We start from the raw sequence: 144,179 nt of genomic DNA, 5'->3' as shown, positions 1-144,179 counted from the left end.
TGAGTCTGGAATTCTCTGCCTCTGAGGGCGGTGGAGGCCAGTTCTCTGGATACTTTCAAGAGAGAGTTAGATAGGGCTCCGAAAGATAGCGGAGTCAGGGGATATGGGGAGAAGGCAGGAACGGGGTACTGATTGGAGATTATCAGCCATGATCACATTGAATGGTGGTGCTGGTTCGAAGGGCCGAATGGCCTACTCTTGCACCTATTATCTATTCAGTCCTAACAATTTACCCAACACCATTTTCTGACTAATGTGGATTCCCTTCAGCTTCTCCCTTCTAGTAGATCCTCGGTTCCCTCGTATTTCCGGGAGATTGTTTGTGTCTTCCTTGGGGAAGTCAGAACCAAAGTACTTGTTTAACTGTTCTGCCATTTCCTTGTTTCCCAATATAAATTCACCTGTCACTGACTGTAAGGGACCTACATTCGTCTTCGCTAATATTTTCCTTTTTACATACCTAAAGAAACTTTTGTGGTTATTTTTTATATTCCCCACAAGTTTTCTTTCATGCTCTTTTTCCCTCCTCTTAATTAACCCCTTTGTCCTCCTCTGTTGAATTCTAAATTTCCCCCAGTCCTCTGGTTTGCTGCTTCTGGACAAAATTTATATGCCTCTTTCTTGGTTTTAACACTATCATTGACTTCCCTCATTAGCCACAGTTGAGTCGCTTTCCGAGTTTTATTTTTTCGCCAGACAGGGATGAACAATTTCTGGAATTCATCCATGCGGTCTTTAAATCTTCGCCATTGCATCTCCAATGTCAAGTATAATTTGCCAGTCTATCCTAGCCAATTCCCGTCTCATGCTTTCAAAGTCTCCTTTATTCAAGTTCAGGACCCCAGTCTCTGAATTAGCCATGTCACTCTCCATCCTAATGCAGAATTCCACCATATTATGGTAACTGTTGCCCAAGGGGCTTTGCACAACAAGATCACTAACTAATCCTTCCTCATTACACAATACCCAGTCTCGGATGGCCTGCCCTCTAGTCAGTTCCTCCACATGAGGGGTTCCCAACCTTTTTCGTCCCGTGTTACCCCTGGCAACTTTAATAGCACACTGTTATTTCACTTATTTATGAACAACTAATGCTGAACAGATACCAGTGTACCAGAACCAAACACAGTCAGTCAATGAGGAAAAAATATGTACAAATCCAGCATCAACAAATTTACCCCGTGGATAGGCGAAATTTACCTCCTGGGGGTAAAGTTACCCCAGTTTGGGAACCCTTGCTCTACATATTGGTTTAAAAACCCATCCTGTATACATTCCAGGAAATCCTCCTCAGCACTGTTACCAATTTGGTTTGCCCAATCGATATGTAGATCACCCATGATAACTGCTGTACCTTTGCTACACGCATTCCTAATTTCCTGCTCGATGCTATCCCCAACCTCCCGACTGCTGTTTGGTGGTCTGTATACCACTGCTACAAGAGTTTTCTGCCCTTGGCCTTGTTTTCTCATGGTTTATAATGGGACTGCCGTACTAGTGTAAAGTTGTAGACTTTGTGAGCAATTTCCCAGTCTGGGATCTGGGTAGTCCGCAGATGTGCGCACTGCCATATTGAAACCCATGGGTAATTCATTTTGCAGCAGAGGCAGTATAGTGGACACTGTAATGTAGTGGCAGGGTAGTAATGAGGGAGCATTGTACCTTTAGATGGACTGTTCTACGAGGGGCAGTACCGAGGCAGGTATATTGTTGTGAAATCTGTCTCCTGTGTACGCACTCATTAACTGCAGTAACTCCCAAATTGGTTTAAATATGGTATCCAATTTGGACACACATTTGAATGCTGTGGTCATCACAAGTGCATGCCAGCACCAGACTTTGGGACGTCTATAAAGATCTATAAAAGTTCTTCAGTGGGAGTGAAGAAGATCTGCCCCAAATTTGAAAACGTGAGTTTTCTTTTTCAAAAATGTAACTTGCCTAAAACTTCTACTGTGCATTTTTTTGTCGGGTGTGTGTGTGTCAGAGGCCGCGATAAATGAGGGGAGAAATCTTTGTCCAATGTTAGAGATATTTAACCCAGTGAAGATGAGATGTGTGGCAGTTGGACAGCCCTGTCCAATATCCCATTAATCTGCTTAATTTTCAGAATATTAATCTTCTGTTTTTCTTCAGAAGAGGTAGGAGACTTGAGGTGGCAGTTAATGCTTTTATTAATCTATTAAAATTCCCTTGTTGATGGGCAGTTTAGTTTAGTTTGGAGAAACAGGCCCTTTGGCCCACAGAGTCCACACCGATCAACAATCTCTGCACAATTTACATTTATAACTAGCCAATTGGGTGGTCACGGTGGCGCAGCGGTAGAGTTGCTGCGTTACAGCGAATGCATCGCCGGAGACCCGGGTTCGATCCCGACAACAGGTGCTGTCTGTATGGAGTTTGTACGTTCTCCCCGTGACCTGCGTGGGTTTTCTCCGAAATCTTCGGTTTCCTCCCACACTCCAAAGACGTAGAAACATTTCCCCTAGTGGGTGTAGGATAATGTTAATGTGCAGGGATCACTGGCCAGCACGGACCCGGTGGGCCGAAGGGCCTGTTCCGTACTGTATCTCTAAACTAATTAACCTGCAAACCTATGAGTCTTTGGCGTGTGGGAGGAAACCGAAGATCTCGCAGAAAACCCAAGCGGTCATGGGGAGAATGTACAAACTCCGTGCAGACAGCACCCGTAGTCTGGATCAAACACCGGTCTCAGGCGCTGTCAGGCAGCAACTCTACCGCTGCACCACCGTGTCGCCCACAAGTTCTGAAGTAGTGCTGCAGTGTTGGAGGACAATAAGGAGAAGCACGTCACTGTCAGATGGGCAGTACTGCTGAGAGAGTGCTGAAATGACAGATGGGTGATATTGAGGGAATGTGGCACTGTTCGAAAGGCTGCAAGGGACGGCTGCATATTGGAGGGGCAGTACTGAGTGAATGTGTTATATTCAGGATGGTACTAATGGAATGATGTACTGTTAGCAGGGTAGTAATGAGACAGCATTGCACGTACAGATGGACAAATCTGTGGAATGTTGTCCTGGTGGAGGGGCACGACTGAGGCAGTGTTATGTTGTTGTTGTTGTGAAATCTGTCTACTGTGTACACACTCATTAACTGCTGTAACTCCCAAATTGATTTCAACATGGTATCCAATATGGACACACATTTGAAGTGATATTTGTGTTAAATAATGGATAGGAGGGAGTTAGGGAGGGGAGAAGAGTTATGGAGAGAGGAAGGGAGGGAGTGACTGAAGGTAGGGGAAAGGAAAGGGAGGGGGAGGTGAGGGAGGGATTGGGGGAGGGGAGGAGGAGAGGGGAATGAAGAGGAGGGGGAGTGAGTGCTGGGGGATGATGTGAAATGAGCCATGCCTGCGCAGTTGGGGGCTATGCGTGAGTGGTGCAATATTGCGTTGGGGGGACGGGTTGCATTGGGGGAACGGGTGAGTGGTGGAATATTGCGTTGGGGAACGGGTTGCGTTGGGGGACCAGGCCTCCCGTGTGACAGGGACCCAATGGTGTTATTTAAGATTTAATTAAGGTTACTTTAATTAAATTATGATTTAAATAAGATTTATACTGCACTGATTAGAGGAAAACTGAAATGTGCATCAAGCACTGATCCAAGAAATCTTGTCTTTGCATGGACTCCTAACTTTTAATTAACGTTGACTACCACAAAAAAATGGTGCTGGTTTTCCTGAGGGGGGGGGGGGGGTGGGAGTTGAGGAAGGGGGGGCGGAGGTCGGGGGACGGTCACAAATGTCAAGCAGAGCTTTCTTTTAAGCTTAAATTCTAGGTGGAGAAGAATACAAATATTGGAGGTGAGGAACTGCTTAGTATAGTAACCAGTCATCCTGGACAGTTGCAGAAAATATTTGTCCGTGACATGGTAAAGTCTGTCTGAAGCTAATTGCCAATTGATTAGACATCACCATTGAAACAATGGGAAAACAGCATCAGAAAGCAATAAAGCCAAGTCTGAAGAAGGGTCTCGACCCGAAACGTCACCTATTTCTTTTCTCCAGGGATGCTGTCTGGCCCGCTGGGTTACTCCAGCTTTTTGTGTCTATATTCGGTTTAAATCATCCTTCCTCGGGCTCTATGCCACATGCACTAAAAAAGACAATGTAATTAATAGCTGAGAGTTGAGCTGCAAAAACAACACAGGAAGAAAGCAGCGGCAGTGCCTGTAGCTGAGGATGTGTCCGTCCCTGTCCTTTCGTGAGAGAATTTGAAGAGGATAAAATATTATTTTTATTAGCATCCTTAGATTCAACACCATAAATCATTTTAATGCTATTTAATGGCCGTACAAATTAAATCAAATCTTATTCTGTCCCAGAGTATCAAAGGAGTCCCTGAGTTTATTTTATAGCAAACACTGAGCACTAGCAGTCTGCACATGTCTGTGATCTACCTCTCCTCTATCATTAACCTTTTCACTTTAACACTGTATATTTTAGCCCCACAACATCACACCCATTCTCCTCTCCCTGATTGTGTCGCTCTCTGTCCCTTTGACTGGGATTATTTCCAGTTGAACTCATCAGGGGCTGTTTTATTTTCTGGGAGGAGCGCTTTCCTTGTCAGTTAGGATTTGGATGAATTGCAGAGGTGCGAATGATTGATGTGTTTGTGTGGGAATAGGATATCAATAAGCTATTCTGTGGGAAAAGCAGCTGTGAAATGGAACCACAATTTGATAGGCAATGAGATTTTCTCCACCCAGTATCAATGTCTCCTTCCACAGTTCTATATTAGATAACCTTATCACAGCTAAATGCATAAGATCAGATATACACGGATTTTCACATTAGATTGTTGAATCTTGATATTTGTTTGTAATTGTCCACTTTAGCAAATTTCTTAAATTTAGGAGCAGTACATGGTTTAGCTTTGTACTCTGGACTCCAAAACGCTACCCAAGTAAATAATGAACACACTGAAAAGGTTAGTCCATTTAGAATTTATAAACATAGAGATTAAAAAAATTTTGTTGTATATTTCCGAGCACAATTAACCTTATAGAACCCTCCTCATGGGGACAAGGAGTGCTGTCTCAGAGATTAGTCAAGCATCACCCAGTCTGAAGAAGGGTCTCGACCTGAAACGACACCCACTCCTTCTCTCCAGAGATGCTGCCTGTCCCGCTGAGTTACTCCAGCTTTTTGTGCCTATCTTCGGTTTAAACCAGCATCTGTAGTTCCTTCCTGCTCATCCAGACATAGTAGTCCACAATAGAGAATTAATAATAAGGGCGATTAGCAAGACTCCTCTAACACAACTCCTGTACCACCAGAAAAACAGACCCACAGGAGTGACGGCACATGCAGAGGAAGGAGTGGCTTTTGGAAATCTCAACACTGATTCCAAACCTTTTGAAGTCTTCTCACATTTTGTCAGTAACGGGCAAGGGAATCTCTTCCTGTTGCCTTCCCACAGCTGATGAATCAGTGCTTGCCTCGAGTCATTGCATGATACAGCACGGAGAAAGGTTCCTCAGCCTGCTTAGTCTGTGCCGATTATTAAATGCCCATAACACCAACTCCACCCTTACCCATTTGATCATGTTCACCCACCTTGGATGAAGCACTGAAAATAGCAAGGCCATAGTGTGTACTATGGGGTCTTTAAGGGTGGCTTGTTAGAACCCAAAGCTACAATTCAATTATACTTTATTGTCACATGTACCTAGGTACAATGAAATGCTTTGTTTAGTTTAGTTTCGAGATACAGCATGGAAACAGGCCCTTTGTATAGTATAGTATAGTATAATATATCTTTATTGTCATTTTCCTGAGTACTCACATACCCAGAGGAAACAAAAAAACGTTGCTCAATTCAGTGTGCAGTAAAAAATAAATAGAAATAAAAATACATATATCATGAACAAATTAAACACTCTACTCTCTACTAAACATCAACAGGCGTTCCGATCGGCAGCGGCACGACAGTGGCTCTGCTGCAGTGTGTCCAGGTTGGTGGTTGGTGCGCGATACTTTGGCAGGGGGCAAAGTCCGTATATCAGTCTTATAGCCTGCGGGAAGAAGCTGAGGAGCATCCAGCTGGTTTTGCAGCTAATGCTCCTGTACCTCTTCCCAGATGGCAGGATGGAGAATATGTGATGCGATGGGTGGTAGGGGTCTTTGATGATGGAGATGGCTCTGCTGATACATCTCTTCCTGTATATGTCCAGCAGGAAAGGGAGTGGAGCACCAATAATAGACCTGTTGCTCTCACTTCGACCGTGATGAAATGTTTTGAACGGCTGGCCCTGGCCCATATTAAGTCCTCACTCCCACCCACCCTGGATCAGCATCAGTTTGCATATAGAGCTAATAGGTCAACGGAGGATGCCATCAACATAGCTCTACATTCTGCACTGACACATCTGGAGCGTCCTGGCTCATATGTGAGGATGTTATTTGTAGATTTTAGTTCTGCATTTAATACAATCATCCCCAGAAGAATGGTGGACAAACTGTCTGATCTGGGTGTTAATGCAAACACATGCGGATGGATTAAGGACTTTTTAACAGATCGCCCACAGACTGTCAGGATGGGGTCCAATTACTCCCCAGTCCTGACGCTCAGCACAGGAGCGCCACAAGGATGTGTGCTGAGTCCCATCTTGTATACAATATACACTTATGACTGTATACCAACACACAGTACAAACAGGATCATCAAGTTTGCGGACGACACGACTGTGGTGGGACTGATAAACAACAACGACGAGTCTGCCTACAGGGATGAAGTCCAAAAACTGACTGTCTGGTGTACCAAAAACAACCTGGTACTCAACCCATCAAAGACAAAAGAGCTGGTCGTTGACTTCAGGAGGAAGAGGAGAGAGGAACCTGCTCCCTTATACATCAAAGGAGACATGGTGGAGAGAGTCACTGGCTTTAAGTTCCTGGGAATAAACATCTCCCAGGACCTCAAATGGCAAATGAACACCGTCACTCTCGTGAAGAAGTCACATCAGCGGCTGTATTTCCTGAGGTCTCTGCGGAGAGCAAACGTCTCACAGCCGCTGCTGTTGTCCTTCTACCGATGCGCCGTGGAGAGTATCCTCTCCTATGGAATCCTGGTGTGGTTTGCTAGCTGTACTGTGGCTGAGAGGAGGGCGTTGCAGGGAATTATAAAAACTGCGCAGAACATTACAAACGCCCAACTGCCCTCCTTGGATGACATATATAGGGCCCGATGCTTGCACCGGGCCACAAAGATCAAGCAGGACACATCCCACCCTGCCAACCACCTTTTTACTCTGCTACCCTCTGGGAGGCGATTCAGGACTCTGAAGGCTCGCACCGGTAGACTAAAAAATAGTTTCTACCCATGTGCGATAAAAGAGCTAAATTCCAACAGAGAATGCTGGGGAAGCAAAATGTAATTCCAAGAAATGCTGCCAAATTCTTTTAAATTCTTTTAAATTCTTTTAAAATACCTATTTATTTTTTACTAATAAGTGTACATATGTGTTAATGGTTGTCGTGTTTGTATTTTTTTTAACCGGAGGAGATGTAATGGAATTTCGTTGCACAGTATTGTGCAATGACAATAAACGTATTCACTCATTCATTCATTCATAATCCTGCTGGCGGTCTTCACAATCCTGTCTAGTTGGTGCCGTTCGTACGCCTTGCAGCTCCCGAACCAGGAAGTGATGCCATAGGTTAATGTGCTCTCGATTGTCCCCCTATAAAAAGTTTGTAGGTGTGTAGTGGGGAGACCTGCTTTCCGTAGTCTTCGGAGAGGGTGTAGTCGCTGCTGGGCTCTCTTGACCAGTGCTGTGGTGTTGGTCGTGGACGTCAGGTCATCTGACAGGTGGAGTCCTAGGAACTTCATGCTGCTGACCCTTTCCACATCAGCTCCATCGATGTGCAGAGGTGTATGGTGTTGTTTTCCCGCCCTCCTGAAGTCAACCACCATCTCCTTAGTTTTCCCCACGTTGAGAATGAGGTTGTGGGATTTGCACCATCCTGTGAGCAGCTCCACCTCCATCCTGTACGCCAACTCATCATTGTCACCGATGAGACCCACCACTGTTGTGTCATCAGCGAACTTGTTGATGAAGTTGTTGTGTCTAGCAGTACAATCGTGTGTAAGCAGACTAAGCAGTTTGACCCAGTGAGTCCACGCCGACCAGTGATCCCTGTACACTAGCGCTATTCTACACACCAGGGACAATTTACAACTTTTACTGAAGCCAATTAATGAATGAATGAATGAAAAAATGTATTGGCCAAGTATTCACATACAAGGAATTTGCCTTGGTGCTCCGCCCGCAAGTGACAACATGACATACAGTGACAGTTAGGAATGACACTTAACCTTTGACACATAAACTACAAACCTGTACATCTTTGGAATACGGAGGCGGAGAGGAGAGCTCTTCAGCGCGTCGTCCACAGAGCGCAGAGGATCATTGGGACACAGCTACCAGCCTTGGAGGGCATCTACCACACACGGTGCCTCAGGAAGGCCGTCAGCATCCATAAAGATTCCTCACACCCCTATAACGGACTGTTCGAACTACTTCCCTCCAGCAGACGTTACAAGGCCTTCTACGCCCGAACCTCCACTCAGAAACAGCTTTATTCCAAGAGCTATAGCGGCTCTGAACCGTCCCTGCTGAGTGCCCCCCCCCCCCCCCCGCCCCCCCCTGGACTGTCTCCCTCGGATGGTCACGACACAGCTTATTTATTTATTTCACTTTTCTTTTTCATCGGTTGGAGCTGCATACTAAATCTCGTTGCACTGACGTGCAATGACAATAAAAGATATTATTATTATTATTATTATTATTATTATTATTATTATGTGGAAGGAAACCAGAGCAACCGGGGAAAATCCACGCAGTCACCGAGGGAACGTACAAACTCCCTACAGACAGCACCCGTAATCAGGATCGAACTCGGGTCGCTGGCACTGTGAGGCAGCAACTCCAACACTGTGCCACCCAATCATACAGTAGATCTGTTACGGTTGGTAGGGGCATTGGGGAGGGAGAGTGGAGGGGGAAGGGGGGAGAGAAGTGGAAGAGTGGGGAGGGAGGGGTAGGGGGAGTGGTGGAAGAGGGACAGAGGGGTATGGGGAAGGGGGCGGGGGAGAGCGAAGGGGGTGGGGTAGAGAGTGAAGGGGGGTGGGGGAGAGAGGGATGGGTGGGAGAGGGGTGAGGAGAGGGAAACATAGAAATAAAGATTCTATAAGATCCCCCCTCAATCTTGTAAATTCTAGTGAGTACAAACCAAGTCTATCCAGTCTTTCTTCATATGAAAGTCATGACATCCCAGTAATCAGTCTGGTTAACCTTCTCTGTACTCCCTCTATGGCAAGAATGTCTTTGGGCATTGGGCATTGTGACATCACACGATGGAACGTTCACCAGGGGCTGGTGCAAAGGCATATGTAAATGGATCCATTCCGATTGGACATCTGCGAGCATTGGGCATTGTGACATCACACGATGGAACGAATCAAAAGGCAGAAAGGCAGCCGGACGGACGGCGGACGGCAGGCGGCAGCCACAGAGTTTTAAAGATAGACTAGACCAAGGGCAGACCCATTGGGTCTGCTCCCCCAACGCAGCCGTTCCCTACCCATAGCCCCCACGGGAGACGTGGTCCTCCAACTCAAGCGGCTCAGGAATGAGCAGTGCGGCTGTTTTTAAATGGTGTCTTTGAGGCGAGATGCGGGCGCCAGCAGCCATTATGGTCGCTGGCCAGCAGGAGGCGACAAAATGAGTGAGTGGGGGGGGGGGGGAAGAAGGATTTGATTAAAAACGTGTACTTAAACACGACGAAATGTAATGAGGAGCGGATACTTAGAAAGAAAAGTGAAATCTCTACCGAAATGGAAAAGATCTCGGCGATTGAGCGTCTGTATTCGGCGTGGCAATGAATCAAAGGCAGAAAGACAGCCGGACGGCAGGCGGCAGCCACAGAGTTTTAATAGTATACTAGACCAAGTGCAGACCCGTTGGGTCTGTTTCCCCAACGGCGTTTGCGGGTGGGGTGGGGGGGGGGGGGTTGGGGGGGGCTGCAGCAACACACTCACATTAACCACACCCCAAACACACAGGTGGGGGGAGGGGGGTGAGAAGAGGGGAAGGAGGGGAGAGGTGGAGGAGGAAAAGGGGCAGATTTGGGAGGGAAAGGAGAGCGGGGTAGGGGGTGAGAGAGGGGGATGGGGAGAGAGATGTGTGGAAGGGGAGGGATGGGGAGGGAGGGGGAGAGGTGTGGGGTGAGAGGGTAGAAAGAGTGGGGAGGGAGAGTGGAGGGGGAAGGGGGAGAGAAGTGGAAGCGTGGGTTGGGAGGGGGAGTGGTGGAAGAGGGATAGGGGATGGGGGCGGGGGGAGATGGAAGGGGGTGGGGTAGAGTGTGAACGGGGTGGGGGAGAGAGGGATGGGTGGGAGAGGGAGAGGGGTGAAGAGAGGGAAACATAGAAACGTAAGATTCTATAAGATCACCCCTCAATCTTCTAAATTCTAGCGAGTACAAGCCGAGGGGTGAGGAGAGGGAAACATAGAAACATATGATTCTATAAGATCACCCCTCAATCTTCTAAATTCTAGCGAGTACAAGCCGAGTCTACCCAGTCTTTCTTCATATGAAAGTCCTGACATCCCAGGAACCAGTTTGGTGAACCTTCTCTGTACTCCCTCTGTGGCAAAAATGTCTTTGGGCATTGGGCATTGTGACATCACACGATGACACGGTCACCTGGGGCTGGGGCTGGTGCAAAGGCATATGTAAATGGATCCATCCCGATTGGACATCTGCGAGCATTGGGCATTGTGACATCACACGATGGGAACGAATCAAAAGGCAGAAAGGCAGCCGGACTGCAGGCACACAGTTTTATATATTAGATAGACAGACAGACAGACAGACAGACAGACAGACAGACAGACAGACAGACAGACAGATAGATAGATAGATAGATAGATAGATATAGAAATACCAGGATAAACAAGACAGATCATACAATACATGAGCACATTGGGTTAGTGTGATAGAGAAAATAAACAGAATATACTGTTGCACCTACTGGAGATTAAAACAAACATGCAAGGGCCATCACAAGGTAAATTGGAAGCTTAGCATAAGGGAGGTCTATCTAAGAGTCTAATAACAGCAGGGAAATAGCTTACTACATGCTGCTGCCTGATGGTAGAGGAGCGAAGAGAGAATGATTGGGCTGTGAGAGGTAATTGATAATATTGGCTGCTTTCCCGAGGAAGTGTAGATGGAATCGATGGGGGAGTGTCTGTTCTGTGTGATGGACTGGGCTGTGTCCACGACTCTCTGCAGTTTCTTGCAGTCTTGGGCAGAGTAGTGGCCATATGAATATATGGTGCATTTGGCTAGGATGTTTCTATCGAGACTGATAAGGGTCATTGGGGACATGCTAAATTTCCTTTGTTAGTGAGTGAACCAGCAACGGGAGCAAACTAGTTTATCTCTTCCTCACAAATCTACCTGTGGCAGATGCATCTGTCCATGACACTATTGATCGAGGTAGCCATCCCACAGTCCTTGCAGAGATAACACTGGCAACACTCACTCTGGTGTTGTATGATGCAACACACATGCCACATGAGAGAGACTCACAATGGGCCCAACAATTCACAACTGAGCAACAATCTAGTGTGAACAATCATCATCAGCAGCAGCACAAATGTATCTTGCAACAACCTGTAATCTCATGATCCACTATGTCCCTCACTCTACTTTTAATGTCAAGGCAGAGGGTCAACCTTGAATCGATGAGGTGTGCAAAGAGCCTGGATGGAACAACAGACACGTTAAAATGTTTGCAAACTGGCAAAGCTATAACAGGGGACAAAAGGATTTCTTAAAAATAGAGGTGGCATGTTATAACTAAGTAATACCAAACGTAATAGATCAAATAGGGGGTCACAGTGGTGCAGCGGGAGAGTTGCTGCCTTACAGCGCTTGCAGCACCAGAGATCCGGGTTCGATCCCGACAACGGGTGCTGTCTGTTCGGAGTTTGCACATTCTCCCCGTGACTTGCGTGGGTTTTCTCAGAGATTTTTGGTTTCCTCCCACATTCCAAAGATGTACAGGTTTGTATGTTAAATGGGTTGGTGTATATGTAGATTGTCCCTAGTGTGTGTTACCGTGAGGTTGGTGCGGACTGTGGGTCGTGGGCCTGTTTCCGCGCTGTATCTTTAAACTAAACTAAATCAAAGCTCTTGAGTTGTAGGGTGACTCAGAGTTATACAGAAAAAAGGTCCCTCTGAATACCACCCGGAAACTAGATACACTAATCCTGCCCTCATATCATTTTATTCTCTCCACATACCCATCAGCTCCCATCTGTTACTGTCTCTGCCTACACACTTGCCAACTAACCAACCATTACCCACATATTTGGGATGTGAGAGGAAACATGAGCATCCAGAGGAAATCTTCACCGCTATTGGGAGAACTTGCAAGTTCAACGTGGATAGTATGGCAGTTCAGAATTGATTCTGTGTTGCTGGTGCTGTGAAGTAGCAACTCCAGTGTCATTGTGCTGCCTCCGTTCAAGTTCAACGTGCTCCACGTGATACCAAAGAAGAGCTGAAAGCATTATATCCAGCAAAATGGACCAGCCAACATTCAAGCCACTGCACTGAAAATTACATTTATGTTCTATCAGGACTTTTCAGTTCTAGATCGCATCGTAACCTTGTTTCATGCAAGAGTTGGATTTCAGAAGTGAGGTAACTACATGCAGATGGCAGTAATTGAAGTAGTTAGTGAAAGATTTAAAGGGGAGATAAGGACATTTTCATTCTCATTACTCACAATGTGCCTGGGATTTGGAAATCATTGCCTGAAAGGGTGGGAGAGGCGCATGTAAACAGTGTGGATGAAAGGATAGAGACCTGCAGGGTTTCAGACCCAGTACTGGGTTGAATCTCTTTGGGAAACATTTGTGTCACAAATGTTTTATGATTCTGTGGTAGCTCTTGATATCAAAGCATAATTTAACCACATGTGGTTTCAAGGAGCCCAAATCAAACTGAAATCAATGGGTATCAGAGGAACGTGACATGAAGAAAGATGGTTGTGGTTATTGAAAGGCATTCCAATTGTACTTGCACAATCAGCTTGTACTCACTAGAATTCGGCTTGTACTCACTAGAATTTAGAAGATTGAGGGGGGATCTTATAGTAACTTTCAAAATTCTTAAGGGGTTGGACAGGCTAGATGCAGGAAGATTGTTCCCGATGTTGGGGAAGTCCAGAACAAGAGGTCACAGTTTAAGGATAAGGCGGAAATCTTTTAGGACCGAGATGAGAAAACCATTTCTCACACAGAGAGTGGTGAACCTCTGGAATTATCTGCCACAGAAGGTAGTTGAGGCCAGTTCATTGGCTATGTTTAAGAGGGAGTTAGATGTGGCCCTTGTGGAAAAAGGGATCAGGGGGTATGGAGAGAAGGCAGGTACAGGATACTGAGTTGTATGATCAGCCATGATCATATTGAATGGCGGTGCAGGCTCGAAGGGCCGAATGGCCAACTCCTGCACCTATTTTCTATGTTTCTATGTTTCATCTCAGCCCCAGGATATCAGGGCATTAATCTCAGCGTGGTGTCAGAGCCCTAGCACTTTATTGATTATTCTCCTTCAATCATCAGGTCGGGAGTGGAGATTTGCAGCTCCTTGGCAAATAAAGCAGCCCATGCCAGCATACAACTAAACCTGGACAACATTCAGGCATGGGCTCATCACAGGCTTGTAACATTCACATCGCCAGAAGTGCCAAACAATAGCCACCTACCCTTATAGTCAGTGGCATTATCGTCACCCCAATTCAACATCATTGCTATTGGCAAGATTGAGTCCTTTTCCATCAGCTGGAGGGATGAGAATCATCTCAGGATACACCAAAGCTCATCCCCCATCTGCAAGGCACAGCAAGTTGCAAGCATGGTGGAACACTCTCCATTTGCCTGAATGCGTGCAGCTCCAGCAAATTTCTGTGACAATATCATCCAGGACAATATCATCCACATGACATAGGTTTAAGGTGAAGGGGAAAAGATTTAATAGGAATCTGAGTAGTAACTTTTTCACACAAAGGGTGATGGGTGTATGGAGCAAGCTGCCAGAAGGGGTAGTTGATGCAGGGACTATCCCAACATTTAAGAAGACAGGTACATGGATAGGACGGGTTTGGAGGGATATCAACCAGGTGGGACAAGTGTAGCTGGGACATGTTGGCCAGCGTGAGCAAGTTGGGCCAAAGGGCCTGTTTCCACCCTGTATCACTCTATGACAAGGCAGTCTACCTGAATGGCACCATATCCACTCTCCTAAGCAATATTTCATTTTCCACATGTGCAGTTGCTGCAGCAAGCGCCGCCACTCCAGTTACCACACGATTCTGACAGAAACTCCCGAACCTCTACTGTCAAGAAGAACAAGAGCAACGCACCAAGTTGCACACTAGTTTGGAAACCTATTGATGGTCCTTATTTGTCACTGCGTGCAAATTCCTGAAACTCCACCCCCAACACTGTTGTGAAAGCACCTTCATCAAAAGTAGTGCAGCAATTGAAGAATGCAATCTTGACAATTAGCAATGGGCAACAACCTCAAGGACAATTTGCAACAAGTGTTGGCTTTGCCATTGATACCCAGATACTGAAAGATGAATTTTGTAAAAATGTCACACTGGCAGCGACGGTATTACTTCACATGCATAGTTCAGGTATGTGGGGATTTTTAAGTCTGAAGAAGTCCAGTAAACCCTGCAGGCTGTTTGATCTCAGGAGTTGTTCTGCCTGGCTGTGTCTTTATTCATCCGGTGTCCTGAACTCCCGTCCTTCCTGTCCGATCACCCTGAATGTGGAACCCTTTCTGTGCACAGTTCCTGGCATCTGTTCCAAGCTGACAAATGATGTCAGTTGCTCTGCATGTATAAAATCAGAACCTTTTTAAGGTGTTAAAATAAACTTTTCTTTGGCACAAAGTAATCAGGGCTGAACCATCCGGACAGAAGTGTTTTCTTTTACACTGTTTTTTAAAGGGTGTGTATCTGTGCCCTCGCAGTTCTATAATCTTCATGGTTCCCCTTTCTGTTGTCGTATCCCGAGTTTACTTTGAATTTGAAGTTGCTGCATACAGAAGATTTGAAATTCCTCCAGCTGAGGTCCAAATGCCTCGGAGTAATGTGCTCTCTTTTGGCCAGTGCCAAAATTCTCCCTGTTGTTTGGTTTTTACTACAGATCAACATCAAGTCAAAAATAGTTCACTTGCACACGATGAGATCTCCACAAAACAAGGTCATGTTTGTGTCTTTGCTGTCAGTAAACACTGTGAGTTTGCCGGGGAGACTGTAGATCTGGTTAGGCAGCTGGAGAATCACATCTCATAGAAAGGGAAACTGGCAAAAGCTTAGTGTTCAAGAAGGAACTGCAGATGCTGGAAGATCGAAGGTACACAAAAATGCTGGAGAAACTCAGCGGGTGCAGCAGCATCTATGGAGCGAAGGAAATAGGCGACGTTTCAGGCCGAAACCCTTCTTCAGACTGATGGGGGGTGGGGGGCAGAAGGAAGGAAAAAGGGAGGAGGAGGAGCCCGAGGGCGGGGGGATGGGAGGAAACAGCTCGAGGGTTAAGGAAGGGGAGGAGACAGCAAGGGCTAGCAAAACTGGGAGAATTCAACGTTCTCGTTCTTCAGGGAACGGGGATTCCCCTCCGCCACCAAAGATGAGGCTCGCACCAGGGTCTCATCCATACCCCGCAACACTGCTCTCTCTCCCCATCCCCGCACTCGCAACAAGGGCAGAGTCCCCCTAGTTCTCACCTTTCACCCCACCAGCCGGCAAATACAACAAATAATCCTCCGCCATTTCCGCCACCACCAACGTGACCCCACCACTCGCCACATCTTCCCATCTCCCCCTATGTCTGCCTTCCGCAAAGACCGCTCCCTCCGCAACTCCCTTGTCAATTCTTCCCTTCCCTCCCGTACCACCCCTCCCCGGGCACTTTCCGTTGCAACCGCAAGAAATGCAACACCTGTCCCTTCACCTCCCCCCTCGACTCCATTCAAGGACCCAAGCAGTTGTTCCAGGTGCGACAAAGGTTCACCTGTATCTCCTCCAACCTCATCTACTGCATCCACTGCTCTAGATGTCAGCTGATTTACATCGGGGAGACTAAGCGGAGGTTGAGCGATCATTTCGCCGAACACCTCCGCTCAGTCCGCAATAACCTACCTGAACTCCCGGTGGCTCAGCACTTCAACTCCCCCTCCCATTCCCAATCCAACCTCTCTGTCCTGGGTCTCCTCCATTGCCAGAGTGAGCAACACCGGAAATTGGAGGAACAGCACCTCATATTCCGTCTGGGTTGCTTGCGACCGGGTGGCATGAACGTTGAATTCTCCCAGTTTTGCTAGCCCTTGCTGTCTCCTCCCCTTCCTTAACCCTCGAGCTGTCTCCTCCCGTCCCCCCGCCCTCGGGCTCCTCCTCCTCCCTTTTTCCTTCCTTCTCCCCCCCACCCCCCATCAGTCTGAAGAAGGGTTTCGGCCCGAAACGTCGCCTATTTCCTTCGCTCCATAGATGCAGCGGGTGCAGAGTTTCTCCAGCATTTTTGTGCACCCTGGCAAAAGCTTAGATTTGGCGATCAATATATTAATTAAGTTGTGCCTCCATTGCCATTATTTTTTACATCAGGCATTGGATCAACTAATGTCATTTATTGCAAGCAGTCAGACGTACTTCAGAGAGAGTTGTCTGTGAACACTTCGGGCACCAATTTCCAAAGCAACTCTTACAAATATTGCATGCACCAATTGATAACTTTTCATGTAACTAGATATGCTTCTCCCCCCCCCCCCCCCCCACCTGTTTTTGTCATAGGCTGTCAATCTCAGGCATGAAAAACATGGTTGAAAATTGGCAGCTGATAGAGATGCCAGAGAGAGGCACCAGACAAAAAACTTTATTCCACTGCAAAATGTTGCTCTTCACATCTCAGAGGTTCCTCCAACTGATCACTTACAGGACCCAAGAGTCAAGAAGGTATAATTGGCATAGTACTGAGAATGGAACCATGAATTTCTTACTTGCTGCAGCTTTAGACATATTAATGCAACAAGCTACCAAATAGATATGCAATAAACAATAATATAATAATCATCAATAATACTTTGTAAACTGACCAAAATAGTGCAAGCCGAAGTACGTAATGCAACCTATACAAAGTGCATCGTAGTTTGATGCTGAGGTAGGGTTGTGATGAGGGATGTTCAGTGTGGTTCAGGTGCCTGATGGTTGATGGAAAGAAGCTATTCTTGAACCTGCAGTTAATGGTTCTCAGCCTCCTGTACCTTCTTCCTGAAAGCTTGGTCAGGGTCATGTGGACCTTTCTTGATATTTGTAATCTTAGCTGCCTTCTTGAGGCAGTGCTTCCTGCAGGTCCATTCAATGGTGGGCAAGTCAATACCGTGATGGACCATAAATTGTCCACCACTTTCGGCAGTAACCTCCGTTCTCAGGTGTTCGAGTTACCAAACCAGACCATACAACAGGATGCATGAACAAGCTTTCCCAGATATATATTGTATAATGATTGCATTAGTTCCTGCAGTCTATTTTGTTGATTGACCTTTACTCTCTTAGCACCACTTTCAGCGTGAAGTGTGTAATGTGTACCACCCATTGGAGAGTTGGCCATTTCACAGAAAAACGTGGTTCACAAACTGACAGCAACACCTCATTCCTCCAGTTCAGTAACGAGTGGAAGGAGCATGGTTTCAAACTCACTGCTGGCATCAGCTCCTTGACTTCAACACTAAACTATTAAGGATGGAAGCCAAAAGAACCCTCCCCTAATGCCTCACATCCTTGGCCAGCAGATGCTGAATTTGAACATAAGCCTGGTTTTGACTGGCATGGGTTTACTTTGTAAGGAAGGGTAGAATCATAATGCATAAACTGTGGATATTTCTCTTGTGGATCCCCACTGAAGCCAGGTTGATTATCAGCTCTGTGCTGGGTAGATAATTCTCCTGAAGGGATGACAGGTCAAAGGCAGGTCCAGAACCAGCTTCTAGACTATTCAAATCTTAGACCTGGTCTGGGTGAGCTTGTCGGGACAGCAGTAGGGAGGGAACTACTCTTACTCGATTTGTTATCGAATCGTAGAGAAACACAGAACGAAACAACTTTCACTTTATCAAGTCAACACTACCATCAGCAAACCATATGAAATCCTTCGCTTAGCTCATTTCTTATTATCCCCACATTTCTTCAACTCCTGGCAGAATCTACCACTCACCTACACATCAGGAGTAATTAACCTACTAATATGTGCATCTTTGGGATGATGGTGGAAAATCCATAGCGAGCCTACACAATTGCAAAGGCCACACAGACAGTACTGCACAGGATTAAACCCGGATCATTGGTGCTTTGAGGCAATGCCCCTGTCAGCTGCACCACTCTGTCATGGTCCTCAAGTTGTGCCGAACAGGCATGTACCTGCATCTGATGACTGCCTTTCCTCTTTTATGCTGCTAGATGTTCCAGAACCTGGGAAACGTAGCAATGTACGATAAACCTAGATCATTCAAATTGGTTTATTATTCCCATTACTCTGATGTTGCTGAAACATGACATGCATGCCTTTGAAGCAGATTAGGTTTTTAAATCATTAAAGGACACAAAGTGCTGGAATAACTCAACAGGTCAAGCAGTATCTCTGGCGAACATGGATAGGTAACGTTTTGGGTTGAGACTCAGTCATTCCTCAGTTCTCAGTTCTTCAGTCATTTCCAGCTCACATAACCCAACCCCACCCATTTTGGGAGATTAAATTCACTACACATGTTTTCATTTGATAATGGGACTCTCTGGAACTCTTCACCATTCAAAGCAAACTCTGTTTAAACCAATTAGATCATTTAATCCACAGACACCAGCACTTTGATACTTGGGTTACATTTCAGCAAAAATGAATCCAGCAATCCTGAAGTAAAATATTATTCAAAAACTTTTAACATTTCAGGAGTGACTTCCGATGGCCCATGATTGAGGTGCCACTCAACAGGGGATCTTCTGCAGAAATTCTTCTCCATGCCTAGTATGGAAATAAATGGACTAGTCAAGTCATTTACTGCATAAATATGACAGCTTCCATTAAATTGTTTCAAATGGTAGCAGCAACATTGGAAAATGGGGAGATCTCCCAAAAAGCTGGCTATATCGTTAGGCTATGTTATTCAGTCAGACAGCCTGCGCAGTTTCTTTTCTGAATCTAATCCCAGCAGTAACAGTAGCAGTTTAGAGCAGGGAACTAGTGTACCCCACTTGACTTAAGCAAATTAAGAAAAAAGCTGCAGATGCTGGAAATATGAAATAAAAATAAAAATGGCCAGAAAGACTCAAAGTCAGGCAGTATCTGCAAACAGATATATTTCAGACCAAGACCCTTCCCCAGAACTGGGAGTGAGAGGAAACAAAGAAGGTTGGAGAGGGATGGAGAGAACAAAAGCTGGAGAAGAGTTGCTGGTAAATGTGATGAGCATCGCTAGGTACTTGATCATCAGCATAGGCATGGTGGGTTGAAAGGCCTTTTTCTCTGTTGTCAAATGAATGAATGTGATAGCTAGAAGCAGATTATAGGGAACATGGCCAGCAGGTCAAGCTGTACCAAAGGCAATTAAAAAAAACGCAGTCAAAATCACAGATAAATGATTGGCAAAACTGACATAGACAACAAGAAAAAGCAGGTTATCTAAAGTGGCAAAACCAATATTGAATTGAGGGCCTGTCCAACTTTCAAGACCTAATTCACGACCTTTTTTACTCGTGGACATTTTTCATCAGGCTAGAAAAACGCCCCGACCTACTTGATGCCACGAGTACCTACGACTAACATCACAACCTACCTACGACCTCCTACGACCTTGTGACGACCATGCTGCGAGTATGAGTCAAGGGCAAACTCGGCAGAGGTGGTGAATTAAGTTGTGCAAGTGGGACAGGCCCTTTAGGAGTCTGCAATATACCCAGATGGAAGATCAGTTGCTCTTCCTTATGCTTGTGTTGGATTTATTTGTAACAGTACAAGAGGCCACAGGCAGATCGGTCAAAGAGGGAGTGGAATGGTGAATTCAAGTGGTAGATAATATGGAGCTCAGGAGTTGTGCCTGTAAACTATACAAAGGTGTTCTGTAGCCACCAACTCCAACTTTGATTTCTCCAGCTTAGAGAAGATAGTGTTGTGATCACTGAAAGCAGTACTTCAGATTGGAAGAAGTGCAAGTGATTTGCAGCTTCACCTGGAAAGGTTTTAGAAGATTCCCAAGTCAGATGGACTTACTGAATCAGACCAGCTGACTTAGTGGTAGGATGGAGGAGACTCAGTGCTTTGCCTGGGCCTCCTGTGTATTTATGGGCAGTTAGATTACTCAGTGATATATTGTAATGTTGCCATTTGCCTTCGAAAGGAAATATGTGGTCTTGGTTCATGATTGAAGAGAAACTCACAGTGGTAGTTGTAAAAGATGACAGAAAACTTGGAGTAACCATAAATAAACAGTGAGAGCAATGCTCTACGTTTTTAGCACGAGGAAGGGGATGTCAGTGCACTGGTGGAACCTATAAAGTTGACTGATGGTACCACAGTGAACATGGTGTGTTTGCTCCCTTACACAGGAAAATGGTGCTGTGTTTTTATAGCTATTAAGATGCTAGTACACTGATGTATTCAAATATTTTTTTTAATATCACAGAAGACAACCAGTGGAGTATAACAAAATTATAATCAGATTGTGGCTGAATACTTCTTGTTTGAAGGTTCCTTGCTTCTAATGTCTCTGCACTAAGTCAAAGCAATAATTTTTCAATGAAGATTGGTTTCTCAATGCACTCTTTCTCAAGTTTTATTCCTTTCATAGATATTATCAATCCTGTCAGAGGATCAGGACCTATTGCCTTCTGAATATCTCTGTCGTCATTTCTTTCTAACTCTCATCAGCTGTCGCAGTTTGCTCTCTTTCCTCAAGGAGTTAGCAATTCTTCAGACAGAAACTTGTGATGAGTTGTCAAGAGAGTGGAGGCAAGAGTGTCTAAATTGTCATATGTCCCAAAACAGAACAATGACATTCTTACTTGCAGCAGCACAACAGAAATGTTAACATATTACTCTGTAAAACCGATAATAAACAACAACAATAGTTCAACATTTATAAAACGGACAAATAAATAGACAATAGTAGTGCAAAGTCAAATTAATGTCTCCAAGTCTATATAGTTTGGAGCCTATGTGGAGGTTGTAATGTTTAATAGCTTGATGGCTGTCGGGAAGAAGCTGCTCCTGAACCTGGACGTACAGTTTTCATGCTCCTGTACCTTTTTCCCGATGGCAGCAATGAAATGAGAGTATGGCCAGGTTGGTGTGGCTGCCCTTTGATGGTGGGGAGGTCAGTACCCATGATGGACTGGGCAGTGTTCACCACTTTTCGCAAATGTCTTCATCTACAATGGATACTATGATGTCAATGTTGGTAACTCAGCATTTGCTCTTCCTTGTTGAAACACAGTGGTCAATGTTCTCTCAATGTATGTCAACTGCTGGCTGTAGTTTGTGGGTTCAAGCTGCATGCCAGTGGTTTAAGCACTAAAGTACTATTGATACAGAGTCATTATATGTCATAACAAGTACTTTAGTTTGGATACATACAGATACCATCGAAATGCGTACTGCAGGCTCGGAGTCATTAGACAGGATCTAGGGAGGGTAGATTGGGAGTACTTGTTATCGGGTAAGTCCGCAGATGGTATGACATGGAGAGTTTGGATAGACTTGGATTGTTTTCTCTGGAATGTAGGAGATTGAGGGGAGACTTGATAGAAGCATATAAAATGATGAGATGCATAGACAGTCAGAATCTTTCTCCCAGGGTGGAAATGTCCAGACTATAAGGTGAGTAGGAGAAAGTTTAATGGAGATGTGCGGGGCAGGTTTTTTTACACAGAGAGTAATAGGGGCATGTAACGCATTGCCTGGGGTGGTGGGGTTTCAAATAGAATAGTAGCATTTGAGAGGCTTTTAGATAAGCGCATTGAGGCATAGGGAATAGAGGGATATGGCCCACCTACACAAGAACGGAACTCACTATCAAAACATGGAGGGGACGGGGGACACAATATTTTGGCGGCCGTGCGCGCATGCACACACTCACACACGCGCGCGAGGCTTCGGAGGCTCAATCCAGCGCTAAATGCAGCTCAACTGCCTGTCTCACCGGGTTACCCAACAGCCCTGTCTGGACTGACGGGATACCAGCGCTGCTTCTCCGCGCTGGCCATATTTCCAGCAAGCCCGGGCAGGTTAACCTGACAGGGATGTCGCCCGCCTCTCAAAACATGGGGGGGACGTGTCCCCTCTGGCTCCCCCTGGGTTTTCCCGCCCCTGCACCTACAGGTTGATGAGGTTGAAGAGTTTAACTTGACATCATGTTTGGCACAAACATTGGTTAGGCTGCAATCCGTTGCTGAAGGTCCATTGCTGGGCTGTACTGATCAATATGTTAAGAAATGTTATGATGTTTTGGAGTTACTATCTTAAGAATGCGATTATAAACCAACACCCACCTGCCTCTCAATTGAAGAAGTCATTTTTCCCTATTGTCCTTGAGTCAGACTTTATCTCTCACTCAATATCAGTCACCCCAGCTGATTACATCATCACTTTGCTAATTTTTTCTGCTTAAATAGCTGACAATGGATGTTATGCAACAATTATGCAGTGGCTTACAATCTTTGTTCCCCTGACACCCATACTAATCAAGAACCTAATCACTGCCTTAAAAATATCCATTGGCTGGGGCTCCACAGGCGTTTGTGACAATGAATTCCACAGATTCACCACCCTCTGACTAAAGAAATCCCTCCTCATCTCCTTCCTAATGGACCGTCCTTTAATACTGAGGCTATGACCTCTGGTCCTCGACTCTGTCTGCCTTGTTATTCAATATGATCGAAGCTGATCTGCTTCAAGGATATCTGGGGCGCTGCTCCAGAAGCGAGTGTGTGGACTGGACTGGACTTAAAAAATGGCACCGAAACCTGGTGATTCTTGCATGCGGTCTCAATGGTTTTGTTTTTTTTTTTTGTCTTTTATGTGGGGGGGAAGAGGGTACGGTAAGGGGGATACCATCCTTCAGTCGCTTCCTGGAGAGGATGCGACTATTATTCGAGTTGCGTCCTCGCCCCCCCCCGGCCTACCTATTGGATTGGCTCGGCCTTTACTGCCGGGACCGACCAGAGTTCCTGCAGTGGCGGCGCAGCGCTGGATACATCGCGGGGCAGGCGATGCCTTACTGTGGATCGCCGTTTGGAGCTCCGGAGTGCTGGGCCTGCTGCACCGACATCATGGAGCTGTGGCTCGCGGAGTTCCCAATGCGGAGTCCTGCGACCCTTTGTCGGGGGTCGCCAGCATGGGTCTCCGCCCGGCTCGGCCTGTGGACTTCTGGAGCCGCGGACTCCGGTGGGAGGTGGCTGATTTGGAGGTCCGGGCCACTGAGGATGTTCTCCGTCGGGGTTAGGCGTCGGGGTTCCATCATTCCCGGCGAGAGGGCCTGAGCATCGGGCCGCCCGTGGCAGCACTGCGGGGTGCTCGGGAGGCCCCGACCATGGGTGAACATCTGGGAAGATCGGCGGGGAGGCTGGCTGGACTTTGGTTCCTGTGGGGTTGTGTTGTGTCGTGGACTTCTGTGTTTGTGCTTTTTTTTATTTTTATGACTGTAAGGAAACTCCATTTTGTTGTCTCTTATGAGACAATGACAATAACTTGAATCCAATCCAATCCAAATTCTTCTCATGAGAACTGGGATGAGGAGTAATTTCTTATTCAAAGGGTGGTGGACCTGTGAGTTCTCTACAATAGGAAATAATAAAGGTTAGGTCATAGAAGATCTTTAAAAAGTAGATAGATTATTGGATGCAAAAGACAGATCCAATGGTCTTGGAACAGAGCAGGAATATAGTATGGAGAATAGATCAGACATGATTGAATTAGATCAGCCATGATTGAATGGCAAATAGACTCGGTGGGCTGAGTGGCCCAATTCAGCTCCTATTTCTTATGGTCTTATGGAGAAAGAGGATCTGTCATAATTATAATGAAATGTGTACCAGACTTGAAGGACTGAATGGCCTCTTCTTGCTGTTATTTTTCAATGTGTTTCCATCACATTCCCAACATTGCAGTGATAACAGTATTTTACAAGATCATAAGAGGTGGGGCCTGGGACACCTATTTTGTGAAAAGTTCTGTCAAAATGCCAGCCTGCTTTTTTCGTATCAACCTGTGGCTGGGATTGTCAACAATTACTTCATATTCTGTTTACTTCATTATTGGTTTTGAAAAAAAAATTGTTGATGGTGAAACTGGCTGGTGGAAATGTTCCTAATGTTTGAATACTCCAACTGAGGTGAAGATATTAAGAATCATTGAAATATGCTTGCCTTTGCCCAGTACCCAACCCTTTGACACTGTGATTATTCCCAAAGGCCACAGGAGTCCTCCCACCCTCTGAAACACATCATTCTTGGTATTAAAATGAAATTATTGCCCTAAAATGATATCACACATAAATGTTGAAATATTATGTGATCTCAGCAATAAAGTTTCATTGGCTGCTAGCCAGAAGGAAACCACATTTATTGGTACTATTTACGATGGAACTGTAATTAGGTCTTCATTTCATGTAATTTTTAATATGATTAACACAATCCATTTTACACTGTGAGTTCACCTGCTAATTAGTTTCAGGTGTTTAAATTTCACCTCCCGGTGCCAACTAAAAGTTATTTAAAAAGAAATAATCTTTGCTTGGAAACTGCAAAATATTAAAGACACATTTCGAAATAACTTTTTAAAGAGGCTGTTGTGTATGGTCGATAGGATGATGGATATATTGGGCTAGCCTATTGGGGATGAAGCTAATCTAATTCCTGATTATACTGGTTTAATTGCAATCTCGGGAAATGTCAAAATGGTGGTGATCCATTAAGCTTTCTTTTCGCTGGTTTCCATGATATCATGTCTCCCTGGCTGGTGCAGGAACTCAGTGAGTGCATATGTGGCCATATACAAACCTCACAATTTCTAGCTGAACACAATTAGGGATACAATGCACTGATTGGTGACCGGTGATGAAATGGTGACAAATGGAAGAAATGGTGCCGTTCGGCTGTAGGCTGCTGTAACACATTTTATCATTTTGGTGGCTTCAATTAAAAATAATTTGACAGCCTCACTGATCTTTCTATTATTTTAACCATTTATTTTGCATTGAATCACAGATTGTAGGGTGTTTGGCCTGTCAGGGTGAGGCAATTTCTCTAATCTCGCTCTTCTCCTCCATTCACTTAAAGATTTCTCTTTTTTCATTGCGATCTAGTTTCTCTGCAAAACAATGTTTGTATTTTGATTCCCATGAGGATTGGAAAAGGACCGGAATGATCTGGGGTAGAGAGATTCTGCGTATTAAAGAGATTCTTAAAAACCAAAGTTAATACCGAGAGGGATAGAAATGCACAGCAAATGAAAGCCAGCAAACTATCAGTGTTTAGCAACAAAGAGGTCTTTATGGAGCTTTGCGGAAATGCCCGGGGATGTGCAGTCCATTCTCCAAAAGTTTTTGTATGTTAGAGGTAGTTACAGCATTTTCCACAGACTGGTTGGCACGCAACAAAAGCTTTGCACTGTACCTTGGTACTCGTGACAATAAACTAAACTCCACTGAGGATAGCTGATTGGAAATGGAATATCAACTTAAAGCGTGGCTGATAGGATCTGTCTAAACACCAAAACATGACGCTAAAGAGCGGTACAGTGAATGTCAGATGATTATCTGATTGAGCAAGTAATTAGCATGGGGAAAACAATGCTGCCTGATCAAGTGATTCTTTCTAGTATTTTCTCTTTTATTTAGTACTCCAATGCTTGTTCACAGCTGGTAGCAGTCTTCAGTATGTGGCTTTTCAAGATGCACACATGGTCATAAAATTGTAGAGCATGCAAACAGGCCACTCAGCCCAATCCATCCGCATTGACCAGCACTTTCCAGCACTCAGTCTATGCTTAGGTGAATCAAGTGCTTATCTAGACACTTTGTAAATACTCAGTGACTGAGCTTCAACCATCTCCAAGGCAGTGCATTTCAGGTACTTGGCATTTTCTGGGAAGAAGGTCCCCCTCATATCCTTTTTAGATCTCTACTCCCTTATGGCCCTGTCCCATGGTACAAGTTCATTCCAAGAGCTCTCCCGAGTTTAAAAAAAGTCAAACTCGTGGTAAGCATGGAAAATGAACGTAGCGGGTACGTCGGAGTTCGGGGACGTCTCTGCTGCTCGTAACGCTAACGGGAGGTACTCGGGAAGACTCGCTAATGGCAGGTAAGCTCGGGAAGACTCATGAAGATTTTTCAACATGTTGAAAAATGTCCACGAGAGCCCCGAGTACCGACGAGCGGCCATTACTGTAAATCTCCGAGTTCGAATTAGGGCAAACTCGGGAGAGCTCTTGGAATGAACTTGTACCGTGGGACAGGGCCATTACCCTAAATCCATGTCCTCTAATTCATCTGATAGGGGGGAAACATTTCTGCAGTCTACTCTATTTTTTCCGCTCATAATTTTACATACCTCAATCGTGTCTCCTCTTAACCTCCTCCACACTAGGCAGAAGAGATTTCTTTTCACCTGTCTCTCCTCATAACTGAAATTCTCCGTCTCGGGTAACATCCTGGTAAATTTCCATAACACTCTCCAGTGCGAAAGATCAATGAACATAAAACAGTGCAGGAACAGACCTTTGACCCACAATATCTGTGCTGAACATGATGTGCAGTTAAACAAATCTCTGCCTGCACATAATCCATATCCCTGCACATTCCCTGCATATCCATGTCAGTAAAATGAAGGCGCTAATTATTGACTACAGGAACCCAGGTGGTGTATACTTCAGTATCATTGGTGCTGAAATTGAGGTGGTCGAGAGTTTCAAGTTCTTAGGCATAAATATTACCAACAAGTTGTCCTGGATCAACTACATTGAAACTATGACCAAGGAAACACAACAATGCCTCTGCTTTATATGTCTCTATATCACAATCTTTCTATTGGCATGGTAATCAGAGATGCACAAAGTACTGTAGCTGAGGTGGGACCAAGGATTTATCACATTCGAGCATAACTTCCCTGGTTATATATTCAATACTCTAACTAACCATATTACCTTCCTAACCATACTATCTACATGCTGCCGTCTCCAAGGCTCTATGGACGTATACCCCAAGGTCCCTCTGTTCCTCAGTACTCCCTAAGACCATTGTTTTTCTATTGTCATGTGTACTGAGATACAGTAAAACGTTGTTTGCATGCTATCCAGTCAAATCATATTATACATAAGTACAATCAAGCCATATCCAAGAACAATAGGCAAAGAGAAAAATATCTGTGCAGAATATCGTGTTCCAGCATTATTGTGTTACGTCTAAAGAGAAAGTACTGGAAAAAAACTGCAATTGCTGCAATGAGATAGGTTGGAAGTTTGGGACTGCACCCTAGCTCATGGTGGGACCTTTCATTAGAGTGTTGATCGAGTGAATAGGGGGTTGGGAAGGTTGATTTGTTTGATGGACTGAACTACATTCACAACTCTGCAATTTTATGTTCATATACTTATTTCATGCAGTCTTGGGCAGAGCTGTTGCCAAACTAAGTTGTAATGCATCCCATTAGGATGCTTTCTACAGTGCAACTGCAGAAGTGAGTAGGAGGCGTTAGAGACATGTGCTTTCTTGGCCGTGGCTTCAAAGTGGTTGGTCCAGGGCAAATTATTAGTGATGTTTATGCCTAAAAACTTGAAGCTCCTGACCCACTATTGTTGCTGATTGGGGCATGTAGACCATTTGGCTTTCTGAAATCAATAATTATCTCCTTTGTCATGCTGTGATTGGAGAGACTGTTGTCTTGACACCATGTTACTAAGGTCTCCATCTCTTTCTTGTACTCTGTCTGGTCATTGTTTGAGAGCCTTGTGAATTATGGTGGAGGATGCTTTGCTGCCAATCCTCACTGATTGTGGTCTATTGGATCAGGAAGTCGAGGATTTAGTTGCAGAGGAGGGGCGTTGACTCCTAGGTCTGGGAGTTTGGAGATGAGTTTGGTTTTGATTGTAGCGTTGAAGGTGGAATGATGTTCAACAATTAGGAGTCTGATGTAGATGTACTTGAAAACTAAATGTTCCAGCGATGAGAGTAGGATCAAGGAGATGGCATATGCTGTGGACCTGTTGCGAGGGTAGACAAACTGCAGTGGATCAAGGCTGTCTAGGAGGTTGGAGTTAATTTGCGTCATTATCAGCCTCTCAGAGCACTTTATGACGGTTGATGTCAGAGCATATTCATTAAGGCACGCTACCTTTCTTTTCTTTGGCACTGAGATAAAAGTAGTCTTCTTAAGGATGTCCATGAATAACTCTGCAGGCTAGTCTGCGCAGGTCTTGAGGACTTTATCTGGGCCAGTTGCTTTCTTGTTTTTTTTCTCTCAGGAAGGCTGATGTGACATCAGTGACAGTGACCATTAGTACAGGTGCACCCGAGGCTGCCAAACAGATGACATCAATCCACTGACTTTCTGTTCAAAGTGTGCATACAATGCATTGAACTCATTGAGGAGAGATGCGTAGTTACCGGCGATACTGACTGACTTCACTTTGTAGCCTGTTGTCGCAATGAGCCTTGCCACAATTGATCGATGTCCTTGTGGTTATCCTGGGACTGTAGCTTGGTCTGGAATTCACTTTTGGCATCCTGGAAAGCATTGCGTTGGTTATAAATAGATTTCTTGTACTGCTCGGGATCATTTGATTTGAACATTGTAGACTTGGATTCATGGTTCATCCATGGTTTCATTGAAAACCTCATTAGTCACCAAAAATGCTTCATGTCAAATCCCATTTTCACTTCAAAATACAGCAATATTTCTCTGCAGCTTATGCGTACTTCCGACACTATCAACCAAACTTTGTGTCATCTACGAACTTACCGATCATGCCTCCCACACCCACATTCAATTGATTCACATATATGACAACCAGCATGGGTCCCAGCACCAATTCCTGTGAGACTAAGATAGAGTGGCCTTCTCTGACCCTGTTTACTGTCTGTTTACTGTCTCAATTGTTGAAGGAGCTACGCTTCTTTTAAAAGCATCCCATTCCAGGCATATTTCCAGAAACTTATAGCTGCACATGTATTCGCATTGAGTGGCAGGCGGCTGATCTTCCTGCTGTGCAGGCTAAACCCATTGTCACCTCCATAATCTTTGCCACAACTTTCCACAGTGGAAAACATGACACGCTGATGATTTCAGCACCAGTAATTGATTTTGTCGACATAACTGCTGATATTACTGATTGTCATGAAACAACAGTGCCTCAATGTCCGAATGTTTGAATCAACCTGCATGTTCAAATGGTTGAAGAATTGTGGTATCAGAAGAGGTTGCCCTGGAGGCAGGCATCTGAGCCTACCTGATATCAATTTCCCTTTCTGATTTTTATGAAGTACCCACTGACAGATTAACAGTAACATGGGAGCTGGTTACAAAATTCTTACTGGTTTGTAAAAGCCGAGATTTCAGGTGATATAAATCACAATTGCAAGCTGAGCTAATCATTGGATGTTTCCTGAACACTGCCTTTAGTTCCATTCCACATGTTGATTCATCCATCACAGTTAAGTTGTGTAACTCAGAAGTGATGTCTTTTTTGATGGGACATTAAATCGCCCAAGTAGATGTAATCAACACATGAGGCTTTTCGGAAGAGCAGCAGGGCTTTTGATCTGATCAGGCTGCAGTGTCTGATGAAGATGATCCCACCTTACATCAGCGAGTAACTCTTAACTGAAAATTCAGAAAAGGATTTGCGGTATTTTTCTGCTCTTAGGTCAGGGCCACTGATAGTAGGGGCTGTTGCATTGTGGAGCACTCGACAACGACAGAACATACATCATTGAACTATAGGTTCTGAGGGTCAGGAGCAAGTCTACTCTAAAGTATTAATGGTTGAGTGCCTGCATCAGCCATGGATTTCATAAAGAATATTTGATATGGCACAAAATGCTTGTTCTACTCCATTGATGTAAGAAACGTAATTGTATGCTGGAGCCCTGAAATTTAATTTCCATAGTAGTAAGTTGGCATTGTGGATTCCAGTAAATGAAAGCAGCATTTCAGTATAATTTAGTATAGCGTGTTTATATTTTATGGCATACATATGTTATCACAGAAGCTTTGTTTGCAGATATTTCCCCATTTAATCACTGTCAAGCTCCTACGCCTGTGTTTTCAGGACAGTTTCCCAGTGGACCGTTTCAGGCAGGATAAGTCAGGCCACCTACAGTATGGTTAATTGCCAAAGTAAATGTTTTGGCCAGTACTTCACACTCAAATTTATTCAAATAGCCTGAGATTCAAAAGGTTTTCGAAGTGTTCAATATTGTCTGAGAAAGTAAAGTGCGAAATATTGATTATTCTCGAGTTTGCACTGCGTAGAAAACAAGTCTGCCTGCACATCAGTATTCAATTACCAAATTGAATTTGGCCCATGTTAACATCTGGAAAGGAAAGGAAACTTGTTCACATCCAAATCAGGAAAATTGTAGCTGACAAGTGTTTGCAATTGCGTGCATTACATTTTTTTTTGATGGATATCCACTTTTGGGATCTCAACATCAACAGCAAGCCCAGCATTAATTGCCCATCCCTAATTGTCCTTAAGAAGGCGGTTGTGAGCTACCATCTGGAATTCTTGTGGTCCTTCTGGCAGGCGGAATACTAGCGGGCAGAGCAATAAGTTGAGGCAAAGTTTAAAGGAGATATGCAGTGTTACTAAAATTTTGAGATTTTAAAAATCAAATCTGCAATTTATCCCATCAGATAAAGCATAAAAAGAAGTTTAATTTGACACCTAATTCACTTTCATATCTTCAGTATTAAAAACAGTTATGGCCATTTTCATACTCGGAAATTAGCATCTTGCTCCCTATTGCTTTTCCATTGACTTAACACAAAAGCTGTAATCGAGGACAGTCAAAACCCCTTAACTTTCTTAAAAATCAAGAGAACTGAATGAAAATTTCAGTTATTATAGATTGAAGCATTCTGAAACAAATATAAAACATCTTACTTGGATGACCTGAAATTAAAGCATATAATTAGTTAATTACCTAATTGTAGCTAATTACAAAATTGACCGTTGTGACGGAAACAGTAATAAACACCCAGACTGCCTTGAAAATTCAAAAATGTGATATTCTCAAGATCAGAACTTTAATATTATTGTATAATATGCTGTAAGTCCATAACAGATAGGTAAATAAATTACAATTTCTAGCAATAGACCAGGTCTTTATGGAGAAGATCAGTTGCCAGCTGGTACATTGGCATATCAGTAGCATCATCATACTCCTCAGATTGTAACCAATAAGCAACTCTGTACACTTTTTTTTTCTCAACTTTTCAATTTTGGCATTGTAAACTACTGGTTTTTGCTCTTCAAGCCACGCATGACATGCCTTTCTGCCCACTACTTTCCCATTAAGAATGTCCTGTAGATTACATTTTTTTAAATAGCCTAACTATCCAAATAACAAACTAATCCTATTCACACAAGAATTCACAATATAACATGATTTTTAAATCTCACTGTCATTAATTTATATGCCAGATGGAAGGAATTTAATCTTTAATTCCCATAAATTAATCTAGAAACATCCACTCAATATAATTAAAATTATTATTTTTTTGCACAATAGATGGGACTAAAACTGATATTTAGTATAAAAATATTGACTATGGATAGACAATAACACAAAATATAGACGATTTAGATGCTCTTATGATATGATTGTTCAAAAAAAAGAGCATTTAAATCATCTTGCGAGTGGGTTTTTCTGGAACGCGATCGATTGGAACGTTGCATTTGCAGTGAATTTGAACTCCATATCGGCAGGAAAAACACTGCCGGTTCGTATGGGGCCCAAATCACATTTTTGCAACTTTATGTAAAATAGACGACTTACCCCTTGTTTTGTCCCGTTCATGCGATCCATCACGTTGTAGGCGGTGAGGGCGTTAGAAGTCGCCTATAATTTTAATCTAATTATTAAATTGTCCGCGATTATAAATAAAATTTAAAAAATCGGGAACGGAACTCGGATCGATTGTTCTTCAGCAGCTAGCAGCCCGAAGAAATCCGCCTCGGACAGACGGTAGTAAACTGGATTTTAATCCCCCCCCCCCCCCCCCCCCCCCTCGCGTTGAAGAGATTTTTGGATAGGCAAATGGATATGGAGAGAATGGAGGGATGTAGATTATGTGCAGGCTGGCAAGAGTTTGTCTTGGCATCATGTTTGGCATAGACATTATGGGCTGAAGGACCTTTTCTTGTGCTGTACTGTTCTATGTTTTGTGCTCCCACAGTGCGTAGGGGGAGGGAACTCAAGGATTTAAATCAGCAATGATGAAAGAATGGGACTATAAGTCAGGATAGTGCATGATATGGAAGGAATCTTGCAGGTTCTGGTGCTTGCCTACTGCCGTTGACCTTGGTAGAAGTTGCAGGTTTGTAGATTCTGTCAGGGTCGTCTAGGAGAGTCATACAATGCATGCTATATATGCTACATACCAAGGCCACTACGCTCTTGCAATGGAGAGAATGAATGCCTAGCATTGCTGATATTATTGAGCTCCTTGAGAGTTGTTGGAATTACAGTTAACGAGGCAGGTGGAACGTTTTCCACCTTGAGGAAATCCACACAGTCGCAGGGAGAAGGTGCAAACTCTACACAGACAGCATCCATAGGTCAGGATCAAACCCAGGTCACTGGTGCTATGGTGCAGCAGCTCCACCAGCTGCGCCACCATGCCACCTTTATTTGTGGGAATTCCTAACCATCTATCTGCTCAGAGTGGAGAATGTAGATTCGGGAGTTCACTGGGAATCTCGAGACCATGAAATGGGAGCAGGTAGTGGCTCTGGATAAGTGGGAAGAGCAGCGGGCTCCTCACAGACTATCTCTATTCTTGACTCATCAGGCATCTGTTACCCCATCTGTGGGAGAGTGTGATGAAGTTCAGATTGGCCTCATCAATCACTGTAGAACTCATTAGCAGGGATTACAAGTCATGATCACTCCTAAAGCATTGGCTAAGGAGAGGACTTGCAATGAACATATGAGCATTCTAAGTGAGCTCAGAGGTTTTAATGGGAAAAGGATTGCCCCAAACCTTCCAGAAATAGTTTTTGTCTATTTTTTGTCCTCAAGTTAAAATTGATGTGCATCAAAGTAAAAGATACAAATGTTGGAATTAAATAGAATTGAAATAACAATAGAAAATGGGAGAAATCTTTATTGGGTCAGGCAGCATCTGAGTTAATAGAGTTAAGCCCCTGTCCCACTTATGTGTCCTTGGCACGCTAATTACGCGACCTCGTGGTGGTGGTGTTGAGGCGCGGCGGTCCAGCAAAGGTTGCGCGCGACTTCATGCGCCCACACAGCCGTCTGGAGCGCGTGACGCCATTTGAAGATGGACACAAAATGCTGGAGTAACTCAGCGGGACCGGCAGCATCTCTGGAGAGAAGGAATGGATGATGTTTCGGGTCGAGACACTTCTTCAGTCTGGAAGAAGGGTCTTGACCCGAAACGTCATCCATTCCTTCTCTCCAGAGATGCTGCCGGTCCCGCTGAGTTACTCCAGCATTTTGTGTCTATCTTCAATTTTCTTGGCCCCGCTCTGGGAGTAGAAATGGGGGCGGATCCGGACCGCAACGGCCGTGAGCCCCAGGCCGAGCTCGGCAATCATTTGCCTGCTTCTGCTGCTGTTGGAGTTGACACGTTGCGTCGCGACAGGGTCTTGGGCCTGTCCCGCTTTGGCCGTCAGTTACGTGACAGGCCGGTGGCGTGCGAAGATTTAGTTCGCTACAAAATGTCGGAGCATCGGGCGATACCGTGCACAACTCCATACTCCTCCACGCTTCTCAGTGGAACCGGCCCCACGCGGCCACACGATGCCCGTGCGCCTCAACGCGACGACAAGGTCACATAATTTGTGTGCCAAGGACACGTAAGTGGGACAGGGCCTTTAACATTTCAGTCTGAATCATGAAAATGTATCCACAGTGTAGATGGTTTATGCATGCAACCTATAATGTAGCTACCTCAATACCACTAACCACGCCCAGTCATCTCAGTATAACTGTGATATCTTCCCCTTGCTCCTCCCTTGGTTCCCAGTCTTCTGTCGACACTGCCCTCGACTCTGAGCCCAGTATTTCGGTACTGCAGCAGCCTGCGCCTGCCATGCCCTGGACCTCGCTGGCTGCTGACATATTCGAATGGCGAGGCAAGCACTACCTGGTGTTGGTTGATTCATACTCCAACTGGTTCGAAGTGGACCTTCTCCCTGCTATCACCTCTGAAATGGTTATCAGTAAGCTGCGCAGACACTTTGCTACCTTTGGGTCCCCGGTCCGCTTGCAGACCGACAATGGCCGTCAGTTCGCCAGTGCAGAATTCCAGGCTTTCGCTGTGAAGTGGAACTTCACTCACTATACCAGCAGCCCCGAATACCCGCAGAGCAATGGCCTGGCCGAGCGAGCTGTCCGCAGTGCCAAGAATTTGCTCGAGCAGTCTCGTCTCTCCAATGGTGACTTCTACCTGGGTCTACTAAACCTTCGCAACATTTCACGGGACCCTACCATGCGATTCCCTGCCCAGCGTCTGATGTCCCGCGTGCTTCGCCCACCGATGCCGATCGCCCAACAATCCCTGGTGCCCAAGGTCCTCCAGCCTGCCGCCATTCAGCAACGGATTGCTCACAAGCATGAGGTACAGCACCGCTCTCACGACAAGTCCTGCCGCCCAAAAATGTCTTTCAGCTTTTGACTGAAGATTTCTCATTATCAGATGAGGGAGAAAATCATTTTTTACAGAGAAAATCATTTATTACACAGAGAGTGGTGAATCTGTGGAATTCTCTGCCACAGAAGGTAGTTGAGGCCAGTTCTTTGGCTATATTTAAGAGGGAGTTAGATGTGGCCCTTGTGGATCGGGGTATGGAGAGAAGGCAGGTACAGGATACTGAGTTGGATGATCAGCCATGATCATATCGAATGGCGGTGCAGGCTCGAAGGGCCGAATGGCCTACTCCTGCACCTATTTTCTATGTTTCTATGTTTCTATTATGGGGTATCGACAGAAAATAAATGCTTTTAATATATGAGGTTCATCTTTGTATTTCTACTTGCTGTATCCTTTATAAGCTTGACGAAAGATTATAGTCTGCATATTACTCTCCTTTATAATAGGCCATGTCTCACAAGTGATTATATTTAGGGCCTTCAGTTCTCCCTCTCCCCTACCCCCCACACTCTCTTCATTCCCAACGACAGCAAACAATGTCAAGATATTAATGATCAGATATTTGGCAACGTGCCATCTGAGTGTCAACATGGTGGATATCAGTGGGCTGAAACTGAAATCTCTTTATCATAGCCCAAGAGTATTTGTGCTGAGTGGGTTCTTAACATCTAACAAAATTCATTACTGAATGTGCAGACCGATACAGTTGAGATCAGTGCCCGGGCATTGGACATTAGGCACTATTAATGCACCCATTGAGTGCTCCCAATTGCTCAACCACGTAATGCAGAGTTACAAAAGACTGTGAAGTTTGGACGGACTTTCATTAATGTTTTCTCCCCTTTACCAATGCTTGGCCCTGACATGTCAGATGGTACATACTAACCCTGCTGCTTCTCTAACATGATGACTCGCCCACACTGATCCCTGCATGGAACCTGAGGCATGGAGGGAAAAGCAGGCTTGTGGAGGGGCTCTCTCCCATCACACCCATGGCCAAAGGTGGTTCTCAACCCTTGTGATCAGCAGCAACTTCCAGCCACAGATCGACGGGTCTTCAAGTGGTGGTTATCACTTCACAGATCATCAATTTGTGCACAGGGCTGCTCGCATTCCATTTCCTAATAAAAATAATGGGGAAAGCATATCTTGTATATTAAACTATGTGCAGAGAGAGAGGATGGGAGAACAATAATTCATACACAGTTTACTATTTCCAGCATGGTGAGCTGTTTATGAAAGTTTACAGGGAACATAGACCATAGAACAGTACAGCACCACAACACCCCATTTTGGCCCATCATGTCTATGTGGAACATTGTGTGCAGTTTTGGTCCCCTAATTTGAGGATGGACATTCTTGCTATTGAGGGAGTACAGCGTAGGTTTACAAGGCTAATTCCCGGGATGGCGGGACTGTCATATGCTGAGAGAATGGAGCGGCTGGACTTGTACACTCTGGAGTTTAGAAGGATGAGAGGGTATCTTATTGAAACATATAAGATTGTTAAGGGTTTGGACACGAAACATGTTCCCGATGTTGGGGTAGTCCAGAACTAGGGGCCACAGTTTAAGAATAAGGGGTAAGCTATTTAGAACGGAGACGAGGAAACACTTTTTCTCACAGAGAGTTGTGAGTCTGTGGAATTCTCTGCCTCAGAGGGCGGTGGAGGCAGGTTCTCTGGATGCTTTCAAGAGAGAGCTTGATAGGGCTCTTAAAGATAGCGGAGTCAGGGGATATGGGGAGAAGGCATGAATGGGGTACAGATTGGGGATGATCAGCCATGATCACTTTGAATGGCAGTGCTGGCTCGAAGGGCCGAATGGCCTACTCCTGCACCTATTGTCTATTGTCTATAGTCTATTGTCTATAATGATGCGAATCTAAACTAATCCATGTCTGCACTAAGTCTGCACATGGATTGTATGTCTCGATTTCCTACCTGTCTAAATGCCTCTTTAATGTTGCAATGTACCTACAGTCAAGAAAGCCAGTTGGCCTTCATTGCAAGAGGATTTGAGTTTAGGAGCAAGGAGGTCCTACTGCAGTTGTACAGGGCCCTGGTGAGACCGCACCTGGAGTATTGTGTGCAATTTTGGTCTCCTAATTTGAGGAAGGACATTATTGCTATTGAGGGAGTGCAGCGTAGGTTCACCAGGTTAATTGCCGATATGGCGGGACTGACGTATGAAGAAAGAATGGGTTTGTATTCGATGGAATTTAGAAGGATGAGAGGGATTCTTATAGAAACATACACCATCCTTAGAGGATTTGGCAGGCTAGATGCAGGAAAAATGTTCCTGATGTTGGGGGAGTCCAGAACCAGGGTTCACAGTTTAAGAATAGGGGGTAGGCCATTTAGGACTGAGATAAGGAAAAAAAATTTCACCCAGAGAGTTGTGAATCTGGGGAATTCTCTGGATGTTTTCAAGAGAGAGTTAGATTTAGGGCAAAGGGAATCAAGGGATATGGGGAAAAAGCCAGAGTGGGGTACTGATTTTGGATGATCAGCCATGATCATATTGAATGGTGGTGGTGGCTCGAAGGGCCGAATGGCCTACTCCTGCTCCTATTTTCTATGTTTCTTCGACTTCCAATGGCAGTGTGTTCCAGACACCTTAATGGCTCAATGGATATTTATCGTCACATATGCAATTAAGTATTACATAGTGAAATTCAATTTGCATATAATGCTGCGCCAACATGTTTGGCGCCATTTCATCTTCGAAGTCTGGATTCCCACACGCTCTTTTTACTGGAGCGGCTCTCGATCCTTTCCGCCGCCCATGATTGGCTCGGCCCGCGAACCACCTCTCTTCTGTTCGCTGGCCATCTTAGTGTCCCTGGGGAAACCTCCTGCAGCCTATTTAAAGGCGCTGGAGGCATTAACCCGATTCACCCCCACCCCCAACAAGCTTTCGAGCGGTTCCGCACCTGAGGAGTCTACCACAATAAATGCAAGAAATTTGCCATGTACAGTAAATCTCCACTAATATTTCCCGCCTCACCATAGACCTATGCCCTTTAGATTTTGATCTTTCCACTGTGGGAAAATACTATCTACCCTATCTATAAAGCTGTGTCATTATATTCTGTATTCTGGTATTTTTCTCTTTGCACTACCTGTTTAGTTGTTTTTGTCTTGTTTGTATTCATGTATAGCATTATTTGACTGGATAGCATGCAAACAAAGTTTTCACAGTATGTGACAATAATAAACCATTACTGACACCAATAGGGTGTAGAGACCAGAACTGCACACAATTCTTTAAATGTGGCTTCCCTACTTTTATACTCAATGCCCCTTACCATTGCAGGCAAGCATTCTTTACCACCCAATCCATTTGTGTTGTATGGACTTGCACTCCAAAATCCCTCTGAACATCCATACTCTAAACGCCTGCCATTCACTGTATATGTCACATCCTGTTGATTCCATTTCTGTAATGAACAATTAAAATGAGATATACCTTTTGGTGACATCATCACCTGCAGGAAATACAATTGGAAGGCACCATCTTTGCATCGCTTAATTGGGCAGACTCCTGCTGGCATTCGCCCCAAAGACTTATATATTGGCACAAAATGCTAGGTGTGCAATTTTTGCATTAAAAAAAAAAGACTAAAGTATGTCAAATTCATAGGTAAAAGAGTTCAGGAAATTTTTAAATAAATACATTTTATTGGCCAAGTATGTATACATACAAGGAATTTGCTTGGTGTAGTTTATCAAGACAGATTCATCTTGTGGTAGCGGGAGCATCTCACTTGACATGCTAGACGTTGGTGAGGCCGCATTTAGAGTATTGTGTTCAGTTCTGGGCATCATGTTCCAGGAAAGATGGTGTCAAGCTGGAACGGGTACCGAGAAGATTTACAAGGATGTTGCCACGACTCGAGGGTCTTAGCTCCTGATCTGCTTCTTAAGTGTACTCGTACATTATTATATTCCTCAAGAAATTTGTTTGATCCGGTTGCCTACTTCTGACATATGCTTCCTCTATCCTGAATAGATCCTCAATATCTTCATCATCCAAGGTTGCCCAATTCGAGCAGCCTTTCCCTTTCAAATCCCCCTGTCCCACTTGCCACTTGTCCCTTTTCCAACCAACAGCCTCATCTGATTAACCTTTCCAAGTTCCTATCTGCTGGAATACTGAACTGGCATCACTTCTCACCTGGGAATAAATGTCATGATGCCCCTGAAGGCATGTGAATATACCTGACATTAGCCATGCCATCAAAGTATTTTCCTACGAATTAAAACTGGGTGTGTTGCTGAACAGGAAAACCTTTTGTTGACAGTTCCACATCAGCCTTGGAACAACATGTGTTTCCTGGGAACATTAGAAGAGCAGAAGGCAAGGGCGGGGGGTGGGGGGGATGGCCATGTCCATGTGGTGAGAGGGAGAGTACATTCATTCGGGAGGCAGAAGCGTAGGAACAACAAGGAGGATGGGGGGTGGGGGGGGGGTGCAGTTATAATGATAAATGCACAGGGTAAATGCACAAGGATAAATTATAACAGGCAGTTATAAGGATAAATGCACAGGGTCTTTTACTCAGAGTAGAGGAATTAAGAACCAAGGGAAACAGATTCTAGTTGAGAGGCAAAAGATTTAAAAGGAACTTGAGGGGCAATTTTTTCACAGAGGGTGATGGGTATGTGGAACGAGCTGCCTGGAGACCCTCGAGCTGTCTCCTCCCATCCCCCCGCCCTCGGGCTCCTCCTCCTCCCTTTTTCCTTCCTTCTCCCCCCCACCCCCCATCAGTCTGAAGAAGGGTTTCGGCCCGAAACGTCGCCTATTTCCTTCGCTCCATAGATGCTGCTGCACCCGCTGAGTTTCTCCAGCATTTTTGTGTACCTTCGATTTTCCAGCATCTGCAGTTCCTTCTTGAACACGAGCTGCCTGGAGAAGCAGGTACTATAACAACATTTAATAGGCATTTGGACAGGTACATGGATAGGAAAGTGATAGGATAGAGGGATATGGGCCATGTCCGGACAGGTGAGACTAGTTTAGATGATCATCATGTTAAGTGTGGGCAAATTAGGCCAAAGGGCCTGTTTCCACGCAGTATTAGTCTGTGATTCAATATTTACCTATGGCATTAAATCAGATGAATTGCAACATAATTCTGCAAATTTGATGCTTGAAACCAAAAAAATAGAGATAATCTACTTGGCCAGACGGAAATGTTACCAATAATGTGCTGTTTTACAATAGTGAAGTAATCTTTCTGTTTATAATCAATTTGCAGTAGCATCCTCCCTAACTGTGGGGTAGTACTAATGATGTGCTTCAAATGCACCCACCTTACGATCTGTCCATAAAGCAGAGTATGGCAGAAATCTACATTAGGTCAGACAGCTTCTGAGAGTAACAGACAGTTCATATTTTGGTAGGATTCTTCAAAAGGGCGCTCTGCAGGCTTGATGTTGGAATGTGATGCTTGGAGGGAAAAGATGAATGTGTTTAACAAGCATTTCAGTGTTAAATTGTTTGAGTTTAGTGGAGAGTTTGACACTTCAATATATACAGTGTTATGTTCCTGAAGCATTTAAAACAAACACTTCTCACAACATAGTTTAAATCTGTATCCTCTGTTTAGCAACGTAAATTAAAATGGGGAGGAATGTCAGTGAAATGTGACCTTTCAGCAGGGGCCAAATGATTCACAGTAATTCACAGAAATCTTAGTTTCATGTATTTTAAATGCAATCTCAGTGAATTACAGACCATGACAGCTTGATCACCCTACTAGGGACCAGAGCTGTGGCAGTTACAAATAAAAGCATTATTCAGATTGGCATTATTTGTAAAATCTTTGAGCTAGTCATTTTGTGGAATGTCAATAGTGGGAAATGGAGCACTTTTTGAGCTCCAAGTATTGGGAGCAAGCTGTGCAAGCTCGGTCATAGCACAGGGTAAGGGTGTCTAGTTTACCAAAGCAAAATACTGCAGATGTTGGACAAATGAGTCTGAAGGGTTCTTTAATATGCATCATTTATAGCATAGTTATTGTTATCCAGCCCTACTATTGTACGCTTAATATGGGACGGAAATATTGTGCTTTTTTATGATCTTCACCTGAACTGATGAGAAATTGGATTGAGGCTACTCAAAGGGGCCTTATAGTAGCAGAACTATAAAAAGCAGGGCGGCACAATGGTGCAGCAAGGAGGCACAGTGGTGCAGCGGTAGAGTTGCTGCCTTACTGTGCTTGCAACACTGGAGACCCGGGTTCGATCCCGACTACGGGTGCTGTCTGTATGGAGTTTGTACGTTCTCCCCGTGACCGCGTGGGTTTTCTCCAATATCCTCGGTTTCCTCTCACACTCCAAAGACGTACAGGTATAGGTCAATTGACTTGGTAAATGTAAAAATTGTCCCTGGTGTGTGTAGGATAGTGTTAATGTGCGGGGATCGCTGGTCGGCATAGACCTGGTAGAGCCGAAGGGCCTGTTTCTGCGCTGTATCTCTAAACTAAACTAAACTCTTGAGTTAGGTTTGAAAATTAGATCTCAAAGATTTGAGTGGCATTTTCTACATGCAGAAGGTGGTGTGTATACGGAACGAGCTGCCAGAGGAAGCTGGAGAGGCAGGTACAATAGTGACATCTAAAAGTCATTTAGACAGGTACATGTTATTCATAGGTACAAGGTTGAGAGAGGTATGGGCCAAACACAGGCAAATGGGACTAGCTCAGCTGTAAAACCTGCTTGGGAAGATCGATTAAGGTCGAAGGGCCTATTTCTATACTTTATGACTATAAGACTCTTATTATTAAACATTTCAAACCTTGCCGTTATGCAAGAAATACCTTTTTGTAAAACTCTTGCTGGAACCCGAGGAGCCTATACAGTTTCAAGGTTGTCCCAACAATGAATGAGATCACCATTGATCTGTGGTATAGTCCCATCCCCTCCATCTTTGGTCAACTGGGAATACAGTATTCAATCATCTCAGGCTTATTTTGTTTTGATTTTAGTCTTGATGGTATTTTGATCACTCCTTCAAAAAATATTAATGTATGTAAAGTATGAGCAGTACTTCAACGTTAATTTAAAGTTTCATCATTAAATGAGCTTGAAATATTTGCAGACTCTCCAGTGATTGGGAATAGTTCATGAGTTTACAGGCAATGGATTTGTCATCCAGTTTGATAATGTTTTTTATTGCTCTGATTACGCAGTTCATGATAAAAATAGCTTATTGGATGTGAGCAATTCAATTTTGATTTTTTTAAATGTATTATTACTTTTCATAGATTATGTAAAAATCCTGAAATATGAATAACATGAGAGGTGATCTTATTTCTATCTGCAATATGCAATCACTAACTTTTCCTTGATGTGGTCATTAGGGAATGTTGCTGAGAATACCTTTTCATGGAGTTACAATGAATGAGCACTATTTTCTTCTATAAAACCATTTCTCAGTCACTGCGCTGACCTTCTCCTCCTCGCTATCATTCCACTGAATTTAAGCTCAGTGAGACACATTGCAGTCTATGACCATGATATAGACACAGGATTGATGTTTGCTAATTCCCAAAGGTGAGGGGGAGATGGCCCACAGATCATATTTTTGAGTATCGTCGGCAAGGATATACACATGCCGTGAATTAAACTGCGCCCAGTATTTCAAATTCACTCCTGAGGCCAGAAATTAATACTTTGAACTGCGTGATCATCCCTTCTCCATCGTTCTGACTGATGTGGGCACGTGGTACATACATACATCTGTTTCTAGTCTTGTGCGTTCACAATGTCATTCGGCTCTTGCGCATCTGTGCGGGTGTTAGCGGGCTGAGCCGCAAATTGTTTGAGCTGTCATCACATCCATCACCTGAGCTCCACTTGCCCTTTGGTTAGAGGTTGTGTGCAGAATTCTTCTGTGCCTCATAACAGATACAAACTTTGAAAACCAGTAGCTCTTTCGAGCCATTGACAATTCTAATCTCGTTTGACTTGAGGGAAATGATGAGGTTAAACAGCTGCTGTCATGAATATCCTAATGCAATGGATTATCCTCATTTTTAACAGCAAACTGCAGCAGTGTCTCGATGGACACAATGCTGTCCTAAAAGCTTTTGAATCTCTTTGGGAGATACAAAGCTTCAGGAAGGAAATCGATAGTTGAGGAGGATTGGGGATGATGTTACATCAGAGCAACTTAGTTCCTGCCAGGAAATATAAAGGAAAAAAATCAAAACACTGTGTGAACATGGCAATTTCTCATTTGTATTTGTGCACTAAAGTGAAATATTTCACATTTTACTACATTATATTCCATCTACAATGTTCTCAAGCACTCATCCAGTAGTTTATATCCTCAAAGTCTCTTAACATACTCCTCCCTACTCACAGTTCTATATAGTTTTGTACCATCAGCAGATATACAAATATGAGATTTGTTCCCTTCAGCCTAATTGTTGATATCGATTGTGCTGTAAATAACTAGAGCCCAGGTACCAATCTCTACGGCGTACTATTTGTCGCTCTTTGTGCATAACTGTGGGCATTCCTGGAAATGTTTGTGGTGCTTTGAAATTAGGATGACACAATCCAAAGTGGCAGCTCAGATTTTTTGCCCTGAAGACACGGGAGCGCAGAATCATCCTGTTCAAATAAGAAAGGTATTTGAGCTAAGGAAAAGGTTCAATAGAAATCATTTGGATTATCTAGCATCTAATTATGAAAAACCTCTGACTGTTGGAGCTGTAGCAATGTAACCAAAACGATCAGTTCTGCTTTCATTAGCAGGTTATTGATGTCGAAAATAGATGGTTTTTTAGCTGCCAAGGGGATAAGGGGCTACGGGGAGAGGGCAGGGATATGGACCTAGGTATGGTTAGTATAGTAGACCTGAGTGATCTCCTGGACAAATGTCGATCGCCTGGATTGGGGTCGGAGAGGAATTTCCCGGATTTTTTTCCCGAATTGGACCTGGGTTTTTATCCGGTTTTTTGCCTCCCCCAGGAGATCACGCGGTTCTTGGGGTGGAGAGGGGTGATAGCGGTATAAAGGGGAGGGTAGTGTCTTGTGTTCTGTGTCTTGTGTCTACTGTTTGTGGGTAAGTGTGTCTGTTTGGTGTTCAGCCATGAGTGAATGGCGGTGCGGGCTCGACGGACCTGGTGGTCTACTCTCGCACCTACTTTCTATGATTCTATGTCTAGTTAAGATCAGTATTAATTTGGCCTGATCTCCAGTAAATTACAAGTAACAGAACTAATTGCCCACCCCCGGCTGACTGAATTTATCCTCTCCCTTGGAGTGGAAACTGTGTTGCTGGACAGACCATAACCTTGAAGGTAACCTATTTTCACAGCAGGAACGAGGTAGAATATGTCCGTTAATGATAGAATAGATCATAGGGAATTCACACCCATCAAAGTAAAAAGAAGGCATTTTAATTGTGGAAAGACTAACTGCATGTATGTCAAGTCAAAGACTTCTACTTAATACCTTTGTTCCTGACCTCCCTGGGGAGGGACATGATCCATAGATGTGTATGGCTTGTACTGCAACGGCCATCTGTTAACTACTTGGTGGTGTGCACAGGGTGAGGGAGTGGGAGGTTGTGGTAGGGGGTAACTTGGATATTATGGATCATATAATCATGATTTATAAAATTGGGATATTCCTTTGAGTTATCTCTTCCTGTTGTGAGAACACATTACCTTGGATTCATGGGATGGCAGGACTTTCATATGAAGAAAGACTGGATAGACTCGGCTTGTACTCGCTAGAATTTAGAAGATTGAGGGGGGATCTTATTGAAACTTACAAAATTCTTAAGGGGTTGGACAGGCTAGATGCAGGAAGATTGTTCCCGATGTTGGGGAAGTCCAGAACAAGGAGTCATAGTTTAAGGATAAGGGGGAAAGTCTTTTAGGACCGAGATGAGAAAAACAATTTTTCACACAGAGCGTGGTGAATCTGTGGAATTCTCTGCCACAGACGGTAGTTGAGGCCAGTTCAATGGCTATATTTAAGAGGGAGTTAGATGTGGCCCTTGTGGCAAAAGGGATCAGGGGGTATGGAGAGAAGGCAGGTACAGGATACTGAGTTGGATGATCAGCCATGATCATATTGAATGGCGGTGCTGGCTCGAAGGGCCGAATGGCCTACTCCTGCACCTATTTTCTATGTTTCTATGTTTCCATGGTTGCCTTCCAGGCTATCAATAGTCAGCAGTAAAAGTGGAAAAAGCTGAAGAAGAAGCCTCATAAGTTGAGTGAGCTCTCCTTAGAATACACCTGGCCACCTGCCATCCCAGAGAATACAGAGGCAGATGGGACTGCACAGCAGCAATGGGTAGATCTGGTTAAAGAACCTCCACTGGCTTTTCTGGCCCTGCTCACATGGCACCATGTTTCTCATCGTACTTATACAAATGATACAATCGCAACTTAAAATGTGTGCCAGCTATGAATATTATGATGAATATTGTGATCAATGGGAATGAGTTTAGTGATATCAGTTTATAATTCTGAAATCAGGAAAAGTGCTATCTGTTTACAATTTCAAAAATATTTGAATTTTAAACTGTGTATAGTTTGACGCAGCTATCAATGATTCATCAAACATCATTCCTTGAGCAGGGAATTGATATCCATGATTGGCCTTGCTAAACTGGCTTGCAAAGTAAGTAAAGGCACTTAGGAGATATTGCTAGGCTTGTCATTAAAATGAGAGCGAATGTTACATTTGGAGGTTTGTGTGCAATTCTGGTCACATCAAGTCAAGTCAAGTATCCTTTATTGTCATTCAGGCTTTTCAGTCTGAACAAAATTTCGTGCCTTGCAGTCATAACATAGAATAAAATACCAAAACACACAATAAACACAGATTTCACATCCACCACAGTGAGTCCACCAGGCACCTCCTCACTGTGATGGAAGGCAAAAGTCTTAAGTCCTTGTCTCTTCCCTTCTTGTTCTCCCTCTGCGCTGAGGCGATCCAGGCCTCCGATGTTGTGACCCCGCCGGGTGATGGTAAACAAGTCCCACGGCTGAATCCGAGCTCCGCGAACGGGCCGGTTTAAATTCCGCGGCCCGGGGCGGTCGAAGCTGCCAAAGCCGCCGCCCTCCCAAGAAAGGGAATTTGCAGAGTGCTTTCGAGATGGATTCTTAGAGCAGCTGTAAAAGTAATTCCCTTCATGATTTTATACACCACCATTAGATCACACCTCAGCCTCCTGCACTCCAAATAATAAAGTCCTTGCTGCCCAATCTCTCCTATAGCTCAGGCCTTTGAGTCCTGGGAACATTCTCATAAATCTTCTCTGTACTTTTTTCTGTTTATTAACCTTTCCTAGAGCAGGATGACCAAAACTGAACACAATAGTCCAAATGCGGTCTCACCAATGTCCAACTGTAATCTATTAGAAACATAGAAACATAGAAATTAGGTGCAGGAGTAGGCCATTCGGCCCTTCGAGCCTGCACCGCCATTCAATATGATCATGGCTGATCATCCAACTCAGTATCCCGTACCTGCCTTCTCTCCATACCCTCTGATCCCCTTAGCCACAAGGGCCACATCTAACTCCCTCTTAAATATAGCCAATGAACTGGCCTCGACTACCCTCTGTGGCAGGGAGTTCCAGAGATTCACCACTCTCTGTGTGAAAAAAGTTCTTCTCATCTCGGTTTTAAAGGATTTCCCCCTTATCCTTAAGCTGTGACCCCTTGTCCTGGACTTCCCCAACATCGGGAGCAATCTTCCTGCATCTAGCCTGTCCAACCCCTTAAAAATTTTGTAAGTTTCTATAAGATCCCCTCTCAATCTCCTAAATTCTAGAGAGTATAAACCAAGTCTATCCAGTCTTTCTTCATAAGACCGTCCTGACATCCCAGGAATCAGTCTGGTGAACCTTCTCTGCACTCCCTCCATGGCAACAATGTCCCTCCTCAGATTTGGAGACCAAAACTGTACGCAATACTCCAGGTGTGGTCTCACCAAGACCCTGTACAACTGCAGCAGAACCTCCCTGCTCCTATACTCAAATCCTTTTGCTATGAAAGCTAACATACCATTCGCTTTCTTCACTGCCTGCTGCACCTGCATGCCCACTTTCAATGACTGGTGTACCATGACACCCAGGTCTCGCTGCATCTCCCCTTTTCCTAGTCGGCCACCATTTAGATAATAGTCTGCTTTCCTGTTTTTGCCACCAAAATGGATAACCTCACATTTATCCACATTATACTGCATCTGCCAAACATTTGCCCACTCACCCAGCCTATCCAAGTCACCTTGCAGTCTCCTAGCATCCTCCTCACAGCTAACACTGCCCCCCAGCTTAGTGTCATCCGCAAACTTGGAGATATTGCCTTCAATTCCCTCATCCAGATCATTAATATATATTGTAAATAGCTGGGGTCCCAGCACTGAGCCTTGCGGTACCCCACTAGTCACTGCCTGCCATTGTGAAAAGGACCCGTTTACTCCTACTCTTTGCTTCCTGTTTGCCAGCCAGTTCTCTATCCACATCAATACTGAACCCCCAATGCCGTGTGCTTTAAGTTTGTAAACTAATCTCTTATGTGGGACCTTGTCGAAAGCCTTCTGGAAGTCCAGATACACCACATCCACTGGTTCTCCCCTATCCACGCTACTAGTTACATCCTCGAAAAATTCTATAAGATTCGTCAGACATGATTTACCTTTTGTAAATCCATGCTGACTTTGTCCAATGATTTCACCACTTTCCAAATGTGCTGCTATCCCATCTTTAATAACTGACTCTAGCAGTTTCCCCACTACCGATGTTAGACTAACTGGTCTGTAATTCCCCGTTTTCTCTCTCCCTCCCTTCTTAAAAAGTGGGGTTACGTTTGCTACCCGCCAATCCTCAGGAACTACTCCAGAATCTAAAGAGTTTTGAAAGATTATTACTAATGCATCCACTATTTCTGGAGCTACTTCCTTAAGTACTCTGGGATGCAGCCTATCTGGCCCTGGGGATTTATCGGCCTTTAATCCATTTAATTTACCCAACACCACTTCCCGGCTAACCTGGATTTCACTCAATTCCTCCAACTCCTTTGACCCGCGGTTCCCTGCTATTTCCGGCAGATTATTTATGTCTTCCTTAGTGAAGACGGAACCAAAGTAGTTATTCAATTGGTCCGCCATATCCTTGTTCCCATGATCAACTCACCCGTTTCTGACTGCAAGGGACCTACATTTGTTTTAACTAATCTCTTTCTTTTCACATATCTATAAAAACTTTTGCAGTCAGTTTTTATATTCCCTGCCAGTTTTCTTTCATAATCTATTCCTGCTACTATTTTCTTATGTTCAGTCGGGGGAGTTGCATAGTTTTCCAGACCTGACAACATCCTTGTACATCTCTCCTCCATCCTCGCTAGTTCTGTCACATCCTTCCTGCTGTTTGACCAGAGCCTAGAACCTTACTCAATGTTCTAGTCGTAATCTGTCAAGCGTATTATTTGGTACCATTGTGTTTCCCAGTTCTTGTACTCTGTGAAAGAACCTCTCCATCACTTCCCACAGGGGAAGCTACAACATTTTCCTACCTTCTCATCCTCTGTCTGCACCCTGCACCACCGACCAAATCTACTAGTGTCGAAGTCTGCCGGACCATCGGCAGTCCCTCCAATCCCAACCCAGTATGAAAGTACTTCCTGACTGCAATTCCCCCCCCCCCCCCCCCCCCACCATTCCTCTCCCCCCTTCCCCCTCCATCCCCCCCATCAGTTCAGTCTTGGTCTCCCAGCCTCTCCGCTTATTTGCCCTGTGAGGAAAATACCCTCTGTCCACAATGGAGCATGTATTTTTGTGCCGTCCAGCTGGCTCCTGCCTGTAGGTACACAAAATTGCTGGAGGAACTCAGCGGGTGCAGCAGCATCTATGGAGCGAAGGAAATAGGCGACGTTTCGGGCCGAAACCCTTCTTCAGATTATGTACTGTGGCTCCTGCCTGTTGTCTCTTTGCCCACAGCCCACTCTCCGGGCTGAGGTCCAGGCCCAGGAGGTTGCATTCCAATCGCACAATGAGGACACCAATTATGGGAGCTGCTTAACCATACAGAGACCAGGCACAATGCAGGATAATGAACCCATTTATCTCTGAGATCCCATGGTGTGGAAGCAATCCCTGAATGCAATACGGATTTATATGTTAGAAAAATAGGCACAAGAAAAGTTCCAGCACTAGAAAGAAAGGTTATGCATTAATGTTATGCATTTCCTATCTTCAAGACAGCATGAAGCCAGTGTCTGTGAGCTGGGCCAATGCAGGAGGGCAGTTTTAAACAGCAGTTTTATGCAACAGTCGGTAGTTTTCATGCAGCAGTGTTAGTTGTGAACAAGATATAGTCTCTGTGTTCTGAATAGATATGCAAGATTCAAAGGATGACTTTCATCTGTACAGTACCTCTCATACTGTCTCAAAATATTTCAATAACCAACATACATGTTTGTGCATTGTAATCTCCCACAAGCCGCAGCATAATAACATTGAGACAATTGGCTATAGAAATGTTGATTGAGTGACATATACATATTTTCCACCTCAGAGCACCGATTGTGTTTTATTTAATATCTCATTTGAATGACTATGCTAAATGGTGCCATCCTCTCTCAATCCATGAACTGGAACTTGAACCCAAAAGGTTTTTAGTCAGAGGCAGTCTCATGCTGTGTCAGATTATGTACTGTGCCTCAAATGGCAGCCACCGCTACTCTCGATCTGAAGTCAAGTCAAGAGTCAAGAGAGTTTTAATGCCATGTGTCCCAGATAGAACAATGAAATTCTTGCTTGCTGCAGCACAACAGAGTTAAAAGTTCAGTGTGTCTATATACCATAGACCATATATGTACACAATAAATAAACAGATAAAGTGCAATAGGCTGTTATTGTTTGCTTGTTTGATATCGTGTTTAATAGCCTGATGGCTGTGGGGAAGAAGCTGTTCTTGAACCTAGATGTTCCAGGTTCAGTAATGAAGAAAATTCGGGCACTTTGAATTCTGAACACTTCATAATCATTAATAACTGTGTGTATAAGGCCTAACACATTTAGGGAGCCACATCAGGCCCTGACCAAAATTATCGCTCTGATTGGAAAAACTAAATACTACAGATGCTGGAAATCTGAAATAAAGCTGAAAATGCTGTAAGTACTCAGTATTGCTCTTTCAGTGGAAGGTGATCGACCTGAAATGTTAACTGAAAGAAACAAAGTGTTGGAGGAACTCAACAGAACAAGCAGCATCTGTGGAGGGAATGAACAGATAACATTTTGGATTGAGAGCCTTGTACTCGCTAGAATTTAGAAGATTGAGAGGGGATCTTATAGAAACTTACAAAATTCTTAAGGAGTTGGACATGTTAGATGCAGGAAGATTGTTCCCGATGTTGGGGAAGTCCAGGACAAGGGCTCACCGTTTAAGGATAAAGGGGAAATCCTTTAGGACCGAGATGAGAAAAACTTTTTTCACACAGAGAGTGGTGAATCTCTGGAACTCTCTGCCACAGAAGGTAGTTGAGGCCAGTTCATTGGCTATATTTAAGAGGGAGTTAGATGTGGCCCTTGTGGCTAAAGGGATCAGGGGGTATGGAGAGAAGGCAGGTACATGATACTGAGTTGGATGATCAGCCATGATCATATTGAATGGCGGTGCAGGCTCGAAGGGCCAAATGGCCTACTCCTGCACCTATTTTCTATGTTTCTATGTTTCTATGTTTCACACTGATGGAGTAGAAGGGAGAAAGCTGGAAGAGAGAGTTAAGGTGATGCAAAGCCTGGCCAAGTGATAGGTGAATACAGGTGGGCGAGGTTGATTGTCAGAAGGATGAAGAATGACAAAAGCTAGAGGTGAAAAGTGGTCAAAATGGTGTCAGATAGGATAGGAGAGGAGAGGAGGAGTGAAATGTAAAGTAGGAGGGAGGGGTGAGAGTGGAAGGGGACAGGGTAGTGGAGAGAAGGGGGAAATAAAAAGGATATATTGGTGTCGAGGATGAGATATGAGCATACAGAGGAGAGGAAAGAAGCAGGGTTACTTGGGTTGGTGGTTAGGGATAGAGGAACAAATGTGTATCAGCCGTGATGGGGGTTGGCACCTGAATGAAAGGTGGATATGGGGGAATAACTTGTAACTGGAGAATTCAATGTTCATACTATTGCGTTGTAAGCCAATGGAGTGCCGTTCCTCAGGCTTATGCACACTGAATTCTCCAATTATTAGTAATATATCCCTTCTCTTTCCTGTATCCCCCTCCCCCTCCCCCTCCCCCCCTATCTGGTGCACATATATATGTCTCACCACTCCCCCCTCCTTCACCCCAATATCACCCAGCTTGTTTCCCCTCCTCTGCATGCTTATCTCCCATTCCGAGTTGCCCATTTCCCGTTTATCCCCCCCCCTCCCCATCAACTACCACCCATATTCCTTCCTCCGGCTTTATATTTCACTTCCCTTTTCTCCTTATTTGACTCCCTTATGTCTCAGTTTCAGCTCTAGCCTTGGTCACTTACTCTACTCACCCACCAATTAAAACCCTATCACTTGCCAGGCTTTACCCCACCTTACCTCTCCTCTCCAGTTTTCTCCCTCCTACGCCATCAATCTGAAGGGTCCTGATCCAAAACATGCCATGCTCATTTATCTCCACAAGTTCCTCCAGTACTTAGTGTTCCACTCAGGATTCCAGCATCTGCAATTCCTTGTGTGTCTGAAATGTTAATTATTTCTTTCTCCAAAGATACTGCCAGACATGCTGAATATTTCCGGCATTCATTTATACCCTCAGATTCTGATGCTTTCAAGTTACAAGGTGCGTCAGTGCATGGAAAGGCTAGAGTGCCAATGGCAGACTGATCTTAACAAGATGAAACTGTCAAATCTGTATTCAAGCCCAGTTCCTTCTTGGATACAGGGATTACTGTTGGAGTCATTATTAGACCCTGCTTACCTTCCAGCACCTTGACCAAGGGACCATTGTTCAACTGGAATCTTCAAGAAACAGCGGACTTTTGGAAACATTGTGGGCAAGACCAATTATAATTGTAGTCTGCTTTAATGTCATTTAAAATTATATTAATATTTATTTAACATCTGCCTTTTTTCATTGCCCCAATGTTTAACAATTAACTCGGTCAGGGATTTCACTGGCCCTTCCAGCTCTGCGTCGCCTTATATTAAATTATTATGCCACAGGGGTCAGATATGTGCTTTTAATAAAGTGTCTCTAAAGGAAGCATGATGTAATGAGAATTTTCCATGACTGATCCTATATTCTTGACATCTACAGTTACACGTGCTGCTAAGAGTAGTGCAACTCTGTATCATAAATTAAACATTTGGGCCACATTAAACGGCACCATTAAATACAAGTTTTTATTTTGTTATGTAATGTCTTTGTCTTGTGCATATTTCCTGAGACCCAGTGATGGGAATTCTACATGGCTTGTTGGATAACTGCGTGTGTGTTCTGTGAGGAGCATTATTCGATGAGGGGTGTGAACCATCATTAATTTAATTTTAAAACATTCAAAATATAATACAAAAATAATTTCAAAAAGTAAGCGAGTAAGTTGTAGTCACATTTAAAATTCTATTCATGTTTATTTTCCAATCTTTTGTAACTTTGCTGGTGCCAGATACAGTATGTGACGACTCGCGTATACAGTCGAGGTGAGGTCAGCTATATGATATTACCAGGTTTTATGCAAAACAAAGCATTTCACTGTACCTAGGTACATGTGAAAATAAAGCATCATCAACATAAAGGATCGCCATCATCGTACATGAAATATAAAAGTAAAAAATAACAAGCACTGCAAGGTAGGAGCAAATTGCCTAATGTATGTATAATATACTGGACCGATTGCAGATCCGTTGGGTCTGTTCCCTCAACGTGCGGTTGTGGGGGGGGAGGCGGCATGCAGCGTCACACACACTAACTATCCCCCCCCCCCCAGCACACATGCTAATTACCCCCCTTGATATTATATTAATATTATTAATTTGCTCCTTTTACCCCATAACCACCCTATCTACTGACGCATAGCCCCCAACTTGCAGTCACATCTAGAGAGGGGGGGGGCGGGGATAGAGAGTGAGGGCAGAGAGAGAAGGGGTAGAGACAGATAGAGAGGCAGAGACAGAGAGAGGGGCAAGAGGGAGAGGGGGGTGGAGGGGAGGAGAGGAGGGAGGGTGGGTGAGGGGGGAAAGGTGGGGTAGGAGGGGAGAGAGGGAGAGGAGGAGAGAGGGAGAGGAGAGAAAGAGGGGAGAGAGAGGGGGGGAGGGGAGAGGGGGGAGAGGGGGGAGAGGGGGGAGGGGGGGAGAGAGAGAGGGGGTGCTGAGTGAGGGGGAGAGAGAGGGGGCGCTGAGAGGGGGGGGAGAGGTGGGGAGCAGGGAGGGGGAGGGTGGAGGGGAGGGGAGGGGGTTTTAGGGGAGGGAGGGTGGGGGGGGGATAAAGAGGAGGGGGGGGAAGAGGAGGGGGGGAAAGAGGAGGGGGGGAGAAAGAGGAGGGGGAGGAGAAAGAGGAGGAGGGGGGTAAAGAGGGGGGGGGAAGAGGAGGGGGGAGGGGAAAGAGGAGGGGGGGGTAAAGAGGAGGGGGGGGAAGAGAGGAGGGGGAGGGGAAAGAGGAGGGGGGGGGGGAAGAGGAGGGGGGGGGAAGAGGAGTGGGGAGGGGAGAGGTTGGAAGAGAGAGGAGGGGAGAGAGAGAGAGAGTGCCTTTTTACTTCAACCCAAACCCCCCAAACAACCATTTGCAGGCAGTGCCTTTTTACTTCAACCCAAACCCCCCAAACAACCATTTGCAGGCAGTGCCTTTTTACTTCAAACCAACCATATTTTCATTTTCAAACCACATTAAGGTCGCTCACAGTTGAGTAGACATGTGTTCCGTGTTATTCAGAGCTCCATCTTGCAGAGACTGAGTGAGGCACACCACTTCCTGGTTTTATAGTCCCTCCAGCAGGGGCAGCAGAGAGAATGGTGATTTAAAAAAAATCATTAATATCGCTCAGATTTTTCATCGATGGGAAAAATCCTCTGGTCCAGGAAGGCAGAAGTGGGCTCTGAGCGAGGTGGCCAAAAATGATGGCCATAGGCGGAGGCGCTCTCTCGGCAATCGCAGCACAATGGGCCAAAAGCGGTCAAGATCAGACTTTTAGTAATATAGAAGATTGCCAAACGTGTTTCAAATAACTTGATAAAACAATGCTGTTTTAATTTTGGGAGGGTGGGGGGCAAACAAACAAGGTGGGGGGCAAGCAAACTTACTGGGGTTTTCTTTGCACTCTCTTGTAATTTCTACAAAAGACATGTAATGATCCTAAGTGATTTCTACTGGGTTGGTTGCAAGCTATCTGGAGCAAAACTATCACTGGCACCTAGATATCCTGCTGGTGTTGTGATCTGATTTGTGGTATTGAGCTTTGACATATGACCTTGTGGTACACTTATATTCCAGCACATTGTGCAGTGCATGTCTAGTTTAAAGTGAATCTGACTTGACAATTTGCTTGACTGGAGCATACTCATAGTTATTTGGATCAAGGTGGATGACAATCTGATGATTTCCTCTTCACTCCACCAAGCCCAGTGTTTGGAATTCATTCACATGCAGCCCAAAGAGAAATGAAGAAAAATGCAGTTGTACCCTTGGAATCTACACTTGGCTGGGACTGTTCTGTAGATTCATTTTAGATTTCCAGATCCATTTGGTATAGATAGGTTCCTCCTACTTATTCCTTTTAATCAAATATAGCACCATCCCAACTCTTTCTAGCTCCCACCTCTAGCATTGACTCTTCTGAAGTCTAATTCTTTGTTGGGGATTTTAATCATTACCCAAGTATCTCCACGTGGCTCGAGATCAATTTGTTTTCTTTAGTAAACATCTATGAGGCATCTTGGACTTCTTTTACTGCATCGAAGGTCCCCTGTACATTCAACTATTTGTAGTTTATTGCAAATGCTCTCTGCTCTCTCTTGGAATAAACTGTGTCAGCTGAAATCCTGGTGCCTCTGATCTGCCAATATTTAAACGTGGGGGGGGAGAAAAGGTGTCTGTTGGTGTAAATGGCTCCTCTTGTGATCTGCCAACTTCTTGTATCTCCAAACTACCTTCATTTTGTCTTGTGGCTTGTTGCTGCATTAACTTCTTCAGTCCGCCTAGGCCTATGCAATCTCGCAGATGCCAAACACTTTAACTCCTTCTCCCATTCCCACACTAACCGTTCTGTCCTGGCCTCCTCCACTGTCAGAGTGAGGCCCAATGTAAATTGGAGGAACAACACCTCATATTTTGCTTGGACAGCTTACAACCCAGCGGTATGATTGTGATTTCTTTAACTTCAAGTAACCCTTGCTCTCCCTCTCTCTCCATCCTTCCCCCATTCTAGTTCTCTGACTAGTTTCATTGTACTCCTGATTAAATGTTAATGATTGTATGCCTTGTTGTCACCTTCCCCATAGCTAACAATCTTATTTCTATATTCTACATTTTCCTTGAGCATCACCCCTTTGATCTGTCATTTTCACACCTTACCCTTCCATATCTCTATCTTTCCCTCTCCCCTTACTCTCAGTCTGAAAAAGGGTCTTGGTCCGAAACATCACACATTCTTTCTCTCCAGAGATGCTGCCTATCCCACTGAGTTACTCCAGCATTTTGTGTCAGTCTTCTTCAGCGCTGTGCCTCATTTACAAACTTGAACCCAAGCTGCATTTTATTTCACTGATTCAAAACACCACTCTTGTCCAAGCTAACCTTTCTGAGCACTTTGCTAGATAATGTAACTGCTTTCAGGGCTTTGGAATAATGCACTGGGGTTGATTATGTAAAATGGGTGCAGTCTGATTTTTGCTCATAAACTAATTATATTCTGGCAGGAGGAGATATTCTTGCCCGATAACTGAAGTGGACGCCAAGCTCTGAGAGCTGCTTTGGGTGGGATCATATCCTGCATTTGACTGAAATGATGCAGTTCAGGAAGATGATCAGAGTTAATTAAATGTAAGGGAGGACATAGTTCATTGATCCTCTAAGACCCAACATAATTTTGGCAACCGTAGTTTTGCAGCTTGTCTAAACAGAGGGGCCTGAAATCTTTGGGAAACAAATGACTTTTGTCGATTTTTGCAATTTTGTTTCTTACTTCTGCATCACCTCCTGACATCAGCCTGAGCTAAGAGGATGGGTGTGCCTGTTGAAATCCTGCCCAACCTCACTGCCATCAGCATATGGACTGAGTGATTCAACCCGACCTATATGTGAAAAAGGACACAAAGTGCTGGAGTAACTGACCGGCCAGGCAGCATCTCTGGCGATTATGGTTGTCTATGTGAACTTGTATAGGACACTGCTGTGTATTCAGCAATCATAGTCATGCAGCATGGAAACTAGCCATTTGGCCCATCTTGTCCACGCCGACCAACATGCCCCATCTGCAATAGTCCCACCTGCCTGCATTTGGCCCATAAGCCTCTGAGTCTGTCCTATCCATGTACCTATCTAAATGCTTAAATGTTGCGATAATACTTGCCTCAGCTACATCCTCTGGCAGCTTGTTCCAAACATCCACCACCCTTTGTGTAAAAAAAGTTACTACTCTGATCCTATTAAATCAATCCTCCCTCATTTTAAATCTATGTCCTACTCTGGGCAAGGGACTGTGCATTTACCCAATCTATTCCTCTCATGATTTTGTACCCCTCTAAGATCATCCCTCGTCCTCCTGTGCCGCAAGGAATAAAGCCCGAGCCTGTTCAACCTCAGGCCTTCAGGTCCTGGCAACATCCTCATAAATCTTTTCTGCACCCTTTCTAGCTTGATAACATCTTTCCTATAACATGGTGACAAAAACTGAACGCAATACTCCAAATGTGACCTCAGCACATCTTATATAACTGCAACATGAGATCCCAACTCCTATACTCGATACTCTGACTGATGAAGGCTTATGTGCAGAAAACCTTCATGATCACCCTATGTACCTGTGACGCCACTTTCAAGGAACGATGTACCTGCACTCCGAGATTCCTGTGCCCTATATCACTCCCCTTAGCCTGACCATTCATTGCGTAGGCCCTGCCCTTATCAGACTTCCCAAAATGCAACACCTCTAATTTCTCTATATTAAATTCAACCATTCTTCAGCCCACCTGCCCAACCGATCAAGGTCCTGCTGCAATTTTTGACAATCATCTTCACTGTCTACACTGACCACTTTTGTATCATCTGCAAACTTGTTAATCATGCCATGACATTCTCATTCAAATTATTGATATAGATGACAAACAGTAATGGGCCCAGCACTGAACCCTGAGGCATACCACCAGTCCAAAAATGACCTAGAGAAGGTTTTCAATTATTTCCTGTCATATGGTCATGCCATTTTTCATTACTCCTGTCCTAAATATTTTCAGTCCCAGTCTCAGTTCATCATTGTTTATGCCATTTATTAATCTTTTATCAAATACTTTGGCTCTCTCCAAGAGGCATTAATGAAAAACCTCAAGGAAATAATTAGTGAGCCTAAAATATATACTGGTTTGCATCAAGTAATGAGGGGCTTCCCTGACCTCTCCTTAGACCATTCCTCGTTCTAAAATGAGGGGGGTCTCATTGACACAAATCAAATAATGAAAGTCCTGGAAAGAGTGGATGTGGGAAGGATGTTTCCACTATTGGGAGAGTCTGGGACCAGAGAGTACAGTCTCAGATTAAAGGGACGTACCTTTAGAAAGGAGATGATGAGGAATTTCTTTAGCTAGAGGGTGGTGTATCTGTGGAATTTATTGCCACAGGTGGCTGTTGAGACCAATCTTTGGGTATTTTCAAAGATGAGATTGACAGGTTCTTGATTAAGTAATGGTGTCAAAGGCCACAGGGAGAAGGCAGGAAAGTGAGGTTGAGAGGGAATGATAGATGGACTGAAGGGCTTAATTCTGCTCCTGTGACTTATGAAAATGTTATTGGTAGTAAAGATAAATCCCAGAAACTCATTGCTAACAATTGTGCATTTAATCACCTCCTTTTATCTCCACCTCAGCTCTAGTAAATACGACAATGCCACAGACCTCATGGTGGGCTAGCCACTCTACATTTAATGGAAGTTTTTTCATCGTGTTGTGAAGAAAGATATTACATTCTACGTTCATTAACATAGGCATCCTTATGTTTTCTCGGCACAACATGTTTAAAAATGCATGAACGATTGTGGGTAGAGCTTCTGTTGTTCACACTCTGGTCTTCAATATTCTAGAATGGAATCTATAATAGCCCAGTGTCCTCTATGCTTTGTGTTCTCACCCAATTCTTCAATGATACCTATTTCAATTTATCTGACTTTGATCTCCTGTCCCCTTACAATCTCATTTCTATATTCTTCAATGCATTCTCAGGCTCTGTTAACTTTCTAAGCAACCTTCCAAACGTTTCCATCTCATTGACCTTAGCTTTTCTTTAAAAGTCAATTGTTTTGACGTTTATAAACTTTACTGATTCCATTTATATAAACCTATCAGTCTTTATACTGCTCGTAGTCTTTTGAATCATTTACTTTGTATCTTTCATTCCTCTGATTACATTTCAATTTAATTTAAAGATCTTTTTTGAGACAAATTTTGTACTCCAGCTTTGCTCCATCACCTTCACTTACTGTTGTTTATGGATTGCCTTCCTTTCCATATTTTCTATCCATATGGTTTGAATATTTATCTTTCTATCTTCATGTAAAGAGTTTTTAATCTGTTATTTATCTCTGGTCTTCTGCTCTTTTTCAAATCTCATACTAAGCCTGGTTATATTCCCACCCACCAATTTTATTCATATTGTTTCATATTTCTGAGTATAAATCATAAATTGGATATGTCAACAAAGTATATTACAAGATCAGACCTCTGGAGGCCTTGGCAAAAGATCCAGAGAGATGAGTTCAATACCAAGTATGGCAGCTGTGGAATTAAGTTCAATTAAAGAAATCTGGAATAAAAAACTAGCTTCACAAATGGTGGCCATGACATTGCTAAATTGATGTTAAACCCATTTGCCTCATCAGTGTGCTCTTGGAAAGGAAATCTGCCCTCCTGGGTGTAGCCTTAATGTGATTCCAGAAGAACTACAATATCGGTGACTCCTAACTGTTCTCCAAAAATGATACCACATTTGGTTCTAAATGAATTAGATATGGGAAATAACTGGTGTCCCTTCAACAATGGCCATATCTCATGAACAAACAAAAGGCTGCTGAAACTTTATTCTTTCTGTCTTGGAATCTCAGTTGCCTCATTGTTCTAAGTCATTTTATCACATTTTCTTTTCTGCACTCCTTTCATTTCCCACCTTTCACTTCCTTTAGAATTAGAATAACATCTACGTGAGGATTATTTTCTGCTTCCCTGAGGAGAATTCCAATAATGGAGCAGACATATAGTTTTTACCTGGAGATGATGTTGCATGGTGTAGACTATCTACAACAGAGGAAGGAGAGAGAATCAGATGGATGCACAAAACTAAAGTAATTTTGGATAGTATTAATCCTCCATGATAACAAAGGTGAAAGAAATTAAGAAATGGGAAACATTTTCTCTTTTCAATGAAGGATGACATGTTTTGATCAAATTATTCCTTTATTGCTCCTGCTTTCTTAATATTGGGTACCTCTGCTTAGAATTTAGTCTGGTTTTGAGTCACAACTACAATCTGTGAAGCCTTTCCAAGATGCTGAAGTCCTAGACTGGAGCCAAACAATAAGCATGAAACTAAGAAAATTAATATTTACAAACCTAATAACTAGGAGCAGCCAATGATGACTCATTCCACACCCTTCACATTGATAGCATTAAAGTGAAAATATTGTGGGGGTATTTCAGGTTTCTTAATGCCATTATCCATGCACATGTGAAAGCATCACTTTAAAAACAAATTAAAAAAAAATGCTTAATATAAAATCCTTCAATGTCTTCTGCTATCCAGGTGACATTTGACTCGTGATGTATGACTGAGTCACACTCAGCAGAGGATGAGGAGATGAAAGGAGAATGGAAACTCTTGAAACAGAGAGAGAGAGAGCAATTTTATGTTGTTATAAAGTGTCTCAGAGGTAGAGCAACGCTAATGGCCTTAAATAGGCAAACTACTGGTCATCAGATTTAAATAAAAAAGTTTTAATTCAAAAGTATTAGAAATTCCAACATATTTTTTTCAGACAAATACTCCAGAGTAAGGGTGTTACAGGGAATGTGAGGGTGGGGAATAGGAATATTAATTGAATGTGTTTGGCAGGCCTGTATTGTTCTGCCTGCCTCTATTACTTGAAATAAACACTTCTCGCTATTCAACAGAACAAATGTTGTGTCCAACTAGTGCAAGTAGCCAATGCCTGCTTTAGATTTGGCACAGCCAAATGATTCAGAGAAAGGCACGGAATTCACTTTGAATGGAGGTTATATTTTAATATTTTTAAGTATAATGAGTTAATTGTTATGTCAATAAAATAAATTAATCACATCAATCTTTTGATGTATGTTTTCAACCTCTTTGTTGTATAACATTATTAACCTTCCAACTTAGCAAGTACAGCTTGACTGCAATATAAATTTGTAAATCTTTCAAGTATAATTGAGCATATATAGTTGCATTCTGCTAATAATTTCCAGTGGTATTGGTCCAGTGGTATAACGATACAATCAGACATTGTGGAACATATTTCTTTGTTGTCTGAGTGTTGCTTTAATTAAAATGGTTCATTTCATACTGAATTGCAAGTGGTGGGCACATTTTGGGGTGGGAGATTACGACCTTCACGTGGTCCACCCTGTTTCGACGAATGCAATCAACCTAGCGTGCACAAACAGAAGAAGTTGTCTTACAACTTTAGGCTGTGCACGCCATACACAAGAAGAAGAAGGCACATTTTGAAGCTAATTGCACATTTTTATAACCTGATGTCATTTATTGGGTGCTGAAGATCAACTCTAAATCCACATATTATCTTAAAATGACAGAATTACATATGTATGTACATGGTTGGTTAATGTGTGGCAGATGTACTGCCACAGTGTGATCTATCTGTGTGTGTGTGGGCAGGGGCTGGTGAGCAGAGATATTTCCTGTGTAATCTTGTGCATGGTGGAGGGAGTTCCCACTGTGACCTGTTTCAATGTGGTTATAGCATCTCCATGTGTTAGTTGTCTATGAGCGTGGGCTTGGTGGAGGTGCTTCTCAGGTGCTTTGGGGAAGGGGGAGGTGGGCATAAGGATTTCTCAATGAGTTTGAGTGTCTGCTGAATGATACGCAGTGAGTGGTACATGGTATGTTGACAGGTTCACATGGCAGCGACATGTTCTGGTGGGATCTGTTGATGAGAAGATTTGGTGTGAAAATACCAGTTTCATTCAAAATTAAAAAGGGTATTTAAGATCTAACTGTTTTGCTTGGTCTACTATTTTCATGTGGATATGCAGTTTTAAAACTCCGTTTAAGTTTTTGGCATCTTGTAATGTGAAGGTACTGCTATTCCACAGATAGGTGTAGATCCCACTGCTCTCCAACTCGGCTTCAGATTCTGAACAGTTAAACCTATGTTTTCCTCAGCAGATGATCAAGTCTAGAAGATTTTCACATTGTTTAAAAAATATACGAGCTATTGGTCCTTAGCCAATTAATTATCCAGTAATTACTTTTGGAGTTCCTGTCATTTTGTTCAGTGTTTAAATTGTAGCCCTGTTTACAATTGATACCAAATGGTTTGCCCTTCTTCTGAAAGAGAATCAAATTAACTCTTTCCATCTGGAAAGAAGGGCTCATCGCAATTACTTTAATAACTTGACATAACTATTATAACTGGATTCCGCAAATGTCCATACAATTGTCTCTGTGCCTCCTACTCCTCCCCTTAACCATTGACCAAACTTTGTCTACAGATCTTTCCGATTAGCCCTGGCCAGATCAAACTTCTGTTTCACATACCTGGGACACATATCTCACATCCTAAACCTGTTCTAACAAACTGGTGACTGCCCGTTCTTGCTCCGCACGATAGTTGGTAATATTGACAGTTTGATCACTAAAGATCATGTCCCTTTCCTATTTAATGTTATTTTTGCTGTCTGAATTTTGGGAAGACTTGAGGCATCATCTTTAATCATTGATCCCATCACATATCCTATTTCACCAGTGACATTTATGGCCATGAGATGAGCTTCAGTCATTTTGTATGTATGGAGGCAGGGGATGGTGAATGCTTCATCAAATACCTATATTGTTAATACTAAATTATGACAAAGATTCTCAATGACCATGACTTTCTAATTAATTTCATAATGTATTTAATATTACACCATCTGAATGTAATAATGTTATAAGATGCTCCAACATGTTTCACGGTAGCTTTATAGAAGTATATCTGGCATCAAGCCACGAGTGCAGCAGTCAGGACAGATCATTCATGGCCAACTCTATCTCTATTCATTACTACTACAACAACTGCTACTACTACTGCTACTACTGCTACTACTACTGTTGTTACTACTGCTACTACCACTGCTACTACTACTGCTGTTACTTCTACTACTACTAATACTACTAGTACTACTGTTACTACTACTGCTACTACTGCTGTTATTACTACTATTACTACTACTGCTACTACTACTGCTACTGCTGTTACTTCTACTACTACTACTGATACTACTACTGCTACTACCACTGCTGTTACTACTACTACTGCTCCTACTACTGCTACAACTACTGCTGTTACTACTACTAATAATACTACTGCTACTGCGACTACTACTGCTACAACTGCTACTACTACTGCTACTACTACTACTAATAATACTACTACTGCTACTACTGCTGCTACTACTACTGCTGTTACTACTAATAATACTACTACTACTGCTACTGCTACTACTACTACCGCTACTATTACTGCTGTTACTACTACTAATACAACTACTACTACTGCTGCTACTACTACTGCTGTTACTACTAATAATACTACTACTGCTACTGCTACTACTACTACCGCTACTACTACTGCTGTTACTACTACTAATACTACTACTACTGCTACTACTGCTACTACTACTGCTGTTACTTCTACTAATACTACTACTACTGCTACTACTGCTACTACTACTGCTGTTACTTCTACTAATAATACTACTACTGCTGTTGTTACTACTCCTGCTACTACTACTGCTACTACTGCTACTGCTCGGAGTGGCGCCATTGTTTGCACTCTGGAGCTATTAACACTGAGCAAGAATGGCTCAGTGGCTATAATTCTTCATATAATATCCCCTCTCTGATCATTTTTATATTCCACATTAACCTGGCTTTCTGTGAATTGGGCCTTTAAGGCTACAATGCCTTAATCCACAAAAAAAAAACCAAAAATACAAACATTATGTAACAAAACCTTGGTTAAAATTAGTTCAACTACATTTACAATTGGCTTTCGAGCTACTGCTGTTACTGTCCACATGTATTTGAAAGACTGTGTGTTTTGATACATTTCTGGAATTCCCAGAACATGATTTCTGAAAGTTATGAAATAGTTATCAACTTACCCTCTGCAAAAACTCTATTTCCACCATTGAATTCACTGGAAATGGATGACATTTCAGAAATGTTTTGTTTCCTTTTTTCATTATTTCCTTTTTAATAATTTATCACTGTAGGCATTTCCAAGTTCCTGCCTTAATTGTTTCCTATCTTCTGCTGCCACATATTAAATAAGTTAACACAATAGAACTGCAATCACAGTGTTATACAGCACAGAACCAGGCCCGTTGGCCCACTATGTCCATGCTGACCATCACGCACCCTACTCATCCGCCTTTTCAATCCATGAGTCTTAGCCTTCATGCCTTGATAATTCTAATGTTCATTTAAATACTTTATAAATGTTGTAAGAGTACCCACCTCCACCACCCTTCAAACAATCATTCCCAGATTCCATCCTTCTTCTGGCTGAATTTATTTTGCCTCACATCCGCTCTAAACCTTCTACCTTTGACATGATGCAATCTTAGAATTTAATTTTGCTTTTAGCTGAGTAACGCCAATATTTCTATGGCATTTTTGATGACCGGTCATCCCAAATATGTCAAATGAAGTATTTTTAACATGTAGTCATCTTGCAAAAAACTTTCTCATGGGCAGTTTTGCAGGATGGAGCATGACTTGCATCCACCCTGACATTGAGAAGTGAAAGAAATCTCTGAATGATTTATTTTAAAGTAGGGGTGAGTGTTGAACATCAGCTGACACAAGAGGTGGACAGTAAAATCTTTGTCTGAAGTCCATGGGCACCAAGATGTTTGCTGACCAACTCATACTGACTAGAGACCTGGCCCAGGGACACATACTTCTTCAAAAACCTCAAACAAATTTGAAAGACACAATCTCCCATGTACAAAACAATGCTGACAATCCATAATAAGCCCCTGTTTATCCAAATGACATCTATGCTTCCAACTATTCAGCCATCTTTCCTTCTTAATAAACGTGCTTTAACACCCACCCCAATATTATTGTCCTAATATCTCATTTGAATGCTACACTTTATGAATCCCTCTGGCCCTCTGTTAAGGAAGTTATTTTGCCATTGTTGTTTCCACATTATCTATACTGATTTTGCCTTGGTAGCACTGTTTTTGAATGGTTTGTATCTGAGGAAGGACATTCTTGCCATAGATGGAGTACAGAGAAGGTTCACCAGACTGATTCCTGAGATGTCAGGACTTTCATATGAAGAAAGACTGGATAGACTCGGCTTGTACTCACTAGAATTTAGAAGATTGAGGGGGATCTTATAGAAACTTACAAAATTCTTAAGGGGTTTGGACAGGCTAGATGCAGGAAGATTGTTCCCGATGTTGGAGAAGTCCAGAACAAGGGTTCACAGTTTAAGGATAAAGGGGAAATCTTTTAGGACTGAGATGAGAAAAACATTTTTTACACAGAGAGTGGTGAATCTCTGGAATTCTCTGCCACAGAATGTAGTTGAGGCCAGTTCATTGGCTATATTTAAGAGGGAGTTAGATGTGGCCCTTGTGGCTAAAGGGATCAGGGGGTATGGAGAGAAAGCAGTTACAGGATACTGAGTTGGATGATCAGCCATGATCATATTGAATGGCGGTGCAGGCTCGAAGGGCTGAATGGCCTACTCCTGCACCTATTTTCTATGTTTCTATGTTTCTATGTATAAAAGCGTCATTCAGTGATGGATGGAAAACTGCCCACTGAGCCAAGGCGAATGGAACTTGTCTCATTGAAGATGTCAGCCACGGTAATTGGCCCCACACCAGCCTCCTTCCACTCCTCACTCACTGCCACTATTGTCACCATTCCAAATCTCGGAATAAAAATGATATGATCTGAAGATACATAAATTGCAAGACATTCCAAAATAGTTCAGGAAACAAAGCCTGGAATATTTTCCAAACAAATTTTAGTTTTTTAGCTAGGGTCAAACAACTGATAAATCCATACAATCTTGTAAATTAGTAATAAATAGAAACTATTCAGGAATGCAGAATATATACTGTAGTTCACTGTCTTTGTTAAATTGATTTTAGAAGTTATATGCTGTCATGAAAGCTGTAAATTTGTTAAATCTAAATCTTGTTACTTTTGATAGCTTCTATAACAGATGTAATCCAGATAAGTAGGCCATGAAATTGAAATAGCACACATTCGTAACCCAACCTATAGAACCAGCAGGTGGAACCCATGTTGCCCATGCCTGCTGAACCAACAGCTTTGCACTGCAACAGAATCCTATCCACATGGAGCAGAACTGGCTAAAAACATGTTAAAGATCAGAAATCAGCCTAGCCAGGGAAAATTTCTCAGTCGTGGCTCAAAATTCAGATTATGGAAGCCAAGCTCCTTGGAACAGTAGAGATTGCTGTTCAATGTGGTGCGATCAGTTGTGGAAACTTAAATAAAGCACACATCTATGTCACTTCTGATTAATCTGAAATATTTATATAAACACAATGCAGTGAAGTTCAAGAAAAAAACTCTGAGACTTTGTACTTGGAACTCTCTTCCACTCACCCCCCCAAGAATTCCCCCCAAATTGGAATTATTCCCACTTTAGCTAGAACTGGCATCTGCGCATGAGAGATTCGAAGCCTACGACAGATGTAGACAGTGTCTGTGCAAATTCTAGATTTGAGCGTTATGCACAGCATCGCAGTCCATAAGCATGACTATGAACTATCCAGTGAAAAGTTGCGTGTTACTTAATGTTGTTTTACTTTATATTTTGATTAAATCTAAAATGACCGCTTTCTTCGTAACTGTGTGTGCATGCAATAACAACTTGAGCCGTTTTCTATATGATGATAGAAGGTTGCCAGAACAGAGAAAGAATATATCTGGATTCCAAATTCAATAGAAGATTGTAATTATGAAATTAAATGTGAGATGAATTAAACCATTCAGAGAACTTTAGTTGGATGACAGGACATTGCCTCATTTTATTCCTTTCCACCTGTCAACTTCTGATAATTGGAGCGAAGGAAATAGGCAATATTTCGGGTCGAAACCCTTCTTCAGACTTGGGTCTGAAGAAGCGTTTTGACCCGAAGCGTTGCCTATTTCTTTCGCTCCATAGATGCTGCCTCACCCGCTGAGTTTCTCCAGCATTTTTGTCGACCTTCAATTTTCCAGCATCTGCAGTTCCTTCTTAAACTTCTGATAGTTCACAGGTTTAATGTTTACTAAGCCAAATTACTTTTTCAATAAATAGAGAAGTGCCTATCCAACTGCCCTCACCTCAAGAAAAATAGGAAGGTAATTTCCTTGCCAGATTTCATGTTAACAATAAGCGTTAAAAATGTTGACCAAGGCCGTTGGAAATATTGCCATGATTTTAAGCGAAATAAATGACCTTTTGATCAATAGATGCCACTGAGTGACTGGGCATCTACCACAGGAGAGTAGTTGCTGATAGTTGGGAAGTACAAGGTTGGTAAAAGTATTACAAAAAATTGATTTGTACCAAAATAAAACAATAACCCTTTGTTAACATTTCTGATTACAGGTGCCTGCAGTTTATGTACAAGGAGCAGAATTTCTTCCTGAATTCACATTGATCCCTCGGGAAAGTTATCCCGGAGAACCATTGGGAGACCAAACCCTGAGTCCCAAGTCTGAAGATCAGGTTAGTAATTATTAAGTAGTGTGTAGCAGGTATAATTATACAAACTGCAGGAGCCCAGAGAAAATATAACAATGTGGTTTATTTTGTTTGATCTTTATTGGTGTTCATGCTCCATGTTGAAAGGATGCTTCCTTTCTATCTTCCCCAATCCACCTGCAACATTGTGTGTAGGAATGAACTGCAGATGCTGGAACAGCACCTAATATTTTGCTTGGGTAGCTTACATCCCCAGCGGTATGATCATTGATTTCTCTAACTTCAAATTACCCTTGCTCTCCCTCTCTCTCCATCCCCTCACCCTGCCCAGTTCTCCCACCAGTCTTACTGTCTCCGACTACATTCTATCTCTGTCCCATCCACTCCTCTGACATCAGTCTGAAGAAGGGTCTGGACTCAAAACATCACCCATTCCTTCTCTCCGGAGATGCTGCCTGTCCCGCTGAGTTACTCCAGCATTTTGTGTCCATCTGCAACATTGGCTGGTACCAGTCTCGTCTCTCACTGTTTACTGTCCAAGTAAAACCCCTCCTGTGCTGTTGCATTCTAAGTGAGAATTAATCAAATTCACAGAGAGCCAGCAGGCTGAATGTGTGGCTAAATTGGGTCAAAATCCACGAGAAATGATTGTTGAAATGTTCAAGCTACTTGGCTGCCCAAGGAAAGATCTTCTCCCAGCATACTTCTGCAGTTGGAATGCAGTCCTATAAATCTTATCAGCTCAACAAACATTCCACTCTGACACAAGAAACTATGTGCCCTTTTGTATTTGATTTCTTTTTTTATGGGGCATGAAAGTTATTTCAACTGAATAAAATTGAAAATGTTGTTTTTAAAACGTCACTAATGCGGTGTTGTGTCGGTATAAACAAGACAAACTTGATCCTTGCTTAAAAAAAACATGTGGAACTTTTTGATTGTTTAAAGTAACGCAATGCAGAACAAATGGTATAGTTTCACCCAAGACAGAAAGCAACTTGACGGATCTACTTTCTTCAAAGCCCCATAGTAGTACTGATCAGAAATATCAATGTTTTATCAATGTGAGTTTATCATGACACCAACTTCTAGTTTCATGAGAGTTTTAATTTGTTTTGAATATCGTTTAAATGAGCCTCATTTTTCTTTTGCGGGACGTGAGTATGTTTGGCAAGTCCAGCATTCCCTGCCTCTAATTCTCCAGGAGAAGGCAGTGGTGTAACTGATTTCAGCTCATGTTTGAGAATGAAACAATATAATTTGTCAAGATTAATCAAGTAATCTGAAGTCATCTGACAGTGGGAAAGAACATTTGGCAGAGTTTATACCAAGTGCCAATTTGTGTTCCTCCCCAAGACTACTCCCACTCCCACCGAGTGATACGCTGTTGAGCCCAAACCCATGTGGTGTAATATTTCATAACCTTTCAGGCACTCTGTCTCCATCAACTGACTTTATCGATTTGCAGTAGGAGTGCTGCAAAACTGTCAATTGTTAGAAATGTATAAATTAGGTCAAGGTGTTGTTTTGAATTATTTGATGAGCCGGGTCTGGCAGCAGCGGTGCAGCGCTTTGGGCATGCAGACTTCATGATACATTCACGCGTATCAAGTGGCAACCAATAGGTTGGAATGTGGGCCGGTGGAGCCAGCAGAGGCCTTCCCGCCCATCCCCACCCACAATCCCAACAGTGATCATTGACATCATTATCACTTGCTTGACTGGTGTCCATGTGCAATATATGTTTGTTTAAAGTGCCCTTCCAAAAGTGATCAAGGTTAAGGGCAGCATGGTGGCATAGCGGTAGAGCTGCTGCCTTACAGCGCCAGGGACCCGGGTTTAATCTTGACTACGGGTGTTGTCTCGAGGGAGTTTGTTTGTTCTCCCCGTATCTCTGCGTGAGTTTTCTCTGGTTTTCTCCCACTTTCCAAACACGTGCAGGTTTGTCGGTTAATTGGCTTCGGTAAAATTGTAAATTATCCCCAGTGTGTGTAGGATATTGTTAACGTGCAGGGATTGTTGGTCGGCGAGGACACGATGGGCCGAAGAGCGTGTTTCCATGCTGTATATCTAAACTAAACTAAGCTAACATCCTTTGTGAATCCTTCAGTCAATGGGCAAGCTCCAAATAGATATCTGAAAATAAATTGTGATGATTTTGCGAAAAGTCCAATCATTGCTTTGCATAAAATCGATTGATTACTGGTCCTTCATCAAAAGATATCTGGATGTGAGCAATAATGATGGTGTGGAAATTGTTAAACTGTTGTATTAATAAAGACTCGTCATTTAAGAAGCAGTGACAAGGACCGGTGACAAAGAATTCCATGACAAGCCTATTGCCTGCATTGTTTCTGTTCGCAGTCGATAAACTCCACCCGAAAACAGACTAGTTACATCAAACTTCAAATACTATGTCAGAAAACTTCTTTAAATAATGATCTTTGATTTATGGAATGTTTCATTGATGTGGTCTCAGAACGTTTCAGAATGTAATCAGATCATTTCTCTTGTGTCTTGGCAACACTTCTTCAATATTTGAGCAGATTTGAAGATAAGGTTTGACATTTTAGAAAGAGTTAGAATGGGTATTGATCCAAGCAGAAAGGAATGTTCAGTGGTATGTGAAATTGGGTGCTGTATGGTACATGTTGATCTTCACAGCCTTATTCCATTGCCACACTGTAAAAGAACAAAAATTCATATGGGAAAATGGATCTCAATTAGGTTTCAGCTGCTGTACACTGTGTAGCTCTATTTTCCTGGAAGTGCCAATATTTGTGATACAGATGATTATGTCACAACGGCAGTGATTCTCAGCCATGGAAGCGTGAATTGAAATCACATCATTACTTCTGGAACAGGGGGCTGATACTGTTAATGTGTCAGTATGGAAATTTATAGTCCGACTCAACCTGCTTCTCCCCACAAATGTTGCTGAGTGTTTAGGCATCCCACCTATTTGCGATTTTGAAATTGTGACTTTACCTGTGGCTTTTCCATCTGAGATTACCATGAATTTTGACAGCTTTGTTTTGAGGAATTTAACATCCTCTCAAAACTGACCGCAATAACCATCATCGCCGATGAACCCAATGTTTCAAATGTCCTTAAACTCCGCAGTTGTTGATATGCATTGAACAGCTGACAGATTCTGTTGCACAATTAAACTGAAGAGGAACACTGAAAGTTCAAAAGGTCACTTGAAGTTCTGAAGCACAGAGTAAAAGACCAGCTTGGCACGAGGGAAAGATCTTAAAAATTATTCTCATGGGTAAATGACCTAAGTAGGGCTCTACATTACAATTTCTCCCTAATTATAAAAGAGGTAATTGAAAAGTCACTGAGCATTACTGTAACTGAAGCAGCATGCTACTAATACGCTCTTAATATTTATTAGACAATGCCCTATAGTTGGACTGCACCTGCTATCTCGAGTTGCAATATCTGCCTTCAGTTCTGCAGGGAGGTGTGCAATACTTTGTACAATTTTCCCATCCAATTCCACTACCCTGTATAACAGGCCGCAACCCTGCTTTGCTTTAGCTATGGTAGAACTATGAAAGTGGCGGCGCTGGTAAACGGCTGCGGCTCGCCTGCAGTCCATTTGTCTTTACTTTTTTATGTTGTTTTTTTTTCGTTTTGTCTAGTTAGTTTTTGTTTTTTAGGTTGTGTTTATGTGGGGGTGGGGGGTTGAAACGGGGCTTGCTGTCTCTCTCTTCGGGGGAATACGACTTTTTTTATCGTATCCCCCCTTCTCTGCCTCCGTCTGCGCTGAGGCCTAATGGTGGAGCTGGCGGCCTCGAGACTCCGGAGGCAGAGCCAGTCAGGACTTGCACTGTGCTCGCTCTCGTGAGGGCGGCCCAGCCCGAGGGTGGAACGGCACTCCCGTCGGAGCAGCCCAGCCCGAGGGTGGAACGGCACTCCCGTCGGAGTGGCCCAGCTCGAGGGTGGAACGGCACTCCCGTCGGAGTGGCCCAGCTCGAGGGTGGAACGGCACTCCTGTCGGAGAGTGGCCCAGCCCAAGGGAGGAACGGCACTCCCGTCGGAGTGGCCCAGCCCGAGGGAGGAACGGCACTCCCGTCGGAGTGGCCCAGCCCGAGGGTGGAACGGCACTCCCGTCGGAGTGGCCCAGCTCGAGGGAGGAACGGCGCTCCCGTCGGAGTGGCCCAGCTCGAGGGAGGAACGGCACTCACGTGAGGGCGATCCGGCTCGGGGCTGGAACGGTGCTCCGGTGGCTGGGACGGCGTTCTGGCGGCTATGACCTGAGTCCGGGGTTCAGCCGCAGGCCAGCGGCTGCGTCCGTTGGACTGGAGGGCGGCAGCTTCGACCACCCCGGGCCGCGGTGTTTGAGCCGGCCCGTTGCGGGGTTCGGTGAGCCGCGGGACTGTTTGTACCATCGCCCGGTGGGGAATCGCCTCAACGCAGAGGGAGAAGAGGAGGGAAGAGACTGCAACCCTAAGATTTGTGCCTCCACCACAGTGAGCAGGTGCTTGGAGGACTCACTGTGGTGGTGTTAATTTGTGTTTATTGTTGTTATTATTGTATGATTGTATGTATGACTGCAGGCACGAAATTTCGTTCAGAGCGTAAGGTCTGAATGACAATAAAGGCATTCAATTCAATTCAATTCAACTCAGGGCGCATTTGAAGGAATTAACAAGAACAACTTTGAAGAACAAGACAACATTTCTGTTGCACCATTCACTGCAGTCCATGGCATTTTACAGCCAGTGAGGTGCTTTTTGAAGTGTATAACTTGTAATAATGTTGAAGTGTGACTGGGAATTTGCACACGGTGAACTGGCACAACAGCAATATAAGATTGAGCAGCTGGTTTAGTTATAGGTTTAGTTTAGTTTAGAGATACAGCATGGAAACAGGCCTGCGGAAAACAAGAACAGCAGATGCTAGTTTATACCAAAGAGAGTCACAATTGGCTGGGCTAACTCAGCGGGTCAGGCAGCATCTCTGGAGAAAAAGATTGGGTGACATTTTGGTCGGGACCCTTGAAGAGTCCAGCCTTTGAACTCCAACACATTGTGTCTATCTATGGAAAGAGGCCTGTCCACAAACTACTTGTCCAGAGGCCACAATTCAGTGCCCATTTCACTTTCCCCCCCCCCCCCCCACTCCATATGAACCTTCTGTGCAAATTAACTGACTTTACTGGCAGGTTCAATGGCTCTCATGCACAGCAAGTGCCACTTGAATTTCTGACAGCACACGGAGCTTCAAACAATTAAGCCCAGTTTTTATTGTTAAGCATTGCTAATCATGTGAAATTTTCACCTGAATATTGGCAAAGAACCTTTGTCCCTTATGACATGTGTACATGTTGCACTTGACATGAAGAGTGGATTGAATCCATTGAAAATGAAAAGTACAAACCACCGCTGCCATTCAGAGTAATATGTCCAGTAGCACCTTGTTGCTGCTCTCGTCATGGGCCTTCTCTCTCCAAACTAACTGGACCCTTGTTTGCTGGAGGCCCTTCCTCATTTAACAAAACCTGGCGGCACTTCCAACTGATCAGTTCTTCGCACTATAAAAGAAGCTGCTGTAAAAAAAGCCCTACAGGCCAGGAGCAGATAATCTGATATCCAATCGATATGGATTACTTACCCTTCTGAAGCATTTAATGTCATTTGATTAGATGGAAAAAGAATGCAAGTGAAAGGGAACCTGCTCTTAACAAGAATGCTTCAAGGGCTAGCTGCCTCCAACCGTGTTGTTGGGGCCCAGGAGTCTCATGAGAACCTGATCTGTCACAGCTTCAATGCTAAGTGAAGATATATCATCTGTAACATTCAAAGCTGCAACAGGATCAGAGAGGAAGATTGTGTTTGGGTACTTAAAATGACTATGTCAGCCTTAATATAACAACAATGACTAATGATAGCATTGGGCTTCAAGTGGCTAATACAGGAAAGTCACTTTTAATACACTGTGACATTCAAGGGTATTGAATTTGCCGGTACATTTTGAATAGTGGATCATATTTATGGTAATTATCACCAATACGATGTCATCTCCTACTTTGTGACAAATGATATTGCTGTCATGTTTGATACTCTTCCTTTGATGTGAGATTGCAGATCCTGTTTCATTTTACCTGCACCTGGGTATTGTGGGGAGAAGAGGCATTTCAGGACACATCCCTGAGATTCAGAGCTGTTCAGCAGAGAGTTGCGTGTGATCACAATGCCTGGCCTCGGGTAATGTGACGTTTGTGAATGTGTTGCAGGATTGGCATTGTATATTGAGGGAAAGGGACGGAATGAGGGCAATGATTTCATCTCCCCTCCTGCACACTGCACTTCCTGGGAAATTGAAGGAATGATATCAAGCACAGATGAAAACACAAGTTCTATTATAATTAAGTAACTTAACTTAATTATAATTTGCCATAAACAATTTAAAGGCTTTAAACACTGACTGGTTATATTATAAAAAATACCATGAGTCATCTCCTCTCCTCTGACTCCTAGAGCATAGCCCAAATCCTCGTCTTACACCTTTTCCCACTGAACCCACCACCCAATGTCACCTCCCTGCTTGGATCCTCATTCCTCCCCTGCACACCTTTACTCTCTCATATTAACATAGTCACCCTCTTCTCATCCTGATTATCATGTGCCCCCAAATCCCGTGTCTCTGCCCCACACATTCCCAAACTGTCAGCCACTCATCCCCCATTACTCTCACATCTGCTCTCACCTCATCCATCTGTCCTTGCTCCTCTCTTTCTACTCAAACTCCCCCCCCCCCCTCCCCCTTACACCTACCCACCCATCCTTATAGGGTTTCGGCCCGAAATGTCGCCTATTTCCTTCGCTCCATAGATGCTGCTGCACCCGCTGAGTTTCTCCAGCAATTTTGTGTACCATCCTTATAGCAACCCTGCTTTGTCATTCCTCGTCTCATATCGACCCACCATTGCATGCATCTTTCTCCCCTCTCCCATCCACCCTGTACAATGCCAGATATCCTGTGCCAAGTAATCTGTACCTCCCCCATCCTACCTTATATTTCACCTTCTGATTCCTTTATACCTATTGTGGGCTTCATATTTGCTATAAATAAAACAGTAATTCTTTTCATAATTTGATAGAAACATAGAAACTAGGTGCAGTAGGAGGCCATTCGGCCCTTTGAGCCAACACTGCCATTCATTGTGATCATGGCTGATCGTCCCCAATCAATAACCTGTGCCTGCCTTCTCCCCATATCCCTTGATTCCACCAGCCCCATAGAGCTCTATCTAACTCTCTCTTAAATCCAGTGATTTGGCCTCCACTGCCCTCTGTGGCAGGGAATTCCACAAATTCACAACTCTCTGAGTGAAAAAGTTTTTTCTCACCTCAGTCTTAAATGGCATCCCCTTTATTCTAAGACTGTGGCCCCTGGTTCTTGACTCGCCCAACATTGGGAACATATTTCCTGCATCTAGCTTGTCCAGTCCTTTTATAATTTTATATGTTTCTATAAGATTTCCCCCTCATCCTTCTAAACTCCAGTGAATACAAGCCTAGTCTTTTCAATCTTTCCTCATATGACAGTCCCGCAATCCCAGGGATCAATCTCGTGAACCTACCCTGCACTGCCTCAATCACAAGGATGTCCTTCCTCAAATTAGGAGACCAAAACTGTACACAATACTCCAAATGTGGTCTTACCAGAGCCCTATACAACTGCATGATACAACATCCTGACCCCATGTTAGTTGTGGTTCTTAGCAGTTCTTTCTCCTTAGGACCTGTCCATTTTGACTTTTTACTGTGTCAGCAGCACATCCGTGGGGTGGTGGGGGTGGGGGGGATATTGTCTCATAACTCAGCAGGTTGACTTTCCCTGACATGGCACATTCCTCCTTCATCAAAGCCGTCCCACTCGTACATTACCCTTGACCGCACTCTCCCAGCAGCCCTGACACTAACCACTCTTGCTACATATAGTTGATGGAGTCTTGCAGCTCAGTGGGTGGCACACTGGTGGCACTGTGGGTCGTCTTTTGTGAATGCAGGTCCTGTAACTAAAGTACTGTAAGTGGATTTCTGTGACTCAGTGGATGAACCTCACTAGTGGGTACATGCTTGTAGTAAATGGGGACCACTCATAGAACACAGTGGGCGGACTTGCAAGACTTTGTGGGTGGATACGTGGAGCATTTGAAGAGAGGGAGCACCCTGTGACTCAATGGGGCACATGCGTAGTGGGGCACTATGTGGTTCCATGGGGGGAACTCTTGTGTAATGGGGGCACACTCGTGACACTGTGGAAGCACTCTTGTGGTGTAGGGAGAGCATGTGATTCAGTGGGGGGGTCTCCGTTGTAAAATATTTCGGTACAACCAACGAGGTCACTTCAGAAAAGAGAAATCCCTTTCCCCACTAATGTTCCTTGTAACCTATTCTACCGCTTCACCCCACACTATTTCAAACAATTGTCAGCAGATTCTACCACTCACCACTCACAAGAGACAAGTTACATTAGCCAGTTAACCTACAAAAAATGGGCAAATGGGATTAGAATAGGTAGACATTACATTTGGCATGGACAAAGTGGCGTATAAATGCCTATTTCTATGATTCTATGATTTTAGGACGGGTAGCAAGATTGCAATGCCTTTGCAATGAATAAAAGCTATTACTGTCTGCACAGTCAGAAATGCAAGAATAGATTGAACTGTGGAGTAAATCATGGGTTCATAACACTGCCACCTCAGCCTGTAATTAAACTGTTATACAGTGCAATCTTGCTCCTGTCTCAGATGGAACAATTCTCTTGCCCTTGACAAGGCTGACAATAGCCTGAACGCAACAGCAGCCCATACACTCGATGATTTGATTTTTCACGAGACAATGCTGAGGTTCTCCCAGTATAACCACAAGCTTGAAAATCTCTTTTTGACTAAGTCTGAAAGAAACCACTGGGGGGCATGTATTTATTTCAGAACCATTCTTGCGTGACTTGTAATACTGCAGAGCTGCACATTAAACCAAGCGTGATTCAGTGTGAGAAGAATTTTATGTTATATATCAAATTGACTGGCCATAAATTATCTTTAATGTTGGAAAATCCCAAACAGTAAAAGACACCAAGTATACTCATTTTCAGAAGTATGTTGAAAAGAGTAGACTTGATTTGTCGTGCAGAATACACTGAAAGGAATGAGCGGACTATGTACACGCTACTGATTAGCACTCGATTTTCAACACCAATATCTTTGCAAAAAAATTGGAAACACAGAATGTTATTGGATAGAGTTGAGCTGTCTTCTCTAAGTTATGGCAGTTATTTTATCAATGATTCCTATCTCCTCGTATCACTCATTTCTCAATTCCTTTAAATAAAGTATGGACTCAGATTCACAAATGTTTGATTTTCTTTTTATTTCAATACCAACTGATGCTTACATTGGCATGTTCTTGTTTAAATTAGTCCCCATCTCTCAGTGAAAACAATCTTGCACCATTTACGATAATTCTCTGCTGATTGCTGATTCTTCTCTGTCATGAGCCCTCAACCATATTCCCTAATCGTGTCAGGTTAGTGGACAAAATCCTCATTGCTCAAATGTAACCCTTCATAGTCACTAACAGTCTCTTGAGTTTTCTAAGAAGTAAACAAAGCAAGTTGCACACTTATACTTGTATTTGCAGAAATAAGAAAGTATTCTGCCTGAATTTCAGTTAAACAAATGAAACAAAATACTTGTGATGGTAGCTGTCGTGGGAGGGTGGTAGAGTAGAGGGGTATCCGAATTGACTAGTTTTTCAGGAAGTCAATCATTTGTTTCTGTTTAGCATTCACCGGACCGCTTTAAAAAAATCCTGACTTGCTGAAATATGAGTCCCACACCAGTTACCACCACAAGTATTTTGGCCTGAAACACATTCTTAGGCACTGCATTCCATGCTCACTGCGATGGAGGATTCAAAACAGAAACTCAGCATCATAATTGATTTAATTATTAAAAAATTAAAACCTGCTAAATTTTACCGAAATTTTGAGTGGGATCCCGGAGAATGTCCAGATCGCAAATATCTGAACATTGGGAAAGTATCTGTGCCAGAGACACATTCTAACAGCCTTCTTTGCAGCAGTGTTGCATGCAGGCAGCAGGGGATGCTGTTTGCTCTCTGTATCTTTGGAAGTTGTTCATTTTCCATCACTGCAGAATAAAACACCATGCATTTTGCACCAGCAGGTTGCAATATACAGGCTGTTCTTCCATCGAGGTCCCCCAGCTCTGCAGTGGGGTTACCATCGCAGGTCTATTTCTGGGCGGTTGCCAAATCACGGCCTCACACCCAGCAGAACGGTCATTCCAAGTTGCAATAGCCTGGCCTGCTTTGCACTGTCTTAGGACTCGTGCCGTCCAAGGAGGACACATCAATTCCCACTGAGTTTCCAGCTCTCAGAAAATGGAGAAATTAGCTTCATTGAGAAAACGTACTCAAATTTTTCAATTAATTTAATTTAATCTATTTTAACGTGCTTTTTAAAGGCAGTGTGCAAGCATTTGGAATGTGTGTGTCGGTATGTGTGCTCTGTGTGTGTCTATGTTTATGCATGCTTTGTGTATGTGTGTTTGTATGTGTCTGTTTGTGTATGTCCCTGTGTGCATGCTGCATGTGTGTGATTGGAATTGTGTATATGTCTCTGGGTGCATGCTTCGTGTGTATGTGAGAAGTAAAATGGATGAAGGAGAGCCAATGGATGTAGTGAATCTGGGCTTTCAGAAAGCCTTTGATAAGGTCCCACACAGGAGATTAGTCAGCAAAATTAGAGCACATGGTATTGGGGGTAGGGTATTGACATGGATAGAGAATTGGTTGGCAGACAGGAAACAAAGTGTAGAAATAAGCATGTTGGCCTTCATGATGAGAGGATTTGAGTATAGGAGTAAAGAGGTCCTTCTGCATTTGTACAGGGCCCTGGTGAGACCACATCTGGAGTATTGTGTGCAGTTTTGTTCTGCTAATTTGAGGAAGGACATCCTTGCTATTGAGGCAGTGGGGCATAGGTTCACAAGGTGAATCCCCGAGATATGAGGAAAGATTGGAAAGACTGCTCTTGTATTCACTGGAATTTAGGATGAGAGGGAATCTTATAGAAACGTAGATGCAGGAAAATGTTCCCAATGTTGGGGTAGTCCAGAACCAGGGGCCACAGTCTAAGAATAAAGGGGAGGCCATTTAAAACAGAGATGAGAAAAAACATTTTCACCCAGAGGGTTGTGAATTTGTGGAATTCTCTGCCACAGAAAGCTGTGGAGGGCAATTCACTGGATTAGCAGAATCAAGGGGTATGGGGAGAAGGCAGGCATGGGTTACTGATTGTGGATTCTCAGCCATGACAACAATGAATGGCAGTGCTGGCTCAAAGGGCCGAATGGCGTACATGTCATGTCCTTGGGACCGCACATAGCAATGTGTTCTGCTTCATAGACAAACTTTGCAGCAAACTTTCACACAGCAAATCCTCACAAATGGTAATGATCAGTGGATAGTTATTCCAGAGCATTGACTGAGGGGAAATTGTTGGCCAAGACACTGGGAGAATATTCCTGTTCTTCAAATGTCCCATGGGTTCCGAGAGGACAGACAGTTTAATGATTCACCCAAATGACCAGAAATCTGGCAGTACAATCTGTTAGGACAATACTCCAGCCCTGTAGTTTGATTCGCCTGATTTTGATTGTCCACAATGGGTCAAGGTCTTCCAGAAAATAAATAATGAGTAATTCATAACTTGTCCAAGTATCAGAGAATTGAGTCCTGCACGAAGTGTCCATGTGGATACTTTCAAAGCGATTTTCCCATATACCTGTTTGCTTTTCCTTCAATAGTTTATGCTGCCATTTATCGACTGAAGCAAAACAACAGACAGAGGATGGTGGTGGGGGTGGGGCTTTTGCATCGGAAGCTTGTAACCATTGATCAGGGATCGATGCTGGGACCATTGGTGTTTGTCATGAATGTAATATAATTGGTATGTTTGCTGATGATATGAAAATTTGTGATTTTCTCCTCCCCTCCTCTCTCTCCCCCCCGCCTCTCTCTCCCCCCGCCTCTCTCTCCCCTCCGCCTCTCACTCCCCCCCGCCTCTCACTCCCCAGCCTTTCTCTTCCTCCCCCGGCATTCCTCTTCCTTCCCACTGCCTCCCCCCCCTCTTTCCCCCGCCCCTCTCTCCCCCCTACTCTCACCCTCACCCGCGCGTTGAGGTGACGGGACATAGAAACATAGAAACATAGAAAATAGGTGCAGGAGTAGATCATTCGGCCCTTCGAGCCTGCACCGCCATTCAATATGATCATGGCTGATCATCCAACTCAGTATCTTGTACCTGCCTTCTCTCCATACCCCCTGATCCATTTAGCCACAAGGGCCACATCTAACTCCCTCTTAAATATAGCCAATGAACTGGCCTCAACTACCTTCTGTGGCAGAGAGTTCCAGAGATTCACCACTCTCTGTGTGAAATTTTTTTTTCTCATCTCGGTCCTAAAGGATTTCCCCTTTATCCTTAAACTGTGACCCCTTGTCCTGGACTTCCCCAACATCGGGAACAATCTTCCTGCATCTAGCCTGTCCAACCCCTTAAGAATTTTGTAAGTTTCTATAAGATCCCCCCTCAATCTCCTAAATTCTAGCGAGTACAAGCTGAGTCTATCCAGTCTTTCTTCATATGAAAGTCCTGACATCCCAGGAATCAGTCTGGTGAACCTTCTCTGCACTCCCTCTATGGCAATAATGTCCTTCCTCAGATTTGGGGACCAAAACTGTACGCAATACTCCAGGTGTGGTCTCACCACGAACCTGTACAACTGCAGTAGAAACTCCCTGCTCCTATACTCAAAACCTTTTGCTATGAATGCTAACATACCATTCGCTTTCTTCACTGCCTGCTGCACCTGCATGCCTACTTTCAATGACTGGTGTACCATGACACCCAGGTCTCGTTGCATCTCCCCCTTTTCCTAATCGGCCACCATTTAGATAATAGTCTGCTTTCCTGTTTTTGCCACCAAAGTGGATAACCTCACATTTATCCACATTATACTGCACCTGCCATGCATTTGCCCACTCACCCAGCCTATCCAAGTCACCTTGCAGCCTCCTAGCATCCTCCTCACAGCTAACACTGCCCCCCAGCTTCGTGTCATCCGCAAACTTGGAGATGTTGCATTCAATCCCCTCATCCAAATCATTAATATATATTGTAAATAGCTGGGGTCCCAGCACTGAGCCTTGCGGTACCCCACTAGTCACTGCCTGCCATTCTGAAAAGGACCTGTTTACTCCTACACTTTGCTTCCTGTTTGCCAGCCAGTTCTCTATCCAAATCAATACTGAACCCCCAATACCATGTGCTTTAAGTTTGTATACTAATCTCTTATGTGGGACCTTGTCGAAAGCCTTCTGAAAGTCCAGATATAACACATCCACTGGTTCTCCCCTATCCACTCTACTAGTTACATCCTAGTAGAGTCCCCCTTGGTCTAGTGTACAATAAATGGTAGGGAGTACAGAGGAACAGAAGGACCTTAATGGACAAGGTACACAAAATTGCTGGGGAAACTCAGCGGGTGCAGCAGCATCTATGGAGCGAAGGAAATAGGCGACGTTTCGGGCCGAAACCCTTCTTCAGACTGGTTAATGGACAAGCTGGTTGATCCCTCAAGGTGGCGGCACAGGTAGGCATGTTGTTGAACATGGCATCTATTGTTGTACATTAGCCAAGCTGACTGCTTCTAACAGTTTATTTTTGCTTCAGCCTCCAGCATCTCCAGCATCCTGTATCTCCATTTTTAGTTTATTTTTGACTGTCCCAAATATGCTGGAGGGACTCAGCAGGTCAGACAGATCCCTGAGATGCTGCCTAATCCACTGAATTGCCTCAGCACTTTCTCTTTTGCTGAAGAATTTAGCAACTGCAGTCTCTTGTGTCTCTCTTAGTTTTATCTGACCTCTCTTTTCACATTTCCAGCTCTGAAGATATGTCTTCAACTTGAATCATTAGCTGTTTCTCTTTCCAAAAAATGCTGGTTGTTTCCACCATTTTTGTTTTTATTTCAGATTTCCAGTCCCTCCATTGTTTTGATGGAATTTTAGGGTGGGACAATGATGCAGCTGGTAGAGCTGCTGCCTCACAGTGTCTGAGATCTGGTTTTATCCTGACCATGGGTGCTTCCTGTGTTGAGTTTGCACATTCTCCCTGTGATCGCGTGGGTTTCCTCCAGGTGCTCCAGTTTCCTCCCACATACCAAAGACATGCTGGTTGGTAGGTTAATTGGCTTCTGTAAAATTGCTCCTTTTGTGTTGTGAGTGGATGAGAAAGTTGGATAACAGAACCAGTGTGAACGATCGATGGTCATCATAGACTTGGTGGGTTGAAGTTTCCATGCTTTGATACTAAACTAAACTAAACTAAACTTAAATTCAGGTTCTATTATCTTAAATCTAAGTCAAATTTCATCTGCTGCATTTGTGCTCTGTCCTCAAGAACTGCCTTGGAAGTTTTAATAGACTAGATAATTTTAGTTATTTCAGAAGGAGGTAGATATTTTGCTGAAAGTGAGGAATTATGGTGGCAAAATGAGTTGGTACAGAGAAAGGAATTGAGAATCGGGCAGATTATTGAATGGTGGGGCACGATTAAAAGGATGCGTGGCCAACTCTTACGCCTATTTTCTTGTACTCTTGTGTTAGAAATCATTCTCCTCAGGCATCTGCCCAAACTTCCTCAGGTCAACTTCCTTATGCTATCCTGTCAGATGGTACCTAATAGTTTCTCGAGGTGGCAGTAGGTTTAATAGTTTTCTCAAAATAAACACGGTGCTTTCCAGTTTCTGAAGAATAAGAGAGATGTCTAAAAGCTTTCCTGAGAAAGCTACAGTAGTTTACAGTTTGCCTGAGATAGCCACGGTGCTTTCCAATTTTCCCAGGATCACTGTTGTAGTTTACAATTTTCCTGGAAGAGAAGTGGAATTTTACACTTTTTCTTGGAATGAATTTGTAAAGAGTCAATGTCAAATTTGTTGTTTGCTCCCAGGTAGGATCATTAAATATTTTTTGGGGAAAAGCCAAACAGGCTTCAGGTAAAAAACAGCAGGTGCAATGGAGCAACATGCACAAAGAATGTCGTTTGTCCACATCCAAGCCTTTACTTCTCCTTTGGAAAGAATTTAGTGATTTGGTGCATTATTTCACCCAATTATATTTTTTAAATGGCTCATTCCCCAACAGCTATTCAAAGATGTGATTCTATCGTGTTATTTAATAATATACTCATTCATCGATGCTCCTGTTGGTAGAACTGAACTAATCTTCCTTCTAGACCTTGTGCATGGGCAGCTGCTCTGGTTGTTTTTTGTGGTAGCATCAACTGCCTCTGGAATGCTGACAGATCAATGTCAGTGCCATATGCATACAGCCCAAAACTACACCGCACTGCGGCAAGCAACCTAATGGTATAAACCCCCTAGCGATATCAATGTGGTTAGAAATATTCGGCAGCTTTAGATTCATAGATTCATGGAGTTATACAGTATGGAGACAGGCCCTTCGGTCCACATTGACCAAGATGCCTACTTACCCTTATTCCATTTGTTGATGCATTTGGTCCTTATATTTCTAAACCATTCCTATCCAAGTATCTTTCCAAATGTCCTTTAAACCTTATAATTGTACCCACTTCTATACCACTTCTTCGGACAGCTCATTCTATATTTACACCACCTATTCTTCAGATTCCCTTTCAATCTTTCCCCTTAAACCTATGTTCTCTAGTTTTAGACTCGTGTTACCTGGAAAATTAATGTCGTTATCTATCCTATCTAGCCCCTCATAATTTTATACACTGTGTAAGGTCACCCTTCAGCCTCCTTCACTCCGTGGAAAACAGTCCTGCCCAAACTCTATCCATCATTTTGTGCAGGTCTTCAGATAGCTGTGCAATTTACCACAAAGCCCTTTATCGCTTTCATTCCACTTCATTTTAAAGTTTGAAGATTCATTGTATCTTGTTGCTAGTAAATATTACAAACACCCAACTTGCCACAGTATGAAAAAAGACGACATTTAAACAGAAGAGGCGAATTGCTGGGTAAATAGAAATTCCCATGCTGATCTTTGAAACAAAGGGCAATAATCATCCATTGTATCTGGAGAGAACTGGAGTTTGGTGCATTGGTACGGCTGCGGGCGGCGGCGCTGATTTCAACATCGGGAGCCTGGGATCTCTCGATGAGATCGCCAGTGGTGGAGCTCCAACCGTCGCGGCCTTGTCGGCTTCAGAAGCTGCGGTCTCCGGTAAGGAAGCGGCCGTTCCAGGTGTCCCAAGCCGCTGAGAGGACACTCCCGACGCCGGACCATTTATATCAACGGGTCGATGGTTGAAAGGGTCAAGAACTTCAAATTCCTGGGCGTGCACATCTCTGAAGATCTTTCCTGGTCCGAGAACACTAACGCAATTATCAAAAAAGCTCATCAGCGACTCTACTTCCTGAGAAGATTACGGAGAGTCGGATTGTCAAGGAAGACTCTCTCTAACTTCTACAGGTGCACAGTCGAGAGCATGCTGACCGGTTGCATCGTGGCTTGGTTCGGCAATTTGAGCGCCCTGGAGAGGAAAAGACTACAAAAAGTAGTAAACACTGCCCAGTCCATCATCGGCTTTGACCTTCCTTCCATCGAGGGGATTTATCACAGTCGCTGCCTCAAAAAGGCTGGCAGTATCATCAAAGACCCACACCATCCTGGCCACACACTCATCTCCCTGCTACCTTCAGGTAGAAGGTACAGGAGCCTGAAGACTGCAACAACCAGGTTCAGGAATAGCTACTTCCCCTCAGCCATCAGGCTATTAAACCTGGCTCGGACAAAACTCTGATTATTAGCAACCACTTTCTGTTATTTGCACTACCAGTTTATTTATTCATGTGTGTATATATTTATATCATGGTATATGGACACATTTATCTGTTTTGTAGTAAATGCCTACTATTTTCTGTGTGCTTAAGCAAAGCAAGAATGTCATTGTCCTATACAGGGACACATGACAATAAACTCACTTGAACTTGAACTTGAACTTGAACCAACATCACCCGGTGAGAACGGCCTGGAACATCGGGCCTCCGTAGAGGCAACTGTGGAGGCCTCAATAGGCCCGACTATGGGTGAACTGGGGTTGGGGACTGGACACTGTGCCTTCCCTCATAATGGTAACCATTGTGGGGGGATGTTAAATGATTCTTAATTTGTTCCGTTTCCAAGATGGCTGCCGGAAGGGAGAGTGAACGCTGGCGTAATTAGCTGCCGCTGCTCTCTCTTTGAATTGTGTCTTTGAATTGTGTCTTTGAATTGTGTATTGTTGATGTCTTTATTATTTATTTTTTATTTTTTTGTCGTTATTTTTTGTTTTGTTTCATTCTGCTTACATGTTTTTTATTCTGTTACTAAATTTTGTAAGGTGTCCTTGAGACTCTTGAAAGGCACCCATAAATAAAATTTATTATTATTATTATTATTATTGCAGGGAATGGAGTGATTTGGATCATGTGCAGGTGGTTGATATTAGTTTACCTCGCCATCATGTTCGGCACAGATTTTGTGCGCCAAAGGGTGTGTTCCTGTTTGATGTTGTATGTTCTAACATGTCTTCTTGGCTGATCTGGCCCTCCAGTGAGATTGTCAACATCAGTGGGTTATAAACCAGGCTTTCTCCTTTATCACCCAAATAGGATTTGTAAACAGTTCTTCCAGAGAAGACTGGTTTACTCAAATGGAGAAGACAAATAAAGCAAGAGTGTACACAATAAATGGTGGGATGGCTGAATATTGGACTACATGCCACAATTCTGTGAATATAGCAACAGAGATAAGAAAAGTGGTTAAGAAGTCAGAGTCAGATAATTGTACAGCATCGAAACGGACTCTTCAACCCACCATGTCTATGTCAACATCAATGCTAATCCCGCTTGCTTGTATTAATTCCATATCACTCTATGCCTTGCTTCTTCAAGTATCTGTCTAGATGCCTCTTAAATGTTGTTACTATTCCTGTCCTTACCACCTCTATCTTAATCGAGACATGTTTGTGAGAAAACTTTGGCCTTTAGATCCCGTTTAAAATCTCTCCCACCTTTAGTTAATGCTAAGACCTATAGGTTTAGACACCTCAATCATGCATAACAGACATTATTTCTTTACCCTTTACAATTTTACATGCCCCTTTCATGTCACAGTCCTTTGCTCCAGGGAAATCAGCCCTAACCAATCTGTCCATGTACACAAGCCCTCTAATCCAGATAACATCCTTGTGAATCTTTTCTGCGCCCTCTCTAACTTAATCACATCTTGCCTGTAGTGTGGCAATCAGGCCTGCCCCAACATTCTCTGTTCAACAACACTCCCCAGAGCCCTATCATTTATTGTATGTCTTGCCCTGGTTTAACGTGCCAAAATGCATTACTTCATGTTTTGTGTGTTAAATTCCATCTGTCACCTCCTTACCCACTTCCCCAGTTGATCTACATCCTGTTGTAACCCAAGACAAAGTTCTTCACTATACCACCAGTTTTGGTTTCATTGTAAACTGACTAATCATGCTACTTGTATTCCGATTTTAAGCATTAATATATTTTACAAACAGACTCAACACAATTCCCTGCGACACACCAATGGCACAGGCCTCCATTGTTTACATATTCTGTTGTGCTGCTGCAAGTTAAATGTCATTGTTCTATCTGGGACATATGACAATAAAACACTCTTGACTCTTGACTCAATCTGGAAAACAACTAATGCCTCCACTACTACTTCCAATTTTTATCTAATTTGCTGGCCCACCCTGAATCCCAAGTCTACAAACCTTCCAGCTCAGCCTACCATACACAACTTATGGGAGGGTTGCCTTTCCTGGATGAGGCATAGAACATAAGGGAACAAACTCAGAAGATAGGCACAAAAAGCTGGAGTAAATCAGCGGGAGTGGGAGCATCTTTGGAGAGAAGGAATGGGTGACGTTTTGGTTAGAGACCCACAAACTCATTTTTGAATTGTACAAAACTGTAGTGAGATCAGCTACTGCAGACCCTTCTTCAAGCTCTGAAGAAGATGGGTCTCGACCCTGAACATTATCTGTCCATTCCCTCCATAGATGCCACCAGACCCACAAAAAAAACATTGTGATTTGCTCAAGATACCAGCAGCTGCAGTTTCCTGTGACACACATAACTATGGTTGTATTGATGCAATGAAGCTATTTGCATGTCTGGTCTTTCTTACCTACACAAAAAATCCAGTTGAAAGACGGAAATCAGCTGAGATCACAGTCACTGCAGCAAGACATTCAGTTTCTGCAGCACATCAGTATAGGGCAGATGAGGACTACATTCCCAAACAAAATTGTTGGATATTCAGCTCAGAAAATAAAGGAATGGAAGTGAAGTGCAGGTATTATTGATAAACATTAAGCAATATTTATTAAAGAATTGCCGAATGAATGGAGTAATTATCAGGGAATTGTGGAATGAGTAAAGATGTGTTTGCTTGTGTTTAGTTTAGTTCAGAGATACAGCACGGAAACAGGCCCTTCGGCCCATCAAGTCCGCATCGACCAGTGACCCCCACACATTAACACTATCCTACACACACTAAGGACAATTTACATTTATACCAAGCCAATTCACCTACAAACCTGTATGTCTTTGGAGTGTGGGAGGAAACCGAAGAGCTCGGAGAAAACCCATGCAGGTCATGGGGACAACGTACAAACGCCGTACAGATAAGCATACAGATAAGCATCCCCTAGTCAGGATTGAACCCGGGACCCGGGGCTCTGGCGCTGTAAGGCAGCAGCTCTACCGCTCTGCCACCGTGCCGGTGTTTGTGGAAATGTTGAGTGAATACAGGGCATTGAAACACTGCCTTGCTGTGCTGTTGCTTGAGATGGGACATGGTTGGTTACTGCTGCTAACGTCACCCTTAAATCTCCTCACTTGATTCACACTCATGTGAAGGATGTCTCTGAATGCTCAGGATGGATTTCTGCTGGGTCAAGTTGAAAATGATGAACTGCACAAACATCTATCTACCTATGAGAAGCTGATTATGTAATTGCTTTTGGATGAAGCATTCAAGTTTATTATTTTCTATTGTGAACTCAGTTTTCAGTACATATTGCACCTATCCCAGTATAATGTCTTTGTTGCAGCTCCCAGCATCCGAAAGATTATTTATTTGTAAATAATATAGTAAATTTATAAAGTGTATTTATTTGTGTGGCAATTTGTTAGATTTCAAATAATGTTCAGTGAACAATTTCTAATAGACATTTAAGTTTTATGCGCCAGAGGGAGAAACATTTCCATGTTCAGTAATTTACTTTATCATGTCCATTTCAATAGGTTTGGCTTGGTGATTTTAATATTGCTGATCTGACCACTTGCATGTGAAATATGTGTGGGATCTAGTCAACGGGGAATCACTCCTGAGGAAGCTGGCTGGTTTGAATGTAATCCGTGCAGTTGAGAATCCATTTAACAGTCTGTGGGAAATTCTGCTTGTGGGAAATCCAGTCTCGGTGTCATGCGGCCAATGAATCCTGTAGTCTATTTAATGTGTTATGGTCACTGCATTATATCTATTCGAAGTGGAAAAGTGAGATAAACATGGAAGATAATTCATCTGCTCTGATGTTCTGAACGTATTGAGAATGACTAATTCTGATGTATTGAGAATGCTAAAGATTATTGTTCCATTGTTGAGCATTTGAAATGGAGATTTAATTCTGGATGTAAGCAGAAGATGTTGGAAATATTCAGCAGTGTGGGGAGCATCTGTGGAGACTGAAATAAAAGTTGCCTTTTGAGGTCCATGACGTTTCATCAAATGGATAGTTCTGGATTTTTCTCTGCACAAATGCTGCCCCACCAACTAAACATTTCCAACATTTTCTTTATCTTCCATCATCTGCTGTTTTTCACTATGTTGATTCTAGATATTGAGCGCAAAGAAAAAAACAGACGCTTGGTTGACCTGAGATGTGTGAGACACCAGGAAAGTTAAATACAATTAGTGAGTTTCCTGTGTCTGACGGCTCTTTCAATTGTTGGTAATTTTTCAATGTGAGGAAACATGTTCTTCCTGAAGATGATAGTTTCCATTGACACCTTATGGTCATTCTTTGTATTAATGCAGCCTGCGTCACTGAGAGAGGGCAGTGTGAATAAACTCTGATCCATCATTCACCTGCCATCCATGTACAGTGCCAGGAGAAGCTGTTCATAAGGTCATAAGTGATAGGAGCATAATTAGGCAATTCGGCCCATCAAGTCTACTCCGCCATTCAATCAATGCTGATCTATCTCTCCCTCCTAACCTCCATTCTCCTGCCTCCTCCCCATAACCCCTGACAACCGTACTAATCAAGAATCCATCTATCTCTGCCTTAAAAATATCCATAGACGGCCTTCACAGCCTTCTGTGCAAAAATTCCACAGATTCACCACCCTGACCTTAAAGAAATTCCTCTTCATCTCTTTCCTGGGGAATGTCTAATTCTGAGGCTATGGCCTCCAGTCCTTGACTGTCCCACTAGTGGAAACATCCTCTCCACATCTACTCTATCCAAGCCTTTCACTATTCAGAACGTTTCAATGAGGTCCCCCATCATTCTTCTAAACTCCAGCGCGTACGGGCCCTGTGGCGTCAAACGCTCATCTTATGTTAACCCACTCATTCCCGTGATCATTCTTGTAAACCTTCTCTGGACCCTCTCCAGAGCCAGCATATCCTTCCTCGGTTATGGTGCCCAAAATTGCTCACAATACTCCAAATGCGGCCTGACCAGCGCCTTCTGCATTACATACCCCTTTTTTTGCAGCCCTCTTGAAATAAATACTATCATTGCATTTGCCGCCTTTGCAAATAATTTGTCTTACAGGCTAACTTTTTGAGAATCCTGCACCAACACTCCCGATGGCAAGAATCCTGGTTGGTGCCTTTTAATTATTAAATGCCATCACTGCAGAGAGTAAAAATGATTCAATTGCAGAGCTGCTTGGAAACTATACTATCCATTTAGGGTGCTTACTCACCAAACCACCAATGCATTGGAGAAACAAAAGGATTTGCTGAACAGTATCCGCATCCATTCCAATAATGTATTCATTGTTATTTTCACACCTTACCCTTCCATATCTCTAGACTCCCTCTCCCCTGACTCATTGATGAAGGGTTTTGACCCAAAATGTCACCCATTCCTTCTCTCTAGAGATGCTGCCTGTCCCGCTGAGTTACTCCAGCATTTTGTGTCTACCTTCAGTGTAAACCAGCATCTGCAGTTCCTTCCTACACCAATAATATATTTACTGTTTATTCCCAGCTATAGCTCAGTGGGTAGTCTGACCACCACTCAGATAGAAGGTCATGTAGTTCAGTCAAACCTCACTGTAAGAGTAACTGGTTACAAAAATGCTTGAGGATCTTGTGAAATGTGTTACGGAAACATTGGTCTCCCTTTTTTATAATCTTGCCATTCGATGAAATGCTGAAGCCGATAATTATAATTGAAACGATGCAAAGCCAGCAGTAAAACACATTCACAAGCTAGTATGTTACTGAATCTGTTCCATCAGTACCTGTAGGTAGATGCACTATTCTCTGGCTTTTAACATGTGGTTTGAATTCACTTCCCTTGTATTACAATAGTCGAGGAACATAATGTAGTGCGTGACCACCAAACCGCAATATTAATCCTTTGATTGTAGAGTGCTGAGTAGGGTTGTTAACTCATGTCCTAAAGTGTTATCTAATATGGCAGAAGCAGAATCTGCTGTGTTGTTTTCTTCAGACGGAAATGGGACTGCTCTGTGTTGTAGGAGGATTACATTGAAGGCCAATTTTCACAGCATGTGCTGTCGACAAGACCCTCGATACTGGCTGTGAACAGGCTGCTGCCTCAATGATAAACAAATGGCCAGGAAATTGCAGGCAGTGATTTCCCAATATGTGGGAGTCCAGCAACTCAGGCTGAAAGGGAGTTGGAGGTGTGATCTGGTTAAAGATGTAGGAAAGGGACTAGATTTAAAATGTTGTTTTCTTTCTTGTTGCAAAGGTATTTCAGGTCAAATGCAAATGAGATTTACAACAACAAAATGAAACATCTTGCTAAAAGAAAGCACACCATTTCCTTAGTTTAATAGCCCAGGGGTCATTGCCCTTGTGTGTTCCTTTGAAGTCTTGCCGAATACGACACCATTTATTCACTGGATGGTGACAGATTTTATCCTCCGCAACTTTGGAGGAGAAGAGCATTATAATATGCTGTTCTATGTCCCGTTGCAGTGATGTGGGCCAGATAAGAGGGATGTGGAGGCTGATGTTGTTGGAAAGAGTGTCAAAACCTGGTACATTATGAATGATTTTGGTCATTTTATTTCACTTACTCTAAATTAATTGAAGTATGCATTATTCTGAAGTCTGTACTGACTCCAAAGTAAGTTTATGCCTTGGCAGTTATTGCATCAGAATCGGTTTGCCTAGAAATTCAATCACATGGCTGTGGGTTTTTTTTGTTATCCATGAATGAAAATGGATTTTATTCGCCGGAAGTGTTATTGCAACCATCTCCATATCCGGTAATTTGACTGGGCAGGAATCTGGTTTGTGCCGAAGACGCATTTTCCATGTTAAATGTGCACTTATCAATATCAGTTTGTGAAATGCCACTTAACATTTTTACTAATAGGGGCTGGGTCATATTCCAAAGACCAACAACCATTGGGTAGTCGCAACCCAGTCACGTTTCCATGCCATGTAATGTTGTTGTTTAAAAGCACTACAGAATTCTTCCACAAGAGGAAACATCCTTTCCTCATTCCCCTGTCAATACTCCTCAGGATCTGATGCACCAGCACTCATTTTAGCACCTATCGCCCAGAGCGCTGAGCAGCTACAATGGTCTCAGCTGCCTGGTAGGACTGGGGTGGGTGGGCTGGAGTGAGTGCTGCATCTGCTCAGAGAAATCAGGGACATTAATTGTCACATATTATCTGTAAACTGGTACAATTAACTTCCTTCTTAACGCATTGCAGCTATTTATTCTCAATAAAGGAAGGACCATTGCAAAATGTCACTGTGCCATGCTCCTTATTGCCCTCAGCTGCATCAACTCCAAGTGTTATTGGTCACAGGTCCATTGATTCAGAACTTCACATGATGCCACAACATGAGCACTGGCTGTGCACTCTCCATTAATGTATTGCCAAATAGTTCAAGACACCATTTTCTTAACTTCAAGTGCCTTCTACACTGTAAGTGCCTTTGGTGATCGGGCTCCTTTAAAAATTATTATCATAAGGCCAGAATATTCTTGGCCCAGTGCATCAGTGTTGATCGGCACTAAACATCAAGCAAGGGTGGAATAACTTGATACCACAAAGGGAACTCTACCATTTCGGTCCACTTTGTTAACTGATCAGCTTTGTAGGCAACTATTCAGAAGTAATAGTGAATTATGTGGAGAGTTTGGGAAATGGATCACAGAACATAGAATGTAGGACATTACGGCGTAAGAACAGGCCCTCTGCCCTTCCTTGTCTGCACTTTCCATGATATAAATCCAAATTAATCTCATCTGCCTGCACATGGTCAATGTCCCTCTATTCCCCGTCTATTCATGTGTCTGTCTACATGCCTCATAAGCATTGTTATCATATTTGCTTCCACCACCTCCCCTAGAAATGAATTTCAAATACCTACCATTCTTTGTGTAAAAAAATACTTACCTTGCACATGTTCCTTAAACTATCACCTCAAACCTATGCCCTCTAGTATTTCCACCTTTCCACCTTTCCACATTGGGAAAAAGACTGTGACAATCTACCGTATGTATTCTTTTCCATATTTTATACATTTCTATCAGAATGCCCCTCAGCCTCGGCGCTCCAGCAAAAACTATCCAAGTTTATCCATATTTTAGGCAGCACAGTGGAGCAGCTGGTAGTGCTGCTGCCTCACAGCATCAGATACGCAGGTTTAATCCTGACCTCGGTGCTGTCTACGTGGAGTTTGCACATTCTCCCTGTGACTGTGTGGGTTTCCTCTGAGTGCTCTGGTTTCTTCCTACATTCCAAAGACATGTGGGTTTGTAGGTTAATTGGCCTCTGCAAATTGCTCCAAGTGTGTAAGGAGTGGAAGGGAAAGTGGGATAACAGAACTAGTGTGAATGGTTGATCTTGGTGGATTTGGTGGGCTAAAGGGCCTGTTTCCATGCTGTATCTCTAAACTAAATTAGAAAGATTAAACGAGAACTTACCGTTTGAAGTTTGATCTTTATTTTATGAGAAATTGAAGTGAGGGAATACGTGAAGAGTCCACATGCACGTCAATCTTTAGAGCAGCTGTATGAAATCACGGAATAGTTGCTGACCTAAGCTATAGAAGGATTAACGACCTTAGAACTACCGACACAAAATTAATAATACTTGGAATATCAGAACAAAGCTTAACACTCACAACAAACCAAAGAAATTTCCTCAACTACAGTATAATAACCGGGAAAAAATTAATATTAAAATTTTGGAAAGGCCCTACAACCCCCGCAATTAAAATGTGGATTACGGAAATGTCGGAGACCCTATACTTAGAAAGAATTAGATTTGTCTTAATGGACAAACAAGATCTTTTCCATAAAATTTGGGCTCCATTCATTAACTATCTGAAGGGATAGATTGGCACAGCACGAGGACCCAACTGAAACTTGAACTCAGGAACAGATGAAAAGCTATACTTTATAACCTACGAACCTATCTCCATTGATGTATTACAGGTAACCCATTCCACCTCCCTTGTTTTTCTGTTGTGTTTTTTTTTTCTTTCTTTTTTCTTTGTAACTTTCTACCCTCTCTTTTTCCCTCTTTCTATAAAAAATAAAAACACTAGAAGCAGAAGTAATTGATAATGGAAAATTTTAATAATGTATGACTGATGTATATGAAAAGTTTTTTTACTATAATATGTAACTACATTTTATAATATGTCTACTTCTAATAAATAAAAAAATAAAAAAATAAATACATAAAAATGAACTACCGAATTAACTTTATGAGTAGTAGGGTTGTGAGTGGAGGGCACGTATTCCCTCACTTCAACTTCTCATAAAATAAAGATCAAATTTCAAACGGTAAGTTCTCGTTTAATCTTTTTATTTTATATCGAAGTCACGTGAGTGACTATGTGAAGACTTCAAAGCTCTGCGGTTTCATGCAGTAACCCAATCTGTGTGTGAAACACTTAAACAGATAAACCATTAATGGTAGAAAAAACATGGGTTATTAATACCATGATGCTAACTTGCATACATGGCCATTGTTCTTAACCGGACCATAGCCCCAATTGACTTTGAGTTAGACAATAATGCATGCAACACTGTGCAGAATTCTATCTGCAAATATCCAGACATATTCAACCAAATTTCTTAATTTATTAACACGCACTATGTAAGCCTCTTGCTGTATGATGAAAGGGAACATATCCATTTTATTGTCTGCTAATGAGCCATCAGCAATATCTTGAGACTATTGAATAACAATAAGGAAAGTATCTTTCATCTCATAGGTACTAGGAAGCTCAGTGCACTTGTATACCTAATGACACCCCCAATCTCTGCTCTGGTGGGTATATTGTCAACTTCAAATGTACGCAATCATGCCCATTTTGCTTATGAGATCATTCCCATAACAAGCTACCCCAATGTCAGTTATAACCCAGAGACCGAGGCAGAGATTGAGTAAAGACTGTGTTATTTGTGCTAAGATCTGTTGCTGAAAGCATAATCATCTTAAAAATACTGCTCCCATTAGGAATACAGGAGAAGAATATTTGCATGATAATTTACTGATATACATCGCACACTCCAATGAGTGTAGGCTATTAGAGTGGTCATATAAAAGACACCCTGCATAACGTTAGTGAACATCGGGTGAATAACCAATCATTTATTGTTCCACTTGTGGTAGTTTAGAGAATGACAAAGCAGCACAAGCAGTGTCAATTGTGCTATCACATGAACGCTTCTCTAGGCTCAAACTGAAAACCACACAAACCTGATACTTCAGTAAAAGTAACTCACATATTTTGTTCACAAGCTTCCCATACAATCGTGCAGAGCTAGCTGCCCGAGAAGAATGGCTGCCCCAGCCATCACTCGTGACCGAGTAAATAGGAGTTGCTTCAGCTGCCTTACCATGGCCTGAATGAATAGGCAAAACTGGCACTATTAAATTTCATGTTACCTCATTCTTAATATCGCAAGAGGTATCTACTGATAACCCCTATGTTTTATCAGCTGCAAATTTTGCATATTATCCAAACTCAATGACACAATGCCCTTTGATCGGAATAGGGCAGCATTGACTTCCACCACTGGCTTTCTTATCAAAACACCAGATAATCTGCGCCTCATGTGTATAGACATGGCAAAGTATGCATTTTCAAGATCGATTCTCTGAATCATCTTAAACTGGGTAACTAAACACATGATCAGATTAGCCAAATGCTAACCTGATTTGGCATGCTCCATGTTTCTGTAATTTTGCGAAGTATCAGAAATATACCCCTTTTGTTCATGGCCAGACCACTCATCCTCCGATGAGATGTCACTGATTCCACTCGGAACCACCGTTCCTCTATTGACCATACGGACGGAAAATGTTTTGGCTTCTCTTGCCACGGAAGATGCATTATCTAGTTAATCATACATTTCGCTGATAACATATAATCAGAACCTTATGACTAGAGCTGATGTGGGAATACTGGTTCCCTGTCAACTCTTGACTATAAGAGTCACCACGAATTTTCAGCGTTCTTCCTCACAGTGGAATTTTAGCAAGTTGACAATTTTTAGCAATTTTCAAGTTGACTGTAAATTTAAGTATCAGAGCACCTGCATTTTTATCCAGAGCATTATATATAATTCACAAACATCAGAGGAACGAGCATTGATCTTTGCAGAACACCATTAGCCATAGACCTGCTGACACAGAGACACCCTTCCATCATGACCCACTCCCATGACCAAACCAAGCCAAATGGTCAACTCACCATAGGTCCCAGGTGACATATTCTTCTGGGCCTGCCTATCATAAGGGACCATGTCAAATGCTTTACTAAAGTCCATTCAGACAACATCCATCCTGCCATCATCAATAATGTTCATCACTTCCTCAACAAACCCTGCACCAAGCCCATTCTCCTCACCGGCATTACTGAAAGGTACTCCAAGTTCAAGAGAAAACTAAATCATAACATAGAACGTCTTATGGTAGCACAGATACATGGGCATCACGGTATTCTGAGCATTGCAGAAATAATTCCAATAGAGGAGGCTGTAGTGAAGTGAAAGCCTTTTAACAGTGGTTTAACAGTGGTTCATTGGACATTGGATCTGGGTATCATTACATTACAAGTGCCCTTGTAATGATCTGGAAGGTATGTGCTTTGGTTAGAAAAATAATCAGAAAGTGACAACTCACAGGGAGATCCAGTTACATTGTGCTTTGGTTATAATTGCTGTGAAAATCCCGTGTGAGTATTGCCATCCATCATTTATAAATGTCTAGACATGAAAGGACATGTCTCAATAGACCTCACTTTACATCTTTGGACATATCAGGAAAGGTACGTTTCACTCACCCTTCATCTGCTCATGGCACACAAGGTTTTGAGATCATGACCAGGGATAGTGTCTCCTCACCTCAGATGTGTGGACAACACTGATATCCCGAGGCAGGACTACAGTCCAAGTCTGCAGAAGTCTCAGGGGACCAGGTAGATGATCAGGTCTGGATCTCGTCTCATCCAGATTCACATCTTAGATCATGGTCTCCTACAAGATACAAGATACATTTATTTGTCACATGTGCCAGTTGGCACAGTGAAATGTGATCACCATACAGCCATACAATAAAATAAAGAACACAACACATGATAGAGTTCAACATAAAACATCCCCACACAGCAGAATCAAAAGTTCCCCACTGTGAGGGAAGGCACCAATGTCAGTCCTCTTCCTCTGATGTTCACCCGTGGTTGGGGCCTCCGGAGCCCTCCGCAGTCGCCGCTATGGGCAGCCTGCTGCTCAGGCCCACTCGCCGGGATGTTGGCACTCTGACGTCGGAACGGGAGGCCAACCTCAGCGGCTTGGATCTCCAAATCGTCCGCTTCTCACCGGAGTCCGCTGCTCCTGACGTCTCCTGCAGTCTCCTGGAGTTGCGCCAAAGTTAATTATCACAATTCATAGACAATGATTGTTCCCTGACAGATTCCCTTCAAACTTTGGAGTCACATAGATAGAAGCCTGTTCCCAATGGAAACCATCTGTGCCCAGGTGGCATTATTTTGCTGAGGTTATTTGAGAATAGCAATTTGATCCTGGATAGTATCTCCCATTCTTGGGTTGCAGTTGGCATAATTCAAATACTGTTGTCCAGAGAATCGTCAGAGTAGACTTTGATGATGTAACAGCTCCTATAGAGATACAAGAGGCTGCAGATGCTGGGATCTTGAGCAACAAATAATCCGTTGGGGGAACTCAGTGGGTCGAGCAGCATTGTTGTGGGGAGAAGGAATTGTCAACCTGTTGGGTCGAAACTGTTTAAGAAGGAACTGCAGATGCTGGAAAATCGAAGGTACACAAAAATGCTGGAGAAACTCAGCGGGTGCAGCAGCATCTATGGAGCGAAGGAAATAGGCAACGTTTCGGCCCGAAACGTTGCCTATTTCCTTCGCTCCATAGATGCTGCTGCACCCACTGAGCTTCTCCAGGGTCGAAACTGTTGATCAGTTTCTGGTGCAGGGTTTCAACCCGAAACATTGATGATTCCTTTTCCCACTGTAGATGCTGCTCAACCCACTGACATCCTCCAGCAGATTACACGTTGTAGCAACTGCTATGGATGGGGAAATATCCCCAGACACAGGACAGAAAGACTTGTCACATCCAGAAAATAATTGACATTCTTCGGCTCTGCAAAATGACCTGAGAGAGCTTGGCGTTTGACATTTCATCATGTTCACATGGTCAGGCAGGCCAGCATTCATACCAGCCTCTATGGACAACATCCATGTCAACCTTCTTGTAGGTGCCTCCTTAGTGTTGTCCTTGCCCAAGTCCTCAATGGCAATGGCACTGTATGGACTTCTCCACTAACAAGCCAGCATATTAGATTGCCTGTGCCTCCTGCCCAAACTTCAACCCATCATTGGCAAAACTAATCATTCTAACTGGTTGGTTCCAGCCATGAAGATGTGCCTGATGCTTGGTGACATCAGGTGCAATGATGCAGTGTCGTCTTCCTCTGCTCAGTCTGAGGTCAGATTGGGGAATGTATAAAGTGTGTAGATACTGCACAGATAAATAGCTGGAGAAGGAAGTCACCTTCTACATTTGTTTGCAGCTGCTCCTTCCCACTGATGAGTTGCTGGACTAGGGCCACCTCTGCCTGGTACAGCATTAGTGGATTAACAATCATCTGTGGAAGTTCAGGATTTATGCTTTTGCTTAAGTACCTCAAACTTCTTGACACATTAATGTATAAAAGGCAAGAGATCCAAGTAGAATGTCTGGCTTTTATAATAGTCATAATAGAGTCATAGCGCCATTGAATCAGGACGTTTGGCCCATCACATCCATTGCCAGCTAGTGGGTACCCATCCATATTAATCCCGTCTTCCAGCATTTTGGCCAGTAGTTTTTAAGCCGATTCAAGTACTCATCTCAAAACTTTTGTAAGAGCCGTTAGTGACTTTGCGTCCACCACCCTCTCCAGCAGTACATTCTAGGAACTTTGCACTTTCTGGGTAGAAAAGATCTGCTTCAGATACTCACTAAATGTCTTGCCCCTTACACTAAATCTATGTCCTCTAGTATTATTTACCTCTGATAAGCTTTCTGCATTCTACCCTATCTATATTTCCCATCATTTTATATATCTCAATCATGTTCCCTGTTAACCTCTTCCACTCCATGGAAAGCAAACCTAGCTTCTCCGTTCATATAAATAAAACTCTCCATCCGAGCAACATTGTGGTGAATCTCCTCTGCACCCTTTCAAGCGCTTTCAAATCTTTGTTATCTTCTCATGTCAAGAACGACAAGAGCAGCTGAGATCTGACCGATTTTTATAAAGTTAGAGCATGACCTCCCTGTTCTTCTATTCAATGTGCTGACTGATGAAGGTCAGCTTCCCGTATGCTTTTCCCAGCTGCCTTTCTTAAAGGATATGCACCATCTTCCAGTCATCTGGTAGCTCATCTTTGGTCAGTGAAGATATAAAAATCACATTAAGAGGCCCAACAATCTCATCCCTTATCTTCCATCTAGCTCTAAGTATTATGTGTAGGAAGAAACTGCAGATGCTGGCTCACACCGAAGATTGACACAAAAAGACACGGAGTAACTCAGCGGGCCCAGCAGCATCTCTGGAGAGAAGGAATTGGTGACGATTCGGGATATTGCAATCCCGACTGTCTTTCAATTATATCTCCATGATGGTAACAATATTGTAGTCATGTGTCGACTCAGCTTTAAGTTCTATTTCACTAGTTAGACTCCTGGGATTAAAATTGAAGCAATTGTTTGTCCCTCATGTGTGTTTATCCTCCTGCTCTTCCTGCTGGGCTGACTAACTTTGCTCTTTTAGACTACTGTACTTTCCATCCTGAAATTTTACTCTGTGGAAGAAACTAGAACGATAAGTCACCATTTCTTAATAAGAGGTTGCCCAGTTCACACAGATAAGGTGACATTTCTTTCTGTCAGGTAATTGTGAGTGTTTGGATTGGTCTTTCTCAAGGAGTGGTGGAAGCAGTGCTTTGATTATTTTTAAGATGGGAGTTCCTTGTTGATAAACAGGAGGGTGAAAGTTTACCATGGGCATCACATTGGCTTCTATTGCTTTGACTCACAGCATTGCCCATTCCGCTACTTACATCCTGATACTACTGGGTGCAGATGGCAACGCAAACACCTGCATTACTCCCAGATTTTTTGACATGGGCTCCCTTTGCTATCTCAGGAACATAATCTTGAAAGGTCGGCTGTCTGAGGCTAGCCATCTGCAGCATTGCCAGCCACCCATTGTGTGGGCCGAGCCACTGCAAGAGCACGTGGGAAGGAGGAGATGTTGGCTTCGCATGTTAAGTGGAACAGATAACAAACAGTATACTGGTTTTGTTCATGCTATAGACAGTTTGGGTGAAGCTCACCCCATCCCAGCTCCCCACACTAGCAGGGATAGAAGGGGTCAAAGGCTGTGGAGCAATGTGTGGAACAGGATGGCCTTGAACTGCAGCTGATGGCAATATTGCCCATTGGAGTCGAATTAGTACACACAAAGATGGCAGATGTGAGGGAGATAGGATAGATCCCGAATCTAGGAAGATAGGATAGATCCAAGATAGGATGTGTTACAATACAACAAATGTGTATTTTTAGGTGAATGAGGAGCGTCGTTGGAGATGAGTGTGTGCAAAATGGAAGGTCATAAGGGCATAAGAAATGGGAGTAGAATTAGGTCATTCAGCCCATCACGTCTACTCCGCCATTCAATCATGGCTGATCTATCTCTCCCTCCTAATGCCATTCTCCTGCCTTCTCCCTATAACCTCTGACACCTGTACTAATCAAGAATCTATCTACCTCTGCCTTAAAAATATCCATTGACGGCCTCCACAGCCTTCTGTGGCAAATAATTCCTCAGATTCACCATCCACTGTCTAAATTTGCCAATACATGGAAGTTTGCAATACAAACAGAATGCTGCAGATACTTGGATCAAGTAACATTTGAGGAGAGAGAAACAGAGTTCATGTGTAAGATGAAAGAGCTTACATCATAACTGGAAGAAATTTAAATGAAACAAGTATGAAGTTGCGGAGAAAGTGCAGAAGAGTAGAACAAAGCAAAGGGAAGGTAATGGAGTCTTCTTTTCGTGTCCATCTTGTTACAAATGTTGACCTTGCTGTCATCGTCCGTCCTGAAAAGGACGCAAGCTTCCGGCGACAATCAGTGGAAGCCATCACTTGTCGCAATAGATGATGGTGGTAGCAGAATTAGCTCATGATACTTCCAGTTTCCAGCCCTGCGACGTGGACGCTTCTGCTATGGGGCCAGGTAATGGAGTGATGGGGTTCAAATGAGTAATGGGGGTCTTGTGAGTGAATGGAATCACATGGGGTTTGTTAATATGAGGATGATGGAGTTGATGATGGTCTTTGAAGTGATGGGGTTTGTGCTGGTGTTGGGCGGTGGGTGTCATGTGGGTAATGGGACAGCGTTAATGGAGGTGATATGGCTGTGTAAATGACGAGGCTGTGTAAACAATTTGTGTGAGAGAGTTTCTGTGAGTGATGAGGGTTGTGTGGGCAGAATGACTTCAATGAAGGAATCTCATGTACAGAAACTTCATTTGCAGAAAAGACAGACTAGACTGTCTTGTCAAAAAAAGCTGTTAAGCAGTGGTGATTTATTCCATCAAAATAATGATTTTTAATGGATGGGCTATCAATGTCTAATATTAGGGGCAATTCAGTAACCATGGGGGACAGCCTGCTGGTGTTGGAACACTCTTGAACGGCAGCTGATGGTGCCAGGTGGAGTCAAATTGGTACACACAAAATTGGAAGATGAGGAACATAGGATAGACCCAGGCTACTGATGGAGTGCGGCTCAAGAGTGTGGCACATCCCACGTGATCACTTCCACATCCCAGGGTTGGTGATTCACGAACGATGACTGAATAAATCAAATCATAGTATATTTTGTTCCATGCCCTCTTGTTGACTTGCCTCATGGTAGGAGATCTATGCAACACACATTATTAATTAACCCTGACCATTACAAGTATTCAGCAGTTAAAGAGATCAATTCCCCATCAGCAGTAGATCAAGAATCAATTAATCTAATAATTCCAGTTAGCTCAGCTGTAATAGACTGTAGTAAAAGCAGACATCAAAAGGGTTTCACACATATTGATAGCCAAATAATCATTAAAATCAGTTTTTAACAGTCATCAAAATGTAGATGAGATACGGTTGTGTAAAACGATGGAGCAATGCAGGTTTGCAAAGCCTAGAGGATTTGCGATTTCATCATCATAGTTGCGTCTACATAATGTCTAGTCATAAAACATTTAACAAATATAGATGTTTATATGAGGATTTAACCAGGTTTAATTTACTGGATTATCAGCAAAATGCAATAATGTCTTTATAACCGTTATACTGTGAGATTCGGCACATGCGGTGTCATCAGTCCATAGGATTGTAAGATAATTGGATGCTCAATGTGGTGATCACAAAATGACTGGCCTCTACCCCTGGCAGTATCAGATGCGGCTCTGCAACAACAGGAGAGTCCTGCAGCACACTCCATCTGGGAGAAAGGTACAAACATCTACGAGAGTTAGAATAAAGGAGCCAATTGTGATTTGCTGCACTAACCAGGCGTTATGGGATGAGGTGGTGGGGAGGGTGCTGGATTTACATAGTGATTTTCTGTAACACAAAAAAGCATTATCTGCACATGCATCAAGAAATGTTAATTAAATACAAAGATTTTTTTTATTTCCGCTTTTCACAAAAAAATTAATGAGAGCAAAATGTTATTCTTTATCTGAGATTTTTCTGGTAATAATTTGTGAATTCTGTAAGGATGAATTTCCATTACCTGAACTGCCATAACACAAGGTTGCTTGCAGTAGGCAGTCCAGTAGCCAGTCGTCTATCTACTTTTTTTCCCTGCCCCTCTGTCTCCCTCTTTCTTTCCATTACCAATTTATCCTTCAGCCGGTCAATATTTCTATCTATCTAGCTATGTAACTTTGTGCCTTTACCTGACTGAAGGTCACCTGATAGCAACTTTAATTTCTTGTGTAGAAAAAATGACTTCAGGCGTGCCATGTTACTGTCTAAGTGCTCGCGTAATTGGTAATATAGTTTTACAATATTCTTCAGCTTTCTTGTGGCTTCTAATAGTGGTGCAGTTTTAACTTACATAAAGTCTGCCAGCTAAACTGTTTTTGTCCTCACAAGGCTATGTGAGGACAATTAATATCAGACTTTCAATCATCCCACGCAGGAGATTAGTGGGCAAAATTGTATTGACATGGATAGAGAATTGGTTGGCAGACAGGAAACAAAGAGTAGGAATAAACGGGTCCCTGTTAGAATGGCAGGCAGTGGCGAGTGGAAAACCACAAGGCTCAGTGCTGGGGCCGCAACTATTTATAATATATATTAAAGATTTAGATGATGGAATTAAAAGTAACACTGGCAAATTTGCAGATGACACAAAGCTGGGTGGCAGTGTGAACTGCGAAGAGGTTGCAGGGTGACTTGGACAGGTTGAGTGAGTGGGCAGATGCATGGCAGATGCAGTATAATGTTGATAAATGTGAGGTTATCCACTTTGTCAGCAAGAACAAGGAGAGATTATTATCTCAATCGTGTCTGATTAGGAAAAGGGAAGTACAACGAGACCTGGGTGTCCTTATACACCAGTCACTGAAAGTAAACTTGCAGGTACAGCAAGCAGTGAAGAAAGCTAATGGCATGTTGGCCTTCATAACTAGAGGATTTGAGGATAGGAGTAACAAGGTCCTTCTGCAGTTGTACAGGGCCCTGGTGAGAAAGGACATCCTTGCTATTGAGGCAGTGCAGCATAGGTTCACAAGGTTAATCCCCGGGATGGTGGGACTGTCATATGAGGAAAGATTGGAAAGACTGGTCTTGTATTCACTGAAGTTTAGAAGGATGAGAGGGTTTCTTATAGAAGCGTACAACATTATAAAAGTACTGGACAAACTAGATGCAGGAAAAATGTTCCCAATGTTGAGGGAATCCAGAACCACGGGCTACAGTCTAAGAATAAAGGGGAGGCCGTTTAAAACTGAGATGGGGAAAAAACGTTTTCACCCAGAGAGTTGTGAATTTGTGAAATTCTCTGCCACAGAAGGCAGTGGAGGCCAATTCACTGGATGAATTTAAAAGAGAGTTAGGTAGAGCTCTTGGGGTTAGCGGAACCAAGGGGTATGGGGAGAAGGCAGGCATAGGTTACTGATTGTGGATGATCAGCCATGATCACAATGAATGGCGGTGCTGGCTCGAAGGGCCAAATGGCCTCCCCCTGCACCTATGTTTCTACGTTTCTATCTCTGATTAAACTTGCTTGATTGTCAACTTTAAAACCATTAATATTGAAGAGAAGTTGTTTAGCAAGGCATTTTTGTGGCTAGGAAAGTTTCATCTTGCTGTATGTACTCAATGTAATAGATACTGACATGGTGTAATTAATACAAAAATCTTCACATATAAAAATTGCCTTAATTGGAAATTAGAACCATCTTTCCAAACCATTTGCAAATGTTCTATTTTCTAGATGCATGGTGGTAATTGGCTCTGCTTGAATCGTTTTGTTTGAGACATAGCAAGCAGTTTTTCTTCTTATATTCACTGAATTGGAGAACCAGAGATGAGAAAAAATTTCCAAAGGTCAAGTTTGTCAAATCATGTTGTCTTGATCAAGTCCAAAATCATTAAAATGCTTGTGGACTAAATATTTCAAAGTACATGTTGTGGATTACATAACTGCTTGGCTGGTGTGCACAAAGATTTTAGATTAAGGGTAAGTGGACCATTCTTTCCATTAGAGTTCAACCTTCTGATTACTCATCATGGATAGATTGAGTCGTCTGGGCTCACTCTCTCCAGACTTGAGAAGACAAAGAGGTAATTCAATTCAAATAAAAAAATAGAAGGAATTTGGCAGGAAGGTGCTTTGAGCACTTTTCACAGGCATGAGTGTATGGATCTAAGGGCCAAAGTCTCTAGGTTCTCCGAATTAGAGATGAGATGACTGGTTAGCACGCAACAAAAGCTTTTCACTGTACCTCAGTACACATGACAATAAACTAAACTGAAATTGAAAATGTGTTCGCATATAGACTTTGGAATTCAGGTCAGAATCGTTTAATTATCATATCAAAAAGCAACCACTCAGCACATCATGTTAATGTTTCTCTGAGGAGAAAAGTCCCATCATTCCTATTCCCTGCTCTTTTCTCAAAGCCCTGCTAATTTTTTTCTCTACAATTGCTATTGGATTCACCTTTGAAAGAGCTTAATTGATTCCAGATCATTGCCACTCTTTGATTTAAAAAAATGCCATCACTTCTTTAAATCCCTGGCCCTATGCTTACCAGTTAATGGGGAAAAAATTATATTTACCCTATCCTGTCATAGATAGAGAGTCATAAAATGAAACAGTGTAAAAACAGACTCTACGGGCTAACTTGCCCACACCGGCCAACAATGTCCGAGCTACACTAGTCCCACTTGCCTACGCTTGGTCCTTATCCCTCCAAACCTGTCCTATCCATGTACCTGTCTAACTGCCTCTTAAATGATGGGATAGTCTCAACCTCAACTACCTCCTCTGGCAGCTTGTTCCATACACCCACCACCCTTTGTGTGAAAAAGTTACCCCTCGAATTCCTATTAAATCTTTTCCCCTTCGCCTTGAAACTATGTCCTCTGGTCCTCGATTTGCCTACTCTGTGCATCTACCCGATCTATTCCTCTCATGATTTTGTACACCTCTATAAGATCTCCCCTCATCCTCCTGCACCCCATGGAATAGAGACCCAGCCTACTCAACCTCTCTCTATAGCTCACACCTTCTAATCCTGGCAACATCCTCATAAATGTTTTCTGAACTTTTTCAAGCTTGACAATACCTTTCCTATAACATGGTGCCCAGAACTGAACACATTACTCTAAATGCGGTCTCACCAACGTCCTATACAAATGCAACATGACCTCCCAACTTCTATACTCAATAGCCTGACTGATGTAGGTCAAAATGCCAAAAGCGTTTTTGACCACCTTATCTACCTGCGACAACCTTCAAGGAACCATGCAGCTGCATTCCTAGAACCCTCTGCTCTACTGCCTCTGCTCATACCCAGAGGCCTACCATTTGCTGTGTGTCCTGTCCTTGTTCTGCAAACTGCAAAACCTCACACTTCCCTGTATTAAATTCCATCAACCATTCCTCCGCCCACCTGGCCAATCGATCCAGATCCTGCTGCAATCTTTCACAACCATCTTCACTAACTGCAAATTAAGCACTGTTCACTACTTCTCTACACTCTGCCTTAAAACCAAATTCCTACCTACGGTGTCGCCCTTTGAATACTTGGGAACTCATTTTACTGTTGTATGGGACTTTGTCAAACCTTTATCTTGTAGATGAACCTTCTCTTTTATCTCATCAAAAAATTAAATTCAAAGGTTTCAAAGGTCTTTTATTGTCACATGTACCAATTAAGGTACAGCGATATGTGAATTACCATACAGCCATACGAAACAAATAAATCTATGTTCCGATCTCACTCAGTCTACCCATTCAGCGCACATGCATCCGAAACAACTTCATCTTGGTTTCTGACCAAGACTGCTCAGGTGGGACCAATAATTTGCTGGCCATCAATGTGTCCACTGATTTTCAGTGTGCAGGTGTCTTTGGTTTTTACAAGAGCTTGGCGCTGTTAAAGTAAAGGGCCTGTCCCACTTACGTGTCCTTGGCACGCAAATTACCTGACCTCGTGGCCGCGTTGAGCCGCGACGGTACTGCGAAGGTCGCGTGCAACTTCATTCGACTGCACAGCCGTCTGTAGTGCATGATGTCATTTGATGACGGACACAAAATGCCGGAGTAACTTAGCGGGACCGGCAGCATCTCTGGAGAGAAGGAATGGGTAACGTTTCGTGTCGAGACTCTTTTTCAGTCTGAAAGAAGGGTCCCGACCTGAAACGTCACCCATTGCTTCTCTCCAGAGATGCTGCCGGTCCCGCTGAGTTACTCCTGCATTTTGTGTCTATCTTCAATTTTCTTGGCCCCGCTCTTTTTTTTTTTTTTTTTTTATTTATTATGAAACTACTTTTATTCAAAAAATAAACATAAACATAGAGTATTAACACAATCAAAGACTGCCTATGCTGACAGTTTACAAACAAATGATCGTCAAATTAATAACATCAACGTCAACTGGACCCACGAATGGCCGTTGAAGGTCGAGTGTTCCATTTATCAACAAAACACTCGACCTTCAACGGCGACCAGTATTCATGGAAAGCCTCCAAAGTCCCCATGGACACCACGTGTTCCCTCTTAACACTTAAACAAAATTATCAAATTAAAATATTAACATTCTTATCGATAATATATTCAACCTCCTGTGGTGACCAGCTCCAATTTTCTTGGCCCCGCTCTGGGAGTAGAAGTGGGGGCGGATCCGGACCGCAACGGCCGTGAGCCCCAGGCCGAGTTCGGCGATCGTTTCCCTGCTACTGCTGCTGTTGCAGGTGAGACGTTGCGTCACGCCAGGGTCTTGGACCCATCCCACTCAGTTACGCGACAGGCCATTGGCGCGCAAAGATTTTGTTCGCTACAAAAATTTCGGAGTCCCGCGCGATGTCGCGCACAACTACATACCCCTCCGCACTTCTCAGTGGGACCGGCCCCGTGTGGCCATACGATGCCCGTGCGCCTCAACGCAACCATGAGGTCGCGTAATTTGCGTGCCAAGGACACATAAGTGGGACAGGCTCGTAAAGCTGCACAGACAGAGGGGCAATACTGAAGGAGTGCTGCACTGTCAGAGGTGTAGTATCAAGGGAAGCCCTCGTGTTTGGAGAAGCAGTGGTAAGGGAATACTGTATTGATTGAAGGCTGCAATTAAGGGAGTGCTGCACTGTTGCAGAGGCAGTTCACGTTCATAAATTATAGGAGTAGAATTAGGTCATTTGGCTCATCGGGTCGACCGCCATTCAATCATGGCTGATCATTGCCTCCTAATCCCATTTCCCTGCATTCTTCCCATAACCCTTGACACTCCATTGTCCGAGGAGTGGACAGGAGATTCTGTGGTGGCAGCAGACGAGATGCGAGGATGGTCTGTTGCCTCCCTGGTGCCAGGGTTCAGGATGTCATGAGCTGAATTCAGAACATCCTCAAGAGAGAAGGTGAACAGCCGACAGTAGTTGTCCACGTAGGCACAAATGACATTGGGAAGAAGAGGAAGGAGGTTCTCCAACATGACTTCAGAGAGTTCGGAAGAAGACTGAAATGCCGGACCTCTAGGGTGGTTATATCTGGATTGCTTCCAGTACCTCGTGCTAGTGAGGACCGGAACAGGGAGATATGGGATCTGAATGTGTGGCTGAGGGGCTGGTGCAGGAAGCATGGATTTAGATGTATAGACCACTGGGATGTCTTCTGGGGTAGGGGTGACCTGTACAAAAGGGACGGGTTACACCTCAACTGGAGGGGGGGGGGCGACATTCTGGCAGGCAGGTTTGCTAGGGCTACACGTGTGGGTTTAAACTAAATAGTGGGGGGGGGGGGGGGGGTATTGACAAATTGGGAGTCTAAAGATGGAGTTGAAGGGGAGGTGACTACAGGAAAATTACAAACAATTCTCGAATTAATGGGAAGGAAAGCTCGAGAATGGACAACAGAGTAAGGTCAGGGCCAATTGCGAGCGGTGCGAAGGGGGAAGTGAATATGGAGGTCAAGGTGCTGTATATGAATGCGCGAAGTATAAGGAATAAAGTGGACGAGCTTGAAGCTCAATTAGAAACTGGCAAGTATGATGTTGTGGGAATTAGAGAGACATGGCTGCAAGAGGGCCAGAAATTCAGTCCCTGAAACAGGAGATGTGGAGTCAGTATGGATAGAACTAAGGAATTGTAAGGGTAAAAATACCCTAATGGGACTAATCTACAGGCCCCCAAACAGTAGCCTGGACATAGGGCGCAAGTTGAATCAGGAGTTAAAATTGGCATGTAGCAAAAGTAATGCTGTGGTTGATATGGGAGATTTCAACATGCAGGTAGACTGGGAAAATCAGGTTGGTACTGGATCCCAAGAAAGGGACTTTGTAGAATGCCTTCATGATGGATTCTTAGAACAGCTTGTATTGGAGCTTACTAGGGAGAAGGCAATTCTGGATTTAGTGTTGAACTGGTTTAATAATGAACTGGATTTGATAAAGGACCTCGAGGTTAATGAGCCATTAGGAGGCAGTGACCATAACAAGGTCAGTTTTAATCTACAATTGGAAAGGGAGAAGAGTAGATCGGAGGTGTCAGTGTTGCAGTTGAATAAAGGGGACTATGGGGCCATGAGGGAGGAGCTGGCGAAAGTTGACTGGAAAGATACACTAGCAGGGATGACAGTGGAACAAAAATGGCAGGTATTTCTAGGAATAATACAGAAGGTGCAGGATCAGTTCATTCCTAGGAGGAAGAAAGATTCCACGAGAAGAAAGGGACGACCATGGCTGACAAGGGACATCAGGGACAGTATAAAAATTAAAGCGAAGAAGTACAACGTAGCAAAGATGAGCGAGAAGCAAGAGGATTGGGTAATGTTTATAGAACAACAGAAGATAACCAAAAAGACAATACGGGAAGAAAAGATCAGGTACGAAGGTAAGCTAGCCAAGAATATAAAGCAGGATAGTAAAAGCTTCTTTAGGTATGTGAAGAGGAAAAAAATAGTTAACCATATAACCATATAACAATTACAGCACGGATTAAGACCAAAGTTGGACCCTTGAAGACCGAAAAAGGTGAATTTATTATGGGGAATAAGGAAATGGTGGATGAGTTGAACAGGTACGTTGGATCTGTCTTCACTAAGGAGGACACAAACAATCTTCCTGGATATAGTAGTGGCCAGAGGATCTGGGGTGACGGAGGAACTGAAGGAAATCCACATTAGGCAGGAAATGGTGTTGGATAGACTGATGGGACTGAAGGCTGCTAAATCCCCAGGGCCTGGTGGTCTGCATCCCAGGGTACTTGAGGAAGTGGCTCTAGAAATCGTGGATGCATCGGTGATAATTTTCCAATGTTCTATAGAGTCAGGATCAGTTCCTGTGGATTGGAGGGTGGCTAATGTTATCCCACTTTTTAAGAAAGGCGGGAGAGAGAAAAACAGGGAATTATAGACCAGTTAGCCTGACATCGGTGGTGAAGAAGATGGTGGAGTCAATTATAAAAGATGAGATAGCGGCACATTTGGATAGCAGTAACAGGATCGGTCTGAGTCAGCATGGATTTACGAAGGGGAAATCATGCATGACTAATCTTCTGGAATTGTTTGAAGATGTGACTAGGGAAATGGACAAGGGAGAGCCAGTGGATGTAGTGTACCTGTACTTTCATAAAGCATTTGACAAGGTCCCACATGGGAGATTAGTGGGCAAAATTAGGGCACATGGTATTGGGGGTAGAGTGCTGACATGGATAGAGAAGTGGTTGGCAGACAGGAAACAAAGAGTAGGGATTAACGGGTCCCTTTCAGAATGGCAGGCAGTGACTAGTGGGGTACCGCAAGGCTCGGTGCTGGGACCGCAGCTATTTACAATATACATCAATGATTTGGATGAAGGGATTCAAAGAAACATTAGCAAATTTGCAGATGACACAAATCTGGGTGGCAGTGTGAACTGTGAGGAGGATGCTATGAGAATGCAGGGTGACTTGGACAGGTTGGTGGAGTGGGCAGATGCATGGGAGATGCAGTTTAATGCGGATAAATGTGAGGTTATCCACTTTGGTAGCAAAAACAGGAAGGCAGATTACTATCTAAATGGTGTCAAGTTGGGAAAAGGGGAAGTACAACGGGGTCTGGGGGTCCTTGTACATCAGTCTATGAAAGTAAGCATGCGGGTACAGCAGGCAGTGAAGAAAGCGAATGGCATGTTGGCCTTTATAACAAGAGGAATTGAACATAGGAGCAAAGAGGTCCTTCTGCAGTTGTACAGAGCCCTAGTGAGACCACACCTGGAGTATTGTATTCAATTTTGGTCCCCTAATTTGAGGAAGGCCATTCTTGCCATTGAGGGAGTGCAGCGTAGGTTTACAAGGTTAATTCCCAGGATGGCGGGACTGTCATATGCTGAGAGAATGGAGCAGCTGGGCTTTATATTCTGGAGTTTAGAAGGATGAGAGGGCATCTCATTGAAACATATAAGATTGTTAAGGGTTTGGACACGCTAGAGGCAGGAACCATGTTCCTGATGTTGGGGAGTCCAGAACCAGGGGCCACAGTTCAAGAATAAGGAGTAAGCCATTTAGAACGGAGACGAGGAAATACTTTTTCTCACAGAGAGTGGTGAGTGGAATTCTCTGTCTCAGAGGGCGGTGGAGGAAGGTTCTCTGGATGCTTTCAAGAGAGAGCTAGATAGGGCTCTTAAAAATAGCGGAGTCAGGGGATATGGGGAGAAGGCGGGAATGGCGTACTGATTGGGGATGATCAGCCATGATCACATTGAATGGCGGTGCTGGCTTGAAGGGCCGAATGGCCTACTCCTGCACCTAGTGTCTATTGTCTAGTGACACCGTTCTGATCAAGAATTTGTCTATCTCTGCCTTAAAAATCTGAGGTAGGGCTGTACTTTGCATTGCTTTCCTGATGAGTTGCTAAACCAAGGTTTTGTCTCTTCCTGGACAAATATTAAAAACTCTTGGTATCATTTGTGGGAACAAGAGTGTTTGGCCAGTTTCCAATCAGCCAACACCCCACTCTATTAACACCTCAATAAATAAATGAACAGATCATTTTCTCTACCACTTTATTTTCTGAGTTTATGATTATTCTTCAGATATAATTCACTATCTGTGAGACATTTTAGGAGATTATGAGGATTGTGGAGAAAATGGAGTTGCACAAGTGCACGTTATTTCTGCTTTTATGCGCCCCATAGGAAGCAGACCTCAAATATTTAATGAGATCTGAATCTGTACATGTTCGTAAATCACTAAAACAGAAGACACCCGAATTGCTCACAGCCAACATAAATAGCTATTTATGAGCTATTTGTTTCATCTGTTTCAGTATCTGTTTCTTTAACATTTCGAGAACCTATTTTGTAAAAAATGAGATGCCTTTTCTGCCTTGTTCCTCACCGATGCAGAGTTCCTTCCCATCTAGCCCATAATTCTGTACTGATTTTACTTGATACCTTGAATATCAACAAGAGCTGCGCAGTTGGAGGGACAATACAGAGGGTAACACAAAGTGCTGGTGGAACTAAGTGGATTAGGAAACATCTGTGGAGGGAATGGACAGATTACCTTATAGGTCAGGGACCCCAGCAGTGCTGAAGAACCATTGCTTAGGGTGCACTTTGCTGTTAGAAGGCCTGTTTTTAGGGAGTGCTGCAAGTCTGAAGAGCCAGTATCGAGGACCATGGTGCACTTTTGAAGAGACACTATTGGAAAAACACTGCATTGTGGCAGTACTGAGGGAGGACTGTATTGTCAGAAGGCCACTATTGATCAAGTGCTTCACTGGTGCAGGGCAAGTACTGAAGGAGATCTGCACTGTCAAAGGCTTAGCACCAAGCGAGAGCTGCACTGTTGGTTGGCAGACTTTGAAAGAGCACTGCGATGTTGGAAGGGCAGCACTGGGAGAGCATTGCACTGTTGGTGATCTAGTACTGAGCACACCGCATGGTCAATGCAGAAGGCTCACAGCGCTATGGGGAGGCCAGTATTGTGGGAGAACTGCACTGTTGAAGAGGCAATACTGAGGGCACGGTGCATGAGTGGACTGAGCCATCATTGCAGTTGAAGGTGCAGGGTTAAGGGATCGTTTTGCACTGTTGCAGTTGTTGATCTGAGGGATTGTAGCACTCTTGGAGTGGCAGGTCTAATGGGTCATTGCAATTGGAGGAAAATATTTAAGGTCTCACTGCACCTATGTAGGCGCAAGTCTGAGAGATCACGATGCAGTCAAGATTGCATCTGAAGTGGTCATAAAAATAGCCCATGGTAAATACATTGTTTGCAATATCCTGGACTATGTTAATCCCTCAACGTCAAAGGCTGTAATAGATTATCAAGTTATTATCACATTATTGTTTGCGGGATCTTGCTGCGTGCAAGCTGACTGCCCTGTCTCCTACATTGCAGCAGTTGGCTACAGTCCAAAAATACTTTGTTTGCTGTAAAGTGGTTTGGGACATCCTGTGGTGCTGACAGGCATTTGGTAAATTTATCTTGCGATGCCAGAACATCAATGCACCCTATAGCCCTTAGATCACTCGCTATAAGGTCAGCATGCTGTCCTAATCAGTTCCACATGGCTGGACACACTTTGCAGATTAAATATTCCATTTCTCCACCTTGTCACTTCTCTGGATAAAATTTCAATTTATGAGCGTGGAACCACTCGATGCAGGTTTTTAAACAGCCTAAATCCATTTCACATTAGAAGCTCACAGCCTCAGATGGAGAGGAGTGGTACAGTATATACTCAGACAGGGCTGCATTATAAGCATGCCACAAGAAATGAAAGAGCAATTCTTCTAACCTACTGAAGCAGCCAGCGTCCAATATTTGTATTGTTTCTTTATCCTTACACTTTACTTCTTGTTTACTCTCAGATCACAATAAAAGAGATAGCTTTAGAAAGTTCGAAACTGAAGGTGCTCACAATGCACATTGGGCATGCGTGTATTTGAGTGCAACGGGATTGATTTAAGTCCCAGATGTTGGCAGGGCAATGTGAGTTCTGATGTAAAGTTGCAATGTTCTGTTCCAGCTGCTGAATGACCTGCTCCAATTTTATTTATTTATGTGTCTACGTTTCACTGCAATGATACATTTCCCAGATAATTATTCTCTTCCAGTTTGGGTATCAGCCCTGGATAAAAGGGCTGCCTCTGAGTTGAAAGATTGTGGATTAAATCTTTACCTCAATGTTGGAGTGCGGAGACTCGGTTGAGGATTCAGCTGCATGTGGAGGTGTTGAAAAATGGCATGTCCCACTGTCACGACCTAATTCACGACCTCTGCCGAGTTTGCCCTTGACTCATACTCGCAGCATGGTCGTCACGATGCCGTAGGAGGTCGTAGGTAGGTCGTAGCAGGCCGTGATGCTAGTCGTAGGTACTCGTGGCATCAAGTAGGTCGGGGCGTTTTTTCTAACCTGATGAAAAATGTCCACAAGTAAAAAAGGTTGTGTATTAGGTTGTGAAAGTGGGACAGGGTATCAGAAGAATGGAAGGTCATGTCATCTTCTTTGAGAAAATGCTGGGGATTTCCCCCAGTATCCTTCTCAGCACTTAACCTTTCATTCAACCTTAGTGGAGCTGATTATTGGCTCATTATTGTAGATGAATTTTGGTACTGTCAAAATAGCTGCACATACCTCCTGCATCACCACAGAGGCAACATTGTCTACTATTTCTTTACTCTCCCACTCTACTTAAGAGCATGTCAAAGTAGAAACCAATGGAAATACTCTGCTTGTCACTGGCACAGATAGTAGGACGCAGTAGCTTAATGATCTGAACCCCACCCTTACTTCCGTTTGGGTAACAGACGTTTTTCCTTACTGTATTCATAAATCACGACCCAAATATTTGAGCTCCGCAATAAAATTCACTCTCACTGAATTTATATAAAAAGAAGTATATGTATGCAGGCACTCCCCGATTTACATAAGGGTTACGTTCCAGTGAACCCTTACGCAAGTCAGATTTTACGCAAGTCGGAAATCACAATCCCCATCCCCATCCTCTGGCTGAAACACCTTATTAACTGAAGATAGACATAAAATGCTGGAGTAACTCAGTGGGACAGGCAGCATCGCTGGAGAGAAGGAATGGGTGAGGTTTCGGGTTGAGACCCTTCTTTTCCTGACTCAAAACATCACCCATTCCTTCTCTCCAGAGATGCTGCCTGCCCATAGCAGAGATGGGACATCTCTTTCAGCATGGATGATTGGGCCCAAGGGCCCATTTCCATGCTGAGTTACTCAAGCTTTTTGTGTCTATCTTCAGTTTAAACCAGCATCTGCAGTTCCTTCCTACATACCTCATTAACTGTTTCAGTGATGTCCAGCTGTGTCTGGGACACTTCCTGTAGTGCGCGGGCTACTGGTTGAGCACCGCTGCATTGCTGGCCTGAGTTCCGCCTCACCGTTGGGGCACTCCATGTGCCACATGGCCTTCTGGGTAAGCACTACCACCATTGCCAGCTAGTTTCCCCTGTAAACTTGAGTGACCATACCGTTTTGTGGAAATTACAAACTGCCTTGATTGCATTAGGGACTCAGTATAGAATTGTTTATCTAGTTTCTGGTGGGTCACTATATGAAAAGCGATGAGCATAGGCTGCATGGCACAGCAATAGGGCATTTAGCACACGACCCTCACTATTAGAGGGTGTACTCCTGTCAATGTTATTTTTAACTAACTTGCTCTTCACATGATATAAAGATAAGTAAATATTTTCATTTTTAATGAATGTTAGATACAACTCTGTGTGTCACTGGGACACGTGTGAAATACAGCTTGTTGTACAGCTACTTCCACTTGCAATTTCAATGAAGATTTACAAAGGTTACAATAAACTATTGTAACCATAAGCATAATTTAACATAGTTTGTGTTGGTTGTAACTCAAGAGGCATGTACGATGGAAGTCACTCAGAACCCTTGATTGTCTTTAAATGGCAATTAAAATGTTGGAAGGATTTGACATGGATATGTATAAAATCATGAGGGGAATTGATGGAGTGAATGCACAGAGTCTTTTTCCCCAAAGTATGGAATTAAAAACCAGAGCACATAGGTTTAAGGTGAACATAGAACATAGAACAATACAGCACAGGAACAAGCCCTTTGGTCCACAATGTCTGTGTTGAATATGATGCCAAGGCAAACTCTTATCTGCCTGCACATAATCCATATCGACTCCATTCCCTGTATATCCATGTGCCTCTCCAAAAACTCTTAAATGCCACTGTCATATCTGCCTCGCCCACCATCCTTGGCAGCATGCACCTGGTGAGAGGGAAAGACTTAATTGGAACCTGAGAGGCAACTTTTCCACAGAAAGGATGGTGGGTATATGGACCAAGCTGCCAGAGGAAGTAGTTGAGGGAGCTACGATAACAACATTTAATAGACATTCGGACAGGCACATGGATGAGAAAGTTTTAGAGGTACATGGGCTAATTGTGGGCAAATGTGTCCAGCAGAGATGGGACATCTCTCTCAGCATGGATGATTGGGCCCAAGGGCCTTGACAATATAACACTAACGTCTGACCAGGTTCTGCAGGATTCAGTCAGGCTTTTGTTCATTTGCCGGTCAAAGATCAACCGTGTATTGCATCTGGCTTTTCACCTTCTTCAGCCTTCCCTTGGAACGGCTCAATTGTAATCATGTATTGTCTTTCTGCTGGCTGGTTAGCATGAAACAAAGGTCTTTCACTGTACCTCAGTAAACTAAACTAAACTGAATGCATTAGAGAAGGTGGTCCATCAGGACCAAAACCATAGTCTCTGAAATGGGGGAGTGAGAAAGGTTTTGCCATTGTCAATGTGCACTGTTCCTTCTTTGAACACATGTGGATGTAGGGTGTAGATGGACAATGAGGTTTCAACAGATTTCACTTGTTCCCTATACTTGGAGCCACAGTGCATGTTTCTCTTGAGCGACGTGCTACCACTTTTAATGATTTGCTGCTCTGAGAGTTTTGTTCTTCTATCCCCCCCCCCCCCCCACATTATTTCCCAATCAGTGTGCAGCTTCAATTGCCAGGATCCACTTCATATTTATTTGTCTTAACTTAATTTACCATATAATGTATTAGCGACTTCTAATATTGTTTAAAGAGTTGAATTTCTTCAGCACAATGTAAGACTCAGTGCAGTACTCAAGATTATTAATGTTGACATTCTTGCATGTTTAAACGTGTAGAAAGGTTTCACAGGTCTGTAGCCCGTTTTCACTGTAACACAAGAAATAAAAATGTCTCAGTGTGCTGAAGACAGATCTCAGCCTAATAGCTATTAGCATCTCTCTGGCATGTCACAGTTTGAAATGAAAGCCCAGGAACTACACAAATACCACTAATCTTAAAACTGTGGCACAAATTGTGTGTAGATGTACGTTAAGCAAATACTGGAACGTCCTGGGAGCAAGTAGTTAATTATACAAATTACGACATTCAGGCAATGTGAGAACTACAGAGACTGCGTCACCAGGGATCTGGTGCCAGAGGTCAGATTACAAGCCTCTTGGAAGATTACCTTCACAGAGTTGGAAGCACAAGTGAACGTCAAGACCCTTTCAGAGAAAGTATCCAGGAGTAAAGAACTGTTCTGCAAGTAGAGTTTTGGTTCTTTGTAAAACAGCCAACTTGTCAATAAAAGATATATTTAATAAGTGACTGGTATTTTTTCTACCATGGTAGAAATGAGGCACAGGGTACTCATCATTATTCCTATGCACATAGTGCTACACCTGAATTAATGAATACTTTATTTGCCACATGTGACAGGTCACAGTGAAATTCTTTGCTTGCATGCCCAAGGTATGCAAATAGTCGCCACATAGAGGGCACTTACAAAGTTACAAAGTACACTGTGCCAGGTCCCCCTTTGTTCTCCCCCCCCCCTCCCCCTCACTCACAGTAGTCCCCCCCCACGCCGGGTCCACCATTGCTCTTCGCCCTCCCTCAAAGTGGTCCCCTGCGCTTGGTCCTCAATTGTCAAGAGCAAGACCAAGAGCTGATGATCAATTAAACTCAGACTTCCAACTTTGCTCTCTGACAGGCACTTCTTCAGTATCAGTGTTGACATTTATAAAGAACCTTCTTGCCTTAACTCGCTGTTACAACCCTTTGAAAGGCATAGGGGTTCTGTTCTTATGCGGTTGGTGCAAACTAAATTATTCACAGCTCATTCTATCCTGTCCATTTCAACAATATTAGCCCTTTAATAGTGCAAGAGTCCACTGCCACCTAGCAATTGCTTCAGCACTTCAGAAAACGGTTTATTACTTTGTCTCCAAATTGTTGGAGATTTTAGCAATGTAAGAATTTTTTGAACTATTCTGTGTCCATTTTTTTTTTCTTTTCTGTGTCCATTTTTTTTTTCTTTACCTGGTCAACCCTTGATTTAACTTTCTTTCTTGGTCCGTGCACTTTCAGGGAAAATAGTCCAATATCTGGCACCTCCTTGTAAATCATTTTTGCACCTTTTCTGGACCTTGTGTTTTGTTGCAGAGTGACGTACCTCACTGCTTCTCTTGCTTTCTCACATCACAGAGACCTAGTTTCTCTATCTGTTCACACTCTTGTCATTTTGGCACGCCTAGAAATTTAAACCTATAATGTGAATGATTGAGCTAACATCAACCCTGCCCAAGAAAAATGTGGCCCAGTCCCTTCGTTCACATGGTGAGATCGGAATCGTGGCATTAAACAGAGTAAGATGAATGGGAAATACTTAAATCACAGAACAGTTGTTAAGACAAGCAGTATAGATTATGGAACAATGGACATATGCACATATGCAATTATTCACATTTTCCTAATATGCAACAGTGACTTAAATTTGATATGGATCTTTTAAAAGAATCAAACAGCTATTTGTCCGTTGGTTGCACAGTATAAATACAACACTGCTGAACAACTGAACTCTTATTCTTTGCGTCTAGTTGGAGAAACCTGGAAATGATACTGAACAGTGGCATTTCACATAGAATTTCAAAACATGAAAAACTATTTAAGACAGGAATGGGAAAGAATGTGCAGCATTCTGAGCCACCATTCGTGACGTCTACAGCAATCTTAGCGGATCGAGGAGGTTGAATAAATAATTCTTCTGATGTGTATTTAAGCATAGTTAACCATAATAATGAAATAGCACATGGTGAACAATTGTTGCACGGGGATTTGTATTTCCACTGCACCTTTTGATATCCCTAATGATGTCCAAAAATACTTTATGATCAGTGAAGTATAGTATGATTGGTATGGGTGGGGTGCTTGATGGTGGTAGTCGGAGACAGTGAGTCAGTACCGTGAGACAGTGAGTCAGTAGTCTGTTTCCCTGATGTGTGACTCCATGAAGGAAAGGCAGGAAATGCAAGAAATACTTAGAAGATCAGTCAGCATCTGTCGATAAAGTTTATTGTTTATGATGAAGGGTCATTGGCAATCACCGAGGCCCTCTCCACAGATGCTATCTGATCTGCTGAGTGTTTCCAATAATTTTGTTTTTTATGTCAGATTTCCATGATCAGAGGGAAAGTATAGAGAGAGTAGTATCTTGTTGGAGGGTCAGTACTATGAGAGTACTGTTGGAGTGGCAGTACTAAGGGAGCACTACAACATCAGGCAGACGGTACTAAGGGAGCAGCATGCTGCAGGATGGGCAGTATCGAGGTGGTGAGACATGGTTGGAGGGACAATATTGAGAGAACACCATGAGTTCATAAGTGACAGGAGCAGAATTCGGCTATTTGGCCCATCAAGTCTGCTCCGCCATTCAATCATGGCTGATCTATCTCTCCCTCCTAACCCCATTCTCGTGCCTTCTCCCCATAACCCCCGACATGTACTAATCAAGAATCTATCTATCTCTGCCTTAAAAATATCCATTGACGGCCTCCGCAGCCTTCTGTGGCAAATAATTCCACAGTTTCACCACCCTCTGACTGGATAAATTCCCCCTCATCTCCTTTCTGGGACTCCTGCACCAGCACCCTGAAGTCCACCTGCACCTCCGATTTCTGGATTCTCTACCCATTTAGAAAATAGCCAAGCTGTCAGAGGGGCACTATTGAGGTAGTGTTATACATTTGGAATGGGCAGTAATGCAAGAATACTGCATGGTTAGAGGAGCAACACTTAGACAGCTGACTGCAGTACTGAGGGAGCACCAGAATGTCAGAGACTGAGTACTAATGGAGTTGCAGATAGAGCTACATGCTGTTGGAGAGATAGTATTGGGAGAGTGCTACGCTGTTGAATGAGCCAGTGAATGAGCATGCTGTTGAATGAGCATGCTGCATTGTCAGAACGGCAGTACTGCGAGGTAGTGCTCACTGTCTTAGGGCAGTACTGAGGTTTGAAGAAGTTTTTCAGCCCGAAATGTTGCCTATTTCCTTCACTCCATAGATGCTGCCGCACCCGTTGAGTTTCTCCAACAATTTTGTCTACTGAGGTTTGAACATCTGGTCTGGGGATGGTGTGGAAATATCACTGTAGTGATGGAGGGGCAGCACTATGAGATCTTTTCATTGGGCAACATTAAAGGAGCTATGTTCTATTAACTGGGGTGTACTCAGAGAATGCTGCATTGCTTTCAAGGATATTACTTTATAAAATATTCCTGGAAAGATTTACAAGAACAATTTTAATAATCATCAGCTCAAAGCTTTTTTTTAATTGAATTCTTACTTGACTGCCTCATGACAATTTCCTTCCATCTGAATCAACGTGGGAAGGCATCTCCGGCTCCATGAACTGGTACTGAATTTGTCCTGTGGAATTGTACAGTGTGTGGAGTAGTTATCCCAGGTTTCTTATCATGTGCTGAGGGACCAGCATTCAAGTCTGGTCATGAACCAGTGGCAGCTGTTGCTGGATATTCATCTATGCCCTTGTGTCTTCAGAAGTCCTGAAGTTTATAACCTGGATAATCTGGGATTAATGTGAGAGATGTTGGCAGTTTTGGTACCATTATCCCACATTATTGTGCCAACCTTTCTATCAAGAACACAGTGGCCAACATTACATGGTTAGTAAAATCCCTTAAATCATCATAGCGAAAGGATTTGAGCATAGGAGCAAGGAGGTCCTATTGCAGTTGTACAGGGCCTTGGTGAGACAACACCTAGAGTATTGTGTGCTGTTTTGGTCTCCTAATTTGAGGAAGGTCATTCTTGCTATCGAAACAGTGCAGTGTAGGTTCACCAGGTTAATTCCCGGGATGGTGGGACTGACATATGATGAAAAAATGGATCGACTGGGCTTATATTCACTGGAATTTAGAAGGATAATAAATAAAAACTTTTTCACCCAGAGAGTTGTGAATCTGTGCAATTCTCCGCCACAAAAGGCAGTGGAGGCCAATTCACTGGATGTTTTCAAGAGAGAGTTAGATATAGCTCTTAGGGCTAACGGAATCAAGGGATATGGGGAGAAATCAGGGGCGGGGTACTGATTTTGGATGATCAGCCATGATCATATTGAATGGCGGTGCTGTCACGAAGGGCCGAATGGCCTACTCCTACACCTATTTTCTATGTTTCTATGTTTCTATGTTACATGAGTAAACAGAGTGCGAATAAATGCTCGGTGCAAACAGAGAAACCTTGAACTGTTGTGCATGTGGGCCCCAGTGTGTCCCTCACCCAGCTGAAAGCCCTCATCAATCTCCTGCAATTATATTTGATCAAAATGGGTGTCACATTGTCAGACTTTCACAGTCAGTAGGAATCAATGTCATTTTTCTTAGCTTTGAGGTCTGTCCTCATTGAAAGCTGTTTTCAGTTTCTTGAATCACCTTTTTGTCATCAGATGCAAGTCCCATTATAGATGGGTTGACTCCCGTGATGACAAGTTAAACAAGCATGCCAAATGTGTATAGATAATCATCAAATGGATTAGAATATTAAAGTTCATCCTTGAGAAGGGCTACACGTTGTGAGTTCAAAACAAACCCCCCCCCCACCCCGGCGAGCTGGGTTAACATTGATTTTTAGTGAGTGCTGTGCATTTTTATATTGTGTGATTGTCAGGAAACTTGAGTGTAAATAACAATAGGTAAAATGAGCGGGTGAGTGGAAGTAATTTGGGCTGCAGTGGTGTAAGTGGCCTGATTGCACCCCTGTGGGGAATTCCACCACAGAATGATTCTGGGATTGAGGCTGTCGTGAGGGTAAATCTCACATCTAATTAACGGGACTGGAGTTCAGGGGTCAATTTAACAGAACTGATGAAGTGTGGCAGGCGACTGAAGCTAATGGACTGTTATCTCAGCCGTCACAGGCTAAAGATGTGATCCTGCCACTGATAACATTTGCACGTATTGGAGGTGGGCTTAAAATGATTTGAAACATATGTTAATCTGTTTAAGGTGCAGTTTATTTGGAATGATTAAAATAATTTGAATTAAACTGAGAGTGTGAATTCAACCTTACAAAAGGTTTAAAATGCTGCATCCATACATATAATAAACCATTTTAGAGATGGGATGGTTTATAGTAAGTTTGTGCACTTCATATTGAATAAGCAGTCAGCAGTCTATTCATTTTATAGTGTAGAAAGGAACTGCAGATGCTGGTCTGAAGAAGAGTCTCAACCCGAAATGTCAGCCTTTCCTATTAATTTCATTGTATGGGAAGGAACTGCTGATGCTGGTATACACTGAAGATAGACACAAAATTTCAGAGTAACTCAGCGGGACAGGCAGCGTCTCTGGAGAGAAGGAATGGGTGACATTTCGGGTTGAGACCCTTCTTCAGATTGAATGCAAAGGGAGAGGGAAACAAGATATGGAAAGGTACAACGAACATGTAAGGTGTGAAAAGAATAGACTGGTTGTATTTTCATGATCCAAATACAGACTGTGTTAGATGCAGACATAATGGATGCAGTAATATTAAAGCGCTTTCTCACGGGGCGACTTGACGCAAGATGTAACCAGAGTGAAGTGGTCGTGGTCTAGCACGATATCACACGATATAACGGGGGGTAGATAAAGAGTTCCCACGGGTACTCGGCATTTCTGTTATTTGTGCGAGTGACTTGTCCATCTCCCGAGCTTTCCCGTTAAATCTTGAATGAACATTGTGAATCCCCATTCATAAAAGAGAAGGTAATTGCGCGAGAGGGTTAATAATTGACAATCTGCTGCTGCCTGCCCGCTGAGTTAAAAAGTTCCCACGGTCACGATATACAGTGTATCGTGAGTCTTGCGTGGGAACTTTTTCTCAGCGGGCAGGCAGCAGCAGATTGTCGCTCCCTTCAGTTTCACCCCACCTACACCCCTCTGCTTCCCGGCCATGTGTGTGACCCCTTCCCTCCCCTCTTCAGCTCCCCGCCCATTGCACCGGCGCGGGGGCTTTGCACTGTCTTCACGTCGGCGATGCCAGCAGGTCAGTGCCAGTCACCGGAGACGTCAGGACCAACGGGACACCGACCCCCAGGCCCACTGCAAGCACTGAGATCCCAGAGACCCACAGCCAGCAGCAGCGCAGCCCCGTTCCAACTCCAGAGGAACATGCTCCCCGTAGGGACAGAAGCTGATGGTGTGCAAGGTACGTCTTGTTCTTGGGGTTGCGGATGAGGGGGCGCAGCTCGGGCTGTGACGTCTCCGGCCACCCCCCTGTACAGGAGCTGAGACTGGGAACTGTGGGGTTGTTTGTAGTTGCAGAGGGAGGGGGCAAGGGCGGTACAGTTCACAGTCTCAGCTCCAGTCCAGGGGGTGGCCGGAGACGTTAGGACCAACAGGACACCGACTGCAAGCACGGAGATCCCTTGTCGCTTGCCACTTGTCGCCGTAGCAGACCATCGGGGAGCGGATTCCTCTGGAGTTGGAGCGACAGGGAGACACAGCGGCTTTTGAGAATGGTGGGCAATCACTTCCAAAGTTCTGCCCACACAGTCAGTACACCTCTCCTACACTTGTCTCCCGCACTAAGATCATCTCGCAGAGAATGATCCCAGCCTAACAGCATGTTCATTCCAGATTACTCACCTCTGTCCCCTCTGTCCAGCTTCCGGGTTCACCGTTCGCAGGAGTTCCCACGGTACACGCAAGAGTTAACACGGATATCGCACTGGCCACTACGTGCATATAATGTTGCAATCTTCAACCACAAGTGTACAAGTCACTCTTGGAGAAATTCAAACTTGCTTTAATTTTCTCCCGAGTCACCAAGTTACACGAGTACCTGCCGTTAGTGCCACGGTGGTCCACGGTGGTCCACGAATGCCGTACGGTTATCGCACGGGGTTCCCACGATGTTCAGCTCTGGTTAACTCTTGCGTCAAGTCGCCCCGTGAGAAAGTGCTTTTAGTGCTCATGTACTGAAAGTCAGATACCGTAATATGTGATAAAGCAGCCTTAAGCGGCCTTTTCACGGGGCGAGTTGACGCAAGATGTCACCAGAGTGAAGAGGTCGTGGTCCAGCACGAGTCTCGCACGATATAACGGGGGGTAGATAAAGAGTTCACACGGTACTCGGCATTTCTGCTATTTGTGCGAGTGACTTGTCCGTTTCCCGAGCTTTCCCGTTAAATCTTGAATGAACATCGTGAACTACACGTGACACAAATGATGTAACTTTTTTTTTCACACACTATATATATCCTCCCTTGGTTGAATTGGCTCATTTGGAGATATATTTTACTGTGTATGTGGGAGACACAGATGGACTGAGCACAGTACCTCGGTCTTACTGTGTGTGGGAGAGGGGGAGAAAGAGACGTACACTCACAGAGGCAGAGTCTCTCAGCCTGTGTAAGAGGGAGGGAGAGAGAGAGAGAGAGGCACACACAAGGTGGATGCGAAATCTCACCTGCCTGTTTCAGTGACAGACACCCGCCGTCAGTAAATGAAGACACCCCCATCTGTCTCCCCCTCCTCTCCCTCGACTCCCCCACCTTTCTCTCCCAACTCCAGTCCCGTCCCGACCCCCTGGGAAACTGAATAGAGCAACAGTCAACTGCTGCCTGTGCGCTGATATGACAATAAAGGCTACTTTACTTTACTGAGTTAAAGAGTTCCCACGGTAGACTGTAAAACTGGGACCCTGGTTCTGGACTCCCCCAACACCGGAACCCTTCTTCAGACAGCCTAATCGGAATTGAGTCTGAAGATGTGTCTCGTCCCGAAACATCAGCTTTTTTTCTCCAGAGATGCTGCTTGACTCGCTGAGTTACTCCAGCTTTTTGTGTCTGTCTTCGGTTTAAACCAGCATGTGCAGTTCACTCCTTACACAGGTCTCTGTACAACATTGATTGGTAGCGTTCCGGACCCCTGGACCCGAGGACTCCGACCTGTATCTCTCAAAGAAGTACATGTGAAAAATTTCTCACGGACCATAAAAATGCGTAACCTTTCAGTAAAGTCCCTTTTAAAGTCCCTTTTAAAGATTATAGTTATTTTCTTGAATCTCATTAACATAACTCATGAATAAGTTGATGTCCATATGCGGATGCAAATCTTTATTTTTATTTATTTTTAAAATTCAATCCCACATAAGATCATTTTTACTCACCTTCTGTTCCCTCTGTCCAGCTTCCGGGTTCACCGTTCGCAGGAGTTCCCACGGTACCCGCAAGAGTTATTACGGATATCGCACTGGCCACTACGTTCATATAATGTTGCAATACTCAACCACAAGTGTACAAGTCAATCTTGGAGAAATTCAAACTTTCTTGAATTTTCTCCCGAGTGACCAAGTTACACGATGACCTGCCGTTAGCGCTACGGTGGTCCACGGTGGTCCACGAATGCCGCACTGTTATCGCACGAGGTTCCCACGATGTTAAACTCCGGTTAACTCTTGCGTCAAGTCGCCCCGTGAAAAGGCCGCTTTAAGGGCCTGTCCCACTTGGGCGACATTTTCGGCGACAGCCTGAAAAAAGGTTGTCGTGGCGTGGTCGGGGCGTGGTCGGGGCGTGATGCGGGGTGATGCGTGGTGTCTCCCTGTCGCCCGTGGATTTTGGAATGTTCAAAATCTTCAGGCGACATCTGGTTATCTTATCATGTCGTGCGCCCTGTCACACGCTGACGTAGGCTGTCCTGCGGGTGACGCCCAGTGACGCGGGTATATAAAGCGCCGACTTTCAAAGCTTTTTAGATAGCCAGGGGCAAAGTGCCCATAAAGAATGAAAAGTACAAAAGTACACAAATGTATATTATTAAGAACATCTGAAATGATGTTCTTTCTAATGTGGTGAAAAAATAAAGATCATTTTGTCTTGTTGAAGTTCATTGGAGTTGATGTAAATTGTGATGTTATTGTCAGATCTGACTATTGTTGTTCAATAACATTTTTGCTTAAGTATGATGTTCTTTGAAATATGCCATTAAATATATACAGTTACTTTTGTTGAGGTTAAACCTTTCTTGTTAAACGAATTGTTGTTTTACAATATGATGTTATTTTTAAACAGACATTAAATAAACAATTTATTTCTTAAATAGTTATTGGTCCTTAGATTTATTGTAGATAAGTTAATTTCCAATGTGATTATTATACTTCAGTGTAACCTTCTTGTGTTGTGAAGGCGGGTGAAGAGGAGTGGCGTAGCTTGACGTGACGGTGATGCGGTCGTACAACTTGATGGTTTTTAGGGGACTACGGCCATCAGTCACTGACGTTCGCAATCCCCGAAAAAATCGCAAAGTGGGAAAGGCCCTTTACCATTAGTAGGAACGGCCTGACACTTTGCCATAATGCTAATGTACTCTATTGCTTGCATCAAGCTGCTGACAATGTGATTTAGAAAGTGTGCTGCACGAGCCAAGGCCTTGGGCACACTTCCCATTTCTAAAAAGCATTGTTGCTATCAAATTTACATAGAGGCCATTCCACATTGTATTCATGCTGCAAAAACCAAAGTGCTCTTTTACCTATCATTTTAAAATTTCAAAAATAATTTGCAGAGATTGTTCACAATTCACAATTAGTGAAACAATTTCAGTCCATGCTGGAAGAATGAGCTTTTGGGTTCTGAGCCATGAATCCTGGATATCTTTGCACCATACTCTCTACATAGCCTCAGAGTTAAAGGAAGTTCCTTTGGGAAGGGGATGAGGAGGAATTTCTTTAGTCAGATGGTGGTGAATCTGTGGAATTCTTTGCCACAGAAGGCTGTGGAGGCAATCAAAAGGTTTAAAATGCTGCATCCACACATAATAAACCATTTTAGAGATGGGATAATTTATAGTAAGTTTGTGCACTTATACCTTTTAACTTAAGACAGAGATAGATTTTTGATTAGTACAGGTGTCAGAGGTTATGGGGAGAAGGCAGGGTTGAGAGGGAGAGATAGATCAGCCATGATTGAATGGCGGAGTAGACTTGGTGGGCCGGATGGCCTAATTCTTCTCCAATCACTTATGGCCTTATAACCTTATGACTCTGTAAATTTTCAGATGTAACATTTTTAAATCCCTCTTTTTCCTACCTCTGGATTCCCAAGACATTTTACGCATAGGTATGTATTACATATGAAATCTATCAAACACTAGATCCGAAAGAAACATGGAACTTCAATGACTTTTCTCAACAATATGATATAGCAACTGGGTTGGATGTATGAAATAATGCATGTTGGTTCAGTGTGCCACATCCCACAGAAATTATTCTAATTGCATTCCAGGACAAGGGACAATGGACAAGGAATTCTGAATTCTCTCCCCATTTAGAAAATAGTCTATGCCTTTATTCCTACTACCAAGATGCATTACTCCACATTTTACCTTTAACATTTTTGCCTTACTACCTTTGTGCTTGCTGCTGGATGTTCGGACATTTCATTCCCAAATGTATTATTCAATGACAATTAACTTTTAAATAAAATTGTTTTATGAAGCTGCATAATTTGTTTTGTATTGTTACAGTATTGATGCCAATAGGGTACCCATGGAATGAGGCATTGCGCCTTTTACGTTTGGTCCTACAAACCCACTTTTGATTCATCTTCCTGTGAATTATTCATCGTGCAGAATCTGGCTGTAAAAAAATATAGCTGGATGGCTTATTGAAGAAATAGAAATACTTGCCTGCGAGAGAGCAAAAAACATGTGGCAGGGATGGATCAGATCAAAGCCTTGCACTTGTACCACATCTAACTGAATATCGATGCATAATTAAGCAGCTAACTGGAGGAACAGGTTCCAATGTTATCCCCTTCCTCAACAATGGCAGGGCTCAGCACATGAGTACTAAAATCAAGGCCATGTTGCAACCAGATTCTGCCAGAAGTACCATGTGAATGATCCTTTCAGAGGCTTCCTCCTCCGCCACAGCACGGGTGCTGGACTGGAGGAATGAAGCACTCCAGAACCAGCTGCATTTCAAAACCAGATGTTCTGGTACAGTTAAGTAGAAAATTGTCCAAGCATGTACCGTTTACAAAAGGCTGGATAAATCCAGTCTGGTTAATTATTGCACAATTAATCCTCTCTCAATGATTAGCAAAGTGATGGACAATGTCATTGACTTGGGCAGCTTGCACCCCAATGATACGAATATTGACCTCTCTAACCAAGTAACCCTTGCTTTCCTCTCTCTCCATCGCTCCCCCTTCCTAGTTCTCCGATCAGTCTGACTGTCCCGCTCATTAAATTTTCATTGAATTTCATCCCCATTGACTTTGCACTTCCTTATCTGTGTCTCCATCTCCCCTGACTCAGTCTGAAGATGGGTCTCGACCAAATCCCATATTACCTTTTCCCTGGGAAGCTCAACTACAAGCTGCTCTAAGAAATCATCTTGTAGACACTCTTGGGGTCCAGTATCAACCTGATATTCCCAGTCTACCTGCATATTGAAATCCCCCATGACCACTGTAACATTGCCTTTCTTACATGCTGATTGTGTCTCCTGATGTACTTCTTGGCTACTGTTTGGTCCTGTAAATAACTCCTATGAGGGTCTTTTTACCCTTGCAGTAAAAATAAATATATGATCTATTTTTATATAAATTCCTTGCTTTTAACACCTGGCCTGTGTATCGGGTTGCTGGTGGTGCATGGACATGTCCAGCACCTCACATCTCCGGGTCATCTAGGACCACAGACGGACATACAGACAAAGCAGATGGATTAAATACTCAATGTGCGTACATTTATCCAACCCAAGAAGAGCTCACACATCTAATTATAGTTGAAGTAATATTGCTAAGACAAAAGGGTTGCCCTGTGAATGAATTCAAAGACAAAGTGTGAGGTCAGGTGGAGGAGGTCTTAGAAATGATTTGAAAATGAGAACCCAGTGGCATTGGGAGTGAGTTAAGCAACGATCAATCAGTTTATCTTCACTACTTAGAATATGTCACGGCTGTGGTAATAATTAACAGCTTAAATGGAAAAAATCCCTTAAATTTCAATGTAAAAAGTTCGTTTATTTTTTCTGTAATTGTTCACCATTTGTAATGAGACTGAAATAACAGATGTCGGATCAAATTTAGCTGTGCACAGACACTGGAGGTACATTGGATAATGCCTTGATTTGCATTGATTTTGGCAAAAGTAGCCTGATTTATAAAACTAAGTTTATTGCACTCAGACACAGTGGCCAGATTTTCCAATAAATTAGACTGTGAGTCCATAAACTGGGAAAACAAAGTCTGAGCACCTTCCTATCTGTTGCTGCAAAATGGAATGTTTAATTTAATTACAGACTCCAATGGATGGAACTTTTTGAAGGTGACAGTCTAAGTCTCAGACTTACTGCAACCTGATGTGATTTAAAAATGAACCAAATCCTTTCTCTGTGCAATGATAGGCAATTTTACTTCGGAGTCACGTGAGTGACTACGTGAAGAACCCCGCCAGGACGCATGCGTGTCATATCGCTTTCACGCTTGCGAAACGACAGGCGGGGTGGAGCGATCCCCCGCAGCGGTAAGTTTGAAACCGCGACCTGCAGGTAAGTGATTTACTCTGCGGTAGTTTTTGTCCCCGCGCTGTTTTTACACAGGGGGGGAAGCTGGACAAAATAGTGTCCACAAGTGCTGCGAGTAAAGCTGGCTGGGGAGGACCACGAAGTTGCGGGAGCCAGCAGCAGCAGAAGGCACAAGCCCCGTAAGTGGGATCAGCTGTGCCGACTTTTTGTCCCGCGCCGGCCAGAACACCACGGCCGGGCGGGAGACTATTCAGAATGGGGCCGTCGACTTTGACAAGTCGAAAACGGCAGGATGCGGGGTGGAACGATGTTCCCCCATAGCGACAATTTAAACCAGGACCTGCAGGTAAGAGTACTCTGTGGTCTTTTTGTGTTTTCCCATGCTGATTACAGGCGGAGAAACCAACGAGGGCTGCAACAAAGCTGGTGGGCCAGCAGCGGCCAGCGGCACTTGAATCACCTATAATGGGATCAGCTGTGCCCGATGTCACCTCCGCACCGGCCAGATCCACTCCGCGGCCGGGCGGTAAGGCAAAACAAAAAACCATCAAAGTCGTGGACTCAGACGAGTCCGACTTTGAGCAGCCGCGGGCGGCCAGCGACCATGAGCGCTGGAGCCGGATGGAGCGGTGTGTGGAGCATTTGCTCCAACGTGACAGGCTCCGGGAGATGGAGTCGAGTCACTGTGGGCTCTATGTAAAGCCCATAGCAGCACCTCTTGTAGGGCTGCACAGTGCTTCTCCCTCGCCAGAGGGGAGTACTGGGGGTCAGTTCTGGGCTGATCCTGAAGAGGGGTTTGCAGAACAGAAATCAAGTGTGCAGGGGGTGCAGGAACGTGAAAATCTACTGGACATGGTGTCCAACTTCATACAGCCAGACCAGACTGGCCAAAACCTGGAGGACACCTGACACCGGGTAACTGTGTATCCCTGAATGTTCCTGTAGTAAATAATTGTATATGGAAACTCCTAAACAGCGGGGATAACAGCTTTCACCCGCACAGTGGATGAGAAGGACATGTCGCAGGACCAACAGGATGCACTGGCACTGCTTTGCAACACACGGCCATAGACAGCACCCTTACGCACCCACCAGTAGAACAAGACCGACTGGTGAAAGCTCGAAGGTCCGGTACACCAAACATGAGACTTTCTTAGGCCATGGCCCAGACCGGCCTCCTTGGAAGATACGCAAACCTCCAACATCAACCAAACCACAAACCCAGACACCGACGCCTCAACATCAACGAAGGATTTACAAAAAGAAGTAAACCTGCCACTGGTAACTATGGAGGTAGGTGGGTCTGGTTCCCTACAAATTGCAGGGAGCATGGAGGTTGGGGGGAGATTACTCTCCTTTCTGGATGCATGGAGTATGTTAACTACCGATACTTATATTTTAAGCAGTATCCAGGGATATACAATAGAATTATACACAAGTACAGCCCTCCAGTTCAACATATACCGAACCGAATGTTCGTACTTTCCGGTAAAGAAAAATCAGAAGCGCATGCTGAACTGGAGCGGCCTTACGCAAAAGGGGTAATTGAAAAATCCCAACACGAACCGCTAGAATTCGTGTCCAATATCTTTACCAAAAACAAAAAAGATCGTGGTTGTCGCATCATCATAGATCTGACCAAATTGAATACATTTGTACAATATATTCATTTTATATGGAACCCTTTGTTACTGCTAAACAATTGATTTCCAAAGGTTACTTCATGGCTAGTATCAATTACAAAATGCTTACTATTCAGTGCCTATACAAGGTGACCACAGATGTTACTTAAAATTCAACTGGATGGGACAGTTTTGGCAGTATAGAGCGCTGCCAAATGGATTAACATCAGCCCCCAGGTTGTTCACTGAAATTTTGAAACCAGCCCTAGCGTTTCTACGGAAACGAAAACACATGGTCATGGCATATCTAGATGACATACTTATTGTGGGCAAAACTTTGGAATTGGCCAAACAAACTGTAACAGCCACAAAACAGTTATTTGAAAAACTGGGGTTTATTAACCATCCAGTTAAATCTAAATTAACGCCTTCCACTACTATGGACTATTTGGGGTTCACCATTGACTCAGTTCACATGTCGGTGACTTTGCCAAAGGGAAAGGCTATAGACTTAATAGAGGCTTGCATTGACATCAGTAACTGTCCATCAGATTGGTAGCAAAAGTAATTGGCAAAATGGTGGCTGCTTTTCCAGCCACACAATTTGGACCTTTACATTACCAACATTTACAGAGAGAAAAATACAAGCACTCAAAATCAATGCTGGTCATTTTGACAGACCAATGAAGCTACCAATCAAAGCTATAATATAACTAATGGTGGATAGATAACATTTGGCTTTGTTTCAATCCAATCCAATCCAATCCAATCCAATCAATCCCTTCTATGGTGCTACAAACTGATGCCAGTGCACTTGGTTGGGGTGCCACCAATTCCATCTCCAGCTGTGGAGGTAGATGGACTGCTCAGGAGGCATCATTATTACTAACACTGGGCATAAACTACCTGGAAATGTTGGGTGCATTCTATGGCCTAAAGTCATATTGTACTGGGTCATATCACCAGCATGTTAGACTACAGATTGACAATACCACCGTGGTAGCATATATCAACCACATGGGTGGAAACAAATCGACATCATGTGACAATCTGGCTAATACAATTTGGCAGTGGTATATCCAGAGAAATATTTGGATATCAGCTACTTACCTACCAGGTAAACTAAATTTAGTGGCAGACACCAGGTCACGCAAATTTAATGAAAACACCGAATGGATGTTGAATAAAAAGTATTTGCTGATATTACAGCACGATATGGAACACCAGATATCGATCTATTCGCATCCAGGCTTAATCACCAGTTATCAAACTATGTTTCGTGGGAACCAGACCCTGGGGCAGCGGCGACAGATGGATTTTCGCTGCATTGGGGGGGGGGGGGAATTGTTTATTTATGCATTCCCTCCTTTCTGCCTCATCAGTCGGGTATTAAGGAAAATACAGCAAGACTCTGCGTCTGGTATTTTGGTAGTACCCGATTGGCCTACTCAACCATGGTTCCCAGTGATACTGAACATGGTATTAGAACCATGTATCACCATCCCGAATAGACCAGACTTATTGGTTCATCCCGTAACAAGGGATAGCCACCCATGCCATAACTATTTGAATTTATTAATTTGTAGAGTTTAAAAATACCACTACTACAGCTGGGACTGACGGACCGAACAGTGAACATGATTTCGGCGGCCCACAGACAGTCCACCAAAAAACAGTATCTGGTCTATATCAGGAAGTGGGAGATTGTCACAAAAACAGCGTCACCTACAGAGATATGAACATCCCGTCTGTTCTGGAATACCTGGCAGGCCTTCATTATGATGAGGGGCTCAGTTATAGTGCCATCAACTGCGCCAGAAGTGCCCTATCAACTTATCTATGGCAAGGAACAGAGCGTCACTCTGCTGGGACTCACCCACTGGTAACAAAACTTATGAGGGGAATTTTTAATACCAATCCCCCAAGAATCAGGTACTCCCAAATATGGGATGTGAGTATTGTCCTGAAGATGCTCAGGAATTGGTCTCCAGCAACAGCTCTGTCCCTACATAGACTGACATTAAAAACAGTCATGCTAATGGCATTGGTCACGGCACAAAGGGTACAGTCATTACATAAATTAAGACTGGACAACATGACTTCTTCATCTGAAAATATTACGTTTCATATTTATGAATTAGTAAAGCAGAACAGACAGGGATCAGCAGACCTCAATATAGAATTTAGGTCTTACCCAACAGATGATCGTCTCTGTATAGTAAGACATTTGTCGTTATACATGGAGAACACGAAAATCATCAGAGGCAATGAGAAGGCACTTTTAGTCAGCCATAAGCAACCACACAAAAGAGTGACGGTCCAGACCATCTCAAGATGGCTGAAACAGGTTCTAATACAGGCTGGGATGGATACTAATATTTTTAAATCTCATTCCACCAGGGCTGCAGCTACATCAGCAGCTATGCAGTTGGATGTACCAATGGACCAAATCCTCAAGGCAGCAGGATGGTCAGGGGAAAAACATTCCAACTATTTTATCATAAACCAGTCATTAAACCTGGAACATTTGCAGAAACAATTTAAGTTCTGTAATTTAATTACCCCATAAATAGGGGCTATAATTTGTGTTAATCAATTCATGGATTTCAATGTCGGATTCATGTCTAAAATATGTTGACACAATTCCTCCTACAGTCATTAAGGCAGATGTGATGCATGGACTCGTTTCAACGGCATGAAATCACAGAGCTTTGAAATCTTCACGTAGTCACTCACGTGACTCCGAAGTAAAATAGTAAGATTAAACGAGAGCTTACCAGTTCGAAGTTTGATCGTTATTTTATGAGGAGTACGTTGAGGGAATACATGCCCTCCGCTCCCACCCATGATCATATACTCAACTGGTATTTCTTCTCTAATCCTACTATGTTTAAGTCATTACAGTTATCTGTGATTTCATACCGCTGCTTTGAAGAATGACACGCATGCGTCCTGGCAGGGTTCTTCACGTATTCCCTCAACATACTCCTCATAAAATAACGATCAAACTTCGAACTGGTAAGTTCTCGTTTAATCTTACTATTAAGTGGAATAAGAGCGCCCTCCAGGAAAATTATTTGGTGCTTATGAAGTGCAGATTGTATGTTTACTGGCCAGGAAATATGGAGCAGAGTTTTGGATTGTTGAGGTTTTCAGTGTTGAAGATTTACTGCCATTGCCATTTAATGTGGTAGCTGGAAAACTGACCAATAAACAGAAAATTGTGGGAATACTCAGCTGGTCAGGCAGCATCTTATTTTCTAGCCAAATATAGTGGGTGAATTCCTTGTACCTAGATGCAGGCTGTCTGAGCTGATCAAACACATCTTGGCACAGATAATTGCATCTACCCTCTGCTACTTTGAGCAACGGCATAATATGCATGTGCTTTCAAGTGATATTACATTCCTTACAACCACTTGGTTAATCCTTTTGCGTTCTTGGGGTGAGTGAACTACCTGGTAGACTGAATATTATATCATGCAATGGTTGCAATGGTAATGTCGTTTGATATTTTTGTTTATGCTCAGCGGGTAGTGCTGCTGTCTCACAGCTCCATTGAACCTGGGTTTGATCCTGACTTTGAATGTGCTGCCTGTTGTACATTTGTTAAAGGGCTGTCCCACTGCGGTGACCTAATCCGTGAGTTCAGATGAGTGTCTACGACCTTCAAGCTCGAGGGCACTCGCCTGAAAACCCTTGAGCCGGATCGACCGTCAGCGATGTAACCGCGAGCTGGATCGACCGACCGCACACACACACACACACACACACACACACACACACACACACACACACACACACACACACACACACACACACACGCACACACACACGCACACGCACACGCACACGCACACACAGCACAAAGGCGGGGGCCAGGGAAAGCGGGGTAGCTCTGTCTGAAATTCACACCCGCGATGAAGAGGAAGGTAAAAGACGGCTGCCACTGTGTACGGTAAATCCTTTAGAGAGCGCGGAGAGAGGGGGGGGGGGGGGGGAGAGAAGGGGGGAGAAGGAGTAGAGACACTTTTAAGAAGCCAGACAACTTATAATAAACTTTAGCGGGCATTTTTACCTACCGCTCGGTTTTCCTTAGTCCTGAAAACTCCAATGAGCCAATTAAAATACCCGGTCAGCGAAGGAGATTGCCTACGGCTGCCCTCGGCTGCCTGTGACTACATAGCGACCCCACTCCACTGCACTACAAGTTCAAAAGAACCATGCCGACCAATCTTTACTCGCGGAAATTTTTTCAACATGCTGTCAAAGAAGGACCTCTCACCTTCGTCTCCTCTATGCCCTGTAGTTCTGTGCTCACTGCCCTCCCCCTCAGACAGAACAAGGATAGAATTCCCTTCATCCTCACCTTTGCCCAAACTTGTCTCTACATCATCTTCCGACATTTCCGTCACCTGCAAGGTGATCCCGCCCCATCACATCTTCCCATCCGCACCCCTTTCTGCTTTCCGCGAGACCACTCCTTGATTCATTCATCAACTTCCCACCTAAACCAACCCCTCCCCTGGTGATTCCCCCCTGCAACCACAGGTAATGTAACACCTGTCCCTATACCTCCTCCCTCACTTCCACCCAGGGACACCAGCTGCCCTTCTCTAGATGAGACGGAGGTTCATGTGCACCATGTTTAACTGAATGCAGTGTTCCCGATGTGGCCTCTTGTACATTGGTGAGGCCAATCGTAGGCTCGGTAACCGTTTTGCCAAACCATCATGCTTGGTCTACCAGGTCTGCATGATTTCCCGGTTGTTGGCCCATTTTAACTCCTCTTTCCATTGCCACACTGACCTTTCTGTCCTAGGCCTTCTCGATTGCCAGGGTGAGGCCACATGCAAAATGGAGGAACAGCTTATATTCCGCTTGGGTAGCTTACAACCCAATGATATGAACATTTAATTCTCCAATGTTAACTATATAACCCAACCCCTCCCCTTCTTTTCCCCCGCAATCTCTCCTGTGCCCCATGTGGATGTGTACCTATTTCTTCCCTCTCCCTCCCCTTCAATCTATATTCCTTCCTCTAGTCTCACGTTGCAACTCTTCATTCATTTTGTCTCACACCTTCAGTCATTTTATCTCTGCCCTTTGTCTAACCATCTTCCTATCAAATAACCCCCCTCACCTCAGTCGCCCTATTACCTGCAAGGCTTCGTCCTCCGCTCTTCCACTTACTTATCCTTTCCCCCACAATGTCTGACCCGAAAAGTCACCTATCAGTGTTCTCCTGAGATGCTGCCTGACCCGCTGACCAACTGCAGCACACTCTGTCTTCTGTGTCTTCTTTTGTAAACCAGCATCTGGAGTTTCTTATGTCTATACTTGTAAATTGCATCTCGGTGCAGGTGGTGGCAGGGGAATCCAAATGGAATTGATGGGCATGAAACAGAGAATAAATTGCTCGGGTACCAAAGAAATAAAGAGAAATGGAATTGGACTAATGGAATTACTTTACTGGAATCAGCATGAACACAATGGGCCAAATGGTCTCCTAATGTGGCGATGTTGGTACAGGATCAGATAAGAAATGCAATGCAAATGCAGTACAAATGTCACACCACTTTATCATTCAATTAGCTGTCTTTTGCAGTATTTCTTCAGCTTTCATATTTGAATGAGGCCCCCAGTATAATGAGGTCCTTATGCAATTTCCTGGCGGAAGAGTGCCAATGCAACCACACGTCCATGTAACTGGGCGTCTAAGTATGTTGGAGCCAGAGCAATTGATGAAAGTACTAAAGTTTAAACTGAGAAGTTACAGATCTTTTTACTCTCGTTTCAAGTGTTGCTCAATTGTTGTATTGCCTTATTAGCAATCATTGAACCAATGCAAGCTTCTGCTCCATTTTGCCATGGGAATTTTTCCAGCAGTTTGCTTGCCAGAGAAAAAAGACCAGCAGAAGTATACATGACTGGTAGACGTGGCACTTACTGTTGTGGCCACATCCTCCTGTTCCTCTTGGACTGTTGTTCTTGGAATTTGAATCCTATTTTCTTCATTTCTTGCACAAGTATTTCCATAGTTGTACCTGGGAAATGCACTGTGCTCTGCCCTCCAATAAGTGTGACATATTTTAAATTAATTTGCATGCTGGTCATCAAACACCACTTTCAAGTTGCTGCACATTTTTTACAATCCTACAGAAGACTTAAAATGCATCAGCCTTGAGCTTTCAACCATGAGTATTCCAGTTGCTGGTAATACTGGTCCATGGTGTCCACAGCTTAGAGACAGGGCATTCAGCTCAACAGTTCTGTGTTTACATTATAGACAAGTCTTGGAATATTTTACACCCAATCGGCTCAGCAATATGCCCACCATTCCTACCTCCCACTGCTCACCTTTGTTTTAATCTAACGGCTCAAAGTTATCTAAGGCATATTGCAATTTGATTCAACCAATCCATTAGATAGACATGTTCTATGTTCCAACTCTGCTTCTGAGCAAGGTGTAAATTTAACATAACCTCTTAGCTGAACAGAACCTTGGTGATTTGTTGAATTCATGATCCAGATACCTCTGCTTGTTCTGTTCCATTTACACACTTATTTTCCAATGTCTACCTGAATAGTTTATCCTTCTATCTCTATTGACCCATGTGGTCCATTACCTTGAATTGCTTGCCCACAGACTTTGTGACTGCATAGAAACATAGAAATTAGGTGCAGGAGTAGGCCATTCGGCCCTTCGAGCCTGCACCGCCATTCAATATGATCATGGCTGATCATCCAACTCAGTATCCCGTACCTGCCTTCTCTCCATACCCTCTGATCCCCTTAGCCACAAGGGCCACATCTAACTCCCTCTTAAATATAGCCAATGAACTGGCCTCGACTACCCTCTGTGGCAGGGAGTTCCAGAGATTCACCACTCTCTGTGTGAAAAAAGTTCTTCTCATCTCGGTTTTAAAGGATTTCCCCCTTATCCTTAAGCTGTGACCCCTTGTCCTGGACTTCCCCAACATCGGGAGCAATCATCCTGCATCTAGCCTGTCCAACCCCTTAAGAATTTTGTAAGTTTCTATAAGATCCCCTCTCAATCTCCTAAATTCTAGAGAGTATAAACCAAGTCTATCCAGTCTTTCTTCATAAGACAGTCCTGACATCCCAGGAATCAGTCTGGTGAACCTTCTCTGCACTCCCTCTATGGCAATAATGTCCTTCCTCAGATTTGGAGACCAAAACTGTACGCAATACTCCAGGTGTGGTCTCACCAAGACCCTGTACAACTGCAGTAGAACCTCCCTGCTCCTATACTCAAATCCTTTTGCTATGAAAGCTAACATACCATTCGCTTTATTCACTGCCTGCTGCACCTGCATGCCCACTTTCAATGACTGGTGTACCATGACACCCAGGTCTCGCTGCATCTCCCCTTTTCCTAGTCGGCCACCATTTAGATAATAGTCTGCTTTCCTGTTTTTGCCACCAAAATGAATAACCTCACATTTATCCACATTATACTGCATCTGCCAAACATTTGCCCACTCACCCAGCCTATCCAAGTCACCTTGCAGTCTCCTAGAATCCTCCTCACAGCTAACACTGCCCCCCAGCTTAGTGTCATCCGCAAACTTGGAGATATTGCCTTCAATTCCCTCATCCAGATCATTAATATATATTGTAAATAGCTGGGGTCCCAGCACTGAGCCTTGCGGTACCCCACTAGTCACTGCCTGCCATTGTGAAAAGGACCCGTTTACTCCTACTCTTTGCTTCCTGTTTGCCAGCCAGTTCTCTATCCACATCAATACTGAACCCCCAATGCCGTGTGCTTTAAGTTTGTATACTAATCTCTTATGTGGGACCTTGTCGAAAGCCTTCTGGAAGTCCAGATACACCACATCCACTGGTTCTCCCCTATCCACGCTACTAGTTACATCCTCGAAGAATTCTATAAGATTCGTCAGACATGATTTACCTTTTGTAAATCCATGCTGACTTTGTCCAATGATTTCACCACTTTCCAAATGTGCTGCTATCCCATCTTTAATAACTGACTCTAGCAGTTTCCCCACTACCGATGTTAGACTAACTGGTCTGTAATTCCCCGTTTTCTCTCTCCCTCCCTTCTTAAAAAGTGGGGTTACGTTTGCTACCCGCCAATCCTCAGGAACTACTCCAGAATCTAAAGAGTTTTGAAAGATTATTACTAATGCATCCACTATTTCTGGAGCTACTTCCTTAAGTACTCTGGGATGCAGCCTATCTGGCCCTGGGGATTTATCGGCCTTTAATCCATTTAATTTACCCAACACCACTTCCCGGCTAACCTGGATTTCACTCAATTCCTCCAACTCCTTTGACCCGCGGTCCCCTGCTATTTCCGGCAGATTATTTATGTCTTCCTTAGTGAAGACGGAACCAAAGTAGTTATTCAATTGGTCCGCCATATCCTTGTTCCCCATGATCAACTCACCTGTTTCTGACTGCAAGGGACCTACATTTGTTTTAACTAATCTCTTTCTTTTCACATATCTATAAAAACTTTTGCAGTCAGTTTTTATGTTCCCTGCCAGTTTTCTTTCATAATCTATTTTCCTTTCCTAATTAAGCCCTTTGTCCTCCTCTGCTGGTCTCTGAATTTCTCCCAGTCCTCCGGTATGCTGCTTTTTCTGGCTAATTTGTACGCATCATCCTTCGCTTTGATACTATCCCTGATTTCCCTTGTTATCCACGGATGCACTACCTTCCCTGATTTATTCTTTTGCCAAACTGGGATGAACAATTTTTGTAGTTCATCCATGCAGTCTTTAAATGTCTTCCATTGCATATCCACCGTCAACCCTTTTAGAATTAATTGCCAGTCAATCTTGGCCAATTCACATCTCATACCCTCAAAGTTACCTTTCTTTAAGTTCAGAACCATTGTTTCTGAATTAACAATGTCACTCTCCATCCTAATGAAGAACTCAACCATATTATGGTCACTCTTGCCCAAGGGGGCACGTACAACAAGACTGCTAACTAACCCTTCCTCATTACTCAATACCCAGTCTAAAATAGCCTGCTCTCTCGTTGGTTCCTCTACATGTTGATTTAGATAACTATCCCGCATACATTCCAAAAAATCCTCTTCCTCAGCACCCCTGCATAGACTACATAGCTATTTTGAAATAATCTGTCGAGAACCTGAAACTAGTGTGAGCTGGATGATGGGTCTAATACAATTAAAGTCTACCAACATGTAGATTCAGAATCAAATTTTTGAATTAGAATTCCTCATTCAATGTTTAATCCATATGCAGGAAGTAAAACACAATGTGTTCAGGAAAATGGGACTGAGGGGATAGGTTGACAGAGAGCAATGATGGAGATAAAAACATTAATTTTATTTAAATCTCCAAAAATAATGCAAATCTGGCAATAGTTTCCCTGGTTATTTAAATTGTTTTTCATTGCTGAACAGACTGATAGTAATTAACAATCAGGATTTGAGAAGATAAAGTGGTATGTCTTCCTTTGGACTCCTGCACTGTTATAACAAGATATAATGAAACCTTGAAGAACATCATTCATCTTCCTTCAGTGCATAGTGCAGCTTTTTGGACACAACAGAATTTCACAGGTTCACATAATTCACTTTCTCAGTATCTGAATTGGCCACTTTTCATGTAGATCATGTAGATGAATGGTAAAATCTGAGGGAAGGAGGGCGGAATAAAACAGATAGTGTAAAGAGTAAAACGGAATAGAATAGGATGAGTATATTTTTTTTTAAATTGGGTTAAAATCAAGCATGATTTCCCCTTCATAAATCCATGCTGACTTTGACCGATCCTGTCTCTGCTTTCCAAATGCGTTGCTATTACATCTTTAATAATCGACTCAAGCATCTTCCCCACTACCGATGTAAGGCTAACTGGTCTATAATTCCCCATTTTCTCTCTCCCTCCTTTCTTAAAAAGTGGAATTACATTAGCTACCCTCCAGTCCGCAGGAACTGATCCAGAGTCTGTAGAACATTGGAAAATGATCCCCAATGCATCCACGATTTCAAGGGCCACTTCCTTGAGTACTCTTCAGTACTGACAATTCCCTCCTCAACTCCCTGGTTCACTCATCTCTTCCCACCCAAACCACCCCCTCCACAAGGACTTTCCCCAGCAACTGCAGGAATGCAACACCTGATCCTATACCTCCACCCTCGACTTTGTTTCTGACAGTCCTTTCAGTTTAGGCAGAGGTTTATTTGCACCTCTTCCAACCTCATCTACTGCATCTGGTGTTCCTGGTGCGAGCTCCTCTTTGTCGGCGAGATCAAGCGTAGACTTGGTGATCGTTTCCCTGAACACTTATGCTCAGTCAGTCTTGGCCAACAGTTGCCAAACATTTTAATTCCCCTTCCCATTCCCACACTGACCTTTTTGTCTGAGCCTCCTCCAGTGTCAGAGTGAGGCCATTCACAAATCGGAGGAACAGAATCCCACATTTCGCTTGGGCAGCTTGCAACCCAGCGATATGAATGTTGCTTTCTCTAATTTCAAATAGCTGTGGCATTTCCTCCCCCTCCCGTACCCTAGTCATCCTACCAGTTCCACTGGTCGCATCCTTGCACACTCTTGTTATCACACCTTCCCCAGCCAGCAATGGGCCATTATGGGCTCCACCTTTCCTGAGGTAATCTCTTGCCACCCCTGATTTGTGCTGGCCTTTTCTTACCTCCAGTTTATTTACCGCCCTACCCCACTCCACCTCTACTTTCAGTCTGAAGAAGGGTTCATATCCGAAACGTCACCTATTCCATTTCTCCAGATTTCTCCAAAAATGTTGCTTGACCCACTGAGCTATTTTGTCTATCTTTGTGTCTATCTTGTGCTTCTATAACCCTCTCCACTCCTGTATCCTGGCTGGCAGCTAAACCCAGTACAGACATGGGTGCGGGCAAATCCCAGATCTGCCAATGGTTAAACATGATTTTAATCAGGAAATGGTTTATCAGCTGGTTTACAGATTTAAATAACATTTGCAGGAAGAACTAATGAGGCTTTGTTAAATGAACAGACTGCTGCTCAACTTCTCCAATGCAAGAATGTGTGTTTGCCATTATCATTTGCAGCTGACATTCCACACTCTAACCTGCCACAGTAGGGGTGTTGCTACCTGAAGTCCCACCGGACACATTTATTGCAAGTGGCATAAATCTCAGAGCAATGTGCTGATTCTGCCTGGAAAATTCTGTAATTGAAGTTTTATTTTCAGAAAAGTGCGGTGGTAAGTTTAAACCCCAAAGGAGTTGTGTATGAAGAGAAATGTTCAAACAGAGAGAGGGGAGGTTGGGCAAGTGGCCAGAATTTAGTTCAGTTCCCATATTGTTTGGCTACTTCTACAAAATACCTTTTATGATTTTTTTTGGCTAAGTTGTGATAGTTTTTATTTGGTCTTGATCACAATGGATATCCTACCGATTCATTAGCACAATTATTTTCTACTCTGGGAATGGAAGTCTGTGGAATTTCATCATGAAGTGTCCTTTGTGTTTCAGCTGGTTTCTGGTTTGTACACTAGGTAATACATAAAACAGTCAACACTTCATTCACAAAGATAATGAAACTGTATTCCTACACATGCATAAGAATATTGTCAATAAGGAGGAGTTAAGATTACAGTACAATAGATTTTGTCGAATTGAGTTTGTGTTTCTGCAGAACATTCAGTCTGCTGATTCTAATTTACGGAGGAAGAATTGATGGGATTATATTTGAAATGCTTGTGTTAAGCAAATGCTGTAAAGTGTTGTGGCAAAATAGCACAGATAATCCTTAAATATGTAACATTGGTAACATTGCGGTGCTTTAAGGTCATAAGTGATAGGAGTAGAATCAGGCCATTCGGCCCATCGTCTACTCCGCCATTCAATCATGATTGATGTATCTCTCCCTCCTAACCCCATTCTCCTGCCTTCTCCCCATAACTTCTGACACCTGCACTAATTAAAACTCTATCTATCTCTGCCTTAATATCCAATGACTTGGCCTCCACAGCTTTCAATGGCAAAGAATTCCACTGATTCACCACATTTTGACTAAAGAGATTTTTCCGCTTCTTCCTAAACGAACGTCCTTTAATTCTGAGGCTATGACCTCTAGTCCCAGACTCTCCCACTCGTGGAAACATCCTCTCCACATCTGCTCTATCCAAGCCTTTCGTTACTCTGTATGATTCAATGAGGTCCCCCTCATTCTCCTACACTCCAGCAAGTCAGGCCCAGTGCCGACAAACAGTCATCATAGGTTAACCTACTCATTTCTGGGATCGTTCTTGTAAACCTTCTCTGGCCCTCTCCAGGGCCAGCACATCCTTCCTCAAATTTGCTCACAATATTTCAAATGGGGCCTACCAGCGCCTTATAGAGCCTCAATATGACATCCCCGTTTTTGTACACAAGCCCTCTTGAAATAAATGCTAGAATTGAATTTGCCTTCTTTACTACCGATTTGACTTGCAGATGAACTTTTTTGGAACCCTGCACCAGCACTCCCAAGTCCCTTTGCACCTCAGGTTTCTGGATTACCATTTAGAAAATTGTCAATCCCTTTATTCCTACTACCAAAATGCATGACTCCACACTTTGCTACACTATATTCCATCTGCCCCTTCTCCTCGCACTCTCCCAACTTGTCCACGTCTCTCTGCAGAGTCCTTGCTTTTTCTACACTACCTGCCCCTCCACCTATTCTCGTATCATCCGCAAACCTTGCCACAAAAATTTAATTCCCTCTTCCAATTCATTAATTTACAAGGTGAAGCGTAGAGGCCCCAACACTGACCCTTGTGGAACTCTGCTAGGCATTGGCGGCCAATCAAAATATGGCCCCTTTATTGCCATGCTTTGCCTTCTGCCATCCAGCCAACCTGCAGTCCATGCTAGTATCTGCCCTTTGATACTGTGGGTTCTCATCTTCCATAGCAGCCTAACTAATGTGTGTCATCTTAACAAAGGCTTTCTGAAACTCTAAGTAAACAACATCTACTGACTCTCCTTTGTCCTGCTATTTACTTCTTCAAAGGTGTAACATATCAGATATGTGACAATTAATGTCCCTGATTTCTCTGAGCAGATGCAGCACTCACTCCATCCAGCCCACCCACCCCAGTCCTCCCAGGCAGCTGAAACCATGTAACTGATCAGAGCTGTCCACGTCCTTCTGCAGAGTTCCTGCTTTTTGTACACTACCTACCCTTCTACCTATTTTTGTTTCATTTACTTGTATCAAATACTTGAAGATCCTGTGTTGGAAAGATTGGATTGTACTGACCTTCTCAAAAGCCTCCATAAGTCAATCACTGGACACAGGCCGATGAGTCCATACAGGGCAGCATCTCCTAATTTGATATTGATCTCTGCTGTTAATTGACTGGCAATAGGATACTTCTCACTGAATGTCGGTAGAGAGAGCTTGCGTGTTCATAGAATTAAACAGCATAGAAACTTGTCACCTGACTGCAGCTGTGGGCAACCAGGCAAAATGCTCTCGACTGTACACCTGTAGAAGTTCCAGAGACTACTCTCTGACATATCAAATCTCTGCAATATTCTCAGGAAGTAGAGGCATTGATGGGCTATCTTGTAATTGCATCAGCGTCCAGGAAAGATCTTCAGAGCTGTGCACGATCAGGAATTTGATGCTTTTGACTCTCTCCACCATCGTCCCGTCGATATAGACTGGTTTGTTCGTCCTCATCCTTCCTCCTCAAGTCCACAATCTGTTCCTTCGTCTCAGCTGTGGGCTGTATAAAGTTGTAGCATAATCTCCCTCCTCTTGCATTAGAAACATAGAAAATAGATGCAGGAGGAGGCCATTTGGCCCTTTGAGCCAGCACTGCCATTCATTGTGATCATGGCTG

General features: G+C 43.4%; 1 protein-coding gene across 1 annotated transcript; it reads right to left on the bottom strand.

Annotated features, from left to right (window-relative positions):
• Positions 1-62,452: 62,452 nt before the first annotated feature.
• LOC116971573 (uncharacterized protein DDB_G0271670-like) lies at positions 62,453-134,719 on the bottom strand. The gene is made up of 3 exons (XM_033018807.1): positions 134,599-134,719; positions 72,877-72,965; positions 62,453-63,241 (listed from the first exon to the last, which is right to left on the bottom strand). The coding sequence occupies exons 1-3, from the start codon at positions 134,717-134,719 to the stop codon at positions 62,453-62,455; spliced, it is 999 nt and encodes a 332-aa protein (XP_032874698.1).
• Positions 134,720-144,179: the final 9,460 nt, after the last annotated feature.

The sequence above is a fragment of the Amblyraja radiata genome, chromosome 3, assembly GCF_010909765.2.
Source record: "Amblyraja radiata isolate CabotCenter1 chromosome 3, sAmbRad1.1.pri, whole genome shotgun sequence".
Classification (NCBI taxonomy): Eukaryota; Metazoa; Chordata; class Chondrichthyes; order Rajiformes; family Rajidae; genus Amblyraja; species Amblyraja radiata.
This window is presented reverse-complemented; position numbering and strand designations above follow the sequence as displayed.

Excerpts from the sequence above, each read along its gene's own strand:
- LOC116971573 (XM_033018807.1), bottom strand. The coding sequence starts at position 134,719 with ATGTCGGAAGATGATGTAGAGACAAGTTTGGGCAAAGGTGAGGATGAA. Across the intron at positions 72,966-134,598 it reads AGGGCATAGAGGAGACGAAG|CTTTGAATGTTACAGATGAT; the intron begins GTGAGAGGTCCT and ends ATCCTGTTGCAG. Across the intron at positions 63,242-72,876 it reads TCCTGGGCCCCAACAACACG|CTCCAGAGTGCAAACAATGG; the intron begins GTTGGAGGCAGC and ends CAGTGTTAATAG.